This window comes from Vitis vinifera, chromosome 5, assembly GCF_030704535.1.
Source record: "Vitis vinifera cultivar Pinot Noir 40024 chromosome 5, ASM3070453v1".
In the NCBI taxonomy this organism is placed as follows: Eukaryota; Viridiplantae; Streptophyta; class Magnoliopsida; order Vitales; family Vitaceae; genus Vitis; species Vitis vinifera.
The window spans coordinates 23,511,937-23,656,115 of record NC_081809.1 but is presented as its reverse complement, the minus strand read 5'-3'; the positions used below and the strand labels follow the sequence as shown (position 1 = coordinate 23,656,115).

The 144,179-nt window shown below is 33.7% G+C and overlaps 9 protein-coding genes across 11 annotated transcripts; 3 read left to right on the top strand and 6 right to left on the bottom strand.

Annotated features, from left to right (window-relative positions):
- Nucleotides 1–5,049: 5,049 nt before the first annotated feature.
- Nucleotides 5,050–6,803, top strand: LOC100261066 (uncharacterized). The gene is made up of 2 exons (XM_002264271.5): nt 5,050–5,600; nt 6,324–6,803. Exons 1-2 carry the CDS (start codon nt 5,123–5,125, stop codon nt 6,401–6,403), a joined length of 558 nt encoding a protein of 185 aa, XP_002264307.2. The 5' UTR covers nt 5,050–5,122; the 3' UTR covers nt 6,404–6,803.
- Nucleotides 6,804–9,311: 2,508 nt separating this feature from the next.
- LOC100245705 (probable glutathione peroxidase 2) lies at nt 9,312–13,218 on the bottom strand. Its single transcript, XM_002263291.5, has 6 exons — nt 12,809–13,218; nt 12,217–12,293; nt 10,817–10,878; nt 10,588–10,706; nt 9,713–9,880; nt 9,312–9,620 (listed from the first exon to the last, which is right to left on the bottom strand). The coding sequence occupies exons 1-6, from the start codon at nt 12,851–12,853 to the stop codon at nt 9,588–9,590; spliced, it is 504 nt and encodes a 167-aa protein (XP_002263327.1). The 5' UTR covers nt 12,854–13,218; the 3' UTR covers nt 9,312–9,587.
- Nucleotides 13,219–24,260: 11,042 nt separating this feature from the next.
- LOC100250847 (isoleucine--tRNA ligase, cytoplasmic) lies at nt 24,261–55,774 on the top strand. 2 transcript variants are annotated; one of them, XM_002263146.4, is made up of 27 exons: nt 24,261–24,918; nt 27,653–27,718; nt 27,949–28,092; nt 28,627–28,844; nt 40,300–40,465; nt 42,675–42,788; nt 43,189–43,286; nt 43,743–43,821; nt 44,041–44,199; nt 45,851–45,940; nt 47,270–47,403; nt 47,958–48,117; nt 48,288–48,371; nt 48,496–48,708; nt 49,347–49,472; nt 50,186–50,323; nt 50,438–50,541; nt 50,668–50,731; nt 51,663–51,751; nt 51,844–51,985; nt 52,930–52,993; nt 53,084–53,151; nt 53,512–53,634; nt 54,065–54,130; nt 55,058–55,169; nt 55,283–55,374; nt 55,469–55,774. In XM_002263146.4, exons 1-27 carry the CDS (start codon nt 24,385–24,387, stop codon nt 55,571–55,573), a joined length of 3,552 nt encoding a protein of 1,183 aa, XP_002263182.1. In that variant the 5' UTR covers nt 24,261–24,384; the 3' UTR covers nt 55,574–55,774. The 2 variants fall into 2 exon arrangements, with proteins under 2 accessions (XP_002263182.1, XP_010650533.1); XM_010652231.3 differs by having other exon boundaries at nt 55,274–55,374.
- A 990-nt stretch (nt 55,775–56,764) lies between these two features.
- On the bottom strand, nt 56,765–68,281 carry LOC100255986 (biotin synthase, mitochondrial). Its single transcript, XM_002263089.4, has 6 exons — nt 67,812–68,281; nt 66,093–66,272; nt 65,795–65,901; nt 60,816–61,021; nt 57,415–57,554; nt 56,765–57,200 (listed from the first exon to the last, which is right to left on the bottom strand). The coding sequence occupies exons 1-6, from the start codon at nt 68,013–68,015 to the stop codon at nt 56,892–56,894; spliced, it is 1,146 nt and encodes a 381-aa protein (XP_002263125.1). The 5' UTR covers nt 68,016–68,281; the 3' UTR covers nt 56,765–56,891.
- A 3,013-nt stretch (nt 68,282–71,294) lies between these two features.
- On the top strand, nt 71,295–82,852 carry LOC100261074 (U11/U12 small nuclear ribonucleoprotein 35 kDa protein). Its single transcript, XM_002263008.5, has 8 exons — nt 71,295–71,520; nt 71,740–71,837; nt 72,977–73,028; nt 73,800–73,870; nt 81,178–81,268; nt 81,341–81,416; nt 81,721–81,799; nt 82,191–82,852. Exons 1-8 carry the CDS (start codon nt 71,382–71,384, stop codon nt 82,605–82,607), a joined length of 1,023 nt encoding a protein of 340 aa, XP_002263044.1. The 5' UTR covers nt 71,295–71,381; the 3' UTR covers nt 82,608–82,852.
- Nucleotides 82,853–82,869: 17 nt separating this feature from the next.
- LOC100266276 (uncharacterized) lies at nt 82,870–90,950 on the bottom strand. The gene is made up of 3 exons (XM_002264225.5): nt 90,326–90,950; nt 88,060–88,499; nt 82,870–83,681 (listed from the first exon to the last, which is right to left on the bottom strand). The coding sequence occupies exons 1-2, from the start codon at nt 90,877–90,879 to the stop codon at nt 88,214–88,216; spliced, it is 840 nt and encodes a 279-aa protein (XP_002264261.1). The 5' UTR covers nt 90,880–90,950; the 3' UTR covers nt 82,870–83,681; nt 88,060–88,213.
- A 6,506-nt stretch (nt 90,951–97,456) lies between these two features.
- Nucleotides 97,457–100,231, bottom strand: LOC104879451 (ankyrin repeat-containing protein At5g02620). The gene is made up of 3 exons (XM_010652229.3): nt 99,462–100,231; nt 98,423–98,955; nt 97,457–98,155 (listed from the first exon to the last, which is right to left on the bottom strand). Exons 1-3 carry the CDS (start codon nt 100,147–100,149, stop codon nt 97,544–97,546), a joined length of 1,833 nt encoding a protein of 610 aa, XP_010650531.1. The 5' UTR covers nt 100,150–100,231; the 3' UTR covers nt 97,457–97,543.
- A 12,529-nt stretch (nt 100,232–112,760) lies between these two features.
- On the bottom strand, nt 112,761–115,478 carry LOC104879472 (ankyrin repeat-containing protein ITN1). The gene is made up of 3 exons (XM_010652330.1): nt 114,767–115,478; nt 113,846–114,378; nt 112,761–113,321 (listed from the first exon to the last, which is right to left on the bottom strand). Exons 1-3 carry the CDS (start codon nt 115,476–115,478, stop codon nt 112,761–112,763), a joined length of 1,806 nt encoding a protein of 601 aa, XP_010650632.1.
- A 7,205-nt stretch (nt 115,479–122,683) lies between these two features.
- Nucleotides 122,684–125,229, bottom strand: LOC104879450 (ankyrin repeat-containing protein ITN1). 2 transcript variants are annotated; one of them, XM_010652227.3, is made up of 3 exons: nt 124,478–125,229; nt 123,573–124,108; nt 122,684–123,365 (listed from the first exon to the last, which is right to left on the bottom strand). In XM_010652227.3, the coding sequence occupies exons 1-3, from the start codon at nt 125,160–125,162 to the stop codon at nt 122,814–122,816; spliced, it is 1,773 nt and encodes a 590-aa protein (XP_010650529.1). In that variant the 5' UTR covers nt 125,163–125,229; the 3' UTR covers nt 122,684–122,813. The 2 variants fall into 2 exon arrangements, with proteins under 2 accessions (XP_010650529.1, XP_010650530.1); XM_010652228.3 differs by having other exon boundaries at nt 123,573–123,913.
- Nucleotides 125,230–144,179: the final 18,950 nt, after the last annotated feature.

The following is a 144,179-nucleotide window of genomic DNA, read 5'->3' as shown; positions in this document are numbered from 1 at the left end:
ATTTATTTCAAATTAAAAATGTTATTTCTAGAAATAACTTAACCCATAAGTCATGCATGTGACCTTTAAAAAAGGAGAGAATTATGTTTTAGGGGTAGATGGACCCCCAAATTAACAAAAGGTTCGTGTAACTCTTCAAATTGAGCCCAAGACTCAATGAAAGTATGGAAATTGAGTTGAAGGATATTATCCTTCAGTATTTCCAAAAATGTCATTTGTTGATTTTGAGAAAAAAATTAATATTTTTGAAAAATACTTTTATTTAATTTAATATTTTTGATTTAATTTAATATTTAAAAAAAAATACTTTTATGTAATTTAATATTTTTAAAAAATACTTTTATTTAATTTAATATCTTTTTAAAATAATTTTATTTAATTTAATATTTAAAAAAATTAATTTAATATTTTTGAAAACCACTTTTATTTAATTTAGTATTTTTGAAAAAAAAAATTATTGAAAAAAAATTATTTAACTTAATTTTATAAAATATTTTATATGTGTTCTTAAAGGGTATATTTGTCCGTTACTATTTCATATCCTTCAACTCAATTTGAAGAGTTATATGGACCTTTTGTTAATTTGGGGGCCCATCTATCCCTAAAACATAATTCTCCCTTTAAAAAATGGCAATTCTCCCTCAATTGGAAAATTTTCATTCTTACCAAACTTTTGTGCAAATTTCATTTGTAACAGGCTTACCAATAATTAATGAGATATTGATGGTTATTAAGAAAAAATTTAAAAAAATTTAAAATATTTTTAAAAAATAAAATAAAATTGCCCTTTTGAGGTAATGTTTGTGGGGTGTGTCCACATGTGGTATTCTATATTTTCAAGTTGGTCCATTTGTAGAATTAAGTTTATAATAATGTTGGTTTATTTGAATTTTAAAAATTAATGTAGAAGGGAAGGGAAAGGATGGTAAATGTTTTAAATTTTTATTTAGTTTGTCATGATATATAAGAGACAAAATGAAATATGATTGTATGCATTTTTATTTTTCTATTTTTGTTTTTAAAAATTATATATATATATATATATATATATATATATAGATAATCAACCTACTTTATATTTTCGGCATGAAATTTGATAGTGAAAAAAAAAAGATTAATTTCAATATGTTGCCCTAAAGTCTTAAAACTTAAAGTTAAAGGCACCTACCCGTTATTAGTTTAAAATTTTATCAAATATTTCTCCTATTTTTTTATTTTTTCTTTTCACTCACTTCTTCTTTGATTCAAAGCAGATGGGAGTTTAATAACATTTCAAATTCGTATTAATAAAGTGTATTTATTTCAAACTATAAGAGAAGTAAGTGAAATTTATCCTAAAATTTTAATATTAGAAGGTATCAAAGATTTTTATTATTGACTTTATTGCTTCACCGGTTTTATTATCGATTTTATCCTATTTTTGTTTAGGTTTACTTTCATCGTTTAATCTTTATTCTTGCCAACGACTAGAGGTTTATTGAGTTAGGGAACAAAAAGAAGGGGTATGAAAATACAATAGTGTATCAAAGATAGGTACCTTGAGTACTTATTTATTTTACTTGTTGGAATATACTTTTTATTTTTAAAATTCAAATAATTCCATATAAAAATAGAATATCTTATACAAAAATATATGTTTATATTATATCTCTAAAAATCACTTTTTTTAAAAAAAATTGAAGGTAATAAAAATCTTTTGATACCTTAATTTTTTAAAATCATTATTTTTTCACCAAAGTTAGAGCTTGTTTGAGCGTATCATTTAAAAACAATTTTTTATTTTTAAAAACAAAAAATCTATGTTTCCATGGAAATAATTTTTAAAAACGAAAATTTTCAAAAAATAAGTAGAAGTTGTTTTCACCGGTTTTTAAAAACAAAGTCATGTTTTCTAAAACTTGTTTTTAAGTTACAGAATTAAAAACGGTTTTTAAAAACAAGTTTCAGAAAACATGACCAAATGAACCTATTATTTTTTAATTTTAGAAAGATAGAACAGAAAATATATCTAAACAAACACAATATAAAATCGTAATTATTTTTTATTTTACTTTATCATTTTTTTGTTATTATTATTATTACTATTATTTCCTTATTTTCTTCTTTTCAATCTTTCACACAAAATTTCTATTATCCAAATGAACCTTGATGCCCCCATCCAACCTACAAAACATCATCATCCATGTGATCACAAGTGGTATTAATATTTAAATTTTATTTTTTTGTCTTTTTTTTTCTTTTAAGTTGTTTGTTGCAAAGCAAAAAGACCCACATGTTTGTGAAGGCAGACACCAAGACAAAGCACTTACACACTTCATGTTTCATATCATTCACATGAAATTAAGCACTTTTGTTGTTGCTTTCACACATTGTTTTTTCTTCTCCCTATCTTTACATTTACACCTTGGAACACCCTTTTTATCCTTTTTGGAGCCACACAATTATGTGATCCTTCAAAGTTGTTTTCCTTTTCACACAATGAATAAATGAAAATGAAAAGTAATTTTGGCTTAGATTCCTTTGCATCAAAGCACTCATTGAAATGTTTCTCCTTTTCATTTTGTTTGGTTTTTAGTGTGGACCACCAACTTCCTTGCTTAGTTTTGAAAGTGTTTTGGTTTCTAGGCTTGTTATACTTTATAAAACAAAATATTATGTGAAATTGTTTGTATTTTAGTATGAATTTTTTTTTTTGGCATGATTCCTAGACAATATCCTTAAAAAATGGCCAAAAAATAAGATAATAGTTCATATTGGGTCCATCAAAAATATCTTATTTTATTTATTTAGAAATAGTTTTTTTTTTTAATCATTCAAATGGAAAGAGTTCAAGGATGTTTAGAACCAGATAGATCTTATTAAGATGAATCACTATTTAAATAAATCAGTTTTATTGAAAAATATTGGTTATGATAATAGTTTCAATTTACTAATTATGAAATGTTTAATTACACGAATGTATCGACGCAATTATTTGATTTTTTTTTTAAATTTTAATCAAAATTCATTTTTTTTGGACACAATAAAAATTTTTATTCTCAAATGATATATATACTACTCTATACTCTATGGGGATGGTGTTGGGTCAACTTGGCTAACTTGCCCAACCCTAGAGGGGTTTAAGAGTAAGACTTTAAAGCATATTTGAAGGAATATAAGTAAAGCAAGTTTCATTATCAAGCAACATCTCATGTTCTTGTTTACTTTTCCAAGGGAGGCGACCTAATAAATTGATCTCTAACAAAATTTGACTAAGTTTAATTCATATTACGTTACCCAAACATCATGAGAGTTTGTTCCGTGTTTGAGATAAGATTGACCAAATTTAAAAATAAATTTTTTATTATGAAAAATATGACCAAAAAAAGTTAAATATAATTAAAATAAATAATAAATTTATATATTTAGTAATATGAGGTTATATTTGATTCTCTTAAGAAAAAAATATAAAAGAAAATGATTTTTTCATTTTTTATTTTATTATGAAAAATATGAAAAAAGTGAAATATAATTATAATAAATAATAAATTTATATATATTTTTTAAAATTATTTTTATATATAAGAGATAAATAAATAAAATGTATTTTAAAGAAGATATAAAAATGATTTATTTATTTGAAACATATATCTTTTATTTTTTTTCTTTTATATTTTCTTTCAATTCTTTTTAAAAAAAAACCAAACATAACGAAAAGAATTTGAAATAAATAAGAAAAAAAAATTGTTAAATCAATGGTCAATTTTACCCCTAAAATAGTACTCGATGGAAGTTTCTACATTACCATAAATTTGACACTAATTTAAAAAAAAAAATTCAAAAATAATTTTAATTAAAATTCTTGAAAGTCGTACTAGGAAAAGACAAATTGGTGAACAAAGTTGGACCACAATTCCAAGAACTCAATTGCAACACGTCTCATGCTAGAATAGAAAGAAAACAATTCGTGCAAATTCATTAATTATGTTGTCTTCATTTGGTTTCCTAAAATACAAAATCAATTGAATGAAATTTTTTTCCATCACATCTTTTCTATGATACATATCTTAGGATAAAAGTTATATCGGATCCACGTGGAATTTATAAATTAAAAATCCGAGTAAAACTTTTTATTTATTTATTTATTTATATTATAATATTTTATATATATATCTGTGTGCGGAGAAGCAAATCGATAAAAAGAAAATTGTTCATTATTCAAAGAGAGGATGGAATAGGAGTTGCAACCAAACACAAATAACTCAACCCTTGTGAATAATTTTGTCATCACTGAAGATTAGCTATTTGTGATACAAACAAACAAACTGTAGGGCCCATTTGGATTGAAGAGGTGGGAAAAATTTGGTATTCTCAACCAACACCACGTGTCCAGTTGTAATTATCACTTTCCCAGAACAGCTGTTCCTCCGCGTCACCACTTTCACATGCCCCCCATCTCCACATCATCATCTATCATGTCCATCATGGCACATGTACATCCATGTGGGCATGGCTCTCGGTCTTCGTCCTACTTTTGGTTTACTTTGCACCCCCTGGCTGGAAAGCTATTTTCACATGTGTCCTTTTTAAAAAAAAAAAATTTATTTTGGAATAATATCTGTGTGTCTTACAACTGGCTTACTTAATTTGTTTATTTAGAATTTTTGCCATTATTATAGGCTAATTAACAATTTCTATCCTTGTAAAATTATTACCTTAATTTCAATATTCTATATTTTTCCTTATTAAATTAATTAATAATTTTTTTTACTAATTATACAAAAATGTTGGTATTGTACGGAAATTTCCTAAAATTTTACTAATTAGTAATTATTTATAATTAAATTAATAGTTAACCATTTTTAAATAAATTTAATTTCAAGATGATAAAAATGGATATTAATAAAAAAGTTTAATTATTAAAAAATGTTTTTATTTTTTTATTTTTAAAGATTAATTTATTAAATTTAATTGATTATTTTTAAGGGAATATGCTAAAATACAAGGATGTAAATGCAAAAAAATAGGCACTAAATTAAGCAAATATAGTCAAATATAGGGACGTCACTGCACAAAAACTCTCTTTTAAAACCTGTCTCCATCTCCATGAAAAAGCACTTTAGAGAGAGTAGTAGCAAGAAAGATGGGGAGGCTATCTTCAGAAACAGAGCCCATGGTTTCACCTTCAGTCTTCACCATTGAAACCGCAGACCCAGATGCTAAAACCCTAGAGAAACGTCTAGAAACCCTAGAAATTGAAGAACAAGGACAATGGCCTTGTGGATTGAGCACCACCAACAGCGGCAGCAAGAAGAAGAAGAAGCAGAAGAAGAAGAAGCAGGTGCTGCTTGAAGGGTATGTAGAGACAGCCGATGAGGATGATCTGATGAGGACCAAGAGCTTGACTGATGAGGATCTTGATGAGTTGAAGGGGTGTTTGGATCTGGGATTTGGGTTCAGCTACGAGGAGATTCCTGAGCTCTGCAACACCTTGCCTGCTCTCGAGCTCTGCTACTCCATGAGTCAGAAGTTTATGGATGATCAGCAGAAGGCGCCGGAGTCTTCGCCTGCCGCGTCGGAGAGTCCCGGTCCGATTGCCAATTGGAAGATATCCAGTCCCGGTACGTTAATATCTTTTTTTTTGGGTCCTGTTGTGTTGCTGAGAAAAATTTTCGGGAATTTGTTTCTTGGGTGAGATTGTGATCCGATTTGTGCGTTGGTTGCTTCATTTTTCAAGTGCATTTAGGTGGACAATGTAATTTAATTTTCTTAATGTGTTCTGTAGATGGAGTTGTGAACTGAGCTCTTTGATTTTTGAATCAATTATTTATTTTTAGATCTAATTATGAACTGGGTTCTTTGATTTTATTTTATTTTTGAAGCAATTTTGTGTTTTATAGATGGAAGTTGAACTTTTATTTTTGAAGTAATTTTTTATTTTTAGAATGAATTTTGGAATGAATCTTTTATTTTTGAACTAATTTTTTCCTTCCTGAATGGAAGTTGAACTGGGTTCTTTGATTTTGGAAAGTGAATTTTGTCTGGAATTTCTAAGTGAATTTTCATCCCATTCTTTCATACCTCACATTCTTTAGATTGCCTTTCCTCATTGATGAATGTAGTCACTGTTATCATATTATCTTTCACAATTTATCTGGATTTGATCCTGATGGTCATATTAAGTTGGGAAATGGCAAGAGATTCTTGGATGTGGTTCTGGAAATTTTGTTAATAATTGTTGGCTTTTATGTTTGCACAAAAATTAGAATATGTATGTATTTGATTTTATAGGGACATTGATGATTCGGTGTTCTAACCTTTTGTTGCTTCTCCATTTCCTGCAGGTGATCATCCGGAGGAAGTTAAAGCAAGACTCAAATTTTGGGCACAGGCCGTGGCATGTACTGTTAGGCTGTGCAGCTAGATGACATTGAGCTGATGAACCCATCATCAGCTAAGCAAAATGGACACATATTTCCCTCACAATGGGAAAGGGATGAGCCTGGACCTTCATGGAGATGATCACAGTTGTACACACCGGTGGTCCTTTTCTGGACCAATGCTGGCAGGGATGGGAGTTCCTGCAATCCTTTAACTGGGGATGGATAATGCCTGAATCTGTCAATGATGGTTTGGGTTTCAATCAAGAAGTTTCAATCAAGAAGAAGAGGAAGAAGAAGAATGTTTCAGGTCTGAGATTAACCAAAATACCAATCTGAGTTTTGACTTAATTCTCGGGAAGCTAATTCCTAGCTTATGATTATTGTATCCAGCAAAGTTTGGAAATAAATAAGTGAGATGAATAAATTTCTTCTTCATCATCATCAGCTTGTCTCGTTTGTTTATATTGTTACTAGTTTTTGATTGATATGTGGCTGTGTGATGTGATCTCTCAGTTTTGATTTTTACGCTGCGGTGAGAGCCTCCATTAGAGCTTCACCAACCATTTGCAGACCTCTGCATTGTCGAGGTAAAACCATTCCTAAATTGTACTCCTATCCACCATGACCATACCAAAATTCCAGCACCATACTCCTGTTAATGGATGATTCTTGTGTTTATCCATTGCAAGGATGGATGAATATCCACTCCACTGGATATTTTCTGAGGCAAATGGAACTGGGAAAGGAGTTGGAAACATGTATCTTCCAAATAATCTCTGTTTCCACTGCCTCTGGTGACATGTTTTTAGCAGTTATTTCAAGATTTGAATGTGGGAGGAATATTTGTCAGTGGGTCTTGATGATTTCTGCTGATTTGGCAACCCCCAGATGGAGGGATACTGGCGAAGGAATTTAGAATAAGTTGTATCAGTAATGATAAAGAAATTACTACGAAAGATGTATGAGAGAGGAAGACAATTTTGATCAATCCTCTTTCTTTTTTTCTACTTTAATTAATGCATTTGAATAATCTCTTTTAGAGATCAAATGCTGCAAGAAAGCAATAAATCAGAGGCCTTGGTGCTGGTGGCTTGGGCTTGGTCTCTATCAAAGCCTTGAATGCTGGAACAAGTATATTATCAAATGGGAAATGGAAAGAAACAGGAAGTTTAAAATAATGAAATATAAGAAACGTGACAGAATTGCTTGAAGATGACTGGAAGTTGCCAATAAGGAAAGTCTAATGAGAAAAGCTTTCAGATTAGAATTTTAGTCCAAAGGGAAACATAGCTAGGCTAAATATGGAGGTTGGAGATTGACATTCATGGGTTAATTATATTCCAAGATTTTCTTCTAAGTTTCTCCAGGGAATATCCCCTTCTGCTACAAAAGATATTGAGGAAAAAACTAATGGATGGTATTACCTGGAGATTCTCCAATTTCTCAATCTATAATTTTCTTGGTAGACAAGGCTACTCTGGAGTCTGGACCCCTGTACATGATATAATAACTCATAACTGCTGCCCATTTTTTAGTTGACTGCAACAGCTGGAAGCTTTCTTTCAACTTCATAACCAAGATTTTGTGTTCATAGTTCTCTTCAAGTTTCAGAAATCTTAAAACTGCAGCTTATAGCTTGCTCGAATTTCCAAATCAAACCCTTTGATCCTTGTTCAAGTGCTTCCTTTGATTGAACTGTCTGTGTGTTAGCATGTCAATTTGGGGAAAGCTAATGGTAATATTACTTTTAAAGGTGCACTTTAGCCCTTATTAAACCGAAAATCTGCTTGTAATGATTAAGCATATTGGTCATCAACTTTGTCAAACATTATTTGAACACATTGCTGCTCAAACATCTTTGTATTATATTTCATGTTTCTCTTCCACCATTCACTAGTCTGTGAAGAAGCTTTGCAGTTTAAAGTGATACCATGGGCTCCCCCATGTGCACTGTACTAGTATTCAGAGCTCCTGCATTATCCTTTTCCAAAACACTCATGATACTGAATCTGTTTTTTATCAGTACCTGTTCCATCTTGGTCTCCCTTCTATCTGCAAGTTGCAACCAACTTTCAACCATGTTCAACACATTTTGAGAGTTAGACAACAAGTTGTAAGGCACTTGAATGCACCTTTGTCACATAGTCGATAAAAGTTGAAGAACTTGAAATGTCTTTGTCTGCTTACCTTCCCACTGGCTGCTACAAAACCCTTGTCTGAACACACAATTCAGAAAGGGGGGCTTGGCTCTAAATGGGAAGTTGCCTCTAGAGTAGGACGCCGAAAAAGACAGTAGAAAGAACAGTTTCAGACCATTTGCAAGAGATCTTTGCAATTTTAATAAAACAATAACTTCTATATTCATGGCCTTGTTGAAGGGTTCAGCTAACTTCAACTACCTTCATAAATGAATCCCAACAACCTTTGTTATTGTCCTGAATGCATCTCAACAACCTCTATTATTTCCATGCATTATAATATCATATATCTCTATAATTGATAAGCAAATTGGAGATTCATTCACACACACAGACACACAGAGAGACAAGCACAAAGGAGAGGTCTCAGATGGCTTCTCCATGCCCTGCAAGACAGGCAAGCAAAAGGGGTACAATCAAATGATGTCATGGAGGAAAGTGTAGTAGATTGAAGAGTGGTTGCAGGAAATTAACTCTGGTGACAAACAATGAAAAAGACACCTGTTTTTGGCTCTCTTGACAGAGATTAATCACTATAATCACAAACTGCTTATCATTCTGTGTTGTTTAGTTGATTGAGATGCTCCTTTTTGTGGACCTTGAAAAGAAAATCTTCTTGAGCATAATGTTCTTAACAGGATCATCCAACCATAGGCAAAGTATATAACATTTTGGATCATAGACTATTATGAAACAAGGGTTTCATCCATCTTATATTCGGGCCAATCATGAATCTCAAAATGGAGCATGATGAAGCCTAAAAGCGCATTTTACTAATCTTAACAACGAACACAAGTAACTACAAGCATTTATATCAGGATTTTCTGATTGAGGAGATGAATAAAATATAAAAGAAAACAAACAAGAGTTTTCCCAGTAACCATCCAGTTTGATTGGGATCTTAGCACACTGCAACCAACAAATCTAGAACACTTTGCAATCCATTTTCTCCTAGATGCATTGTACTTCAAGGTGATAACAATTTTATTCTCATTAAAAGATGGACTATGTTCTTGAACCTTGAAACTCAGGCTGAACCCAGCAGATTTTGGATGTCTTCCTGCAACAAGAAGAGCAGAAGAAAAATGAGATATGATTCGTATAGAGTAAACTAGAAACAACATCATCAAAAAGAAAAGCATTGTGTCAAACCTCAATTTTAAGAGGTGATGTGGTAGGAGCATATCTGTCCACAACCTTCCCTTCTTTGTCCACCAGAAACTTTGTGAAATTCCATTTGATGCCATCACCAAATAACCCACCTTTCTGCAACTTTAAGAACTTGTAGAGGGGTGCCGTGTTCTTGCCATTCACCTCAACCTACAACATCCATAAACAAAAATTTAGCTACTTCCAAACAACTTGTATGTAGTATCATTCATTTAGAGGTAATGATCACCACAAAGAAAGAAAATCTAAAGGGGGAAGTAAACCGAAATTTAGAAATTGCTAGGAAGATTAAACTAGTTTAAGTTTTATCAGAAGCTCTTACATATAACCTGTTTCCCTGTATCCACCCTAGGAAGGAAGATCAAATCGGGTTATTTTCCCTCCTCAAGAAGGCTGTGTTTGGTTATATAGGTAAAAGGTGATCCCAGCAGATAGTTGGAGAAAATTTGCATGAATAGATTGTTGTGGCTCGAGGAGATTATAGAAATTGTTTGTAACAAACACTACATTTTCCTCTTTAGAATCCACGCTCTTGTAAAAAAAATGATTATAAACCTGTAATGGCTTTATTCAACTTGTGTCATTCAAATAATTTGGCAGTGCAGCATACCCACATGTCAATCAAATGACACCCTATCAACCATTTTTATGTTCCCTGAGCACAAGAAAAAATTTGAACACAAGGAAGAAAGCTGAAAACTGAAATAGTAAGCAAATGCCCCAGCCAACCTGACCAGGAAAGTTAAGAGTGGAAAACAAGTTCAGCATAGATCACATGCTGATTCCTCAATACATGATCAGATTTTTTTTAATGTTATAATGCTATTGTTTTTTCTCTTTCATTCATCAGGGATTACCTTATCAAAGATCGGGAACTCAGCTTTGAACATGGTGCATGCAGCTTCCAGAATTTCCTCATTACTTCCTGGTTCTTGTCCTAGAAACTGGTTGCAAGGAAATGCCAAAATCTCAAACCCTGCCAGAAAACACCAGTGATGAAGTTATGGCTTCAAAACTTTTGAAAACCAAATGAAAAGTATGGATCAAGGTAAGTGTGACAATGCATAGCCGGAATGAGAAACTGACCTTGGCTTTTGTATTTTTCATATAAAACATTCAATTCCTTGTAGTTGGAATGTGTTAGACCGCTGCAAAAACAAATCAATGAACAATATCAAATATGAGATGCATCAAAAGGAAAAAAAGGGTTCCGAGTGCAATCCAAACACTCAATCATGACGGGAAGAATATAGTTACTAGCAGATTTTTCATCTGTGGGTTCATCCTCAACCCAGTTTTGAGAATGTTCCCAGGGAAGACTAATCGTTCTTGCTCTGAGGCATGACAGAATTAGATTAAAGATATAACCAGTGGATAAATTCCATCAGGTTTTAAGGTTCATTTTAAAAGTTTTACTATGAAACATAACCCATCAGTAATATATTCAATCATGCATCAACCTAGGTCAATCTGCTTTGAGGGTAAACAAAGTCACAATAGGAAATGTGTCCAAGCAGCTTGACAGGCCGAATTATATTGTGCTTGACACTGATAAAAGACCGACCACCACTGAAGAACTTGAAGAGCGTGAAATGAATAGACGTGGTGCCCCCGGCCTATACCCTGGAAAGTGGCATCCCAGAAGTGATTTAAGAGCAAAATTATCAACAGGATATATGTTGCAAGCAAACCAGTATTGGTGTTTTCCGAATACCTTTTCGATAATTTCTCTTCACAAGCAACAAACAGAAGATTAGGCGGATTTACTCTTTTTAAGTAATAAAAGGGAACCACGGAAGCTTTCAGTGTTAGTCATTAGTTTCCTTCAAAACAACAGCTCTCTAGGAATAGGTAAGACCTTCTGGTCGAAATCCCGACTTATCATCCAACAATATTCAGAGGAAAAAAGGAAACCATGCAAAAATCTTGAACAAACTCCTCGGATTTCACCTAGTTTACAACCTAAAATATATCAAATATGATTGGGCATGATGATATCATAAAGATGCCAACAGACGATCGAATACAAGAAATCCAATAAGCATAGCATTAATTAAGAGCCGGGGACACAGAATATGAACCTCAGAAAGATCTATCAATGATTAAGGGAGGGAGAATGAATTTTATGTATACATTTATGATCAAGTTTAGTTAGAGTTCATGCTCTTGGAATTTCTTCAATATTTTGAGACAAAATCATTAATTAGTGAATCCATGAATAAACATGTTAAGTAGATAAAGCATAAAGAAGAAAAGCTCAAAGAGCATTTGATTAGAATCAAATAAGAAACACATGTAATTCGGACACCGGGAAGTGTGGTTCAGTAAGTGGCACATGGTTCTGGTTCTGATTCTGATTTGAATCCTACCACCAATGATACCCTGAATTTAACAAATGCTGGTTGTTGAGGGGCGGTCAGCACCCCGAGGACTTGGCTATGGAAGGTTCCTCGATTATCTAAAAGAAATTGGATTAGGTTGATTACCATTTTGATGCAACATTCACTATCAGAAGAACCTTCCCATTGTAATCGCTCAGACTCACGTCGTTCCCGCGAATATCCTGCACTTTCAATTCAATTAGTGGTTATACAAAACAAAATAATAAAAAAAAATTTGTTGAAATAGATAATAATAATCCAATAAATTAAAGAATAATCATAGAAATTGACCCACAAAAAGATGAAAATCTTGGAGGCCAAACAGACGTACAGAATCAGAGATTATGAAGTTCAATGCAGGTAGGAAGATGATGCTAAAACATATAGAATTTTCTCTTCTTTTCCTCAGCTTTTCTTAGAACCCAAACAGAACAAAATAACATTTTGGTTAACAGAAAGATCAGATTCTCAAGAAAAACATATATGAATTCTCCATTACTGAACAATGAGCAAACATAGAAAACAAACACAAGAATCAAAAACCCCGAAAGATCCAGTTTTTTGGGCATGATACAACCACTCGACTCACCCCTAGATTCAAAATCTTATTAGCATTTCCCTTGCCCACTTTTCTCAGCAACCAAACAGAGGGTAAGGAAAAAAATGAAAAAAAAAAAAAAAAACCAAAACCCAATACCTTGACAGTGAAATCATAAATGGATTTGGGAGCTGCTTCAGCCATATCCTCAGAATGATGAAAAGGGTATCTGTAGAACAAGAAAACAGCCACACCCAGAAAGAGAAGAGAGACCCAGTTGGTGAATTTCAACGATTGCACACGAATCAACAATCCCCCACATATATATATACAAACACATGCATATAGAAAGAGAGATCCAAAAATATCAATTTTTTAGTTGATTGAAGATAATATATAAATATGAAATGAAAGAAAATCTTCCTGTAGATGATTTGAACAATGCAGTAACGTTGAAAATGGTTTGAATTTTTGAGTTTTCTTTAATGGTGTCATGTGGACCGCTGGTAAGCTAGCTGGTTTTCCTTAATTACACCAACACTGTTGTAAATGTCAAAAGAAATAATAAACGTGATGTATGTATTAATTGAAATTATTGAAAATACATGGAATGGAATGGGTAGGCATCCATTTTTATCAATATTTCCATAATAATAATAATTTATTACTTTAATTATAATATTATATATATATATATATATATTCTTATTAAGAGATATTCTTTATTTTTTCTTCTTATATAATTCACATGAATAAATACACCGAGTCATAGTCAATTCATGCTAATTTATCACTCACAAGAAGGAGAAAATGTTTTTGAACCATGCACAATCTTTCTTTAGATAATGAGGTCATGATTGAAATGGTCCATAAAGAAAGAGGAAATTTCAAGTTGAGGGGAAAGAGGATTGCTAAGAGCTATAACGACAACAATAATATTCAAAACAAACAATAATCTCAAGTGGCCAAGTAATAACACAACTCAATCCAAATAAAGATAATGAAAATAACGTCTTACTAACTCAAATAATGGTATTAAAGTGACTTATCAAATTTGTGGAAAACCAAATTATTATTGTAAAATCAAGGTTTGGTTAATATCAGTTTTGATGATAACCAAACAAGGTCTAAAACTAATAATTATATTTCAAGTGTGATTAAGTAAGACAATTTTCAAAGTAGCAATAAAAAAGACAAATCAAACTAATGAGAAATCATGAAGAAGAAGATCACATCAAAGATAAGTGTTTTTCAAGACTTAAACTTCATAAAAACCCTTTTGTAAGGTTGTTGGAACACTAAGATTTTCATGCATTACATTATTTACTCATGCACCAAAATCATTTAAGAGTTATTTTGTTTTAAATTTTTTAAAAATTGGATGATTTCATGTTTTCAACTTAAACCTTGTGTCAAATGTTTTCCAAACTTATTTCAAAGGTTTTAAGTTGAAAAAATTGGTTGTTGAGTCAAAAACGGCTCGATCGGTTGAATTGGATGAGGAACCAGTCAACCCCAACTCAATTGGTCGAGGGGTGCAAAAAACATTTTCTTTTTTCCAAAACGGTTGTTCAACCGGTCAATGTGTGAACAGTAACCAGTCGACCTACACCTCAACCAATCAAGGTGTGAACAGTAACTAGTCAAGGTCCAACAGTCACCTACCAAATATTAAATGTTAACGGCTAGTCAACCAGTCAACCCTCAACTCGACTGATCAAACCCCTAACAGCTAGTTTGACTTTTTTATTCTATAAAAAAGTTTTAATCTTCATTGTTTTATGAGTTTAACATTCCCAAACATTTCTTGAATATATTTGAGTCTTGGAAGAATATTTTTTAAGGCACCATTGTTCTAAAACTTACATATCATTAATGCATCTTTCAATCCTAGTTTTTCTTATACCATTTGAGCTTAAATTTTTTGTACTAGGATTTTGTGAGATCATTCATTTGTAAATATTTGAAAGAAATAATGTAAGTGTGAGGTATCACTTAAGGATTTTCAAATGTGGGGTATCACTTGAAAGGTTATTCAAGAGTGACGTATCTTTTGATGTTTGTAAAGGGTACTTTGAACCAAAAGTCCAAGAGGATGGATTGAAACCATAATCCAATTGTATTACTTGAAGGCTTGGTTTGGAAGCCTTGAATTAGTAGAACCTCAAGCTTGGGATTGAAGTTAGAGGAAAGTGGATGTAAGCCGAGTTGCGTTAAACCACTATAAAATCTTGTGTTTGCATTCTCTCTTCCCTATTCTTTTACTTTATATGCAATTGTCTTTATATTCTTTTATTATATACTTGCATATAATTATTTTTTGCATTCATATTATTTAAATTTACAAAAAGAAACCATCACCCTTTTCATCCCCTCCCCCTTCTAGGGTGATTACCATAGGTTTGGATTAGCTCAATTTTTCTAACAATTATTATTATTAGTCATCAATTTACTTGCTTTAACTAAACAAATAAATAATTTAATTTAATTTTCATATATTTTCCTAACTTGGTCACGATTGAGCCCATCTCATTTTATATACAAAATCATGGAGTAGCCCCGTCCAAGCAAGTTGGGCCTAGAATGAATTTTGGTTTGAATATCGATTATTTAAAATTAATTCAGATCTTTAATATATTAGATGGAAGACAATCTACATATAGTAGTCACCACAAATAGTGTATAACATAATTCATGTTAAAAAAAAAAATACCACTTGTTTTCATAAAATAATAATAATAATAATAAAAATAAAATAAAAAATTTTGGGAGAATTACTTGAATTTAACAATGACCTGACAAAATAGAATCTAATCAACACAATAAAATAAAATAAAAAAAAATAAAATGAAAGAACCAATGAAGAGTTGGGGCGTGATGGCCATGATGCTCATTGGTTCAAATTCTTGGAAATTAAGCTCCTTCATCTCACCATCCTTATCAATATTCAATTCTTCATCAACTAAAAGGTAATGATTGTTGCCATCATCACCATCTTCATCTTTACTTCGACAATCCTCACTAATACTCCATCCTTGATCGAACATAAGCTCATCATCACCATCCTCATCTTTATATTCAACTACATCACCCTCACTAATATTCAATCCTCATTAATGATAACCTTATCGTCATCATCACCATTACCATATTCATTTTCATCTTCGACTCTTCGTCTCCCTCCACTCATACTCACTCAAATCAAAATCATCATCCAAATCAACTGTCCACACATCCGGTTCCACCGCCATCCAAAACCCATCGCTCCTACTCCTCTCTACCACCTCTCTTACAAACAATGTCATTTTGAGCATAACGTACTTGAGGATGGTACTCCCAAGTTGCAAGCATGCCATAATGTTGGACACATAGAGTTGGGGTAGTTGGGGCAAATGGACCACATGCGCCAACATCATAAACATCTTGGACACTTCAAGACTCACAAGAACATCTTCCACCACTATTTTTGCCCTTAAAGGTGTCTAATGAGACGAGTCACTCATTTTGGCGTGTCGGGTCAGCACAACCCAATTATTATAGCGGGCTGGGCTGATATGGCCCAAAGGAGCAAGTCATGTTGGGTCTAAGGAAATGGCCCGTCGTGCCATCATGCTAGTCGATCGTGTCGCCCATCATCTCCTTTTATATTCCAACATTTTAAATTTATTGTTATTTTGATTAAAAAAAACCAAATTCTAATATGATTTTTTTACTATTTTTAAAAATAAAAAATTAACATTTCTATAGATTTTACAATTACAAATTCAATAAATATAAATATAAAAAATAAAAGGTATAATTATGAGAGATGTTTAAAGTAACAAAAAGAAATTTCATTTAGTAATGAAATAAATTAAGACAAAAATAACCCAAAAAACTACATTAAAATTTTTAACAAAATGAGTGACCCATGGGTCATGGACCGTTGTCACAACCCATCAACACAACATGATTGCCTTATAGGCTTATGATGTCAAAGGACAGCTTTACTGCCCACACTTCTTTCCTTATTTTAACCCACACTTCTTTCCTTATTTTAGCCTACAATTGTTTCCTTATTTCTCCATTTATTATTCTGTACAGTTAGCATATATTATTTGACAGATTATAGTTTACATGTATAGGACTAGAATCATGAGGGAATTTATTTGCTTTTATTTGCTTTCCATGTATAGCATCCTTGTAAAGTCTATATATAATATACAAAACTCAAGGCCAAGGTATTCGGCCATTCACCAATATTTTGACATGGTATCAGAGCTTGTGTTTTGAACCTAGAGTTTACACGCTTTCTAGGTTTTTCTTTGGGTTTTCTCGGATTTAGCCCTAAGGGCTCACAGATTTAGCCCTAGGGGCTCTCGGATTTAGCCATAGAGGCTCTCGGATTTAGCCCTAGGGGCTCTCGGATTTAACCCTAGGGGCTCTCGGATTTAACCCTAGGGGCTCTCGGATTTAGCCCTAGGGGCTCTTGGATTTAGCCTTAGGGGCTCTCAGATTTAGCCCTAGGGGCTCTCGGATTTAGCCCTAGGGGCTCTCGGATTTAGCCCTAGGGGCTCTCGGACTCTAGCCTAGCTTTTCGGTTCTTGTTCTTTTTTCTGGTGGTTGTGACAACACATCTGTGATGTGATCTTGGAGTTTTCTTTGGGTTTCTTCGATTCTAGGCTCTTGGAGATCTTCGATTATTTGGAGGTTTGTTATCAGATTTAGGCTCTTTGACGATGTTTTTTTTGTTTCCTAGGCTATTTCTGTTTTTGTAATGTCTGGAGAATATTCTATTGTTCGTTTCAATGGCAAAAACTATCTTAGTAGGGAGTTTTAGTTTAGGATGTTTGTGAAAAGTAAGAAGCAAGACAGAGTCTCTAAGTCATCTACTGAATCTGAGTACTGGGCGATGTCTCTTGCTTGTTCTGAAATCATTTGGCTTCTAGGTTTGCTTGCGGAGTTAAATTTTTCTGAGACCGATCCTACACCTCTACATGCCGATAATACAAGTGCTATTCAGATCACGGCCAATCCTGTCTATCATGAGCGCACAAAGCATATTGAAGTGGATTGTCACTCTATCCGTGAAGCCTTTGAAGCTCGTGTTATCACTCTTCCACATATTTCCACTGACTTACAAATTGCCGATATCTTCACCAAGGCTCTCCCTCGTCATCGACATTGCTTGCTAAGTAGCAAATTGATGTTTGTTGATCAACCTGCATCAATTTGAGGGGGGCTGTCAAAGGACAGCTTTGCTGTCCACACTTCTTTCCTTATTTTAACCCACACTTCTTTCCTTATTTTAGCCTACAATTGTTTCCTTATTTCTCCATTTATTATTCTGTACAGTTAGCATATATTATTTGACAGATTATAGTTTACATGTATAGGACTAGAATCATGAGGGAATTTATTTGCTTTTATTTGCTTTCCATGTATAGCATCCTTGTAAAGTCTATATATAATATACAAAACTCAAGGCCAAGGTATTCGGCCATTCACACAATATTTTGACATATGAGTCGTGTTGAACCACTTATTGGATTTGCATGGATCGCTAAACCCGATCCAATTTTTAAGTGGGTCATGTTGGTTTGACACATTGGCCTTTAATGACTTACTAAATATCGAGACCTCTACCCTTATGGCATGCCTACTACTAACTAGTATCTATGTTTGATGTAAATATCCATTGTTCCAATGTCTTCTGATATTGAGATGGTATTGTTGGATTTTATCGTAGATGAGCTTAGAACTATGATTTTGCAAAGTGATTAATTTTGTTTTGTATGAGGCAATTGTATCATGTCTATATATATTATATAGAGAGATTTTAACATTGCTCCTTGGTAGGGAGAATTAATAATCATTTGAAGTTTCCTTTTTGGTTATAATTTAGGAGTTTCCTAATATGTAGTGAGTGAGTTTCGTTATTGGTGATATTTATAAATTGCTTAGCTATTTTTAGAGTAAAATCAATAATTGAGGTTCTAAAATTTAAATTTTTATGGACTTATAAAAATTAAAATATTAAAAAAAAGAATTATTTTTTTTATTTTTAAAATTAAATAATAAAAATAGAAGTGAATAAAGAGAAATATCAAATATGTGAGTTACTATGTCTAGATAAATATTTTCAATACTATTACCATTGTTTCATGTTGGGACGATCATGTGATTGATGATAGTGGGACCGGAAATGTTCATCGTGCTCCTGCATTTGGTGAAGAAGACGATTATTGGCTTTGCACTAAAAATCAAATAAATTTTTTTTTATATGTTTAGAAACTGTTCCAACAAAAGTTTGTTTTTCAACTTCAGATATTTTTAACATATTTTTTTAGGTTATATTTTAAAAAAATATCTTTTATCTATAATATTTTATTTTAAATCATTTTTAACCCTCAAAAAATAATTGAAAACAATTAAAATATGATTTCAAAAAAATATAATTTTATATGTTTTTAAGATTAGAAAATTATGACTTTATTTTGAAACTGTTTTTAAAAAATAATTATAAAAAATGTTTTTAAAACCGTTTTTGAAAATTGTTTTGTGATATTTTGTAAAACAAAAATTTGTTTGAAACCTGAAATATTCTTAACATGTTTTTAATATTTTTAAATATATTTTAAAAATAATTTTTATATATGGTGTTTTATGACTTGTTTAACAACTATTTTTTTAGAACACTTTTTTTTGTTTTTTATAAACAAAAAAAATAAAAAAAAAACATATTTGACAATTAGAGAACCGTTTTCTATTTTCTATTGTTAAAAACATAAAACATGGTGTTTTTAAATTACATCTTTTAGATGTTTTTAGTTGTTTTCACTTGTTTTTTAAGGATTATTTAAAAAAATAATTATAAAAATATGTTGAATGATTAAAAATAAAACATTAGATATAAATTTTATTTTTAAAATATATTAAAAACTTTTCAGATTCTTAAATAGACTTTTATTCAACAAAACATCAAATAAAAAGTTCTAAAAATTTATTCCAAAAAATTGTTTTTCATAACCATTTTTTTAAAACAATTATCAAACAGACCTTATTTTTAATCATTTTACATGTTTGTATAATTATTTTATAAAATAGCTCGTAGAAAACATGTGAAAAAAAAAACGATTAAAATATGTTTTATAAAAATGCTTTATTTTTCATTTTTAATAATAAAAAATGGAAAATAGTTTTTAGTTGTCAAGTGTATTTTCTTGTTTTTTAATTTTGAAAAACATAAAATTGTTCTAAAAAACAGTTGTTAAATATATCCTATTTTTCTATTTTCCAGAAGTTATATATGTTTTTACATGTTTTTTTGTAAAACAAAAAATTATTTTTCATAATAGTTTCTAAACATACCCACCATTCTTCGTTTTTGGGCCACAATTAGTTGGGTTTGAGGTCAGCCCAATTTGGATTTCGCGACAAAAAATCGAAAGCCCATTTGAAATATAGGTCCAACGACAATAATTAATTAATTAATTTTTTATTTAGTATTGTACGCCTTGGTCAATAATAAATCATTTTATTTTACAAAATAATGAAATTTATTCAAGCATTGATTAATTCTTTATTTTCTAACGTATTTGTTTCATAAGAAGAACATCCCTTTCTTGTCCACCAAGTTTTCCAAGTCTATATTTGCTTTGTTGTGATATTTAATTTCATTTTCAAGTATTTTAATTAAATAATTAATTAATTGATTAATCAATATATGTTGATATATTCTCACTAACCTTTTTTAAAGACTATGAGGGTAAAAACTATACTTTGACAATGATGAAAATTGACCCCCAAAAAAAAAAAGTGAAAATATATCAAAATTTTATTTCATTAAATAGTTAATTAGTTCAAAAAATATTTTTATTATATTTTAATTTACATTAAGGATAAATTAAATAATAAATCATCTAATTTAAACAGCAAAGCAGGTTTACAAAAAATAATACATCATCTTCATTGTGTAATACTTCTTATGTTATTAAATCTAACACTTATATTCATTGAGATACTATGAAACACACTACTTTTTTATAAAGTTTTATGCAATTTTCTTCTTTATTTGCAAATAAATTATCATTTGTATTTTAACAAAATTCAACAATTTTGAATGTTAAGTAATTTGAATTAAACACTATCATTAATTTAGAATACCATATATTATATGCTTAAGATCAAGTTTTACAAAGTTGTTCTCCTAAAACCACTATCGTCCAAAGTAGATTTATAAATATATATATATATATATAAATTCCATCATGTTTTATCATTCAATAAAAAAAAAAATCATAATTTTTTTTTTAAATTCTTTGAGCGTAGTGCATGGTTTATTGCTTTGATTACAAATACAGCGTGAGTTAATATTCATTAATATCATAAAGCAATAAATTATAAAAAAAATTATGAGATTTTGCAAAAATGTTGATATACTAGTAGGGATTTATTAATAATAATATATGTACAAAAATATCAACAAAAGGGAAATATGTAACAAGGAAAAATATCTTCTATTGTGTTCGTGTATAATGCCTAAAAACAAAATAATAATTGTTGATGTTAAGCTAGCTGGAGTCACGTCCGTTTAGTTTCGTTGAAGTTAGGCGGACTTTTTCCCTATTTCGTACCTCTTAAAGAATCCATCTAGCTCTACTGGATCCAGACGAGCTTTCTTCCTGCATAAAAAGATGTTTGGACGGGTGGTCCGGGTACGCTCCTTCGAAGCTTAAGTTAGACAATAATAGTTCAAGCTATTTGTGGGAGAGAGTGAACTCTTGTGTGCACATATCTTGTTTGTAGTTTTTGGAGGGTTTATATACAGTTGATGACACCACCGCTATAGTGCTGACTAGACACTCTAACCTTCTTTTGTAATGTCCTGAGGGCTGTTAAGCAATCATCACAGTTAAGGGCGGCTAGTAGGTGCTATCTATTGACGTGCCATGATCCTAGACCGTGTAGTTGTCTGTCTTTTCAATTTTTCGACATCTGGGATTGTGTGTTGCAATTAATTGACATTAACTTGTGGACGAAATGAAGTCCCACCAAGTGCTCAAATGTTAGACATGAATGAACATTCATGCTAGAGGTCTTTAAGATGTGATTGGATAATTCTTCCTATTTGGGAGTTCGGACTCCCAATACCTTTTAGCCCTGTAGGGGAAATGAATCCTCTCACTTTTGATGTCAGACGAATCTTAACTTGGTCTAAATGCAATGATCCGGTTGGATTTCATGCTTGTCCTGGATTACCAAAGTGTCTGAGCTGGGAAGGGACACGTGGAGGGGAACCCCACAACAATAATAATAATAGTTATTATTATTATTTTTTTTGGGTCCTTGCATCATGCATGACACTGGGTGATGTCAAAGAAATATAAAAAACAGGTCACTTAAAAATAGCTGACCTGGATGTATTTTTCTTTAATCTTTTAGACTTTTCCACATCATTATAAAATTATAAAGGGTATTTATCTATGTATTTATATATTATAAATTAGCTTGGGAGGGAAATGTTATCCCGCAAATTATTATTGTTATCATTCTTAATCATGGGTTTAGTTGTTTTAGATGAATAAATAATTTAATTTTCATATACTTTTCTAACTTGGTAACATTTGAGCCCATCTCATTTTATATGCATTGGTCCATCCTCCCTAATACTCAATCTTGATCAACCATACGATCGTCATCACCATCTTCATCTGCATCTTCAACTCCACCTTATTCAATCATGATTAATGGTAACTTCATCATCCTCATCACCATCATTGTATTCATCTTCATCTCCACTCCACTCTCCATCTCCCTCCACCTATATGCAATCTAATTAACATCATCCTTCATATCAATCGTCCACACATCCAGCTCCACCACCATTCAAAATCCACCGACCCCACTCCTCTCCACAGTCTCTCCCGCAAACAATGTTGTTTTGGGCGTCACGTATATAAGGATGGTGCTCTCAAGTTTCAAGCTGGCCATGATGTTAGACATATAGAACTAGTGCAGTTGGAGCGAGTGAAACACATGCACGAACACTATAAACACTTTGAACACTTCTGGACTCCCAACATCCTCCACCGCCATCTCCACCCCTTACTTCGTGCCTACTACTAGCTGATATCAATGTTTGAAGCGGATATCCATCACTCCAATGCCTTCAGATACCGAGTGGAGGCCAGGCCCTAAAATGAAATGAAAAAATATTATTTGGAAAATGTTTTCAGAAACTGTTTTGCAACTTGAAATATTCTTAATATATTTTTAGTTCGTATTTTTTTTAAATCATCGTTTATCTTGGTGTTTTATTTTAAATTATTTTTAACCCTAAAAAAACAATTGAAAATAATAAAATATGTTTTTAAAAAATTATTATAATCATTGAAAATAATTAAATATAAGTTTTCAATATATATATATATATATATATTTATTTATTTATTATTTTTTCTTTTTGTAGATAATTTTTTTTTCAAAATAGTTTCAAATAATGATTTTGAGCTTTAATTTAAATCTTTAGTTAAAGTCAAAAATAAAAATATCATAAAAATTAATTAATTAATTAATTTTAAATAGTATATGCCTTGGTCAACAATAAATCATCTTATTTTAAAAAATAATGAAATTTATCTTAGCATTAATGAATGAATGAATTAGTTATTTTCTAACTTGTTTTACAAGAAGAACAATCCCTTTCTTGTCCACCAAGTTTTCCAAGTCTCATTTTGACTTTTTGTGATATTCAATCTAATTTTCAAGTCTTTTAATTAAATACATTAATTGATTAATTAATATATTTTAATATGTTCTCATTAAACCTTTTTAAAGACTATAAAGGTAACCTAAAAGATTAAAGGTTAAGAGCATATTTCACAACCACGAAAATTAGGGTTGCAATTTTTACTGGGTTGATGATTAACTTGAGTCCGACCCGAATTAAGAAACAATTAACTTGAACTTTAACTCAATGCACTAAACGCAAGTTCAACATAACCTCATTTTTCTAAGCTTGTGTTGAGTTAGGGTTGTTCAAGTTAAACTTAAGTTCATCGAGTTAGACTCAGGGTTGGTCAGATTGGTCATATTACATAATTCAAAATCTATTTATAGTATTTAGATTTTTTTTAATGTATTTATATGAAAATTTTAATAATAAATATGATAAAAATTTTAAGATAGCAAATAAACATAAATTTATATATTTTTTTAAAAGGAAAAATATATGATATAATATAATTTAATATTTTTTTCTTAAAAATAGAAAAAAAAAGAATATTATTATATAGGATAAAATATATTATAATATTTATAGAAACATTAAATCGATTTGGGTTAAACTCAAGTTGTTCCAACTTTAGTTCAAGCTCAATCAAAATTGAGTTTAGGTCAAAAAAATATAATCCAAATCCAATCCGAATATTAAAAATGATTGACCAAATCTGCTATTAGGTTGGGGTTGGATTTGGTCGACTTGCCCAAGTTACATTCATAATAAAAATAGAAGTGTATCCGGGGAAATGTCAAATATTTCAATTTTAAATATTAAATATGCACAGTAATTTTTTATGAGTGGTTGAACCGGCCGGTTCAAAAACCCTTATTCCTAATTCTCTATTAGCGTTGTTTCCACTCCCTCTCTTCCCCTATTGGCGTTCTTCTGACACTCCACAACTGCGGCGGCTTCACCAGACCAGACCTCTCATCTAGGTTTTCAAAACCCTGATTGAAGCACTAGATTTTGAGCCATGGAGGAGGTTCTCGAGAGCAAAGACTTCTCATTTCCAAAGCAGGAAGAGAATATCCTCGAGTTATGGTCCGAAATCAAGGCCTTCGAGACCCAGTTGAAGCGCACCGAAAACCTGCCCGAGTACGTCTTCTACGACGGCCCTCCCTTCGCCACTGGCCTCCCCCACTATGGCCACATCCTTGCCGGGACCATCAAGGACATTGTGACGAGGTACCAGAGCATGACCGGCCACCACGTGACCCGACGCTTCGGATGGGACTGCCATGGATTGCCGGTGGAGCACGAGATTGACAAGAAGCTGGGGATTCAGACGAGGGAGGATGTGCTGAAGATGGGAATTGATAAGTACAATGAGGAATGTAGGAGCATTGTGACTAGGTACGTTGAGGAGTGGGAGAAGATCATTACACGAACGGGTCGGTGGATTGACTTTAGGAATGATTACAAGACCATGGATTTAAAGTTTATGGAGAGTGTGTGGTGGGTTTTTGCTCAGCTATTTGAGAAGGGCCTTGTGTACAGAGGTTTCAAGGTTTGTGCTGGTTTCTCTGTTCATGTTTCTGAATTTCTAAGCATGTTTGGATTGATTGTAATGGATTTTTGTGAACAAGGTAGTTAAAATTTGGTTTTTTTTTTTTTTTTTGAATTGATGTAATTTTTAGTCGATTTGGAGACTGATTGATTAAATAAGCAAGGATTTTTTTAATGGGTTGAATTTTGAAATCGATTAATTCAACAAAATTTTCATATTTTATGTGCTTGTTAGTTTTATTGGATTCAAATGGAAAGTGATTCATGTTTCTGGAATAGGTAGTGAAATTTTCCTTCAACTGATGCAATTGACTCATATTTTAAATTGAATATAGATGCTTATCAGATGGGTTGTTAAGACTATATTGAATTACTGCATTTTTATCCAATCAAGACCGAGTAATTCAATAACATTTTTACATGTTTATTATGTTTTCCGAATTCAGTGGTGTATGTTTTCTCCCATTGATGCTCGTCTTATATGGATTATAAATATTTTTAAATTGGGTAATTATGATTCTGTTGAACTATTGCATTCTTTGATTTATTTTACTGGAAAAACGAGATAATATCTTAGAAGCACCTGAAAAAGGGGGCACCAAAGTGCACACGATGAATACAAATAGCACCAAAAAGTGAACAAAAAGAAAGAGAATGAACAATAGAAAAACTTCTCTCTCCTTTAGATGGAGCTTAACCAATCTACAAAGCCTATCATGGTCATAGAAAAATCATCTATGTACACTCTAGCCCACACCAAAAAGATACACATAAAGTAGGGTTTGATAGTCTGATCTAACTATTTTGCATCTTTGAAAGCCCTCTTATTTCTTTCATTCCAGAGCATCCAAAATAGGCACAAGGGAGCAACCCTCTAAGTTTTTTCCATTTCTTCCCCACAAAAGAGTCATGCCAACGTAGGAGAGTTCCTCTTACTGAGGATTGCATCAACCAGTTCACTCCAAATAGAGAAGAAAACCAGCTGCTATGGAATTCTTGCTTTGGAACATTGAGGGAGTAAATGTTCAGCCGACTCTACCTCTCCTTTACACATGTAACATCTATTCAGAAAACCCCATCCCCTCCTTATAAGTTGATCAAGCTTTAAAACTCTTCCCAGACAACTTCCCAAGTGAAGAAGCCTAACCTAGTTGTTGCCCATGGGTTCCAAACTATGCTTGCAGGAAGGGCTCACTACTTCCCTGGGTTAAGACAACATAATAGGATTTGATGGAAAACTTCCCACTCTTGGATTCATTCCAATCCAATCTATCTTCTTCCTCCATTCTAATTAAGCTTGTTTGCAAGATTTGAAAGAAGGCCTCCACTCTTTCAAATTCTCAATTGTGGAACTGTCTATGAAAGCAGGGACTTCACCGATCCCCCCCTCCCCAACCTATTCCCACATTTATGCTACACAAGAGTCCTTATCTGTGGCTATAGAAAAGTAACTTTGGGAAAGACTCTCTGAAGGAACTTCCACTGCAAGAACTGCACGATCTATCTTTCCAGAATTTTACTCTTCTGCCATTACCTATAATGAAACAAGTTATGCGTCTAATGCCCTTCCACCTAGATCTAATAGCCTTCCACAAGCTCACCCCACGGTTATCCCTCACCACGCTCAAACAACAGCCCCCTTCAACTGCTCCAAAATGTCCAACTATAACCTATTTTCAAAGGGTTTTTGTCCTAGTAGCGAATCTCCAATTCCATTTTCCAAGGAGAACCTTATTGAGGTATGAAGGTTTTTTATGCCAAGATCTTCGTTCTTCTTGTCTAAGAGAACAATAGATCAGTTAACCATATTGTTCAATTGAAAAAATGATTAATTTTATATTTTCATATATGCTTTGTTTTTTAATGAATTTTAATGGGTTGATATGGATAGCTGAGTAAAATATTCATATTATGAATGAGTTTTAGTGGATTGAAATGGAATGTGATGAAAGATCATGTCTGTAGAGGTTTGATGTTTGTCCTCATTTCTTGATTTATGCCCTCTAATTTGTTTATCATGTGTTTTCTTCAATTCATGCATGCCTTGAATTGATTATGGATGTTTGTGAATAGGGTAGTAAAAATTTTATTTAAACTTGGTGCATTTTTTATTCAATTAAAAAATGACTAATTAAATAACATTTTTATATATGCATTATTTCAAGGGAGTTCCAACAGGCTGGAGTGGATTTATTTAATAAGATCTTTCACGGTATATTCGTGAGCTGTAATGGATTGAAGTTGAATGTCATGTATGTGCATTAATGATTGAGATTTTGGTAGTTGATAAGATGGATGAATAATTATCCATCTTGATGACATCACTTTTTCTGAATTGGAAGGTGAACTGTAGGATTGACACTTTTCTTTCATTCTGTTTGGTTGACAAGAAAACAGAGGAAAAAAGAAATATCTTACTTCCCATAGAAAAGGATAACAGGACTTTGGGTTTTTTGTCTTCTTGTTAGTTTTCTTTCAGAAAAACACTTTGCTCAAGCGAAGTCAAATAGTTGTATTAGGTTTATCTGAATGGGAATTTTGTTTTTCATTTTCTTGGTCATAGAATGAAAAAATGTTCTGATTTATATGTTTTTTCTTACACATTCTTAAGAACCAACCAAGGTTTTGACTAGAAAATAATTTTTTTTTGCTGGTTTTTAGATGTTAGAGAAAATCAATTCTAGCTGGTTGGAAACGGCTATTCTTTAAGTGTGTTGATGATGTTATTTTTTCAGGTTATGCCATACAGCACTGGTTGCAAGACACCGCTGTCTAATTTTGAAGCCAACTCGAACTATAAGGTTTGATTCTAAACTGCTGTGGTTTCAGTTCTATTTTTTATTTTTATTTTTACTGTTACATACCCTGTGGCTGGACACAATCAGACCAGCCAATGTAATTGTTATTGTGGAACTGGCCCTTTTATGTCATGATCACTAATTTGGCTTTAAAAAACTTACCAGTATTGTTCTTATTACTTCAATTATTTATTTGAATTTCATGTATTTCTAACACTCCTGGAGTAATACAGGATGTACCCGACCCCGAACTGATTGTGTCCTTCCCAATAGTTGACGATCCAGATAAAGCAGCATTTCTAGCATGGACAACAACACCATGGACCCTCCCTAGTAATCTTGCCTTGTGTGTCAATGCAAATTTTGTCTATGTAAAGGTCAGTTGAATCTGAAATTTCTTTGACAGATCATTTAGAACTTACAGATTGAATGGTTGGTATGTTTATTGACCTTTGTGTTCTGTTCTGCCATAAATTGTCTACTTTGCTAGCTGAAGTGGCATAATATTGAATTACATCCATAATCTGATATCCATTAGCATTAATTAATCATGAAGCCAATTGTTGAATTTCTATGGTTATAAGAGTCCATCTGATTTTGATTGTGTATCGAAGTTTTTTTATAGGCATTTGAAGCCACTCCCTTAGATCTAGAGACTCCTTTGATGCTAATTCTCAAAGCCTGACACCTCCATGTCTCATACCTTAAAAATTTGGCAAATGTGCGGTGCTAAGTATTAAGAATATTTTTCTGCCAAAGAACTAAGGCTTGATAATCATAGATTTCTCTACTCTTCTATTTATTGAATAGATTGTTCAAATGAAGGCTTTATTGATGATATCAAGTCCATATAAGATCTGCAATGCTATTTGTTGTTTGAGTGTCTAATTTCAAGTGTAAAAAACAAACAGGTGCGCAATAAGTACTCAGGGAAAGTCTATGTGGTTGCTGAATCTCGATTGTCAGAGCTACCTACTGAGAAGCCAAAACAAGTCGTAACTAATGGATCAAGTGATGATCTAAAACATTCAAACCCTAAGTCCAAGGGTTCCTCAGGTGGGAAAACCAAGGGTGAGGTAGAGTTTGAAGTGGTTGAGAAAATTTTGGGGGCTTCACTGGTGGGAAGGAAGTAAGCACATCCCGTACCTTTTGTTTGAACTCTATTAAATTATTATCAATTCTTCCATTATTAGTTTTTATTGACTCATATTTTGTATTGAATATAGATGCTTATCAAATGTTATTTTTGCTAAGAAAGTATGTTTTATCCAAAAAACTATGTTTTCCAAAAATTTATAGAGCTTGTATCTCTGTTATTATTTGGAAATGTTCAAGGTCACACCATTGCTTGTTGGTTGATAAATTTCGGTTATTTGCCATTTTTTGAATCAAAGTTAATGTCAAAGTCTGTTATGAGATTAGAATTTTAAAAATCAATTAGGGTCTGAGGGTCTGATTCAATATCAGAATTTTGATTTTTTTAATAAGTGCTTGAATAGGTGTAAAGACTGCAGTCTTTTATGTAATGGCAGCATAATAGAAGTAGTAGGGGGGTGTAAAAGAAAGGCATCAATATTGACCTCAGTGGTTGTTTTATACTGTTACCTGTTCTTCTAAAAACACTATAACTGCTAATAATATCTTGATAATATGCAATTCACATGCATCTTACCTCGTGTACCCAAATATATCAAATGGATGTATCTAGAGGTGCATGACCCTTTTTGATTGACACTTCTCCATATATACTCATTTTTTGCTTATCAAAATAAAGAAAAAAAAAATCAAATGACTGTCAATGTCAGTGATGGGAACTAATGACAGACACCGATGTTGACCTAAATGGTGGTCTAGTTCTATGACTTATTTTAAAAAAATCCTAAAACTATAGACAATATCTCAATAGTGTGCTACTGATATTCTGTACTCATATTTTCATTTAAAAGAAGCAAAATCTAATCAGGATGTATTTACATTAAGTTACACAAGATAGGCTAAACAAAACAAAAAGGAATAAACAAAAGTAGCATATACCTTGATTTACTACCTTCGAATCTCTTAAATATAAGGTAGGGTAATTCTAGGACTGAAAATTTAGTGGGATTGGGTGGACATTGGAAAGACCGCTTCATTTGTGAAGAGTAGGTTTGTAGGTGCCTAAGAGAGTTGACTAAAGTAGCAAAAGGGTTGGGGTGGGAACCCAAAGGTTCTAGGTGTAATTTCTAGAAAATGGAAAAAAATTGTTTTGGTGGGGGATAGTCTTCCTTGGCATTTAGCTATGATGGTTCACTAGAGAGAGATATTCCTTAGTACCAAGTGTTAAAGAGTATTTTTGGTGAGCCTCATATAGACTACATCAAAGCCTAGAAGCCTTTCTCTCTCTTTCTCTTAGAACACTGAATTAGAAGGAGGAAGGAATGACGATGAGAGAGGAAGTGATAGAGAAGCTGAGAGGAGTGGTGAGGGACTAGTTAAGCAAGGATCACCACTCCTCTGTGATTTTTTTTTTTCCCAAATAAAGTGGTTGCCTTCACTTCCGAACCAACGGATATCCATGTAGGCATAGGTCTCTTCCTCGGTTGTCACTATTGTTGTGTCTTACATCTCTTCCTCCAATTCTTGTCTTCCTGGTATAGTTAGGTGCTTTTAAAACAACTCTTAGTGCTTCAAGTATTCTTCATTCGAACCCTTGGATTATGGATTTAGGGACAATTGATCACATGACTAAAGAGTCTAATGTTTTTCTATTTTACATTCCATATTCTAGTAACCAAAAAGTACAGGTTGCTAACAATCTTTGATTCTCATCAGTGGTAAAGACGATGTTTCGTCACTCATAATATCACTCTTTCATTTGTTTTCAATGTCTCAAATTTGTCATGTAACTTATTGTTCATTAGTAAATTAACAAAATCTCAAAATTGTTTTGTAACTTTTCTTCCTACTCATTGTGTGTTTCAAGACCTAACTACGGAGCATAGTTCTGAAAGGTGCGCTTAGGCTCAAGGTGGTGGGCGCCATGCTCTAGTGCCTCGCCTGACTCTAGGTACCACCTATTGAAGGAGGCACTAATTAGGTGTGCAAGGCGCTCGCCTCCTGTTAGGCATGAAGCCCTAAAAAGGTGCGCCTTCTTCTTCTTCTTGCTTGACTCTAGGCGCTACCCGTTGAAGGAGGCTCTTATTATGCGTGCAAGGAGCAAAGCCCCAAAAAGGTCTGTTTTCTTCTTTTCTTCTCTTCTTGTCCAACGCAAACGAGTTGCAGAGGCAGGATTAGGGGTTTTTTTTTTTTTTTTAGGTGTGGGTGGGGGGGGGGGGGGGGGGGGGGGGTGGATGTGGTTTGTTGCCTTCAAAAGCATTTTGACCCTTTTTTTTTTTAAAAAAAAAAGAACAAGAGCCTAAACGACATGCAGCAAAAAAACCGTATTTGCTCAGCCTCAGCCTCTCATTCGTGCATGCAACAAGCTTGAACTAAAGAAGAGGAGCCTCTCATTCGAGCGTGCAGAAAGGAAAACTAGAAAATTATATTTGTAGAAGAAGCCTTTGCCTCTCATTCGTGTGTGTAGAAAGCCTGAACTGAAGAAGAAGAAAGGAAAAATAGAAAATTATATATATAAAATAGGGTGTGCCTCACTTCACTAAAGTCTATGCCTTAGGTGCGCCTCAGGCTCTAAGAGTATTTTGCGCCTTGAGCCTTTTAAAACTATGCTAGAGGGAATGATTAACAGTACTAAAGAGAGAGAGAGTCTCTATTACTTGGTTACCGAGGAGCAAAGAAAGATTTAAGCTCATCAAATAGAAGGAAACATAGAAAAAAAGAGAACTTTGGTTAATACATGAAAGATTAGGGCATCCAAGTTTTTTCTCTTTGAAAACTTTGTACCCTAAATTGTGTGTCAACTTAGATATTTGTAAATTCCAATGTGAAGTCTGTGAGTTATAAAAAAAACCACATTAAAAGAAATGAAATTTCTTTTCTCTCATTCATACTGATGTTTGGGGTCCTTCATGAATTACTTGTTGTTTAGGGGCAAAATGGTTAATAACTTTTATTGATTAGCGTAGCCAAACCATATGGATCTATCTCCTAAAAGAAAATTCTGATACTATCCTTACCCGTGAATAGTTCCACCAAATGATCCAAACCCCGTTTAATTCAAAAGTGCTAGTTGTGAGGTTGGATAATGGAGGGGTGTTGGAAATTATTTCCTAAAGAATGAGATTAATCATCAAACCTCTTGTGTAGGTACTTCTCAACAGAATGGGGTAGCTAAAAGAAAGAATAAACAATTGTTGGAGGTAGTTAGAGCCCTAATGTTTGCTAGAAATGTTCCTATAAATAGAATGCCCACAAAAAGCTTAAACTCTTAGACTCTAATAGACATCTTGAAACAACATCTACCTCACATAAATTAACTTGGCTCCTTTCCACCCAAAGTCTTTGGTTGTACTATATTTGTCTATGTCCCAAACAAAAACTGATTCAAACTTAATCCTAAAGCCACTAAGTGTATTTTTTTGGGATATCATCCACCTACACAAAGGAACTTTGTCTCCATTGATGTTAGTTTTTTGAAAATCGGCCTTATTACTAGAAATCTGATCTTCGGGGGGGAGAAAATATTGCAGGAAGATCAGTCTTAGATGCTTCTTTTACCCGCTTAGAGTCATGCTATTGAACATGGTGATGTGGAGGAGGTTGATAACATACAACCAGTAGCAACAAAAGAAACTAACAGTTGTAGAAAACCAACAACAGTAGAAAATGTTGACTCAGACTTGATGGTTTACTCTAGGAGGCCAAGGCTACCAATGCAAGAACAAGACCCAATCTCTCTTACATATGACTGATCATCAACTCCAGAATTAGGTACATTTAATCCTTCTAACCTTTTTCTTCTTAATCATGGTTTGGATATTGATATTGATATTCCTATAGCTATTTGGAAAAGTGTTAGAGGTTGTCCTAAACATCCTTTGTTAAAATATTTGTCCTATCATAGACTTTGCCACAGGTATAAGGTCGTTACCATTCATTGTTCTCGGATTCAACTCCCAAAAATGTACAAGAGGCTCTAAGTGATGGAGGGCATAAATTAGGAGATGAAAGCCTTGTATAAGAATGAAATATGAGATATTGTCGATTTACCCAAAGGAAAAAATTTAGTGGGATATAAGTGGGTGTTCACTATTAAATACAAAGTTAATGATTCAATTGAGAGGTATAAAGCTAGGTTAGTGGCAAATGGATACACACAAACCTATGGAATTGACTACCAAGAAACTTTTGCACCCGTGACAAAGATGAATTCCATTATAGTCCTTTTATCCGCTACAATAAATTTTGATTGACCTCTACAATAATTTGATTAAAAAATGCATTTTTGCATTGGAACTTGGAAGAAGAAGCATTTATGATTTGCCTCCTGGTTTTGAAGGAAAATTCAGCAATGGAAAGTGACACGAAATATGGGATGAAAAATAATAAGTTTTGTATATTAGATTGACTATACACAGTTTATATAGGAGATTACAAGAGAAGAAATAGGAAACAAGAGACATAATAGGAAACTAACTTATTCCTAAATTAGAAAGCTATCTATTTACAGAAATAGGAAACTAATATAATAGGAAAATAATTCTCCTATTTTATTTACAGCTCAATTACATCCTATTTATAGCTTGAGAGAAAGGTTTGTAGATTGAAGAAATCACTATATGGTTTGAAGCAGTCTCCTTGGGCATGGTGTTAGAGATTTGCTAAGTCTCTTCTTAAATTTGGCTACCACCAAAGTTAAGGAGATCATACTCTTAAACAATCACTACAAAAGAATATTAATGCACTTATTGTTTACGTGAATGACATATTTGTCACTAGAGATACTGTAGAAGAGATGCAAAATTTTAAGGGAAAGTTGACAAAAAAATTTGAAATCAAAGATCTTGGAAATTTAGATATTTTCTTGGCATTCTTCTTTGATAGGTAAGATATTTTCTTAGCATTGAGGTGGAAAGATCAAAAGAGGGGATCTATGTTACTCAAAGGAAGTATATCCTTGATTTGCTAAATGAGACTAGGATGCTGGGATGCAAACCAATGGGTACACCTATTGATCAAAATCATCAATTAGGCATCATCACTGAAGAAATGAGTTGACAAAGGGAGATATCAAAGACTCCTTGGGAGATTAACCTTTTTGTCCCACACAAGACTAGATATAACATATGCTATTAGTATGGTAATCATGCACTCCCCCTTAGAATGTCATATGGATGCAATCTTGAGAATCTTTTGAGGTACTTGAAGTTAACTCCATGAAAAGGCTTATTGTTCTAAAAAATCAATGACCTTAGAGTTGAGGCTTATACGGATGCAGATTGGGTAGGTTCTAACATTGATAGAAGATTTACTTCAGGATACTATATTTTTATGATTGGCAACTTGGTTGCTTGGAGAAGCAAAAAGCAACAAGTAGTTGCTTAGTCTAGTGCTGAAGCTAAGTTTCGAGGTATGGCCTTTGACATTTGTAAATTCATATGGTTAAAGTGCTATTAAGGAACTACAAGTGAATCTTCAGAATCCCATGAGACTATATTATGACAACAAAGGCTACAATCAGCATTGCTCATAACCCAGTACGACATGACAAGACTAAACATGTTGAGATTGATAGACATTTCATTGAGGAAAAGATTGATAGTGGGCTGATTTGCCCCTTGTTTGTTGCATCCAAACCACAACTAGCTGATGTCTCACAAAGGGAGTTTAGAATCCTAAATTCAACTCTTTGGTTAGCAAATTGGGAATGGAAGATATCTTTGAACTACCTTAAGGGGAGTGTTGGAATCCAATAATTGTTCTTGATTTCACGGAGTTTATTTGATTTATTCTTGATTTTGTGCATATTTAAATTGGTTGACTATGTAAATTAGGAAAATTGTAGTTTAAAGGATTTGTAGGAAGAATTTAGGAGTAGGTCAACTATCTTATTTGGTTTCATTTTTTATACAAGTTTGAAAGTTGTATATATATGTATACTAATTTTTCAATGAGTGAATAAGAAAATTTCTTATTTGTAAACATGTCAGCACAGTGACATTCTTATGGTCCTTTGATCCCATATGATTGATCTAGGAGAGCTTATTGACATCACAAAGCTTCAGTGACATTGATGGGGGAAAACCTTTTAAAGTTTATTCAAGGAAGAAAGGGAAGACCTTAGTAAACTTTAAGTAGGATTAATATTAATTAGAATTGAATTGGTATTGATATTTGTTGGAGTCTAATTAGGATTAGCTAGTTGAGTTATAATATAATTAGAATTTGAGTCATGATAGGTTATTATAGTTCTAGTAAATTTTGGATGTTATAATTATAATTAGAATCATAATAGGCTATTAGAGTCCTAGTAGACTTTGAATTTCTTAAAGAAGCCTATAAATAGGCTAATCAATGTAAATTAAAGGGATGAATTGATATGAATAATATTATATTTTCTTTCATTGCAAGGTTGCAACCCTCAATGGTGAGATTCCATTGATTTCTTCTAGGTGAGACTCATAGAAGGCCTTAGTGAGACTCTAAGATTTTCCATCTTTTCTTCATTGTTTCTTTTTTCTCTCTATTTCTTATCTTATAATTTTCTCTACCATAAAATTTATTCTTTATTCCTCTCCTTACACCCTAAAAAATAAAACCCTAGTCCACCTACCCTTGAGTGTAGGCAACCATCTTAGGGTTATCCTACATCAATTTTGGTATCAGAGCCAAAGTTCTTGACTTGAAGGCATATGCAATTTAGGAGCGGAGCAACTTATGCAAGCATGAGTTCCAAAAAAACTTCTAGCAATCAAGATGCTGCTACAATACGCTTGGAGGAAATTTCAGCCACACAACAATCCCATCGAGATGCTATAATACAACTAAATAGCAAACTTGATGAGATCATGAAGTTATTAGAAAAGAGTCAAGAAAATCGATCAATTGAAGAGGAGATTGCAAGTCATCAATTTAGACAATCACCAAGTCGATCACACGAAGAACAAGACAATTTTATGATGAGGACTCAAAGAAGGGCCAAACTTTTTGAGCTAGATGATGATGTGACTAAAAAGGTATGTCTTGAAGTTGCTGAATTTTATGGAAAACTAAATACAACAACTTTTCTTGATTGGATTATGTCAATGGAAGATTACTTGGATTGGTATGCAATGCCTGAAAATAGAAAAGTTTGTTTTGTAAAGGCAAAGTTGAAAGGAGCAGCACATCTATGGTGGCATAATATTGAGAATCAAGTTCATAGAATTGACCAACCACCTATTGGCACATGGGACGAGATGAAGTTGAAAATGAAGGAGCACTTTCTCCCAACTGATTATGAACAACTCATGTATACAAAATTGTTTTCCTTTAAATAAGGTACCAAGTCGTTGAAGAATATACAGAAGAATTCCATGAATTAAGCATTCAAAATCAAGTGCGGGAAAGTGATGCTCAACTTGCAGCTCGCTACCAACCTAGACTTCGAATGGAGATTCAACTTGAGATGATAGTTGCACACACTTATACCGTAGATGATGTTTATCAACTAGCCCTCAAAATAGAAGAAGGCCTCAAATTTCGAGTTTCTAGGCATCCAAGTTCACAAATTGGGAGCACTTTCTCCAACAGGACAACAAGCAAACCTTTAAGCACATCAAACTTTAGAACTTCTAATCATGTGAATGGTGGGGGCAACACTCAACAAACTTCGAATGTGGCTCATAAGATGATAATAAGGGTAAAACTTCAATGAGTATTGGAGATAGAAAAGTAGACGTGACTCCTTTATGCTTTAAGTGTGGTGGGCATGGTCATTATGCTGTTGTATGCCCAACCAAAGGTTTACACTTTTGTGTTGAAGAACCAGAATTTGAATTGGAGAGTTACCCAAAGGAAGAAGGGACCTACAATGAAGATGAAGTTAGTGAAGAATGTGACTACTATGATGGTATGACGGAAGGGCATAGTCTTGTAGTACGACCTTTATTAGCTGTCTCAAAGGTAAAAGGAGAAGAAGATTGGCGACGTACTAGCATTTTCCAAACGTATTTCTTGCCAAGGGAGATAATGCACCATGATCATTGATGGAGGTAGCAGTTTGAACATAGTTTCGCAAGAACTTGTTGAGCAGCTAAACCTTAAAATAGAGAAACATCCACATCCACATCCATTCAGAGTAGCATGGGTTAATGACACCTCTATCCCAGTAAGTTTTCGCTGCTTAGTAACATTCCTTTTTGGTAAGGACTTTGAAGAGTCTGTATGGTGTGAGGTCTTACCCATAAAAGTAAGTGATATTTTACTTGGAAGACCTTGGCTTTTTTATAGAAGAGTTCAACATGTCGGCTATGAAAATACATATGCTCTCATACACAACGGACGTAAGAAGATCTTTCGTCCAATGAAAGAAGTCCCTCCAATTAAGAAGTCGGACGAAGAGGTACAACCAAAAAAGGTACTTACTATGTGTCAATTTGAAAATGAGAGCAAGGAAACTAAAGTTATATTTGCTTTAATGGCTCGGAAAGTGGAAGAATTTAAAGAAAAAGATAAGAAATATCTAGCAAACGTACGTAAAATCCTTGATGACTTTTCTGACTTGTGGCCTACAAAGTTACCTAATCAACCCCTTCCCCTATGTGATGTACAACATGCCATTGATTTGATTCCCGGTGCATCATTACCAAATTTACTAGCCTCCAGAATGAATCCAACAGAGCATGTTGAATTGAAAAGGCAAGTTGATGAATTACTTACTAAAGGCTTTATTCGTGAAAGCCTGAGTCCTTGTAGAGTTCCTGCCCTACTAACACCAAAGAAGGATGGATCATGGCGGATGTGTGTGGATAGTCATGCAATCAACAAAATCACAATCAAGTATCGATTTCCAATTCCAAGACTTGATGATATGCTAGATATGATGGTTGGATCAGTAATCTTCTCAAAGATTGATCTAAGAAGTGGATATCATCAAATACGCATTAGACCAGGGGATGAATGAAAGACATCTTTCAAAACTAAGGATGGATTGTATGAGTGGTTAGTCATGCCGTTTGGAATAACCAATGCTCCAAGTACCTTCATGCGGGTTATGATGCAGGTATTGAAACCTTTTATTAGATGGTTTGTTGTTGTCTATTTTGATGATATTCTTATCTATAGTCGATCTTGTGAAGATCATGAGGAACATTTGAAGCAAGTAATGCGTACTCTTAGGGCTGAAAAATTTTACATTAATATGAAAAAATTTACTTTCATGAGCCCTAGTGTTGTATTTCTTGGCTTTGTTGTGTCTTCTAAGGGTGTTGAAACAAATCCGGAGAAGATTAAAGCTATTGTTGATTGGCCAGTACCAACAAATATCCATGAGGTGCAAAGCTTCCATGGAATGACTACATTCTATTGACGATTTATTCGAAATTTCAGCTCTATTATGGCCCCAATAACTGAATGCATGAAACCTGGTTTATTTATTTGGACCAAGGTGACCAACAAGGCATTTGAAGAAATCAAATCCAAGATGGTGAACCCTCATATCCTACATCTACCAGACTTTGAGAAAGTATTTGAGGTGGCCTGTCATGCTTCCCATGTGGGAATTGGACTAGTTCTTAGTCAAGAGTGGCATCCTGTGGCTTTCTTTAGTGAGAATGCTTATTTGTTAGAGCTCCCCTCAGACTTGCATTTTAGTCCAATATTTAATGTGGAAGATTTGTATATCTACTATGGTCATCACAATGATGTAAGTGAAGAGTTGGATCTTCAATTATCACCTACTCTTAGCCCACGTCCTGAGATCGAGTATGTTCTTGATGATCAACTTGTGTCTACTCGACAAGGTGGATATCAAATTTTTTTGGTGAAATGGCGAGGCAAACCACATTCTGAAAAACATGGATTACGACAACGGATTTTCAGAAGCTTGACCCCGATCTCTATGAATTGTATCAAGCATCTAACTCGTCGGAGCCGAGTTCTTTCAAGCCGGGGAGAATTGATGGGGGAAAACCTTTTAAAGTTTATTCAAGGAAGAAAGAGAAGACCTAAGTAAACTTTAAGTAGGATTAATATTAATTAGAATTGAATTGGGACTAGTATTTGTTGGAGCTTAATTAGGATTAGCTAGTTGAGTTATAATATAATTAGAATTTGAGTCATGATAGGTTATTAGAGTTCTAGTAGATTTTGGATGTTATAATTAAAATTTGAATCATAATAGGCTATTAGAGTCCTAGTAGACTTTGAATTTCTTAGAGAAGCCTATAAATAGGCTAATCAATGTAAATCAAAGGGATGAATTGATATGAATAATATTATATTTTCTTTCATTGCAAGGGTTGCAAACCTCAATGGTGAGATTCCATTGATTTCTTCTAGGTGAGACTCTTAGAAGGCCTTAGTGAGACTCTAAGGTTTTCCATCTTTTCTTCATTGTTTCTTCTTTCTCTCTATTTCTTATCTTATAATTTTCTCTACCATAAAATTTATTCTTTGTTCCTCTCCTTACACCTTAAAAGTTAAAACCCTAGTCCACCTACCCTTGAGTGTAGGCAACCATCCTAGGGTTGTCCTACATCAGACATACTTGTCTTGGGTCCCACAGTAGTTCGAGTTATTATGTGTATGTATAAAGTATGTATAAATATCATTGATTTATATTTTTGTTTTATAAATTTCTGTCTACCAAAAAAAAAAACTATAAATTTCTTGTGGTTTTAGGAATATAATTGTTTTCCTAATATGTTATATAACTAGGAGGATGACTTCTAGAAGGTTTATACTCTTCTAGGGTTTTATAAGTCTAAATATATATCATTAACTTAAGAATAGCTTTGAGCCCCACTCCTGGTCTCCCCTTCTAGAATTGAAGTTCTAGTATGTACTTGTAATGAATAGGATGGTTTCAAAAGGTACTATTTGTTCTTGGAATTCATTGAAGTTTATGATTCCCTTACTATGGTAAATCTAGATAATGAATAGATGGATAAACATTGGGATTCATTTTTGAAAGAGCTTGGAGTCGGAACCAGTGCCTTCTTTGAACATCAAATCCTTCACTTCTGTTAAATGAGTAAAAAAGGGGAAAAAAAAAGTTTTCAACTCCATTACATTCTTTACTTTCATGTGCTTTGGTTTTTTTTTTTTTTGAACAATTTTTTGCCTTCTAGTGTTGAACAATGCAAGTATCACTTTTCATAGGTAATCTAGATGATTTTGCATGCTCTTATTTCTAGAGGGGGATGGTTGTTAGCAACTGAGTGATATTTTTTAAATCTGGCTAACTAAATAATTTTGTTTTCCTTTTGACGGGCTAACAACCAAGCAATTTTAGTGATTGAACAATTTTGATCGGGTAGGAGCTGAATAATTCTATTATTTTTAGTGGTATTAAAATATGCCCAAGGTCCAACCCAAATTCTAGTGATGGATATCATTTGGCAAATTTTGGACTTGGGTCCCACTGATCACTTATTTGTTTTTGGAGCTTGAATTGTTTTATTAGTTTGTAATATGGAATATGAACTTCTTAGAGACATGTACTGCAGGTATGAGCCATTATTCAATTATTTCATGGAGTTTTCTGATGCGGCATTCAGAGTTCTTTCGGACAATTATGTAACTGATGATAGTGGGACTGGAATTGTTCATTGTGCTCCTGCATTTGGTGAAGATGATTACCGGGTTTGCGTTGAAAATCAAATAATCGATAAGGTTTGCACTCAGATGCTTAAAAATGCAGATCATTATGGTTTAGTATTCTGGTTGCTATTTCTTGCTTGGTCTCAAATGTATGTAGTTATTGTGGCCCTAAAGCAAGAATTACCATATATGGTCTTAGCATCTCTGATAATAATATTTTTTTTTTTTTGATAAGAAACAAGTATTTGTTAACTCATGGAAAAAGAATACAGAGAAGGGTGAGAGACCCTATAAAAGACTAAATAAACTATACAGTCTAACCAGAAATGACAAAAACAGAAAGCAGTCTGGGAGAGGGTGGGGGTGGTGGTTTGTTTTGGTTGTGGGTTTGTTGGCTTTTAAAGCAAGTTTTAATGCTTAACTGCTTTTGGAGTGTCAGCTAAGCATGTATGTTTTGTACCTCAAGCCTCCTATTTTGGAGTCTATTCATTAGGCACTTGAGTTCTCTCTCCTGGTGGTTAATCCTCAATTTCTATGTTAATTTGCTCAGGTGGTTTGTTCTTGCTGCTGGAAATGTAAATCTGTTAAATGGTTCTTAAACATTGAGCTAATATAGACTAAAGTTTTAGCACTACAAACCTTCTTTGAACAATAACAAGTTGATTTTTACAAGTTTTTTCCTTTTTTTTTTGTTAAGAACAAAAATTAGCAATATTCTTATGAACTTTTCTTTCATTTTTTTTTCCTGATCAGATACAAAAATTCATTGAATGGTAATTTGAAATGCATGAGAAGGATGAGAAGTCCTTCGCTGATATACAAACTCTGATAGAAATAATAGAGCAATATGATATTACCTATATACACCAAATTCCAACACAATACAAAACATCTACAAAAAAAGGTAGAATCTCGGATCCAAGATTTGCACTTTTAACCCTTTAATTATACACCAAATTCCAATTGAGTTGAATAATAGAGAGATGAGTTCCCTTGACGACTGAAGTTGTTGAAGCCCTAAACGAGGAATAACAGATTTGCATTTTTCTTTCCTTTTCTCCCCTGTGAATTATTAATGGCTGTAAATGACAGCTAGTTACGATGATATGAACATGGTTGTTAATTTGTAAAACGTATCATATATCGTTTTTCTCTGTTTTTTAATCATGTATTGTAAGTTTTTTTTATATAGTGAAAAATAAATAGAAAAAATATGTTTACATATGCATATATAGTAGAAGCATGGAGTATAAAGTAATATATAATCAATTTCATGAAAGATTGTAGAATTTAAAGAGTTAAAATATATCACACCATATGAAAACATCGAATACTAGAGTTAGGCATAGTTCAATTTAACAAAATATGAGTTTAATGTATAGTCTTCATCACAAAATCTACAAAAATAAACTTAATAACATTTTTAGATTTGATTTTTAGTTCTAAATTCAAACTAGACATTTAATTATGTGTTGATATATGTTTTCATACGTCCAAAATAAAAGTTCCAACTTTTCATGTTTTTCATCATTCTATCACCATTGAAAAAATTCCATATATATATATATAAAATAAAAGTTTAATTGCACAAGCACCATCATTTTCAATGTGAACATTCAAATCATTCATATGAAAATTCTTCAATGGTCATTGTAAGAATAAATTTACTAAACTTCCACTATTACTTTTGACAACAAGAATGTAGCTTTACATATAGGATTATTTTACCTCTCTCTTTTTTTATGGTCAATTTCTAACCTTTCTATACATTTTAAGCAATTAATATAATAATTCTTTTTAACAAAAAAATTTTTCAATTTGATTTTTCTTAAAAATTATGAAAAACAGTTGAAGATATGTGTGTGTGTGTATTATTGCATTATGTATCTATTGTGTATCATATATGTATATATATATGATACACTTAAGATAAGATATGGAGCCTGATCGAAAAGATAAGATATGGGGTGTGATCATTTGCATAAAAAATATATCATATCATTGTACCATATTGTGAATTATAAGTTTTTAACGACTATGGATATGTGTGTGATACAATCAAGTTTTACTTAAAAGTTAAAATTAATTCTTGTACCTGCTGCATTTGAAATATTGAGATGGCCTTCTCCTCCTGCCTTTTCCTTGTTGCTCTGGTTGGATTGAAAACAATATCTTAGTTTTGTTTAATAGCAGTTTCGCTATGTTATAGTTTTTCATTAATTTTTTCTCTTGTTTGAAGTATTTCCCCCCTTTTCCTTCTTTTTTGTGGGATTTTGTGTAGGGAGAAGATCTAATTGTAGCAGTTGATGATGATGGCTGCTTTACTGGGAGGATTACTGACTTTAGTGGGCGTTATGTGAAGGATGCAGATAAAGACATTATCGAAGCAATAAAGGTAACAAAGATACCAGCTTTAGGCCCCTCTAGTGCTTTTTTGTTTGTTTGTTGGTTTCCATTTTTCTTTCTTTCTCTCTTTTTTTCCTTTAGCCCATGGGTGTTTTGTATCTTCCTATGCAATAGGGTTGCACCTCCTTTTTGCTAGACACTTATTAATATTTTTGCCTATAATAAAATATTAGTATCAATTGTTGTATTAGTTTTATAGCTGGGCTTTAATTTACAGGGTTGTCTTTTTTCATTTTTTCTTTTCTTTAATTGTTGTTATTATCATAGCTACAGAAAAAATAGAAAAGAGTTTCATATGAAGAATGGGATGTCATAACCTTTTTTGTCCATTTACTTTGTTCACTGAATGTCTCCCTTTGTTTTACTAAAAATTCTTTGTATTTATGCAGAGAAAAGGCAGGCTCATCAAATCTGGCAGATTTACGCATTCTTATCCGTTTTGTTGGAGATCTGATACCCCTCTTATTTATAGAGCTGTTCCGAGCTGGTATATGCATGTTCATCAAAGATTTATTTTACTTAAGCTGAAATTTTAGCCAGACCTTTTAATTTTCTTTGAGTACTCTTTTCTTTTTTGGAACTAATTTGTTTTTTTGATAAACAGAACAATGGTATATAGGAAACATCGTATTGATCTATTCTTTTGATTAAAGTTTGTACTTCTGTGAAGCATTTCCCATCCTTCACATGTATTTTAACTTCATATTCAATGAATTTTTGTTTCTGAGAGTATAATAGAATGGTTGTGCTCAAAGTCCTAAAGTAGGGTTGTAGCTACTTTAGCTTGTATCTTTTGTGTCTCGCTTGTATACTTCCAGTGTATTATTTTTGCCACTTTAGTTTGACATTTATACATACATATATATATATATATATATATTTTCTTATTTGCCAATCAAAAAATATATATAATGCTGAGCTATTCCTTTATTTTAACTTACAGGTTTGTCAAAGTGGAAAACTTGAAGGAGCAATTGCTAGAAAACAACAAACAGACATATTGGGTTCCTGATTTTGTGAAGGTTTGGCATGCTTTTGTCAAACCATACAATCACTTTTGTCCTTTTTCTATTTCTCTTTTCTTTTTGTGTGGTTTTTTTGACCTACTGAATCCTATGTTATCAACAAATACTTTGTACCTCCTGCAGAATAACTGTAAACATAGAGAACTGAGGTTATACACACTCCCCCAGATGAATTTTAATCTTAGAGTTGCCTTCCTTTATTGTGTCATATTACAGGAAAAACGCTTCCACAATTGGCTGGAAAATGCAAGAGACTGGGCTATCAGTCGAAGTAGATTCTGGGGTACTCCTCTTCCTCTATGGATTAGTGAGGATGGTGAAGAAAAAATAGTTATGGATTCCATCGAGAAACTAGAAAAGCTCTCTGGTGTGAAGGTTGGTTGTTACCTTTGTTTCAATAATTCCTTTATCTGTATCTTGCTACTTTCATTCTCTTGGTTAACACATTTAATATATTGCTTCATATACTAACTTATAAAAGCTATTTCCCTGTTGATGGATTGATCAACTTGGTTATTTCCTAAATTTTTTGGATTTTCCTTTGTGATATATTGGGAAATGGTTATCTGAAACAAACCATGGTTCTTATAGGTAATATGATGGAGAGCCAAGGGCTTCCTACTGGAATGGTTTTGCTTTATTCTTCTTTTCACACCTCTATTTTTTTTATTTTTTTTTTGTTTTTTTTTTGAAGGATGTCTCACACTTATTTCTTTTGTACCATTCTTTATCTATATCAAGTATAAGTATAGTTTCTTATATGTAATAAATTATTATACATACACATGCAGGTTCATGTGTGCATGTTGCGCCTGGATTTAGGAGACGTTGTCATCTAGGTTTCCTTGAGCTTTTAATCACTATAATTGTGTTTTCCCCCTTTTTGGATTTTTATGCATATGTTTTCATCTCTAATCTCCTCTTTGCTTATCTTGGTTAGCCATCCATGCTGCTGGGAAGTTCTACTATATGGATGTCAATAGTTAAAAAATTCATGATGCCCGATGCAATAAAATTTTCATGTAGAAAGTAATATGTATGACTAGCACATAACATCTTTTATGCATCTAATGATACATACAACACACCATACAATACATTATACGTAAGATATGATTGCATTTGACTATTTTAAATTCTTATAAGTATTGATTTTGTTCTCCTTAAAAAGATTACTATTTTTAAAAGGTATTTAGGCATATAGTGCATAATGAAGAGGAAAGGGGAAAAATGGAAAATTCTTAGCATTGTTCATGTGTAGTCAAAGACAAGTGTTGAAGATCAAAGTTTTAAATGTAGTTAATGTCATCGAGCAGGTTTTATTCTAATGAAAGATAAATTATTTGGATGATCTGGATGTTGACTTTTAAGATTGATGATGGAAAGATTTTACTTGTATAGTTTTTATTTTTTTTATTTTCGGGGTTCACCCAAAACCACATATATGTCAATAGCTTATTCAAGTATACAATTCCACTTGTATAATAATCAGTCTTTTTCCTGATATTTTGGTTGGACACTAGTAGGAACTTGGGAGCTTTAGTAAAATACTGTGTATTAGCTAATGGCTAACTAGTTAAAATTTGGAACTTAAATTTATTAGAAAGTTTTTTTTTTTTTTTTCTCTTTGATAGGCAAATGTAAATAGTATTAAAGCGCTAAAAGGGGGTGCACCAAAGTACACATGCCGCCTAATAGCGTAAAAAAGGATAGGGAAAACAAAAATACTCCCTCCCTCAATCCGATCCCAATCAATCAATAAAATCAACTAAGGACATAGATGAATTTTCTATAAACAAGTTAGTCCGAGATAAATTAATCTATGATCAATCTATGCTTTAAAATTGTTTTGAACTTGGGAACTTAGCAAAATACTGTGTTAAATATTCCTCTTTGTTGTCAGGTTTTCATTTTTCTCTGGAAATTCCTATGATGGAGAATGTTTCAAAGATGCTATATTTCTTTGGTTTTTGTCTATGTATAATAATGATAATTAACTACCTCTGAATGCTATATTTTCTCATAGGTGACTGATCTGCATCGTCACAAGATTGATCATATCACAATTCCTTCTAGTCGTGGTCCTGAATTCGGTGTGCTTCGACGTGTAGATGATGTAAGACCTCTAAATCTGGCATGTTTTGTTATTGTTATTTTCATATATCAAATTTGAACTGTATCTAAATAATGCTTTTGTAGAATCAAAATTAGCATTTTGATTTACAGAGTGGACATGAAGCTAAAGCTGAAGATCTGTTCTTGTGATTGATTTTCCCTATTGGATCCTTTGACCTGGCGGCTAAATATCTGCCATCTTCTGTATTTCTGCACTTAGCTTTTGCTGCAAATGGATTAAAAGTACAAGTAATTCCCAACATGAAATTGAAGCAATATGATTCCCCTCAATGCCGACCCTTCTAAAATACTATAGTTTACCTGGAATAATTGGACTCTTCAAAACTAGTGCCTTTTGGCTACATTTCTATGTTCTAATTTCTATTTTTAGAATTAATATTTTGATTTTTTCTAAAGTCATGTTTGATAACACTAGTATAAATTATCTTCTGATTCTCAAAATTTAATAAATAAAATTGACATTATGAAATTATGCTATCTTTGTGTTCTACGTTGCTTTTTAAGACTTAATACTGAACATGTTTTTCTTGTTTATAAAAACATGTTACAAAATGGAAGTATCAAATGTGTTTACTGTTTATAAAAGTTGAAAACAATTTTTCTTTTTTTTTTTAAAAGAAGAAGAAACATTATGTTCTCTGTTTTTTTTTTACAGGATGCTTTTGAAAATGAAAAGAGAATGATACAATTTGAAAAGAGTTCAGCAAAAACAAAAGTGTTTCCAAACGGCATCAATTTTATGATCTAAAATTAAATTTGATGAGGATTCTTTGATTTTCTCTCTCATTTTTAAAACTGAGGGTTCTGAATTTCAAGTAATCTACAATGTTGTCTATATTTATTTTTGGCGCTTTTTGGCGATTGTTTTACATCATGTGTAGTTTGGTGTGCCCCCTTACGGCACTTTTCAATACAATTTTTATTTATCTGTCAAAAATAAAATAAAAATTGTTGTTTACACATTTGTATTGAGTGTCCTAATTCTGTTCAAAATTCTCTTACTTTGCTTTGCTTATTGATCAGCTCACTGAAAGGGTTATGTCGTGGTTTATCGATGTCTGATGTGTTGTGAGTAGAAGAGATTACAGATAATTTGCCATTTATTTATTCATTTATTTTGATGTAGAGCTCTTTCTACTTATGTTCTCTCATTTTTCTGTCGAGTTTATAAGTTGTGTTTTCACTCAAGAGAAAGAGAATAGGGAGTACATTAATGCAGCATTTAAAGAGTGTTTCAAATTCGCCATGTTTTAACTATCCTATCATTTTTGTTCATGATTTAATCAGATGCATCTTTTTACCCCTGCAGGTGTTTGATTGCTGGTTTGAGAGCGGGTCCATGCCTTATGCTTATATTCATTATCCATTTGAGAATTTTGAACTTTTTGAAAATAATTTCCCTGGGCATTTTGTGGCTGAGGGGCTAGATCAAACTCGTGGATGGTTAGTTTCTCTTCTTTTACATGTATTTTTCATAGTACTCACCAGATATTGAAAGACATGTTTATTTTAGTTCATTATCTAATTGTGAAAGTTATAAAATTTATTCCTTGAGACCTCTTATGACTTAATGAATCAGCATTATTCCTTTCTTTTTCTATTTTTTCCTAATTATGTGTAGAATTTTTAGCTAAACCAATCGTTAAAGGTTTGCGTAAGCTTTTTCCTTGTTAACTATCATCTGCTTTATATGCATGATGTTCTGTGTGATGTCTGCTAGTTTGGGTTTGGAGCATCCCGTTTCTGATCCCTCATTATAATTTATGATGAATATTCACATGTTTATGTTGTGCAAGTATGTCTGGCATTTGGGCAACCCAAATTATTTTAATGATCGCGTTTAGGTGGACATTTTTGCTTCGTCTTTTTTCACCCAAATTATTTATTTTAGTTTGGTCATCCCTTCCTAGTTTCATATATCATGTTTCTGTTGTCTTATAATAGAAATTGGTTTGGTTGTGGACATTTATGCTTTGTCTTTTTTCACCATACTGCAGGTTCTATACTCTCATGGTGTTGTCTACTGCATTATTTGGAAAACCTGCATTTAGGAATCTTATTTGCAATGGACTTGTCCTGGCTGAGGATGGAAAAAAAATGAGTAAAAGATTGAAGAACTATCCTTCACCTACAGAAGTCATTGATGAATATGGGGCTGTAAGTTCTTCCCCCAAATAACGTCTTCATACTAATGGTTCTTGTTCTTTCCTTTTAGTTTTTCTTTCATTGCATTGCATCTACTAGCTTCTTCTAGTTTACCTCTTGGAGTTTGTAAAACTGACTATGCTTTTATTTCTCAAACACATTGTGACTTCTAATTTGTGCAGGATGCATTGCGGTTATACATTATCAATTCTCCAGTTGTGCGTGCAGAGCCTTTACGTTTCAAAAAAGAAGGAGTTCATGGTGTTGTGAGTAGTTACTTTAAACTATCTTTTTAACTGTTGTAAGTTAGAGAGTTTGTTTAGTTTCACCTTTAACCAGTCTTAGTAATCTTAATTACTATTCTAACCTCTTACTATGATGTCTTCTTAGGTCAAGGGGGTCTTTCTCCCTTGGTATAATGCATACAGGTTCCTTGTACAGAATGCAAGGAGACTTGAGGTTGAGGGGGTTGGACCATTCATTCCTATTGATGGGGTTACTCTTCAGAAATCATCTAATGTGCTTGATCAATGGATCAATTCAGCCACTCAGAGCCTTGTTCATTTTGTCCGCCAAGAAATGGATGCATATCGACTTTACACGGTTAGCATCTGCTTTAATCATCATTCTGCAATTAAAAACTCAAGTAATTTTTTGAAGTAAATTTTTTTGAAATAAACTAATCCCCTATCATTTAGAGTCAAGGAACCTTAAAGAGTGAAGGGTGCTAAAAATAGACCATGAGGGAAGTGGATAAAATCACCGCTCCTCCAACAATAAGTGCTTTTGCTGCTATGATGTTGTGCTATTGAGTGCTGAGGATATGATTAATATTTCCTTTTATTCTTGGATGAGAACCCAAAAACTAATTTTTGACAAAAAGAAAAAGAATCATTGCTACCTGGAAAAGCAACCAAAAAGAAAAAAGGTAATAGAAAAAGCTTATATAGAATACTTGATACGAAAGCAAATGGTCACTCCACAAAATGGAGGATGATGGAGAGCTTCCAGCGTCCTAGGACTCTGATTAGCCACTGTTGGGTCTAGACCCTAGCCACCATCACAAAGTGTGTTAGATACCTACACCCTACCCATCCAGTCCAGGTCTCTGTGCTTCCATTTCCAGAAAATGTAGTTTGATTTCATTTCTTCATATTAAATTATTCATCAATAAAGATGCTGATTCATGTATATATGTGTGTGTGTGTATGTATGTATTTATCCATCTTGTCCTTTTGTAGGTGGTTCCTTATCTTGTGAAATTCCTTGACTACCTCACAAATACATATGTGCGGTTCAACCGTAAGAGACTTAAAGGCCGTACAGGAGAAGGCGACTGCCGGACAGCTTTGTCAACTCTTTACTATGTATGAATACAGTAGCCTTTTATGCTGTTTTGATGCTTATGTATAGTAGGTTGCATGCAATACATGTCAAGCAGCATGGTTTTTTTTTTTGTGATCGTGATTTCTTTGTGGTTTAATTGATTTCATTTGCAATCCTGAAAACTGCACGTATGATTCTGGATTTATCGGGGAAAGAATCCATGTCCATCTGCAAGGATTTTTCTCCAGGATAAAGGTTTTCTAAGTCACCTTTTTAAGGGCCCCAGTTCCCTAAAAGGAGAAAATTGGGCACTGGAAGAATGTTTTATAAGTAAGCAGAAGCCTTTTTGGAAAATCCTGCTACTAGGATGATCATGGGTTAGGTCCTTTAGTCCTGCTACTATAAAGTGACTTCTCTTGTCCCAGAAGCAAGGTGACATTTTTTATCTGAAGATTAAATTTATATTGTGCTTCAATTTTATCTAATGTGAATTATTGAATTTTAGGTGCATGAATCTGGTGTTATTGCATTTTTAGATTTTTTGGGCCTAACATCAACTTGTATTTCTTGTACATTAGGTATATACAAAGTGTTCTCTACCAATTGGGGATTCTCTTGCAATCATCATCTGCCAACTATCCTGATTATTATTAGTCATTACCTATTTGAATATGCTACTTTGAAATCCTTCTATTGATTATCACCCTTTTTAGAAAATCTTCTCTACTCTTATTAACATGTTGGTGGTTTTTAGGTGCTTTTAACTTCGTGCAAAGTAATGGCTCCATTCACACCGTTCTTCACTGAAGTTCTTTATCAAAATTTACGGAAAGTTTCCAATGGATCAGAGGAAAGCATTCACTATTGCAGTTTCCCTCAAGAAGAGGGACAGGTACTGCTGATCACCTATGAGTCATGTAGTTTCTATGTGATAAGATTAAGGCTCAGATGAGACTCTTCATGTCTTTTCTTCACACAACCTTTTGAAATTCTAATGCCATTTTAGAGAGGAGAACGAATTGAACAAAGTGTTGCAAGGATGACAACTATAATTGATCTTGCTCGCAATATTCGTGAGCGTCACAATAAGCCCGTGAAAACACCACTCAGGTATGCTTATAGTTTCTCTTATTTGCTCCTTTCTCTTTAAGCATGCTATTTCTTTTTTAGTCATGTATTAATTTATTTTCTTCCCTTTAATCCTATCCTTTTCCATTCTTTGCTGAGGAACTGCAGGGAGATGGTAGTTGTTCATCCAGACCAAGAATTTCTTGACGACATCGCTGGAAAGCTAAAAGAGGTCTGTGAATTAACATTTCAGAGATCTTTAGAAATATCAAATTAATCAATTTTTTTTTTTTTTTATGGATAGTTTAAGGAGGCAAACAAGGGTTTACATAGTGAGCTTAATCTATCCTTGTACTGGCGAATGCTATTCCTTGTAATAGTTGCTCACTTTCTGGTCATATTCAACATGTCTAGGTTGTTCATTCTTGTAATGGTTTATCTACTCTATGTTCAAACTAGAAATTTTTTCTCAAGGTCTAGTATATAATTTTGTCATTTATTTTTCTGGGGTCCATATCATCGTTGTTTACCTAATTTTTATCTTGGTTCCTGTTTTTTATATTTTTATTTGTTGATGTTATTTTTAGGGTAGTTTTCTAGTCCAAGTTTTGGTTTTCATGTGTGCCTTCTTTTCTGCTTCTTCTTCTTCTTTTTCATCTTCATTTTTTTTAAAGTTCAATTTACAACCTCATGGTATTACTGTTGCAGAAGAACCTTTGCCAAATGTTCTTTGTTGAATGTAGTATAATCAATACAGGTGGTTTCCATGGCATTTTGGAAATTGATTCAAGTGGTTTGTGAAAGGCCAATTTCCTCCCAGTATACTCCCTTAAGTTTACTGGTAACTGATTGGCTCTTGTGCTATTTTCCAAATGACTCTTTGAAATCTGACTACTAGGTTAGTGCAACTAAGAGTTAAATGGCTTCATCTTAGTGTAAACATAGAAAATTTGGATATATGTTTTTGTTAAACCTAGAAAAACTGCTAGTTTCTCATTCTTTTTTAGCAGAATGTTGGCTTTAATCTAGTGGATCTAGAAATTTGATAGTTCCTGTTTTGTTTTCCCTTTTCTTGTTCTTTGCTTCACAGTGCACTTGTATGCTTTGTGTGGCTTTGTTTTGATGCTTATTACTATCTTTTGCCTATCAAAAATGTTTTGCAGTATGTGCTGGAGGAACTCAATATTAGATCTCTTGTCCCCTGCAATGATCCTTTGAAATATGCTTCTTTACGCGCAGAACCTGATTTCAGGTATATAATGAGTAATTTGTTTTCATTAAAGACAGTTTCCCTTTGTTGTTGCTCAGTACTTGCACTTAATGCTGTGGATTGTTTTCTCATAGCGTATTAGGTAAGCGTCTGGGGAAATCGATGGGAGTTGTTGCCAAGGAAGTCAAAGCAATGTCCCAGGAAGATATTTTGGCTTTTGAAAAGGCTGGAGAAGTTACAATTTCTAACCATTGTTTGAAGCTGACTGATATTAAGGTGCATCTTCTTGTCTTATTTTCATTTGTTATCATCTTTAGGAGCCTTACAAGACACAATTCTGACAACTCATTGAACAATTACTGAAATAAAACCTATGAGCATTGATTAGATGTGTAAGCATTTTGGTGAAGTCTCTCTCTTAATTTTTTTATTTATAATATATTTACTTTTGGGAAGAGAAGTCAATATTATTACTCAATTAACTTTAGAACATCTAGATAACATAGCTCCTCTTGCACCTTCACTCACAATCCTGTCCAGAAGCATTTCTAACAATATTAGGAAAAGGTTTTTGATCTCAAAAAAGGGAATGATCTAGACCTTAAAATTTTATTATTATTACTGCCTTTCTTCTTTGAGCCACAAAATTGCCATGCCAACCAAGCGAAAATGTCTCTAACTTTCCAAGGAAGAAGCCAAGCTTCTCAAAGAGGGAGAATATGAAAGACCATAAACTGACCATCATACTGTCTGCTGAGATAACACCTATTTACTGAAGTTCAACCTTTTTCTTGTTACTGGTTAGGTATTAATTGCCATAATTTTCCTCCAAACAGCCTCTCAAGTGAAAGAAGTAACCTTGGAAAGCACTTTTGAGCTCAAATTTCTCTACTAGGAAAAGATTGCAGTAATGCCTAAACCTTCTTATCTATTATATTATTAAACAAGGTTACATAATTCCACTAAGCAATAAATAAAATAAACCCTTAACACAACGTATCAGAATAAAATAAGGACAGACAAGTGTAATCCTTGTAAACTAAATAAGTGGACTAATATATTATGATAAAAGAGATACATGGTGGTACAATTGTCACTTGTGCTAGAACAAAACCATCATTAAGTTGGCAGTGGCCCCTTTAGAAGATGCTTTTATTTTTGTTTGACAGATTGACTAGATTACGTTGATTGATTTATCCGTTATATCTTTGGAATTTTAGGTTTTTCGGGATTTCAAACGTCCTGAAAATATGACTGCAGAGGAGATTGATGCATCAGGAGATGGTAGGGGATTGTCAATGACATCTTGATACAATTTATCTGGTTTTCTCTGGGTTTTTTCTTTATTGTCTTCTTCTTTGTTTGATGATTTAGGTGATGTTGTGGTGATTCTGGATTTGCGACCTGATGAGTCATTGTTTGAGGCGGGGATTGCTCGTGAGGTAAACTACAGAATATTTTAGCGAATACTTTATGGTAGATGCACATCCATACGTATTATAGTAATACATGACAATATAAATATTTGGTCTATTGGAATACAAATTTTGGGTTTTTCTTTGTCTCATTTCTCCTTTTGTACTTTCTAGTAAATTTGTTCCTATCCTTGATGACTGGAATAATGATAACAAACACTGGATTCATTAATTTTTGGATAGCAATATTCTTTCCCTAGACCATGCAAAATTGGGATCACTATTTAATAATTCCCTGTTTTTACTTTTCATTGAAGTCTAGTTACTCATCTGATAAAGAAAAGACATCTCTAATGCTTGTGTTGTTTGAAACTTCAATGATTGTAGGTCGTTAATAGAATCCAGAAATTACGGAAGAAGGCTGCCCTTGAACCTACCGACATGGTTGAGGTTTATTTTGAATCTTTGGATGAAGATTTATCAGCTATGCAACAAGTTTTAGATTCACAGGTAATGTCTTGAGGTCTGGTATTCCCTTAATATTTTGGGTGATATTTCTAGCCAATTGAGTCAGTGAATGTATGGACTGTGCACATTTATTACTTAGCATGCTAAATAAGTATCTTGATAAGCCATTTTGAGAGACACAGTCATGACACTTGAAATAGTTTTTATATGAGAAATTTAATCTAGCATAAACATAGATAAGCATTGTAAAATGACTACAAACAACATGATTGCATCATATATCGAGTGATTTTATTATCCAACATAAACATGGATAAACAATATAAAAGGGCTACAAACAACACTATTACATTGTATATTGTTAACTGATATAAAAGTTCCATTTTCAAGTTTCCTTTCAACTATTGTCCAACTCAATCGATAACTAGAAATGTTCGAAATATCAGAACTAAGTTTCCTTTTTCATGTACAGGAAGTCTACATTAGAGATGCACTTGGTTCTCCTTTGCTTCCTTCCTCCATGATTCAGCCGCATACTGTAAGTTGATGTCTTTTTATTGCTCCTGACGTAGTAGGATGTCACTTCCTTTTCTTTAAACTTCCAGGTGGGTTTGTAAACAACATGACGGAAGAACCTGCTTCAGAGTTTTCATAAATATTTTAATTTCAAAATAATTCCTAAGATGGTCTTGCATAACCTGCATTTTTGAGGAAGTTGCAAACCACTATGACACCAAAAAAGAAGTGTATGCTGCATGCAAGCAGTGTGTTTTTTCCTTCAACTGCTTCCCTCTCCATTTTCCCCTGTAAAGATGTTAAAATAGCAAACTAAAATTGATTATGGTATGCTGATTTGAAGTTGTTGCTTGTGGCTGCCTCTGGAGATTAGCTTATGGTCCTTTCTTTTTAATGTGATGTGAAAATAAGGGGCCCAAAAATTTGAATGATTGAGGACCTAAATTAATAGAGTCCCAATATATGAATATTATTCTGATGGAAATGCATAGTCATCCTATTAATACCCACCATCATAACATGCCAGAAGGCACAAAATGCTACCTTTCACTCTACCAAAAATGATTAAGATGAAATAACAAAATAGCACAACCTGCTTTTTTCCTCAAGTGGTGGATGTGCCCCTCAACCTACATCTTTGTGCATTAAGAATGATAAATAGTTGTGAACTAAGAGCATCAAGTACCCTGCTTGTCTTGGCCAAACCGCTAAGTTATGCTTTGGATGGACTCTTCATGGTTCTTGCTTTGAGCTCCTACCATTGGTCATCCCTTGAGTTTCTTTTTCTACTTTATATACCAAGGAGGCAAAAGAGAAGGAAGAAAAATGATGTATATGTTAGTTTGTTTCTACTTTTGCTTCTGACAAAATTCTCCACATGCTATTAAAGAATTTATTGGTTGCTTGAGCATCTTGATAATTTATACGTATTACGCTGTACAATTTTCAGGTCATCCTTTGCGAGGAGAGTTTCCATGGTGTCTCTAAATTTGATTTTGTTATTAGGTTGGCAAGGCCAACATTAGTATTCAACACGAATGCTGTTCTTGCTTTATATTCAGGTTGGCCTTTCTTTTCTCCAACAGACATTTTATCTAGTTTCTCTACTAAGAAGAACCCACACTTGATTCTTCTCCTCTCTGCCTTTTTCTGAGATGATCTTCAGTTGTTGCAGGAAACACAAAGTTTGCACAAGGTTTGCAGGCTTACTTGTTTTCAAGGGATCATTATAACTTGAAGTCAGAGTTTCAACTTGGAAATTCCAAGGTTTGTTTCACCTACCAACTTTAAGATGCTTCTGTAAGGTGTTCAAAAGAATATTACAGGTTTCATGATTTCCTGGTTTTGGCCCCCTTTGCAGATTAAGGTTGATTGCATTGAAAATCAGCCAGCAGTGGATGTGGTATTGGGAAAGCATGTACTTTTGACGGTCGGCGATTACTATTCGAGTGAGAAAACCGAATGATTTCACTCCAACTTGCCAGTCAATTTTTTTTTTCTTTTTAAATTATTGATTGTTAATCAGGAAAAACAGAAAAAATATATGTATACGAGCGTGCCAGTGCATTCATAACAGGCATTACAATTGCTATTTTCCATTTTGTTGTAGAAAAATACATTGTTCAAATGTTTTATTATGAAAAACTAGCCAGTTAATTTTATAATAGTTGCAATTGCATTGCTGCATAAGCATTGTAGCTTCTTTTCCTTTTTCATTAAAAACTTATGCCATGGTAGCCATGGATTCTTAGCTAGGTTTGAGGTTCTAATGCTCTGCATTTGATCAATGTTCTTGTATTTTGCTTTTGCTTTTGCATTAAAGGAAATGCAAGGAACGGGAGGCCATATTTGGTTCGAAAAAAAATGTTAAGGAAAATAATTTTCTTATATTTGATTTGGTTATAAAAAATAATGAAGTAAAATGTAATTCAAATTAGTGAGAAACTTTAAATTTAAAATTGTTGAATCTTTATATGAAAGGATAAGTGTAGCGTGTTTGAAATAGAATATAAAAATAATTTATTAATTTTAAATCTATTTTTTTATTTTCTTTTCCTTACTGTGCCCCTCAAGTTTTCTGAAAACCAAACCTTAGCTGAAATGATTGATACAACAGATTTTTTCTTAGAACTCAGATGGCAAATATATGACCACATCAGCAGGCATTGTTTGCTGAGGATGGGTTTGGATGAATCAAGCTAGGCCTTTAAAAACTTGGTTTTTGTTGGTAGGATGGTTTTTAACTTTTATGAAGCAAGTATGAGATGTACCTTAGCCCACATCAAGTCCACCTGTGTTAAATAATTCTTAATATTCCATGGAACATTTAGTGTACAAGAACCAAAGATGAGGGAACTTGACCTAAAAAATGCAAGTGATGGCATCATGAAGTTTCTTTTCTAAAAAGGATGCAGAAGTAAAAATAAAAAAATAAAAGAAAAAACAGTACCCTGAGAACTCTAGGAACAAACAACACAGCCATGGAGGTTGCACACATAAAGGAGATGAAGGGAGGGACGATTGCTCTAGATAAGGTACTGAAAAGTGAAAAGATAGGAAACCACATAATGATTTTTAGGTGGTCTGCTCGTGGAGGCTTATGTCAAAATAATGGGGGAACCTGATGCTAAAAACAAACCAGAACTGCAAATGAATATAAACATCAAAATTTGTAATTTATACTACTCTACAGAAATTCATCAATTTTAATTCCTCAAAATAAAACAATGAAAAATAACAGGGCTAGTGCACAGTTAAAGAATTACAGAAGTGATCTTAGATTCTTAACCTGAACCAGAAACAGCTTGCTCACAGTTCTCTGCTTCAGAAGTTTTCGCCACATCCTCATCAAAACTGGGGGCTTTTGGAATCAGCCCAAGCAGCTTGAACATTTGTTGATCAGCATCGAAATCATTGTTAGGAGTTGTCAACAGCTTGTCACCAGTGAAGATTGAATTTGCACCTGCAAGAAAGCACAATGCCTGCTCGGGGACTGAGAACCGAACTCTACCAGCTGACAACCTGACCATTGCCTTAGGCATCACAATCCGGGCTGTTGCAATCATCCGGACCATCTCCCATATTTCAACTGGCTGAACAAGGTTTGTAGAAACACAATGATGTTAAAATACACTACAAAATTTTGAAAGCAAACTGAAATTGAAAATCATTTTGAAATTGCTTCAGGAAATTTGACTATTATAATGGCAAAGCATAGTGAATGATCGCAGCTTACGAACTAATTGCTAGAAGGTAATTGCCGGATTAATTAAGACTACTTCCAAATTTTTTGAGAACATATCTTACCTTCTGATCTTCAAGAGGCGTGCCTTTCACTGCAAGGAGTGCATTGATGGGAACACTCTCTGGGTGTGTAGGGAGTGTTGCCAATGTATGCAACAAACCAACTCTATCCTCTTCTGCTTCTCCAAGCCCAATGATTCCTCCTGTAAATATGCATATAAAATTGTACCCTATCTATTTCAGATACATTTTTTTTTATAGGCTATCTATTTAGACAAAATTAAGCATCACTACTAAAAAGGGCACAAATAAGTCATTGACAAGAAACAATACATGTGGCATTAATGGTTCCTTCCCATGGTGGGCAAAGGTGTCGTCCTTAAGGCGGATTTTGGATGGATTGGGACTTCTCAGATCACACTGATGATATAAGGGGCTTTGGATCAAGGTGCTGGAGGTTGATTTATGGATGTTTGACATTGGTGATATAGGTTAGTTTTGCTGTTTCAATTCAATTGTAAGGCTAGGGATTGGATTCAACCTCTAGAGGACTCAAGACAGGGGAATATGCTATTCACCTTTTCATGCTAGTTGGGGGTGGAAGTGTGGGAGAGAGCGGGACCGGTTTTGCCATCTCAAGTAAGTGGATGACACTGACTTCTTACTGAAGCAGAGAATTTCCAATCTAAAGATTATAAGTATGGAATTTGCTTTGGTTTCAGTCTTCAAGGTTAACATTGAAAAGGACATCACGGAAGGGGTTACCTATCAAAAAAAAAAAAAGGACATCACGAAAGGGGTTACCTATCAAAAAAAAAAAGGGCATCATGAAAGGGGTTATCTACTAAAAAAAAAAAGGACGTCGTGAAAGGGCTTACCCTTAACCAGGACCACCTAGAGTGATAGGCACTCTGTTATGTTGCCATTCGAGTTAGTAGCCCTTCAGGTACCAAGGTCCTCTAGGTGGCAATATTAAGATTGTCAATGATTTATTATCCCGCTGTGAAGAAGTATCTAAGCAACTTGATGGATAGAAAAAGGGCGGTCGAATTGATTTAGGTCAATCTTGTCTAGGCCATATTCCTGCACAATTTCCATCCTATTTTAGGGTTCCAATAGAATAGTTTCCATGACTCAGAAGATTCAGAGAAATTTCTGGTTGTTAGGGTTTTGGAAAGGAGTTGCAGATCATCTTATTAGGTGGGAGGTGCGCAAGACTAAGAGATTCCCTAAGGATCATAATTCTTTTTGGCATGCTAATATTAGAAGTAACTATTGGCAGAATATGGGGGTCTAAACTTTATGGAGGGGAATTGAAATCCTTGCTGTGGAAAGTCATTTCCTATGAGCTCATTCAAATCATCTGTAATCAATCAGTAGAGATGAATCTAAAATCAGTTTTTGGGAAGACTTCTCATGAACAGCCAATCACTCATCAATTTTAGACAATCATTATCATCAGGTTTTGAGATTAATCTATGGAATCACATCATTTTTATTCATGCCCTCAGTTATATTTGTGTTTCTAGGAGGGAATCATTTCCAGCATTTACTTGAATAACTTCCCTCTGTGGAATCTCAACTTTCATATAAATCTTAATGACCATGAAATTGATGCCCTCTTCTCTCCTTTTCTATAACATGCCCATTTATCCCATTCCATTCTTCATTGGATAAGAGGCATTGGCCTTTGGATATGAAGGGTCTTTTTCATTAAAAACCTTGTCTTTTCCAGCCTAAGAGTGAAATCCTGATTGGCTTCAACCAACCAAGTAATTTGAAAGTCTTAAGTCCACCCACATGCCACCCAGGTACCCCCTCCCGTTTCTGAAAGTCAAAATCTTTTGTTTCCTTAGTAGCTTACAAGAAGGTAAGCAATATATATATTTTTTATTAAAAGACCCAACAAAACTATTAGCCCAAAGAAATCAGTTTTACATGTGGCCGAGGGGAGGTTAGTTTGCAATCTTTCTTCATTATCCTATTGCTTCTCAGTGGTTGAGTGTTGTCTAAGCTAGCATGTATTGATTGGCTGCCAAAGCTGAGATATTAGCTTCACCCAATGCAGGGTATGAATCTCATGGTGAAAAGGTACTTATCAATCACTATCTCTAGGACATCCACAGGTAGAACAGGCCCTTAGAGGTATGATCAGTGGATATCTAGGATTATTGAATTATTGAGGAACGGGGTTTGCTCCGTCATGTGGAAGGCAGATTGGCTATTCAGGAGACAGCCAGTCTAAACTAAGAGGAGAGCCTCACTGTTCTACAGGGGATTTTGTTACCCCATGAGATTCTTAGTAATGGGTTAAGTTTTGACGACATGTTTTCTTGAGTTTTCCTTGGTGAGGACCTTACACTCTTCTACTTTTTCCCTTTTTCTTTCCCTTTGCATTTGTAGGAAGGATCTCTTGTCCTGCTCTATATTTCATTAGTTTGTTGACATACTATTTTGTTTCTTAATATATTTTTCTTAAGAAGCAGATTATTGAATTAATAAAAGAATAACGGAAAGGAAGACTAGACTAGAAAGTTACCAAACCCCTCAAATAAACATGTGATTTCTCAATAAGTTTCCATAGATTCTGGAGATACGCCTCCTTTTTTCATTGAGAAATCCATTTAACCCCCCTCAGATTTTATTAAAACAAGTAGAATAATTGGCCTGATAAGGAATATCCTAAGGCATCACTAGTGTGTCGAAAATGAAAGTCTTAGCATTTTCTTCCCTCCTAATTGTTCATATTCTGGTAATTTAGCTAGAAAGTTACTAAAAACATAACCACAATTGTTGTGCAAGCCACACATGCAAAAGTATTATAGTGCATATGACAATGGATGCTGTCTTTTTCCACTTTCCATATATTAAAATTGTCTGCACAGCATATTCCCTAGACTGCCCCAAAAGAAATCAACCAAGTGTGTTATTTCTGCACTTTTTGTTGTTTCATTAAAAATCTTTTTCCTTCTCAGAGAAGGAAGAACCAACAAAATATTTCTTGTTTGTTCTACTGATTAATGTTTGCTTTTCTTATCCCTTTTTCCCCTTTTAGGGCAGGAGTCCTAATCCTTCCTTGTGCTTTTTTTTTTTTGATAAGTAAAAAGCAGTATATTAAACGAAAAGAGGAAACACCAAAAACCGGTGCCCTCTAAGTATACAGGGAGTATACACACCACCTTCCCTAACTAAGAGTCTATCCAGTCTACAAAACTTACAAGAGAAGAATGACTCTCTACTAGGGAACCCCTGACCCATGACCAAAGATTACATACAAATAATCCTTCCTTGTGCTTTTTATCCCTTTGATCCTGCTCCATCAATAATATTGTTCATCCTTTGTCAATAAATATAAGAAATTATCAAATAAAATTTTGGCTGGAAAACAAGGCCAGTTACTCTATAATTTGGTTTTCTACCACCAATCGTTTAATTTAGTATATTTTGGAGTTTAATAAAATTACCTGAACAGACGTTGATTCCTGCTTCACGGACAAGCTGAAGAGTTTCCAAGCGTTCATCATAACTTCTTGTTCTAATGATATTGGGGTAATACTCTCTTGAGGTATCAAGATTATGGTTATATGCTGTCAGACCCGCCTTCTTAAGTTCTATAGCTTGCTGCTTCTCTAGCATCCCCAAGGTGCAGCAGACCTCCATTCCCATATCTCTGTTGCATGCAGAATAATTTTTTGATAGGTAAGTATAGATTGTATTAAACGAAAGTAAAACCAAAGAGGTATACACAATGTATACAAAGCAGCCAAAAGGCCAAAAAACAGCACAAAGGCACAAAAACCAGAAACCGCGCCCTACATAAAGCCTAATCAATCCACAAAGTCTATCAATGATAGGGAACAATCCCCAAGATACTCTCTAACCCAATCCCAAAAACAATACAATAAAGAATGTTTAATTACTTGGTCCATGCTTTTTGTTTTCAGGAGACTGGGAGGAACTTGTGTTGGGGGCAATGCAAATTCTTCTTCCAAGACCTGTTTCTGACCATTGCCCGATTTTGTTAGACTGTGGTGGGATGAGAACAGGTAAAAGCCCGTTTAGATTTGAAAACATGTGGCTAAGGGTGGAAGGTTTTATGGATAAGATGAAAGAATGGTGGCAGTCTTACAATTTTAGGGGGAAACCTAGTTTTGTGCTTGCGAATAAGCTATAGGTTTTGAAATACGACTTGAAGATGTGGAATAAAGAGACCCTTGGCAATGTATCAGTTAAGAAGGATGCAGCCTTGGAGAAGTTAAACTATAGGGATAGTTTAGAAAGGTTTGGTTCTCTTTCTGAGGAAGATAGGAGTAGTCAACGGATAGCCAAAGATGAATTTAGTCATTGTGCCATCCTTGAAGAAATTTCTTGGAGGTAGAAGTCGAGGGCTCTTTGGCTGAAGGAGGGAGATAGCAATACCAAATTCTTTCACCGTATGGCTAATGCATGGAGAAGGAGAAATTTTATCAGTAGCACGACAGTTAGGGGTGTTCGGCTGGATAAAGAGGAGGAGCTTAAAGAAGGGATTGGTTCCTACTTTAAATCCTTGTTTGAGGAACCTTTAGTGAGAAGACCTGATGTGGAGTCAGGTCTTTTTAAAACTCTTGACTCCTTGGATAATGAGAATTTGGAGGGGCAATTTTCGGAGGAGGAGGTATCCAAAGCTCTTTTAGATTTGGGGGGAGATAAGGTGTCAGGGCCGAATGGTTTTATGCTGGCGTCCTGGAAGTTTTGTTGGCCTATGGTTGGGGGGGAAGTGATGCAGATCTTTGAGGAGCTCCATTAACAGAACGCTATTTTTCGAAGACTTAATGCAACTTTCTTAGTGCTTATCTCGAAGAAAAAATGGGCTAGTGACGTGCACGATTTTAGGCCCATCAGTCTTGTGGGGAATCTTTATAAAATTGTGGCCAAAGTCCTAGCAAATTGGCTGAAAAGAGTGATGGGAAAAGTGGTCTCGTACAGTCAGAATGCGTTTGTGGGAGGGAGGCAGATTTTGGATACAATTTTGGTAGCTAATGAGGCGATAGACTCCAGGAAACGAAATGTCGGTGCAGGTTTAGTGTGTAAATTGGATATTGAAAAGGCTTACGATCACGTAAACTAGAGGTTCCTTCTTTCAGTTTTGGAGAAAATGGGTTTTGGACCCAAGTGGTGAAACTAGATTTTTTTTCTGCATTTCAACTGTGAGAACGGTAGTTTTAGTGAATGACACTCCCACGATTTCTTCCCAACGTTTAGAGGCCTAAGGCAGGGAGACCCACTCTCACCTTATATGTTTGTGCTGATAATGGAAGCTTTTAGCAGTTTAATATCAAGAGCTGAGGAGAAAGGTTTCATTAGGGGCTTCAAGGTAATGGGGAGAAGTGGAGAAGGGGTTTTAGTTTCCCATCTGTTGTTTGCAGATGACACTCTTCTTTTTTGCAAGGATAACAGGGACCAGTTGGATTTTTGGAAGTGGGTTGTATATTGTTTTGAAGTGGTTTCAGGCCTAAAAATTAACATGTAGAAAAGTGAAATTATTCTAGTGGGGGGCGTGGAGGATATGGACAGAGCAACTGCGGTTTTTGGGTGTAAAGTAGGGAATCTCCCTACTACTTATTTGGGTTTACCTCTTAGAGCCCCTCACAATTCATGTAGAGTTTGGGATGTTGTAGAGGAAAGATTCAAGAGAAATTTGGCTACATGGAAAAAACAATATCTTTCGAAGGGAGGTCGTCTTACTCTCATTAACAACACTCTCTCAAATCTCCCCATCTATTTTATGTCGCTTTTTGTAATCCCAAGGAAAGTGAGACTTAGATTGGAGAAAATTCAAAGGGAGTTTTTGTGGGGAGATTTGGAGGAGAGAAGGAAGATCCACTTGGTAAGATGGGCGGTTATTTACAAAGATAAGAGGCATGGAGGGTTGGGGTTAAGGCATTTGAAGGATTTCAATCATGCTTTGCTTGGAAAATGGCTTTGGAGATTTCCTCTAGAGAGGGAGACTTTTTGGAGGAAAGTCACTGTTAGTAAATTTGGAGAGGAGGAAGGGGGTTGGACCACTAGAGAGGTGAGGGATTCTTATGGGATGGCCCTTTGGAAAGACATTAGAAAGGGTTGGGAGGAGTTCTTTCTTAGAACTAGTATTCGTATTGGAAATGGTAGACACACTAGATTTTGGTGGGACATCTGGGTAGGAGATTCTAAGCTGAAGGATCTTTTCTCTTTGCTGTTCAGAATTGCAACGCATATTTCTGCTGTAGTGGCTGATCTTTGGGGGAGATAAGGAGATGGTGGCGGGGGTTGGGAGGTGCACTTTAGAAGATCCTTTCAAGATTGGGAATTGGAGGAGATGACTTGTTTTCTGGATCATATTTCTGCAGTAAAGGTTCAAGAAGGGGAGGATTCTTTAGTTTGGAAGATTGAGAGGAGAGGAAAGTTTAGTGTTAAATCTTATTATAGGTCTTTAAAGGATGAGAATAGCCCTTTTTTTCCAGCCAAAGAGGTTTGGGGTTCGCATGCCCCTTTTAGAACTCGTTTTTTTTTGCTTGGGAAGCAGTTTGGGGTAAAATTTCTACTGTTGATATGTTAATGAGGAGGGGTTGGTCTATGGTTAATAGATGCAATCTTTGTAAAGAAAATAAGGAATCGGCGAACCACATCCTTATTCATTGTGGTAAGACAAGGGAGCTTTGGACTTAACCAATCCACACAATCTAACAATGACAAAGATCCATCCCCAATATACAATCTAACCCAGTCCTAAAAAAGATACAAGGAAGAATTTTTAATTGTTTGTTCCAAGCTTTCACAATTATCAAAAGTTCTCATATTCCTTTCCCTCCATAAGGTCCAAAACAAACACAACGGAGCAACTTTCTAAGTCTTTTTCCTCTTTCTACTAACAAAGGACCCGTACTAGCTCAAAATGACCTCTTTAACTAAAGAATGCATCACCCACTAGATACCAAAAAGTGCAAAAATCAATTGCCACAATAAGCAAGCTTTCGAACAATGAATGGGAATGTGGTTGGTCATTTCTTCTTCTTCCTTACACAAGAAGCATCTATTAGGAATTCCCCAACCCTTCATTTTGAACTAATCCAAAGTCAAAATCCTATCCCAAGTTGCTTCCCAAACAAAAAAACTAATCCTCGATGGCACCCAAGAATTCCAAACTGTGTTAATGTCTCCGTTCTCCTATTTGCCAAGAGGAGTAGAAAAAAGACTTAATTGAAAAAGTACCATCCTTTGTAGGTGGTTAAGGCATTGATGAGATGGTTTCCAACAAAATGGCCAGTGTAACAAAACCAGTTACTGAAATTTTCCTCCAGCTCCTAGACCATTTCTCATAACAAGAATACAGGAACCTTCCTAATGGTTGGGATTCCCAGCCGGTGAGAAGCACAACACATTGTTATGGTGGAATTTTATCCATCAGCTTAGCAGTTTCTTCTTAAAGTCTTACCAAAGAATTCTTCTTGAATCTTTTTTTTGATAAGTAAGCAAGAGGAAAAATATATTAATGAATAGGCCTATATACCAAGCTATGCAGGTTGTAAACAAGAGAAAACAAAAGGCCTAGCCAAAACGAAGGAAAATACAAAAATGGCTCCCTACCTCAATTAGACTCCAACCAATCTACAAACTCGAATAGAGACAAAGTGCCTTTGACAATGTACATCTAAACCCAATACAAAATAATCCTTCATGAATCATATAAAATACAAATACAAACTGTTGTATTCCTCAGCATAGTCTTCTCCTGTATTTTAAAAAGAAAAAAAGAAAAGTTCATGTTTGCCTAAAAGAAAACATGTTTTTAACCATTGAGTTGCTTCCAAGCCCATTTCTACATTAAATTTCTTCTAATGTGTTCCTCATGGTACCAAATGGCATAATTAGATAACTGTAAGGATTCTCGTCTAACTACAAGGTAATGAAGCATTCCCATACAAAGAATTGTTTATAATATACTTTTGCTTTACTCATCAATAAAAAAAAAAAAAAGGCATAACCATACAAAGAAAATGACTATATTCAACCACCACTGCTGATATGGTTATTCATTTATCAGGAGAAAAAAAACACCTTGCTGATAAGGTGTTATTATACAAAGAGAACAACCATTGTTGACCACCGTTGAGATGGTACAAAATAATCATGTGAGGGACTTTGTATGTGTTGGACATCCCTCCATTGTATGTCCATGTATTACCTCTATTGCACAGCACACTGACAGGTGATATATAACAAATGCATACACAACAAAGCATGAAGCTATGTAGCTTCAGACATAACAAATGCACAGGCTCTTTGGCATTCAGGAAATTTAACTTCTCCTTAGACCACAATGCCTCCTCCTTTCTAAGTTCTCAATTTCATTTTTTTTACCTTTTCTTTTGTTTGTATGTAACCCCACCCTAAGTACTTAATATAGTTATGAGTAATGACCCATTACCTTATTTCTTTAACATATTCAAGTATCTGATTGAAGTTGGTTTTCCTTCCTACTGTGTCTCTCCATGCAGCACCCATGCAAAAGCGTGTGCTGCCAGCTTCCTTTGCCTGCCAAAGCACACAAATATATCCAAATGATGCTACAAGAAAATGACAACACATCAAATATGCATATCTCCTAGTCAATGGTAATAATAAAGAAGACATATATGACTTTGACTCATAAGTGTATCCAAAAATCATCTCACAAAACCGCCCTTAAAATGTCATCAAAGCATCAAAGTACAAAGAAACTGCACCTTTTGTGCTGCCTGCAGAACAGCATCCTTGTTCATAAGCCTTTGGGCCTTTACTCCAGTGCTATACCTGGAGGACTGAGGACAATATGAACAATCCTCACTACATCCACCTGTTTTAACAGAGAGAAGAGTACACTGCTGCACTTCCCTAAAGTTATGAGCATGTCTGTGAACTTGAGCCTAAAAGAGCAGGAATCTCATGTCAAATAAACAACCCCAGAATCAGATAGTACTATTAAAAAAATACAACAATAGTAAAAAAATAATAATAAAAAAAAAATTAAAAATTAAAAAATTAAAAATTGATAGGTAACAAAAATAACATTGATTAACTAAGGGTGAAATTAGCACTATTGTTCAAGTAAAACATGTCTGGTACAGAACACCAAACTCTAGTTCTACCAGAAACTCTGTTTTTTTATGAGTAAAAATTGTATTATAAGTGTAACATGGGTTGCAACCCTAGTACATGGAACATATACAGCATTTCTCTAAAGACATAAAAAGAAAAAAAAAATAGAGAGAGAAGCATCTGAAGAACTGAAACAATAACATCTGAGACTCCTTGCTTAACCCTAACATTCATCCACAAACTCACCCTGCTAGCAGGCCAAAAGTTGCTACAACGACTTAGAGGATGCCTAATTAATCCCAAACACGGAGAGAGACAAAGACCACATCTACCAAAGACTCCTCTTCCGTTGTTTCTAAATGGCCCCACCACAGGTCTCTCTCCCTGCACAGTGGGGGATGTGCGGAAATGGGAAGGGAAGGGAAGTGGAATTATACAACCTTGGTGCTTACTCCATTGGAAAATAGATCCAAATTGAGATAGGGAGCATTTCTTAGAAGTGTCTTTAAACTTTTCTAAGCTGTGGGCTTTGGAGATGCTATTAGGGCCAAGTTGGTTTCTCTTGTTTAAGCTTTTTATTGAAGGTTCCATTTTGAAATGTCCCATCCATTGGAGGAAATTTCTTGATTGAGAAAGACTGTAAATATAACAGTACTTCATATAAAGAAAAGGCCCTCCCTTTTATGGCCCACTATACTCAAGTTAGATTGGAGCATTAGCACGCTGGATTTTAAATTTTCTTTGCCTTTTTCTTGTTATTTCTCAGCAACTGAAGAGAAAATTAAAAGACATGAAGAAAAAAATAACAAGCACAAACTTCAATCCTGCAATTACTGCAATTAGAGACAACAAGCCCGGAATTGAACTAGAAAGTTATAAGAAGATTAGATCTCATAAACAATTATGCTCTGTTCGGTTGCCGAGGAACTCAAAGGAAAAAAGGGGGAGTTCAACCATCTTGTTACATTACCATTTGGGTAAGCCAAGTTCACATGTCCCTCCTCTCAGAACCTAATAAACAAGGAGAAAAGACAAAAAGAAAAAAAAAATCAAATATTTTCCCTCCATTTACCTAGCAACCAATCAAAGGTTCTACGAAATTATGAGAACAACCCACATCATCAACAATTGGGCTCTATTTGGTTGCTGCACAGTCTAACTCTTGTATGTAAAGTTACGTTCGCACAAACATTTGGCTAAGCCTGGTTAAAATTCTCTTTTTTCCACTCAGAAAACCCCAAAAAAACCAAGAAAACACCAAACCCTTTCCCCATTTTCTCAGCAACCAAACACAAACTTTTAAATGCAAAAAATAAAAAAATCAAATCCATTAGAAAAACAGAGCAAGAGAGAGAAAGAGAGCAGACCCCATGGAAGAGGAGATCGAGAAGGGGGGAGTCGTAAATGGACTTGATCTCGGGTCTGGTCCAGTCGTTCCTGGGGCCATCTCTGATGGCCCTCTCCGCCTCAACCGCAGCAGCTGAAGAAGAATAAGAAGAAAAGGAAGAAGAGGATTGCAGAAGAATAATGGAGGGCCGGAGGTAAGCTCGAGTAAATCGAAGCACATGCATTTTGGCTGTGTAGCTGGTTTCTTTGGTGGGGTTTACGCTCCAAAGGAAAGAGGAAGGAGAAGAGAGAGATGGGAGGTTTGGGCACTTGGGAATCTCCGCCGTTTCTTCAACTACTCACCAGTCACCAGATTCACCACCTAACTCTTATGGCTGCGCCAATTGCCAATTGGAGGCCGCCCCCCCACCCACACTGACCCAACCACCGCCCACATTGCTAGTTAGCATCCTAATTTTGAATCCACCTTTCATTTCTTATTTCGTTGACCAATTTTCATATTTTAATTTCCATATGACTTTAAACTAAATCCACTTTAATTTTTATTATCTAATATATCCGAATTTATATTTAGTATATCACGTTGATGTGAATTTTGGGTCAAAATAGATCGATAAAACACAAAAGTATAATTTGTAGACCTTTTCTAAAACTTATATTAATGCTTTTTTCCAATCGCGTGAGTGTCACATTATCATTCCATTAAAAAAAATGATGTTTCAATTAAAAAATAAAACAACAATTTTCAATTGAGATTTCATTTTTTAACTGAAACCCTAATTAGCAAGTGAGGTTTTAGGTTCAAAAAAATAAAGTCGTAATAGACAATTGAAACTTTATTTTTTAACTAACGCCTCAATTATCGATTGAGGCTTCAACTTTATTTATTTATTTATTTATTTTAAATTAAGATATTGTTCCTCCGTGACAATAAAATGGTCACTTTGAACATAAGTTTGATAAAATAGTTAAATTTATTTATTTATTTCATAATTGAGCTATTTTGGCCAAAAACTTAAAGGATATTAATGTATTTGTCCATTTATTTTATGTAAATGAGAAAATAAAGGCTATGTTTAATTAATAAAAACACCCAAAAGGGGGGTGAATTGAGTTTTTTAACTTCTTTTTCAACACAGCAAGTTCAAGCACAATATAATAATAATAATAAAAAAAAAAGATAGAGTTAGAAAATTCAAACTCGGATTTTATAGTGGTTCGACACTTCCTTGCCTACGTTCAATCTCCTAATCGAGTGAGGGTTCTACTAACTTGAAGTTTCAACCAAGCTTTCAATCTTCTTACACTTGGATTTCGGTTCCAATAGGCTCTTACACAATCTCTTCAAGATTGAAACCTCTTGAAGGCTTTAACACTTGGTTTTTACAAGAATGAATCCCTCAACCTAGCGCAAAGATAGCTTAAATACAAAACAAAGCTAGGATGACTCACAAGGGGTGCACTAAGGATTTGCAAGTGATGATTTAATGTACTAAGAAAGAAATGAGAGCTTTTAGGTCAAAAACAGATAGGTGGACAATTGATTGCAAGTGTTCTCTTGTTAAAAATTGAAGTGGAGCTCTCAATTTATATGTTTTTAAGCTCGGGAGCCAAAAACAGCAAAAGACAGCCTCGATCGGTCGAGTTAGGGGTCGACCGGTTCACTAGCCGTTGGAACATTTAATACTTTGGCAGGTTACCGTTGCCTCGACCGAGAAAGGGTAAACCTTAATTAGAAAGAGGAAGGTATTGGATGAGAGATAGTGTTTTTGGCGTTCCTCTACCGAACAAGGGCAACCGGTCGACTGGTTCCCCAACCGGTTGAGCCTGTTGAGCCGGTTGACCAGAGCCTCAACCAGTTTAGCCTTTTGGCCCTGAAAACCTATCTTTTTCAATTCCTTTCTTTTCTAACACTTAGGCAAAGTCTTTAGGTGAATTAATATGCCAATTTTAAAACTTTTTGCCTAAGGTACATTTGATAAAATTCGGGTTTTAATAAAATCGAAATTTTAAAGGATAAACTGAGTTTTCAAATATGCATGAAACGGTATAAAAAACCTAAGTGTACCCATGCATTCATCTTACATTCGTTTTCTATGATCAAAATTCTTCCAAAAGTCTTGATCTTGTATCCATTTGGTCATTTGATGAAATTCTGAATTTATACCTGAGATTCTTTACCATTCAAATCAATTAGTCACTTAACCATGATTTGTTATGATCAAAACCCGATTAGGAGAATCCTTGGGCTAATAGTAAATATTATTTGTTCTTGACCTAATGAACTTTTATATTTTTAAAATGCATTTTACCTATTTGAGATAAGCTCGATACATTTATCTTGAATTAGATATAAGGGGAAGTTTCTAACATTATATATAACTAGACGGAGGAAGTTTCTAACTATATATTTGTCTCATCTCGCAAACTTGTAACACATAGAAGGTGATTGTAATATTTGACATCATTAGATGAAGGAGTTTTTGACATTATATATATAATAATTATTTTTTAATTTGACAAATGAATTTTAAAATTGCAAAAATCCATTAATCTAGAGTGAATAATGTTTACATAGAAAATTCTATGTTCTTATAAAGAGTTCTTACACTACATTCGTAATTGATTTCTTTTAATTTGGTAGATTCATTTTAAAGTTGTAAAGGTTCATTAGGCTCATAATAGATATTATCTACACAATAGTGAACAAGTCATTAAAAATGATTTCAAATCTCGAAAGAAAAATGTGTTTTAAATGAGAGATAACTCATTGAGTACAATGGATAATATTGATATGGGGTGAGATTTAGCATTGAGGTTAGATTTCTATTTTAATTATTGATTTAATATTAGGAATTTACAAGTGTTTCGGGATTTATAAGTTATTTTTATTTATAATTTTTTATTAGATGATATATTTAAATTGAAATATGTTTTTCTTTTATAACATTTGTTGGCCATACAATTTATAGGGTGTTTTACATACTTATGAAAATGGAAAGAATTAAAACATCACATTATCAATAGTTTATTTTTTTTTGAGATATTTTATTTATTTTTATATACACCTATTCTAATTAAGAATATTAGAAGATCTTGTGTAAAGAAAAAAAAAAGAAAAAATATTTAAAAATACCCACAAAATAGTCCTATCAATTTTTGTAAAAATAGTATAAATATTATCCATTCTAAATTCCTTTCACGACTTTAGAAAGCATCTACAAGTTTATACCGTGTGAAAAATCTTATTCTCTATCCGATATAAGATATTATAATTTTTCTAATGCATTTATTTTCTCTTTTTCTTTGTTTTTAAACATTTTTTTTTTCCTATTTTCATTTCATTTTTTAAAAATAAAGGAAAGACGTGCTTAATATTTCCCTAGGAAATAATGAAAAATATCTTTTTATTTATCATAAATTTCTAATATTTAAAAAAAAATCATTTTCCATTTAGGAAATTGCATTAAAGGTCTTTTTGGTAATTTCATCCGAGTTCGCTCGCTCGATCAGTGTACTGTGTTTTTAGAAGAAGAGGGCAGAGAGGAAAGAAGGGAGAGACCGAGAGAGAGAGAGAGGAGCGGTCGAGTATGAGCGGGAGCAGAGCGAACGCGGTGTTCTACGCCGAGTCCTACCATCCGATCCAGGCCGGAAGCATCGACGGCACAGATACTCTCCCCCACGACAATGCCGTCTACAGAGCTCTCCTCTGCTCCTCTGCCGGCCTCTGTAACATTTATCTCTCCCCTGTTTGGTTACCTAGAAAACGAAAGAAAAATCTAAAATAAAAAATGAACTTCGTAATCCTGAAATATTAGATTCAGAATTTTGCTCTGTTTTCATTGGCTTTATTTTTTCATCTTCGAAACGGAACCTTGGTTTCGGCGGAGGAGGTTGTGTTGATTCTTTGATTGTGAAGTGTTTTTCTGTGAAAATTGATTTTTTCAGATGACCCATTTGGTGATCCGAAGGTAATTGGAGACCCTTACTGCACTGTGTTCGTTGGTCACCTCAACCACCTCACTACTGAAGACACTCTTCATAAGGTATAGTTGGTTTTTCCCTCTGTTTGGTTTCTGAGACAAAGAATACAAGAGAAAGTAAAGTAAAAAGCTTGAGTCTTAATGGCGTTTTTTATGGTAGAGGAAATGAGAACTATTCTGTTTTTTTCTGAAAACAAAAGAATTGAACGAAAATGATATCTGGTCTATAACATGTTCAAAATCTGTTTTTGAGAATGTTATAATTTGTTATTTCTAGAAATTTTTTTTTTCGTGTTTTTCAAAACATTGAGAATTCCAAAAATCAATATGTTGATTCCTTCTTTTCTCTCTCTCTCTCTCTCTTGATGGAAGCATTTCTAAAAAAGAAAAATCATTCATTTTTGACACAAAAGAAGCCCAAATATTCTATGTTGCTTTGGTTTCCCAAAGATTAAAACTCTCTTCAACTAAGCATATTAAAATCAGGAAGGCATTGTTTACTTTTCTTTCTGTTTGGTTGTTGAAAAAACTGGAGGGAAAAAAAAAGGGAGACAAGAAAAAGAAAGCAAAATTTTGACATATTCTATAAGTTCGTGGTTTGATTTCCAAAAATTGAAAACTTAATACCAAGTCCTGCTTGAAGCTTGAATTAGGCTCAACAAGATGTTAATTTTCCATCTGTTAGTTGCTGAGAAAACTGAAAAAAAAAAAGGAAAAAAAAAAAGAAAGGTTAAGAAGAAAATCTAGGTTTTTGTATATTATGTTGTTTCATCACCAAATTTGAACCCAATTATTTTATTAGGATCATGGCCTGTCTTGTGGTTCCCCTTTATTTCGTTTTTGAAAATTAGCGAAAAATAAAAGAAAAGAAAGTAAAGATTTTGGGATTTTGATTGTTTTACTTTGTCAGGCTTTCCTTGCTTTTTTAGCAATATTTCTCCTTCTCAAATAAGAAAATATTTTATTTCTTATGGGTGAAATAGTGATTCATCTTTAGTAGCCCCAATAGTTGTATTGGACTCAGGCCAGGGAAGGTTTTGGCTACTTGGGTCCTAAAAAATAAACTTAAGTTTTAAACATATTTGTTTATTTATTTTCCCCATTTGTTTTGCAATCAAAGATCGTATTTGTTGTTATTTGTTTTATTTATGTAGGAATGACATGTTATATTTTTCTCTGATGTCTGTTTTTCCATGTTTCAGGCTATGAGCAAATTTGGTAGAGTTAAAAGCTTGCGATTGGTCAGGCACATTGGTAATTGGCTCCATTTTGTCTTGTGATTATATTTTTTATTGATAGGCAAATGAAAACATATATTAACCTTGCCTGACAAAAAGCCCACTACAGTACACAGGTCATATACAAAGGAGGCCAAGAGCCAAAGTGAAAAAAGAAGGGACACAATTTTGTCTTGTGATTGAACATTGTTCAATGTTTTTGGAGCTTAAAATTTCTCCTGCCTCTCTGTTTGTTGCCATATTGAGCATTGAAAATATAAATTTAATTGTGCTCATTCAGTGCATTTGCTGATACACAGTTGGTTAGCTTGAAAAGAATTCACTGAAAGAAGTCATAGATTTTTGAGCCAGGGACACTTGATCGAACATTGAATGCAGGACACACTCATTTGTTGGGGCTTTAAACCTGGAAATTACATGTGTTGGTAGATTACTTGGTCAATGCAAATTATTTAAAGATGGGATAAGACTTAATATGTTTCTCCTAATATTGTGCCTGTTACTTATGATATCAGTAACAGCCTCCAAAAAAGATGTTACGTTTATTAAATCCTTGATGGGGATATATTTTATCTGTTGGTCTCCTATACATGATGGTCAAGACCCTGCTGTACTTCTTATGGGTCCTTATCTAGTTTCAAGCAATCTAGTTGCCATAGTTAACATTTTTTTTTCTTTTTTTTTTGGAATTGTGAATGAACTTCATAATTGTATTTCTCTTTCATGAGTTATACTAATACGAGTCTCTACATTTCGAACTTGACTGATAGCTTCTCCTTTTTTGTAGTAACTGGGGCATCACAGGGCTACGCTTTTGTTGAATACGAAACAGAAAGAGAGATGCGGCGGGCATACGAGGTGCAATGTTTGTGTTAAGCACTTAAAATTGATGTCTCATTTTTCTTTCTTATTAGGGTTAGTTATGTCATATGTTCTGTTTTGATTATTATGGGGAGTTCCCTAGTTGATCAAGGTTTTTGATGCTCTCATTAGCTCATATGTACAGATCTAGAATTGACCTTCCCTTCCCCTTTAAAAGTCTGATCCAGGAGGCTTTAGACTATTGAAATCAAAAGCTCTAGTCTACCTATTTATTACTTACTGTTCCAAATGTTTCATGTGCATTTCAATGTTGGAGAAAAAGATAGGAAAAAAATGTGTATTTGAAAAAGGAATTGCTTGTTTTAGAAGCTTGAGAGAAATAAAAATAGTGCTTAAGCATTTTCTTGATTCAATGTGAAGCCATATTTATATGGCCAGTCATGAAGGATTGTGATGTTTTGTGGATTTTTCCTCTGTAGATCATTGATATTATTAGCTGAACAAGGAGACCAAGAGAAAGAACAACCCGAGTTCCAAGCTACATCTAAAATTTGATAGAGCCACCCATCATACCTCCAATGCCCTCTCTCTGACTTAAGACACCTAAGATATCAAAATAACAGAATCCTCTTCCACCCATTAGTTAGGAAGGCATGGAGCCCTGGCCTGTAGCAAGCCCTCTAAAAGGGTGAAATTTTTTGCCTCGATGGGTTCTCTGTGCACTAGAATTAACATCCTTTCGAGCTACATCATCAATTGAGTAGTAGCTGGGCCCAGGAGTGAGACTTAATCAGATTGTTTCGGTATGGAGATCTCCTATGGATGGATGGGCTAAAATTAACTCTCTTTTAGTAGGCAAATAATGAATGCATGTAGATATGGACCTAACAAGAAAGGAGGTGCAGCCCTTGTACATCTTAAGTATTTCAAAATAAACAAATGAATAAATAAAGAGCGCCTAAAGGCCAAAAGAGAAAAACTGAAGGAGAGCCATATCAAAGCTTAAGCTCTATCTATGCAGTTCATGAAATCTAAGGGAGTAAGGTTGTCAACCCCAAATGTATCTGTAGACCCCCATTTGGGGCTCACTTTCTGCAGCTAATTTTAGACAGGTGTCACAATCTCAAGGAACCATGTGTCACCCCGTAATTGGCCTTCAGTGAATCAGGTAGTGGAGTTGAAGGAGCCATTGAATGGTTGACACCTGTAAAGGGGATTTGAAAAAAAGCTGCAGACGGTTAAGAGGGGAGCGTTTCTGTTATAGCAGGGGGGGCCAGCTGCAGGAGAGAGGAGCGTTTTTTTGGCTAGAGGGTGGGGTGCTTTTTTGAGGGGAAGAGGCTTTTTCAGACAGGTTCAGGGAGTTTTTCCAGGATAGAGGGAGTTAGAGGAGGAGGAACCAGAGAGAAGAGGGGTGGTTTTTGCTGGCTTTTCCATTAGAGAGGAGGCTGCAGAGATCTTTTTGGGGAGCTTTGGGCAGAGAGCTTCCTGGAGGGGGTTTTTCATCTTTCTGAGACTGAGTTTTTGAGGAGGAGAGAGGCTTTTAGCTGCGGTTTTCTGGCAGAGGGAAGGAGCCCTAGTCTGGAGCAGAGAACCAGAGAGAGGGATCTCTTGAGCTGGAGAGAAGTTTGAGGTACCAGAGAGAAAGGAGGGTAAGCTTGAGAGGGGAATCAGAGGGGAAAAGGGTGAGAGTTTGAGGGTGATTTTCTAGCTTAGAAGAGAGGCTACCGGAGGAGAGAACAGGGAGCAGCAAACTGTGAGAGGTAGTGGTGCTATTGGCTGCCGTTTAGAGGACTCTCTCAGGTATGAATGTAACATTGTTTATGGTTTGATTTGGATTCCTATTACTCCTCTATGTTTCTTGTTGATATCTGAATGCTGGTTAGCTTGTTTGGGTGGATAAATGAAGGCCACTTATTGCCTGTTGAGATAAAACTCTGCGTTCATGCCCAACATTATTAATCTTGATGTGCCATGTCTCTCTTGTTAAATACCCAAGAATCATTCTAACGTTCATATTTGATGCTAATCTACTCACCTGAAAGGAAGATTCACTGATGACCCCATGAAGTGAATTTTCTAAAGCTTTTTGTATTTATTCGTTTTCCCCTATGCTCTGTTTCTCCACCTTCCTTTGCCTTCTAGTATTTGTCCATAGCATGCGTCAAATCCCCCATCTCTACTTGTAGAGGTAAGGCACTACAAGACATAAGTTCTCAGTTTCTGAGCATGAAAGGCTGCAGTGGATTATCCCGTTGGGTCTGGCTATTTTGACTGAAATATTCTTTTGAGAAGTCAAATGAAGAAGATGTCTCTTTATCACTCCTTCTCTGGTTGTCTTGATGGTGCTTGATCATGTTGATTTGGCCTCTGTGTCTCCCTGCACCGAGACGAGTCAGATTTCAAGAGGAGTGGAGCATGCAGTAGGGATGAAAATGACAACGGCTTGTCGTTCCCACTAGGCTACAATAGTTTAGTGGAGAGGTATCCACGCATTGGAAAGGGTCACTTGGTAAGGCTCCTGAAGCAGAGGCTTTTCTAACAGAACCATAGAAAGACGAATTTGGCGTGTCCAAACAGGGTGCAACTGAGGTTATATTTAGTGAGGTGGAAAATGAGAATCCAAAGGAAGCAGATTGGTTTCCAGCACCAGAAAGGCAAGAACGAATTGCCCAATTGCAAGCAAAACTGTTCCATGCAGCTGCATCACCCAGTTTAGCTGTTCAGATGGATGGTTCATATGTACCGAGAAATAATCTGGAGGAAGCAATCCTACTTTTGATGATTCTTATGGAAAATTTTACCTTGTGGAGCAGATTCTGGGCGAGGTAGATGCTCTAGAATGGGTATATCATGAGAGGGAGGTATACCCAATTTGGCTCTGCCCACATCGATTGTACAAGCTTCCTGTCGAAACAATGATATATCCTGAACCAGGCTTTGAGCTGCCTCGCAAACAGGGTGACACGCATTATGCCCAGATGTACACAGATGTGGAGATGTACTATGCGCCAGGGCCTGTCTTGAGGGGATAGTCTCTTGGCTAGTTTCATGCTGGGATAAGGAATCACAATAGGTGCAGGATTGGCTTATTACCCAATAGATACAGCGCGTAGAAGGATGATGATGATCTCAGGCGAAGCTGTCAAATATAAGAGCTCTTTCGATGCATTCTCACAGATCCTGAAGAATGAAGGTGCTAGATCACTCTTTAAAGGTGCTGGATGCGTTCTGGTACATGCCAGATGAGCAGAGAAATCCACTATGAAGGATGCTACTGCTAAGACACTTGCCCGTTCTAAATGATCAGAGTGAGGTTGAATTCTCCTTGATACCTACCTCTGCACATGCATGGTTGTCCAAAGCTCCTTCTAAAGCCCTTGTTGACTTCCCAGATCCATCTACCCATGTGCATGGAACCATGCAAACCCGGCCATTATCCATACTCATTTCTTTTACCTATCACCTTTCTCATTTTCCAATTTCACATATCCATCACATCACCACTAACCCCACTTCTCATCACCCTTCCTATCCCTTACACTCAGCATATCTCCACTCATTTTTCTCACCAATTCTGTCATCCATAGCCCACTCACTATACCCTCATGCACCATTTATCACACCTCATACACACTGAACTTATTCCCCTTCCACTGCATTCCTTCATACCAACCTTTCTCTTTCTACATCTTCTATACCCCCCATACCCCATGCATGTACCCATCAGACCTTTATGCACTACATGGTGATGTATCTCAGCATCAAAGGAAGAGGATGTTAAGTAGTTCCCATCAAAGAAAAGTCACAGTGCATGTTGCTGCCAACGTTACGGCACGTGGGCTTGGCATTTCTAAAGTTGATTACTTTATCCACTGTGAGCGGCCCAATGACAATGGAGAGTGGGAACTTTTGTTTCTGCATTCCTCGATGTGTAGGCATGCGAAGATGAGTTTTCTACCCAAAGGGCAAGCATTGCGTGGTGCTTATATAGACTTTTCTGGGCATTTTCTGCAAGTTCAAAGGCACTGTTATAAAGAATGAACGCTGTCGGGGTAAGTTCTGATGAGCAGAAAGGAATTTTTCGAGTTGTTGCTGCCATTCTTCATCTTGGAAATATTGACTTCAAGAGGGAAAGAGAAAATTAAGCAGATCTATTACATTTCCTCCAGCTGTCCGAAGAATGGATACATCTTTGTTTCAGGAAGCTGCCACATTCATAAAGCTAAATATAGGTTAAAGTGGAGGGACTGAATTTTGATTACAGCCGGAGCTAGGGCTACGGGGTCGGTGACAGATGACCTCTTCATGAAGTCCATGGAATCAGCGTCGAAGGATGATACTGAGTTGAGCACAAAATATGAACAACAAGGAGGGTTATGGCGTTCTCTGGACTGCTCTTTCTGGTATTATGCCTGAACCACCTACTAAATCAGTAGTTTTGAGTCACATGGAGCTGCTCCTTAAAGACGAGATATATGCCCGATTGACTAGAAAGTGGTCTCTTTTACCTGAAGAAAATGGAGACACGTGGGCAGACTTGCTGTCATACAGCAAGGAAGTTTGAAACAGCTCTCATTGCTGTAGTAAGAAAGCCACCCTCATTGCCGACAACGTTCTGCCCTTGCGCTCTACTCCCGAAGGTGCCGAGGTCTGTAACGTTGAAGATCACGTTAGTGATCGAGGTGTCTTCGCCAGAGCATCCGGCGAGTGAGCTATTGTCGCCAGCCACGACCCTGATAATGGCACCAGCAGAATCAAGCTCCCATACCACCTTTTTCTTTAATAGCCACGTCGGCCAGAAGGGGAAATGGTCCAGCTGTAGCAATCCCACTGGTTGTTTTGGGAATTCAAAATGAGACAAAGGTGTTGAATCCTTAGGCGGTGCTAACAAGCTTGAGTAATTCACATTGGCAGATTTCTGATGAGTATCGAATGTACCCAGTTGCGAAAATATGCTGTGGTTCTGGGTTTTGCCGACATATTATGGATATTATGAGGGAGAAGACTGACCTAAAATAGAGGCAGCAGAAGAAGTACTCTTCTAGACTGGGCCCTACCCTCCTCGAGGCTCTTGACATGATTCACGAGTCCAAAAGGCTCTTGGACAAGCCTCTCCTTCTCCCACTACAGGCCGTTTGCAAGATTGGTGGCATTGGCGCTATTCCTGTTGGTCACGTTGAAACTGGTACTATTAAACCTGGTATGGTCGTCAAGTTTGGGCCAAGTGGACTCACTACTAAAGTCAAGTCAGCTGAAGTGCACCATGAGTCTTTGGTAGGAGGTCTGTCCGGTGACAAATGTTGGTTTCAGTGTGAAGAATGTTGCTGTCGAGGATCTAAGACGTGGCTTTGTAGCGTCTAACTCCAAGGGTGACCCTGCAAAGGAAGTAGCCCAGGTCATTATCAGGAATCACCCTGACCAAATTGGAAAAGATTACGCCCCTAATCCTTGGCTGCCATACCTCCCACATTGCGGTAAAGTTTGTTGAAGACTGTCACTGGCAATGAACTCCATTCTTCTCTGCTGTTTCAGTACAAGCTAATGCTCCTATCACTGTTCACCTCGATCACGGAAGCTTGAAGAAGTAGCTGGTGGATGTTCTTGTGTTGGGATTTGATGTAGTTACAGTGGATGGTTCGCATTTTTTTTACTTCAAGGACAACCTCTCATGTTCTATCCTATCAGTGGCTCCCCAAACCCACTGGTATGATATTAGCTTGCATGGCCACCTTTGGCATGCAACTAAGGGGCCACGTGCCATCCTCTATTTTCTCTTCCCAATTTTTGAAAATGATTTCTCAAATCCCCTTTTGTAAATATTTTTCCCAAATTCTGATTTTCAAATAATCCAAATTTTCCCATTTTCCATCTTTAGAATTTTTGGATACTGAAATCTCATTTTCAATAAAATTTGGTTGCCATTTTCTTTCCGGCAAGCCACTTTTGCATTTTCTTTGTTTTTAAAATATTTTTAAAATAAGTAAGAATTAAATTCCGTAACTCCAAGTGATGGAGTTTATGGAATTGATTCATGCAAAATGAACGGGCTTTGGTGGGGGCCCCACATCAGAATTTTGAAAATGAATTTGAGTGAATTGAAGTGTGACATTTGATGGCTTATTACTTGGTTTAGTGACACGTGTGCTATATTTTAATATTTATTGCGCACTAACTCTATTTCATTGATAGCGCATTGATGACTGGAGGTCCAGGTACGCACTCATTCTCGTTCTGCCCATTCTATTTGCATATTCTGATCACCTTATTGTGCATGATTGATGTGAGTATTTATTGATTTCCTCATTGGTTGCCATGTCAGCTTCATCTCATTAGTAGAGACCCGACTTTAGGGACTTAGAGGGGTGCTACGGTTTTTACCGTACCTTCCCGGTAAGTAACCTGACCCCCGAACCCGATCCAGTTTTCATAGACCGCCTTTTCCAAAATAAGGAGTCACACTTAGGGTTTTCTTTCTTATTTTGTTTACCCTTTAAAAAATAAAGCAAAAATAAGTGGCGACTCCAAGTCATTTTCAAATAATCAATAAAAATCAATTTTTCAAATAAAAATCGAGTTCGCCATCGAGTGGGAAACGCATTGAGCCGAAATGCGGGGTCCACAGTATCCTACACTCTTCAAAAAATGATTTGCTTGGTCTTTTGGTTGTCTGGGTCAATTGGGAATTCCTGGTGTTGGTGGGAATAGTAGAGAGAGGATTTGTTCACATTCTACAAAGCTTCAAGTGAGGGTTATGCTATTGAGGTGGAGATTTGGCCACTTATATATCTGCATCGCAGGAAGCTAGAGATGGAGGAAGCTGAGTTTTGGTGATTGAGGTGGAGATTTGGCCTCTTACATACCAGCACTTGGGAAGTGAAAGAGGATGCCAAGTTTGGTGGAGGGAGGTTGTGGGCAGTGGTATTAGTGGATTCTGATTCTCCTGCATATGTTTCTTAGGTGAGGCATGGGTTGCTTGATCTTGGCAATATTGACATTCCATGAGGGAGATTAGGGATCTTGTTGTTAAGCTTTTTGTGGAAATGTGGTGACTTAGCATTGAGGCCCCAAAAAAGGAGGCAGACTTGTGAGCCAATAGAGGGTCCACAATATGGGAAGTTTTTGGGGAGTTTATATGTTCTTTTGAACTGATGTTTCTTCTTGGCCTGTTTAGGGTGGTTCTGTTCTTTGTTGGGTGTTTTGTTTCATGTAGTCTTATTTTCTTTTGTACTCTTCCCATTCTTCTAGTCTTTGCTATTATTTATTAGTTGGTAAAATGCTTTGATTCTTATAAAGAATAATAAAAATGACAACTAACAATGCTTCCTTTATTTACATCATTGCAGGATGCTCACCATTCCATGATTGATGATTGTGAAATTATTGTTGATTATAACAGGCAGCAGTTGATGCCAGGGTGGATTCCAAGAAGGTTAGGTCAGTTAAATTCTCTCCTTTCTAGAAATTTTGCATCTATGCAGTTCAGTTCAACATCTTTTTCTTCAACAGGAGGTGGCATTGGTGGTAAAAAGGAGTCAGGACAGCTTCGTTTTGGAGGACGAGAGAGACCATTTCGAGCTCCCCTGTATGGACCTTTCTCTTTTCTATATATTCATTCTTTATATTGCATTAGACCATAGAGCAAATCGTTGTACCTCCTGTAGTCTCCTAAATATAAGTTTTGTACTCAATGCGAGTCATAAACAAGTTATAGTAGCTAAAAATGTCGGAACCATACACAATTCTTTCTTTGTTTCTTTTTAATTTTTATTTAAGAAGTCAAGCTATGAGAATGATGTAAAATAGAAAAAATTCTAACATCCTATACTGAAATTGCTAATTTTTGTGCTTCCAATTGCAACTTTATATATATTCTCTTTTGCAACCAGGCGACCGATCCCATTGGATGATCTGAAGAGGCTCGGCATTCCACCTCCACCAGAAGGAAGGTACATGTCACGCTTTCAGGTAAATTATTTTCATGTCATTAGTCATTTGCATTAGACATATACGGCTCCTTTAGGGAAGGTGCATATTAAACCTGATGGTAGTAGAATGTGGGGCCTCTTTTCTTGCCTAATTTATTTACCGGCTTTGCTTACAAACATACATCCTAAATTTAATTTTTAGCTCAAACTATCTGGGCCATCTAATAATCCTTGAATGTTGAATTTATTCCTATTTATAAAGGCACTTTGAGTTACCAATTCAGATCTTAAACTCAAATTATCTGCACCGGGGAGTAATTCTTGGGTTCTGAATATGTTGCTATCTAGAATGGCACTTTTACTTCCAAAACTAACCTCAGTGTACCCTTTCTCAAAAGTTTAATGCTTTCAGTTCTTACTTATGGTTGCAGGTGCCACCACCTCCCAGAAGAAAAAGGAGCAATATGGACAGGGAAGAACCTTCGCACAGGGGAAGCTCTATTGACAGGGAAGATCGATATCACAAAGGTGGCTCTATAGAGGGGGAAGAACATTCTCATGAGGGGAGCTCTGTGGATAGGGAAGAACACTCCCACAGAAGGAGCTCTATAGACAAAAGAAGTTCCATTGACAGGGAAGAAAGGTTTCACAAAAGAAGCTCTAGCGACAGGGAAGTGCGCTCTCACAAAAGAAGCTCCACTGACTTGGTAGAACGCTCAGACAAAAGAAGCTTCATCCACGGGGAAGAACGCTTTCACAGTAGGAGCTCCATGGATTGGGAAGAGCACTCTCACAAAAGCTCTATGGACAGGGAAAGACACAGTCACAAGCGCCATAGACAGTACTGATTCCCATGATCACTCATCACCGATTTCTAGTAGCATTAGCCCTCATCTATGATTCTATAATACAACATAATTGGGCAACTTGAGTTAGATACATGTGCCTTCCAAATCAATCTTAATCCTGGTTCCCTGAGCTATGCTACTTAATTCAAAGTGTGATGATCCCCACTCCTCAAAACCAGCTTTCATGTTCTTTAATTTCTAATTTTATATAATGATAAAGCTGAGATGGTGGAATGATTCGGATATAGTTGTTGCAACTGACTTTCATGGGAATGTGCTGTTAATTGACAGAAATACTTCCTGAGGATAGCCTCAAAAGTTTGACAAAGTCTGATTCAATTACAGTATCACCATCAACATTTGAATTAGAAAACCTTACATTTGATCCTAGCACAGAATGTTATCAATTTAAAATGGTTATACAGAACCCACTTCTTCCCCAGACGATGTAGTCATTAATTGCATGAGACTTTACAATAAACCGGGTGGGCTAGTGGTGCCTCTCCTGCAGAAGGAAGAACTTGTTGCACCACTTTATTCTTGGATCCTTAATGCCCTGGTGACATACGCCGGCTACTGGGCAAACTGGGGAGGGTGCCTGCAAGGAGCTAAACACTCATATACAAAACCCTTTGAATTGTCTTTCCTGATGCAGTCATTGATTCTGAAAAACCTCTCCAATGTAGTTAGCACAGCTCAGTGATCCGTCTCTCTGTACACATACTTCCATGTACAACCTCCCACACGATTGAATAGATAAAAAGAACAGAATGCAATAGACTTCACAAAGTCTCCTTACAACTACTTTAAATCCAGCCTTGGGTTCAAACTATTACCTTGTTCTCATCTACTCTTGGAGCATGCAAAGGACGAGGAAGCAGGCAAGTCAAAAAAGCTTGAAACATCTCCTTACTTACCAAGTGTGGTAAAATATCCAGAATTTACCAGCAATGCAAACTGGTGTATTTGATGAAGTTGAAGATGTTTACAACTCTGGTACTAGTGCAAACTTGTCAATGCCTCCTTGAAGACATCTCAGCTTTACCTTGGATTTTGTTGCCACCATGGCACCATCTGAAAACAGTGTACCCAGTGAGGAAAAACAAGACTATTGGTTAAATAATTAGCTCTGCACACCTGGGAAGGGGAAATGTAAAAAACTTGGCGAAGTTATGTAAAAGATTGTAGCAGCATAACAATAATTACAATTAAGATAATATTAATCAGGAACTAAACAATGTTATTTATCACCATTCAGAGTTCAAATAATATGAGATCAAACTTACACATACACACAAAACCTTCAGGCCATGATGCCCACACTGCAAAAACACCATTACCAGCAAAGCTAGCAGCTATGGTGAAACTTTTGACCTCAAGGAGTGAGTTAAATTAGTAAATATTCTCTGGTGGCAACACCACTAAGAGAGAGCATGGCTAGAAATTAACATAATCATCTGTGCACTGCTAAAAAATGTAACTAAGCATTATGATAATATGTCATGCATAAGACATTGGATTATTCACACATACAAAGAAAATGTCAAGAGCTTAGTTTTGCATCTGCATTATGAGAAATATTAGGTGCTCTCTCTATCATATACACACATACATACATATATATATATATATATATATAGAGAGAGAGAGAGAGAGAGAGAGAGAGAGAGAGAGAGAGAGAAAGAGAGAAAGAGCAAGCACACAGTGACTTGGGAGTCGACTGGGGAAATATCATCAAAATAATTGGAGAAAATGAACAAAAGGATTGTGAGAACAAGAAAAAAAAATGCATATGAAGGTCAGGATGAATATGATATCATAAAAGCAGCACTCGATATCAAGATAATTCAAGAAAGAAGATTTTAGAATCTCAAGAACAATTAAATTGAGAAGATTTTTTCCATGTTTGACTTCATTGATTGGTAGAGCTTTATGTAGTAGGTGGGTGAGTGTTGTTTTTTGTGTGTCCCTCCACTTGGTCATGGCTTTTGGGGCCTTTGTATATACTGTGTATACTTAAAATGTGACTGCTTTCACTTATGTGAAGCATGTAAAGAAAAAACCTGTTACTAAGTGGAAATGATAGTGGTATTATGGTTATCTCAACTAAATCAGATTAAGCTTTCTTTGATGACTATAAGTTTAGTTTGTTATATCGACAGTCAACTTTTTCCTAGAGGATTGTCTTAAATGGCAGAGGTTGGGGTGGGGATAAGGGGGGTGTTCCACATTTCATCCCATGTAACAAAAATAAAAGGGAAAAGGTTACCCATAAAAAAAATGGTCAACCTTGGCTCAAGTGGATCCTGCCTAAGATGTATGCAATATCATTATATTTACAAGATTCAAAACTTAAAAAAAAACCAAACAAAATGAAACAAAACAACATCAACAACAAATAAGACTTCTTCCCTACAATCAATGAAATCCAAGAGAGACAGATGTGAAAATCCCCTAGTCCACTCACATAAAGCTCTAGGAAAAGTCTTTTTTAAAGATCGAACTGAACTCTCTTTGTCATCAAAAGTTCTTCTCTTCCTCTCTATCCAAATGATACAAATCAGGCACAATTAAGCCATTCTCCAAACTTTTTATGCTTCTTGCCTATGAAACTTGTATACTAAGTAAAACCTCCCTTGTTGACCAAGGAAGGACCCAAACAATACCAAAGAGAGAGAAAAGCTAGGATGGATCAGAATCTATTGGCCAATTCCTTGTAAAGCTAGCACAGGCAGCAAGGGTTAACCAAATACCAACACCTCTTCATAGGCTGATCAGTTGTCTGAATTTACTCCCCCTTGCTAAGAGAGCATTTGATGTCCCATGACAACTGAGCAATTCCAATGTGTTTAATGTGGTTTTTTAGCAAACAAGGTGGTAGCACAATATGGATAATACCACAGAAAACTCCAGTCATATATTAAATTCATATGATGCCTTTATCTGAAACAAATGCTAGCAAAAATTCAAAGAACTCATTCAGGTTCTACATAAAAGAAATGGTCATGAAAAAATTTCATAAGACGTCCAAATGCCTCATAATTTCATGCATCTCAACCAAGATAACCAAGATACATTAAGTTTTTGACCATACATTAATTATAAGGTAACAACTGAAAATTCATTATTGCAATATTATTTAATCTGTTTGTATATTTGTTTATATATTGTTTGGTGAATTTCAGTTTGAATATCCTGGAAGACAATAACTACATTTCTTTATATGTTTATATAATTTAATATTGTTTAAAAGAAAACTCATTTGATTCAGAAAAAGCTAATTTGGTTAACTAGAGACTTTCCTTATATATTTTAAAGAGAGAAAACCAATACATATTTAATGCTAATATATTGGGTGTCATCCTCACATTAATTTGTCTTACCTTAAAGATCTGGTCTTTAATCATCCAATTAAAGTTGGAGAATAGATGCAGCCAAACTCCATTTCTTACATTCCTATTTGCTTATAAAATTTAACATCATTCAGAAGAGAAGCCTTTTAATTCAGAAAGACTAATTAGGTTATTAGAAAATTTCCTTCAATATTTTAAAGATAGACAACTAGCACAAATTGAATGCTTTCATATATACTTTCATCCTCCCCACTGACCCCATTTTTTTTCTTGCATTTAGACAGTAATGGTAGAATTTTTACAGAAGAAAATGCTTGGGTCAGAAGCGCCAAAAGATTATTTTTTTTTTTAATTTTTAAGTACTTTTCGGAATTGGTCTTAGATCCATTGGGGGTTTGATCCTTCTATGTTGCATTTTGTTGATATGTTAGGTTTCAGTGTATAGCCTTGATTTTTTTTTTGATCAGAAACGAAGAAGAATATATTAATAGAAGAAAAGATACAGGAGAAAGAAAAGATACAGGAGAAAGAAAAGTTACAAAAGAAAGAGAAGAAACCAAGGGAAGGATGAGAGGTCCTTCCTACACAAACTAAACAAAGGAGAAAACTCCCAACAATAGAACTCTAAAAACAAGGAGAAGAATATAGCCTTGTTTTTTTCTCCTTGGGCTTTTCTAGTTTGAGTGTCCTGGTGACGCTTCTTTTGTACTTAGGTTACACCCCATGTTTTGATTCGCATCTTTTATTTATATCCTATGCTTGCCTACCAAAAAAAGGTAAATTAATGAGGCTACAGAATGTTATTTCTTAAAAAGCCAATTTGACCAGTATGCAAAAGTTTCCTTTTCCCTAGAGAAGAAACAGAACCTATAGATTATTAATATCTGTAAATTACTAATATCTACCAAATAGGTATTATTCATCAGTGAAAATCATTTCAAAGTTTTTACAGATCAGCATTGTACGTAAACTACTAATTCATGAAGTGTTAATAATTATGAGTATAAATGTTAGTGTTAAAACAGGAAAGAACTTTTGCCTGCAATCTGTTATTTCTTTGTATAATGGGTGAAGCAGACCGTCTTAAAACCCAATGTGATATGGGTCATGTAACCCAATTTTTAGCATGAAATTATGGTAAAACTAATAACATATTTTTTTTTATCAGAAAACTAATAACAAGATTGAAAATATTATTTCTAATCAAGTTACTAATTTCATGCATTTCCACCAAAATACTTATAATATAATTTTGTAATTCAACGGTTCAATTTTAAATTGTTTTATTATATATGTGCAAACGATCATGAAGAGGCTCTATGGTTGATTTAGAAAGTTGTCTTAATTTGCCACCTAGGACAACATTCCTCATGATTAAAAAGGAAAACCTAATACTAAAAGATGTGGAAATGGATCAAAAGCATTGCTTCACGCACTTTTCTTGCAATAACAAATCACAATCACAAGACTAAGCAGACCCAAGAAAGCTTTTGCAGAAGGAAGATAACTTTGTAGGGGGCATTAAACACCAAAACATCTTAAATAGAAGGTTTCACCCTTTAGGACCTCTTTGCTAAGGAAAAAAATTTCCAAGCTGAAATTAGATTCAGATAACGTAATAGGGTTCTGCTTCTCTAATACAAATATGAGATCATGATATACTCCTTCACTACTGTCGCAAAGTAGTAGCCATGAGGATGGTCAAAATAGAAACAAAACAGTGATTCATGCACCTTTCTTAATGTTTGAACAAAGCAATAGAAAGAGCTAGTATGCCATGGGTTTGCCCAAGAAATGGTTGTTCTATTCCAAGATAAGCCCTTTGAAAGCAAAATCGCAGCTTAGAAATTTTTCTGTGCTATCAATATAAGTACGTTATTTTACTTAATAAGCTGAGGTGTTTTTGTTCTTTTAGTTACAATCTGTTTATCTTCATATAATCGAAGAAACAACCAATTTTGGAAATATAGCTAAATGTCTTGGTATTAAACAACACAGTAGAAAATGTAATCTAAATAATAGAACTAAAAATGTGAAATATGCAGAGCAAACTTAAAAGAAACGGATAAATACATCAAGAAATTCAGACTCAGGCATACCTTCAGTAAATTTTATTTCCAGGACATATGTCCCTTTCCTAGCTTCATCTTGGCTTCACTTGATCATGAAACTATCTCACCTCCGGCTTTTCCACTGTTTACTCTTTTCTCATTCATGCACCATACATCTTGTCTGTAATGATAAATTCAGAATTCAGTCTGCTGTTTCAGTCTTAATCTCAATGATTGCTGGCTGATCCTCAACTTCATGCTTATTTTCCCTTTGTGCAGCTCTTCTTTTTTCTTGGATTTGGTGCACATATTCTGCCGCTATAACATGGAACTTGGGAGCAGGCTTACTTGATGAGGCAACATTAAAACCTGACTTTTTCAAGGCTCGGTGGAGATGTTTCTGAGCCTTTTGTAAGTGGACGGTACAGAGATCAGGATCGGAAGACTTCAATATTGGCTTCCCACAGGTTATAGGTCCTGTCTGCGCTCTAAATATAAACAACCATTCAATCAATAAAACCATCAGTTGACAAATCATTCCTACATGTCATAGATAATTACAAAAACATTAAAAGCATTAAAATACAGCAAGCTGTAAACAATATATTGTACAATGTTGGCCTTACTAATTTTTTTTTCTGCCCAGAGGGAATATTGAACTTACTTACTGGTAAAGGAATATGCTGGTTGGAGTCTTCTAAGGGTATTAATTATTCACTAAACCATGTTGCTTGAATTTATAACAACGCTATAATCACTGAATTTCTTGAAATGGGGGAAATCTGAGTTGTGGATGACTTGGTATAGATGTTCTCTATCTAGTCAGATCATGGATAAACAGCTTCAGTGGTAAAAACGGATTCACAAAAATTGGTAGCTTTTTCTATGTTTTCAACCAGTGAGGTCATCAGGTGCTGGTAGTTCTAAGATTGGTGCAATGAGGAAGAGAATCCCAGGAACCAACCAGTTTGCGAGAAGGCATTAGAGCTTGGTAAATGGGCATTATCCATGCATTTTTCTTTATAGGTTATTGTTGGTGTCTATGCGAGCAAATAGAACAATGACCAAGTCATAATTTCCTCCACTTGGAACATGCTCCTAGTGTGTGGTCATTGCCTTTTCCCTTGATTGGAGTGTCTAGGGTTTTGACTTCATCTGAAGAACAAAATAGTAAGTTGGCGTGAAAGTTCCATTGACAAGCAGTAGGAGGAGGTTGGAGGATGACCCTTTTGTGCCTATTATGTTTACAAATAACTTAATAGAAGAATTTTATGGATTCTGAGTAGCCTTTGAAAGAGGTCCTACTCAAAACTCTGCTTTTGTAGTCAAGGAACCTTAGGTGTGTAAAAAATTGTTTATACTAGATTTGATGGATAATTTGGGAGAGAGCCAGTGTCTGAATTGGTTTAATGCTCTTTATACTGTTGTTTTAATTTCCAATGCTTCATGCATACTTCTTGCTTAACTGGATCAACAAACCACACCACCCCACCACCGCACCACCCCCACCCCCACCAATTCCAAACCACGCGCTCCCAAACCTTTTTGCCAGGTGTCCAATAAATATTTAACCTATTTTGCTATCAGAGAAAACAAATCTAAATCCACTCATAATTACTATCTGATTGTATAACCAAAACTGATGTTTGCTGTGAAATTATGCACATGGGGGGCAGAACCACCTTAGGCAGAGAAGGTATATGCTCCCATGTAAAATCAAAACCAAGATATAATCGAGGGCAATGCTAGGAAGTTGGAACTTTTAGGAAATTCGAAACAAAAAGCACTTACACCAATGAGCTAAACTTAGAGTGTGTTTGTTAGTGATTCTAGGAAGTGTTTCTAGCATTTTTAATACTACAAAGATAAAAATTTTCAAGTGTTAGCAAGACTAGAAACACTTTCTAAAATCATTGCAAACAATTGCACTCTTATAGCCCGTTTGGTAGTGATTCTAGGAAGCACTTTTAATATTTTTAATACTTGAAAATTTTTATCATGGTTAGAAAATCGCTTTTTAGAATCACTCCCACATGCGTTCTTAAAACTGTTATTAGATTTTGCCTCAGTAAGAACCTCTCTATTTGCCCCCTCAGTAATTCCGAGTATGCCGCAGCATTGAGCATATCACGCTCTACTAATTTTCGCACTAAGTTTTGATGATCAACACACCAACTCAAAGAACGCAATAATGGAACCAAAATTCAAATCAGTCCATCAAAACCCCACGAGGAAACTAGCTCAAACAAAACCCATAGAAGAACATAACCAAAGGAAACTTGAAATTGCAGATCAATGAGAATCAAAAGCAAACCTCTTGATGACATAATGGCAGGGCTTGTAAAGCTGCTGCTTCGGATCACACAGAATATGTAGATAACAGAACCTCGTCAGCGCCATCGCTTTCGTCTTACACCCAACCGACGCGCACTGCTGACTGCCCCCTCCATCCCCATCAAACCCCAATTCATCATTCTTCCCGTTACTCCCTCCATTGGCCTCAACACCACTCTCTCTCGATTGGTCCGCCATGATCGGACTCACACCGTACTTCCAGTAGTACTCTCTGTGATGGATCTTGACCTCCTCCATTATCGACCAGTAGTAATCGCGGTAGCATTTCCAGAGCTGTTTCATGTGGTGGGAACGGCGTCTGAGGACATCTTGGCGGGAGAGGCATGAGGATTTGGAAAGAAAGAGGTTCTGTGGAGAAGGGGTGAAGGGGTTGGGGTCAGGCTTAGGTTTAGGGTTTTTGGGGTCTGGGTTTGGGGTTTTGCCAGGGTCTTGGGGTTGGGAGAGGAAGGGCTTCTTGGAGAGCTTGGAGGAGGAGGGGATGGTGGAAGGGTGTTGTTTGGAAACAGAAGCCATGGCAGGGAGAGGAAGGAGGACAGATTGATAGGGTGAGAGGTGCTACTGATTGAGTTGCGTGGAGTAGTTAGCCTCAAATTAGTGGCCCACTCCCGGATATTTTAACAAATCATTGTGGTGGTAAATCTAAATTTAATAATATAAATAGGATAAGAATATGATTCCATGTGGATGAGTCATAAAAAATTACAAAAAATGCTACTATAAAGTACCAAAAACAAGATAAAGGCGTAAACCATGTGATACCACACAACCAATACCATGGGATATGAAAAATCAATTAGTGTGTGGAATAATGTGATTAATCTATGAATAACATGATTGAGGTATGAAAAATATGATTAGGTTAAAGACTTGATGTAGATGATTTTTGGTGTTGTAGAATTTTTTTCTTTGTATTTTATGTTGGGAATTTAGAGTGAGTTTTACGGTGTTTTTACTTTAATATGATATTTGTTCTTTTAGTTTTTTTTGTTGAAATCAATTTGCTTTTAAACTTTAAATTATTATTATTATTATTAATTTTATTTTTTCGTGACTTATTATAAATTTTTAATTGAATAGAAAAAGTCGAAATATTTGATTTTTTTTAAATAGAAAAAATAATATATTGATTTTTCTTTACTCTTTAACGCTTAATAGAAATAAAATATTATAAAAATAAACAACTTAATGCTTAACACTATTAAACATTATTTAATTTTAATTTCTAGTTGGAATTAAGTAAAAAAAACAAACATCTAAGTATTTTCTTTTGAAATGTTTTCCTTTAAGAGACCAATCATCTATCAAGTGTTTATGTAGAAAACATTATAAGTGCTTTTTCAATATTTTAAAAATATTTTCTAAGTTTTGTCACACTTTATTTTTCTTCAAAAACACCACCTTATTTTTCTTTAAAAACATTGCCCAACAAACTCTTAATATGATTTATTTGATACTAACTTTTATTTATTTTGTTTAATATTAAGGTTATGTATTTTGTTTGAAATCCAATATCCCTTACAATAATTTTCACTTTTAGGGACCGAGTTCATGTTCTCATGTTGATATGTATATTGATACAGCAACTTTAGGTGTTAACAATGAAATATCATGTTATGATGTGTTATAAATGGACAAACAATGATTGTATTTAGAAAACAAGCGGCAAGGCTAATGTCTTGCTCTTTGTTAATTATCTACTTTTTGCAATGGAATACTAAGTGCGAAGAAGTGACAACATATAAAACATAGCTCCTTATAAAGGAAACTTCACTTGGTGAATTAGGAAATTATGTGCTTGGAAAAATTAAGAGGTGGTTTAAGTGTTATGAAGCCATTGACACTCAAAGAAGCTTTATCAGAATAATAGGTTTGTTCTAACTGTCTCCAAGGACTTGGTGATTTTTGAAAGATGAAGAATAGTTTTGGAGAATGTTGGATGCCTAGTTCAAGAGAGTTACTTGGTTCGAGGTGAGGGTGGTTGGTAATAATGTTCTTGATATTATCATGCATATAGGCTATTAGAAGTGATGTAAAGGACAAACTAATTTGAAAGTGTAACGACCTGTTTGTAACGACTCGCTCTCAACTGTGTATATATTGTTCGCTTTGGACTCAAAGGATCCAACATGACTTTATAACACGTCTATAGGGTTATGAGGAGTCCATACTTTTTGTAACAATTCGCTCCCAATCGTGTAGATATTGTCCACTTTGGACCCAAAAGGGTTCTTATGGTTTTAAAATGTGTCTACAGGGTTACGAGGAGTCCATACTTATATAGCGCTAGGAACTTTCCCTCCTATCTGATGTGGGATGTCACAAACAGCCTCCCTTGTAGACACAACGTCCTCGTTGTGTCCCACGGACAGGGCCAAACAAACGAACACCCTTATGGGGCCAAACAAACCCTCACATAGAGGTCGGAGATCGGCTCTGATACCATTTGTAATGACCCACTCCCAATCGTGTAGATATTGTCCGCTTTGAACCCAAAGAGACCCTTACGGCTTTAAAAAGTGTCTACAAGGTTACGAGGAGCCCATATTTATATAGCGTCGGAAACTTTCCCTTTTATTCGATATGAGATGTCACAAACACACTTTATGTACTCCTTGAGTCCTAGGTTACGTCCTTTTTCTATTAAACACCTTATAATAAGATCTTATTTTCTTATTTATAAAAGAAGGCTTGAAGATGGGATTTCAGAAAGCTTGATGGAATCATCTCTTGATCATCCAATATGCAAATCATGAGGTCTTTTAGTCGATTAAAAAAATATTTGGAAATCACACCCACATTAAGTTTGTTAACCTTGTAATTGAATTATAAATGTCTTCACATAACATCTTTTCATTGCACCTCATTTATGAAGTTTGAGGTCCAAAATACCCTCTAATAAAAGTCCAAAATGCCCTTACAACTCAATACTCACCAACTTGCCTTCTATTTTTCTCTATTTTTCAAAAATCTTCACAACCATTAGAAAACATTAGAGAAAGTTATGTTTTTGGAGTAATAGAAAATCAAATAATTCTCTCTATTGATGCTAGAAGTGAAGATATGATTTTTATAACCCTTTTTTTTTTGGAGCTTAATCAAAGAGGGGCCAATGAATGCTAGACACTTTTTGAAATATCCAATACTATAGTTCAAATAACTTTAATGGTCTCTAATATTATAGTTTTGGACACTTATAAAGGTGTTTACCATGTTAAAAATGATTTGACACTAGAGTTTCAAACACCTTTTAAGGTGTTTGATATTGAACTTTCGAACACCTCTTAAGGTGTGTCCAATACTGCACCTTTGAAGTAGATCTGCTAATTATTTTTTCTAATTAAATATAATTGAATGTGATTTAATTTTTTTACATAGGATGATGCATCCATATTAGAAGCTCCAATGATGATAGATTAGAGAAGTGTCTTCATAACAAATATAATATAATATTATAATGGGAAAGTATTAATCAAATGGGTGAGAGAGATTAGCCAAAAAAGTAGAATGGTTATATAATTGGTAAGGTTGATATGAAAGGACTTCATGGACAAAAGTTGAGAATAACTTTTACTTGTGAAAGAAGTGGGGTATAAAGGTTCAATGAGGGTACATATCTATGAAACTTGAAGCCTTAATGCCATTGATAGTAAGAAACTATTATAGGAGTCGATATCATTGTGTTGAAGTTGGATGACTCCACATGTACCTTATGTAGAGATGTTTCTTAGTTTAATTTCTAACGATATTGTCACATAAGATACCATAAATTAGGTAATAATGTATGATGTACTAGGATTATTGGTGTTGTATGATGATTTACTCTTACATGATGTTTATGTTAGTTGTCATTGAAAATTAAAATTTAATATTTTGATATTAACATATAACTTAAAATGTTTTCAAAGTATACATAGGAGATCAATACAAACAAATATAGTGTTAAACATGTCCACTCTTCCTTTAGGCATATGTTGGCAGTATTGATGATGTTGCTATTGGTGTTGGTCTTGTTGTTGATGCTAGTGGTTCTAGTAGTGTTGGTGCTATTGGTGATAGTGATGGTAATGTATGTCATGGTGGTGCTCATGCTCATGGTGCTAGTGATGGTGGGGTTGTTGCTCATTGTGATGATGATGTTGGGGCAGGCGTAGATGTGAAGGTCTCTTCAATCCCAAATAATTGAAATAATATGTCAATCTTTTCTATGCCTCTATATATGTGCTCCCACGCTAAAGGCTTCCCTGATCTTATGGCTCTGCTTTTAATTTCTAAGGTACAAGCTATTGCAACATGATGTGTGTTTGGATTATTTGTATGAGGCTGCATGTCATGTTTACCTATTGCTACAATGTGGTAGCCACTAACCTCGATATGAGGTTTTACACACATAGGTACGATACTTGCCTATGCTAGTGCATATAATTAAGAGCATACTTTGATGAATACATCACGGAAACACCATGCACTGCAATTTGTGATAGGTGGTCATCCTATTTATAACAAGTTTGATCAAGGTATACATACATGACCTTATAAGGGGTAGTGCTAACACCCTACAACAATTGAAAGGTGAAAATATACATGAGTTTGAGATAATCTATATATAAAAAAAATGTAATCTATTGCTTAGAAAACAAAGGATTTGATATATATATATATATATATATATATATATATATATATATATATAATGTCATGGCTCACCATTTGCCTTGTTTAATGTGTAACCATGCACATTAGTGTGCTTACTATGAGAAAATCATCTTGATGATTAAGGTAAGTCATCCCTCCAATTAGAAAGTAGTGCATTACAACATCAAATAGATGCCTAAGTCTATGAACCAATTGTGAACAACTTATTTGATTGCATGGAACCTATGACTTGAATGTTTTGCATAACTGCTAATACACCTAAGTCATATACAATGTAAGAGATTAACTGCCACAAAACACAAATGCTCAAAAGTACTACCCTTGCCACACCAAATGACAATCAAGGATAAAGTCCACCCATTTTATTTATAACTTGCAGATGTCATAATATTTCGTGGCAATACATGGGCTCTCTAATACCTCACCTTCACAAGGCTTGATATCATTTATGAAGTCAACAAACTTTCTCAATTCTCATGCAACCTTACTTTTATACATTTAAAGGCAAAAAACATATCCTGAGATACCTAAACAACACACAAAATTTTGGTATTTGTTATATTGCTCAAAGTCTTACTACTCTTTACACCTTTAATGATGCTAATTAGGTTGGTTGCCCTACCACACGAAGAAGTACCATTGCGCTTTGTGCATTCCTTGGTGTGAACTACATTTGTTGGTGTTGAAAAGAACAACCAACCGTATCTTAATCTGGCTTTGAAGCCAAACATCGGTTCAATGCCTCCACAACAACTAAAATAACAAGGTTAACCTTCCTCCTCTACGACATTAGAGTTACATTAGCACAATTGCCATAACTATTTTATGACAACATTAGTGCACTCCATATGTCAATTAACTCAATGTTTTAGGTGTGGTCAAGGCACATTGAACTTGACTATCATTTCGTAAGGCAAAAAGTTGCAATTGGTAATCTTGTTACATGATATATTCCATCCTTAAATCAACTTGCTGACATCTTTACGAAGCCATCAGCTAAGGACATTTTTCAATCATTCAAAAGCAAATTGAGTGTCCATGCTCATGCTAGTTTAAGGGGCATGTCAATAATAATAATCCTACATATCATGCCATTGATGTCTCTAGTTAAGAAACATATCAAGCTGCATCTCAAGAGAATAAAGAGGAATATCAATATGCATAAATCCGAGGTCAACTATACAATCCATCCTCTAACAATCAAGCACAAGTTTTGGCATACATCTTTCTATCCTTTTTTTGCTCATTGACTTATGCAATTTCCTTTCTTGTAAAGCCTATTCTTAGTGTATATTATCCATACTGATCAATACAATCAAAACATCTTTGTGTGATGAGAATTCACACCAATGTCTTGATATAGCTTTTAATTTTCTTGTTACAATATTAACCTTGAACTATAGTTAAATCTCTACTTTTTATTTTTTATTTTTTTGTTAATACAAGAGCCAATTTGACATATAAGAATTGGCTAAGGATGATATCGCTTCCATTTTTTTTTTCAAAGAAGAGAGTTTAGGGTCTAAATTTGAACTTGATTTCGCAATTACTTAAAATATTACTATGCATTTTCCACCCATTTCCTTATCCCACCAAGGCAAAGGCTTGTCTAGATGTCCACACTAAGGCTATGCTTGGTTACTAAAAAGCATAAAAGAAAATGCAAGAGAAAGAAAATAGAGAAGAAAAGTAGAGGGAAAGAAAAAGTCAATAAATTTGAAGTAGAAGGAAAATAAAAAATAAATTTAAAATCGATAAATTAGTTTTATATGTTATTTCAAATTCATGTTACTTATTTAATTTTTTTATATAAAGATTAAATAATTTAAAAATATATAAATTTCTTATTAATTTTAATTATATTCTAGCTTTTTTCGTCTTATCCATGATAAAATCAAATATGAGAAAATTATTTTCCTTTTAATATTTTTTTTCTTTCATTAGTACTTTTGGAAACCAAACATAACTTAAATGGACAAATACTTCACTTCGTCCCCACACATAAAAAAGAAAGAAAAAGAGAAAATTAAGTGAATAGATAATGGAGAAATAGATTTCCTTGGTGGCAAACAATTGTCCTTGGTACGAGTGCTCTACAAATAATTTTTTTTTTTACAATCATGGAGATGGTTAACCTTAAGGTTTTTCTCCATCGTCGTTAGCATGTGAGATTGTTTGGGCCCTCTGTTTGATTTGGTTAACCCCCTTGTTGCTTTGATAATTGATTTGGTTAATGATATTGACATAGCACTTTCAATATCTATGGAAAGTTCTTTTGATAATTGATTTGCAGCAACCTTTGGATTCTACCAGGCACATATGTGATATCATACCAATTCATTGGAGTGAAAGGATTGAATTACATAAGAAGAGAAAAAGACATTACACAACCTTTAATTTAATACTTATTTACATGTAACAAAATAGAAACTCTGAATGATAAAATGTAGAAAAATCAATTACTTAAATATGAAAACAAAATCTCTCTCAAACTAAAAATATTCTAATTGTTTTAAAATGGAAATTAAGTCCTAATTCTAAAGAACTTACCCAAATCAAGTTTACTTTCCAACATATATAACCGTGCTTCGACATTCTTTTCATATTCGCCTAGCAGTGCATAATTTAAAACTAAACAACAGACGCAGATGATCACAGTTAAAATCGCAATCCCTGAGTGATGTGGCAGTACGGCGTACAAGCCGGTCAAGAATGCTACCACCATTGCTCCTACACCCAACTTGGTGAGCAAATAGGCGAACTTTAACAATACTGCGAGCTGCAGCCCTTTCTCAGACAGTGCAGTACAAAAATGACACAATACAGCAGTCACAGAGAGGCCCAGGGCCATGGAATCTGACACAACAAATGCTTGAAAAGCTGCCTTTTTGCTTAAAATGGCCATGCCGTCACTATCATTATACCCGCCGGGCAGTGTAAAACCTGCTGCGAAGGATACAGTGGCTACGAGTGTGGCCACTAGCAGATGGCTGTCACTTACTTTCCTTAAGAAAGAGATGTCTGAACCTTTATCACGTACTTTTTTACTGCTGTTCTTGCCTTTTCTCATAGTCTTCTGCCACAACAAAGGCCCGACTCTAGCTTTGGACTGTTTCAGGCTTTGTATGATACCACCCTGGAATTTAATCAGAGAAAATAGAAGATACAATATTAATAATTTTACTTTTACATATATACTTGGTACTCCAGGCCAAGCCTTTTGAAGTAGCTTGGCTTCAATGGAGCTCATATAATGTGCCACCATTTTGTTTGGCTTACTTATTATTCAATTAATGGTTTACCATTCTAAATATCAATATAGTATAGTATAGTATAGTATTAATGCAACGTACATACTCAAGTCCTAGCTATTTGGGAAATTAATCGTGTTAGATAGGCTTACCTTTCGTCCAGTTAAATCCTCGGCCAATGAAATTACGTCCAAAGCAGTCAAGTTTTGGTTGGTAAGTGCCATCTTATCTACTTTCTTGTTCCTTATGTAATCTGAACGAAATCTCAGCTGGGAATCAGCAAGCAGATGCAGAGGCGTTTGTCCTTCAACATTCTTCTCATTTATAAGTGCTCCCACATTCATCCAGGGAATCTTTATCAAGCGTTTGAAAAATCTTCTTTGCATCATGATTAAGTGAAGAACATTATTTCCATTAATATCGACTTGTTCACAACAATCTGGAAAGCGTGACACCAGCAGTTTTGCTGTGCGCTTCCTTCCACGGGTGGCTGCAATATGAAGAGCTGTCTTGTTGCCATAGTTTTTGACCCTTAGGTAGACTACAGACTCGTCAGATTTATCAAGTAATTGCGCCACTATTGAAACATAACCCGAGTATGCAGCGCAGTGGAGTGGAGACCACCCATTTTCATCTACTTCTTTGGTTAGATCTGGCTTCCATTCTAGAATGTCTTCTACCATTTCTGTTCAACACATACATATATAAACTGAAACGAAAAATCTTTTGAAGAGTTTAAGAAATTATGAAACAAGTTTTCTTTAGTGAATCCTGTTCTTAATTTTCTCCATGTTCCAGCAGTCATATTTTATCATGCATGTCACCTTAAAAAGGAACTCATCTACTTCGAATATAACATTTAAATTTTTATTCAAATAGTTTATCCAAACAACTGAAACAATTAATCAACCATCAAGCATATATACTCAAACAAATACGTCAAAATTTTTTTTTGAGAAAGATTGAAAGTTTAATTTGAAGCGACAGTAGATTCCATATGAGTGAGAGAAGGGTTTCAAGAGAGAATGGCAAAGATGTCATTTCTTATTATTCTTTTATTAATTTGACTTGGTTAACCCCATTGTTTTGATAGATTAAAACTTGTTATTCAACACTCTATAAGTTATACTTGTAATGTTAATAAGTCAATCACATAGGAATAGTTTAGACTGAGGAAAAGTATATGCGTACTTGGGTCATGGGAAATCACAGCTGCGTGCAAAGCTGTTCTACCCATGGGGCCAGTGTGAGCCAGTCGACCGCGATTAGTGCTCTCTATGATTATTTTCACCAAGTCTCTAGATCCTCTCTCAGCAGCCATGTATAGAGGAGTCCCACCAGAAAAGTTAGCACCATATTCAAACTCGGGATCTTCCTTGATCAACAACTTCACCACCTTCGAATGATTATACCGGACGGCCTCATGCAAGGCTGTGTCATTCTCATTGTTGGTCATCCTCAGCATGGTGTTATCTGCTCCAATCCCACTCTCAATGTCTCTTTCGGAAACTGTTTTTGCAGCACGGATAAGAGCCTTCGCGACCTCTAGATGCCCTTCTCTCCCTGCAAGGTGGAGGGGGGTGTCCCCTTTCAGATTGGGCCTCTGCAGTGGGGACGAATCCGCGGAGTAGTGCTGAATGATCCATACAACGCACTTCAGTTGACCGAATTGCGCTGCAATGTGGAGGACGGTGTTCTTATTGGGTGTTAATTGGACTCGAAGGTCAGCGCTAGGCATTCCCTCGAGGATATTGGTGTCGCCTTCTGCAGCAGCCTTGTAAATTTTAGGAGCCATGCATGTGAAATCCTCCTGGTTCCCACTAGAAGCTGAGTTAAGGTTCTGTAATTCTAAAGCATGACTGGAGGTGGATGGATCCATTGGTGTGCTTAAGCTGATCTACAGCCGTCGTCTTCACCGCCTCTGAGGCCTGGGCATTATATATATTGCTACAGCTAAGGGAACAGGTGCAAACGCCTTTAGCAGGTTGCTATTGGCTCGTACCAAAGGAAGTGGTGGCCATACAAGTTCTTTACTTCTTTAATTTCCCTCAATTTTTGTCTGGATGGATGCTAAAGTTAACAAAATCATAATTTAGGTGACGTTCTTTTTTGTCTTAAAATCGATATTTATAAAATTAATTGTTGCATTTGTTTTTATTTTATTTTATTCAAGTAAGATCAAAATATTTTAAAAATGAATAATTTTGAAGAGAAGACAGTTTAGACAAACCACCAAATCTTATTTTAGGAGATGCTTGGCAATTCTATTAGCTATGAAGATGACTTAAGAATTTATTATGTAAAGTATTTTGTTGGTAAAAATGTTCTGACAATTAAGCTGGTTCCACCTGAAAAAAAAAAAGAAAAGAAAAAAAGGAAAAAGGAAGATGAAAATAAAAGCCATATATTTTGTCATAAGGAAAAAAGAAAAAGAAAAAGAAAAAGAAAAAGAAAAGGAATAGAAAAAGAAAAAGAAAAAGAAAAAGAAAAAGAAAAAAAAATGTCTTGACACTGCTTCCTGCAGACCAAATAAAGTCCTTCAGTTGGTCTCCATCTACAAAAATATTTTTGAAAAAAAAAATACTCTTGTTTTCAAATATGATAATTATGAAACTATTTCTAAATCTATGATTATTTTTTAAAATATTAATTTTAAAGTTATCTTTTGTATAAAATAACTTGGAATTATTTAAAAAAAAATTAATTTCAAAATTCAATTGAAGTTGCTCTAAACAATTTCTTATTAGATTTATTTTCATTGTTGTAGATTTGAAAATGTTTTTTAATTTTTCACATTTTAAAGAAAATTTTAGATACATTTTTGTTGAGAAATAGAAGAAAAAAATTGAAAGAAAATAGAACCTATTTCAGATATATTGGATTTTTTAAAGACAAATTTCTAAATTTATAGTAAATTTATTTTTCATCTAAATTGTACAAAATCAAAGTAAGTGATTATTCAAAATTTTCAAAAAATGAATATGAGTTTATTTTGTATTAAGAAATCGACTTTGATTATGGTAACAAAGTTAAAGGTCAAAAAGAGAAAAAACAAAAAGGAAAAGCAAGTGATAAAAAGTTGGCTTATGTGATAAAGAAAAAATTGGTGATAATTTAAGAGTATACTGTTTTAATCTTAAAAGCAAATTATTTTTAGACTTAATTAAAAAAGTATTTAAATTAATTATTCCAAAAAATAATTCAGTCAAATTTTTTTATGCAATATAGATAAAAAAAAAATATAACACCATAAGATATACCAATACAAAAAACAATACACCCAGAGCTTAAGCCTATCATTGAAACTATGTTCGGTTCATAAAGAGTAACTAGAAAAGAAAAAAAAAATTATTTTCTCATGTTTGATTTTATCATAAAAATTATGGAAGAAAATCAAATATAATTAAAACTAATTAAAAATTCACACAATTTTAAATAATTTAATATTTAGATAGAAGAAGAAAAATAAATGAAATGAGATATTTGAAGTAACATATAAAAATAATTTATTAATTTTAAATTTATTTTTTATTTTTTTCCCTTTTCCTTTCTTTTTCTTTGAAATTTTTCAACAACCATATATATATATATATAAAGCAAGTGCTTAGAGGCTTAAACAATATGCACCGCTTTAACACCAAATTTATTTCAAAAACAAGGAGGGAAGGCTTAAACTCTGTTTAAAAACTACTTCTGCAAATAGTCCTAGAAAAAAAAAAGTTTTTAAGGACAATTTTTAAAAGTTATTATCTAATATTTTGTAAAACAAAATTTTATTTAGGAATTAAAATGCTTTTAACTTGGTTTCTATATTTTTAAATATGTTTTAAAAATGACTTTTATATATAGTGATTTATTTTTAATCATTTTCTATATCTATATAATTAATTTTTAAAACAGTTTAAAAAAAAATAATAATTAATAGATGTTATCTGAAAACACTTTGTTTTATATTTTTATAAACAAAAAAGCTATTTTTTTATTTTCTAATTATCAAACATATTTTCTTGTTTTTCTTTTTTAGAGAATAGAAAATTGTTTCCGAAAACAATTACCATATAGAGCCATAAGACCTCCTTGGGTACTTATTTAAAACGACTTTTATTAAATAGTTTTTGAAAAAGATTTCATAAAATATTGTTTTAAAACTTGTTTTCTATGTTTTAAAAATATTTTTTAAAATAACTTTTATATGTAATATTTTATTTTTAATTATTCTTTATATTTGTATAACTATTTTTAAAATAGCTCCAAAACATGGAAATAACTAAAAATAATTAGTTCATGTTCTAAAAAAAAAACCTATTTTTAAAAACAAATTTTCATAAAATTGTTATTTTTTAAAATTATAAATTACAATTTTTTTAATATAAATATTTTTGGGGTAAAATTGAATTTCTTTATAAATGTAATATGTTATAAATAGTGAAATATAATATGTTTTAAATAGTGCAATACAATAAAATAAAAATTTTATCTTGACATACATTTTCAAAATTCATATTTCTTGGAAAAGTACATTATATTTCAATTTTTATTTTTATTTTATCAAAGCACATTATATTATTACCCAACTGCCACAAATTATATATATAAACTCTTTTATTAAATAAAGCCATTTCAATTTATGTATCATCATTTGTTGTATCATTTCATAGAGTTTTTCTAATAGTTTTATAAGTTTTAATCAATTTTTGTTTCACCAATTTTTTTTCCAGAATTTTCATATGACATTTCTTATATTTTTGTAGACTACAATTACCTATATTATATTAATTTCCTATATTTTTATCGTTGATTGGTGGTGCTCTTTCGATCATCTAGGTCTCTGTCCCAATCACTATATTTAACAAGATTAACGTTATTAGATAGTGAACAGTATGAATCATAATCAAGCGTACTTTTAATGCTATAAAGAATTTTTTTGATGCTCTTTGTGGTGAAAGTATATATATACACACCATGAAGATATTATCCATTTTTGGCCTAAGAAGACTTTCATAACTTTAAAACGCATTTATAAAGTTAGGAGAAGTTTATATTTATGTAATGTTAGAAAATTTTCCCCCCATCTAATATGAGATATCACATATGGGTGTAACTAGTCCAAAAGTTGTTTGTGTTGATGTCAAACCTCATCGGGATAGCATTGTTTCCCAGACGTGGCTGCTCAGTTAACTAAGAGGGACGTTTCTTTCCTTCTTACCTGTACAAGATGTCTGAACACACTTTCCGAAGCTCTAGTTAGTTTGACAATATTCTATGATTTCTCCTTTTAGGAGTCAATTTGAAGTTTATCTTACCCCCTTTGTTGGGCTTTCTAAAGGGTTTTTACAGTGTCTGCGTTTTTTTTGTGGTCCCCTTTAGGTTGATGAGGTCCATTTATTTCCGGTCGTCATGGCTGCTCATAGGGTGGTAACGCAATCATTACTCCTTTAGGTGATGGATGGTGATTGCTGGTGGGGCGTTCAGGCGACGCATCTGTCACTTCACTCTATAGGCGGCAGAGTACAGAATGTGGCAGGCGGCCTGAAAAGACATGAAGATGTCTCAGCTAGTACGCCTTTAATGGAAGGCGAATGATGGACTGTGGAGTATACTCGAAGACATTGTTTGGAGCATGTCTTGTAGCCTCATAAGAGCAAGGGCGCATGGCCATTGACTGTTGGGTGCGGATAGGGTGGATCCGGAATGTATGTCACGGGCCAATGGATTCTGTCCGGATAGAGGCGAAGGCTGCCCCGTGTCTGCAAAAGGTTCGCCAGTGAGGATACGACAGGTCGCCACGTGTCAGCTCATGAGGAGGGTCCTACAGTTTGGACCAACAAGTTCATATCCACATGCAAGCATGAAAAATTTACAAGTTTAGATAGAGATTTAATCTGGCCCTTGATATGTGAACCTCATGGACACATGTTCTTAAGATTTAAACCTACCAATCTATCGGACAAACGAACGAGTAATGGCTTCTATTTCCAGTACCAGATTCCAGGAGTTCCAATGTTCCATCTTTTAACAAATGGAGCAGATGATTGATCCTTGTTGTTGAGCCATTCAATGATCTTAGTCTCAATATTCAAAAAGTGGTGATCAGAGCAGCATATTAGAGAACGAAATGAAAAAGAAAGAGAAAGAAAAAGAAAAAGAATCTCCTTACTTTTGTGGTGTATTTATGAAGTTAATTAATACTATGTTTGATTTATAAAAAGTTAATTTGAAGGAAAATCTGAGAGAAAAAAAATAGAAAGAAAAAGTGAAAGGAAAAAAAAAAAAAATTATTTTTATATATTTTTTAATTTTTTTTTTATAGATTTAACTCTTCTATATAGATTAAATCATTTTAATATATATATATATATATATATATATATATATATATATATTTATAAAATCATTTTTTTTAACATTTTTTTCCCCTACAGTTTGTCTGAGAACCAAACATAGCCTAAATATATCTCAATAATCAAATAAAAAGTCAATAATCAAACAAAATAAATAAATCTTAAACCCTAAACATACAATATTACCACATGAATTCCTAGTAGATATAATACTCTGTTTGGCTTTGGAGGAAATGCCGGTGCCCAACATCGAAAAGTATAGAAAATAACCCATTCATTAAACCTAATACAACTATTCAGCTCCTTGCAAGTAGTATTCACATAATCACAATTATAGCTATCGAACAATTAATTAATCCAATGAACTGAATTATTATGGCAACTGAACTATTATAAACTATCTTGAAGATTCTAACTATTTGATAGGTCAATTGTGAGGGGAAGTTTTTTGTCATGTGATAGCTTATGTGAATGTGAAATAATTTAAAGCTATTAAGCTTTAAATTTATCTTTGTTAACTTCTACACTATGTTTGGTTCCTGAAACTACCTAGAAAATGATTGGATTATTTTTTTTTTTTAACTGATTTCTTATGTTTTGATATTAGGGAAAAGAAAAATGGAAAAGAAAAAAAAAAGAAAAGAAAGAAAAATCTTAAAAGAATTTTTTCTTATTTTTTTAAATAAAAGGTTTGGAAAGTTTGGTTAAATAATATTTCTCATAATTTGATTTTCTTTTCTTCAACTTTTATATACAATAAAATAAGATTTATTTTATTTTATTTTTAATTTTGTTACTTTTTGCTTTCATTCTATTTCCATTTTTCCTTTTTTCAAGCCAAACATTCTTATTCAATTTATTTTTCACATTTTTTTTTTTTTGTGGAAAAAGATGAAGCCACTTTAGTTAACTTGATGTACTACTATATATCACCATAGGATGAAAAACTGATTTGATGAAATTTGAATCAAGGCATGGAAATTACTAAAAATTGTCTTAAATTCTTTTTTAGTATATATTGCTTTAATAAAGATTAATATTGTATAAAATATTTTATAAATTCATATTTATTTATAAAAATATGTTTTATTATAGAAATATGTTTCCTTATAGATTAAGTAAATGTGGTAGAAATATTTCATAAATATTTTAGGTCTTGCCTTATGAGATTATAAGAAAAGGTGGGAGATATGGGATGGAACAAAGCTCATAATTTAAGGCCAATCGGAAAATAGGAAATATTTTAGTGCTCAAGATTTGGATGTGTTTTCTCATTCATTTGAGTTCTTTACAGTGCAGTGATGAATCTACTAACTTATCTTGGATGTGGATATGGTTAAACATACCCGTTAATCTTGTTGGACATATTATATTTGATTAATATTTTGGACCAGGAGATCATGGACAAAAATGAATTTGGAAGCTTTTCCATCATGGACCCCTCAAGGAGTCAAGAAAAGAGGAAACAAAAAACAAAAAGAAGAAGCCAACAAGCACCAATTCTCTCTGTACAAAATATACATCTTTCAAAACGGAGACCAATGTTTTATACAAACTATCTTTAATCATCTAAACGAGTATTCTATACAAAATATCTTCGGATCATTGTGATATTTGGACATATTTGGAGAATTTTCCTTGAATTTCTATTTTCATTAATCAGCTCAGAGTTCATATTACTTTTGGAAGATGGCTTTAGATCAATAAGCCTATTGCAAATAGTATTTAAAATCATTGTGTAAAATTATGGGTAAAAGTACCACAAAAATTAATGTCTAAAGTTATATAATAGTGGTTAATTTGGAGGATTTTTAACAATAGTTTCGATCGAAATCACTTTTGTTGTAGTGGCATAGAACCCTAATATCTTTTAGTTGTCTCCACATCCATTTGGGATGTCAATGGAACTGAGATATTTAGGGTATTTGTCTCACCTTGTCAATGATAGAATGAGTTTGGGCTGAAATTAAGCGGATGAGGAATGACTTTGAGATTTTTTTTTTTAAAACCCTATGATTACAACAATTGCTTTGTCTTACCTCGTGTATAATTTTATAAAATTTTTAATTTATTTTTTTATTTTCTATTTTTCAAATATAAAAAATAAAAAGAATTCTACTTCTCAAATAAAAATGAGTTATAAAAATTTATATTATTTATTCATTCATCAAAAATATTATTTTTAATATAATTAAGATTTTTAAAATAAAAAATAAAAGTATTAAAAATAAAGGGGTTGGATATGGGAAAATTTCATACCCATTTTGTCTTACCCCATTTTAATATTTTATTAAGATGAGGATGAAAATAGGTTTACATAAACAGGATGAAGTCGAAATGAGGTACACTTGTCCCAAACCCACTCTTAGTTTGATGCCATTCCTAACATTCATGAAACTCTTCTTGCATATGTCTATATGCAATGAATTTGGTGATTATTGTTAAGTATTACAATTAAAAGGCCCAATTTTGCAAATAATAATAGTAATAATAATAACATTTGGTGCCATTACTTTGAAGTATTTGACTCATAGGCCCAAAACCCAAAATAATCATCCCCAAGTGCCCAAAAATAGTAGCTCCCTAAGTATGCTGTGGATATACTTTATAAACTTATATCTATTGCTACATCTACCTCTCAAGTATTATTTTTAATTTTTTTTATCCATGTTACTAAATGTATCCCTCTATTTACTGAATGTATGCCTCTCTCTCTTTCTCTCTTTTTTAATCTTTCTATTTTACCACTCACTTATCTTCCCAAATGTATCTTTTTTTTTTCTTTTTTTTTTTTTTTTAATTTTTTAACTTTACAAACTCACTCATCTTTTGATCATGTGCACCAATTTTTTTTCCTTTTTAATTTTTTAATCTTTTCTAATTTACAAACTCATTTATACCAACATTATAACTATATATTTCCATAAAAAATGAATAAAAACATTAGAAGAACTTTAATAATGAATCATAGTCTTTTAAAAATTTACATAAATTTTTATCTGTTTTAAAATGAATTAGAAGTTTTCATATTTTAGAAAACTTCCTTTATATTTTCATCTTTATATATTTTAGATTAAGGTTTTTATTAGTTTCATTAAACAATTAACCTTTTTAATTTAAATAAATAAACACATTAATGTTGATCCCAAAAGATGACCTTAAAGATCTTATATTTGGTTTTTTTTTTCAACCAGAATTACTAGGTAATTTAGGCTTTAGTATTACTACAATAGATATTAATTAACAGTTATTACCATTTTATTATACCATTTTAATTATTTATGCAGTCAATTAATTCTCAATGAGATTATAAAATATGAATGAATGATTTTACCATTATCAATATGTTGACATGGTGTATTTGTTAGAATGTAATTTATTATTTTGGAGAACGGGGTTTTTTTTTTTTTTTTTTGGCAAAAGGTGTTTGATTGCAACAAGTTACTTTCTAAGAAAAGTATTATGGTGAGCTGGTTTGTTGATTATTCTCAAAAATGTTTTTATGTTTTTTAAGGAAAAAGAAAAATAAAATATGTTTGATAATTAGAAAAAAAATTATTTTTAAAAACAGAAAATAAGGTGTTTTTTGAAAACATATTTTAGTTATTTTAAAAAAAAGGACAAATATGAAAAACAATTGAAAATGAAGCATCATTGATAAAATTTATTTATTTTTAAATATTTGGAGATATTGACAATAAGTTAAAAACATTTCAAATTCTCAAATAGACTTTTGTTCTAGAAAACATGACAAAACTATTTTTTTAAAATAATTTTTGAAAACGTTCCCAAATAGACCCTTATTGTCTTAAACTATAATGGAATTTTGGAGTTTGCATTTAAGTACTAAAAAAACAAGATATATGTGATTTTTCAGGAGGATTAGCCAAGTTGAAGGGGAAAAAAAAAACTTCTGTATTCCAAAAGGAAAAAATATTTGTTTTACTTAGCTTGTTACTTTTTTTTTCTACAACTTGTTTGTTTGCAACCAATAGTATTATCCTAGCACATAATTGGAATTGGTGACCCTTTATATGAATTTTTTTTTTCTTTGAGAACTATTCTTCACATCAGAAAAAATCAAATATGTTGTATACCCATTAATATTTGGCCAAATTTAAGAAAATTAATTTTGTACGTAATTCTCATATGGTGAACGAAAATGATTATCTTGATATTAGCGTTTGTATGATGTAACCCGATAGTTTCATAACAAATAGGTACAAGTAAGTGTAGGGAAGCATGATGGTATTTTAAGATCTTGTGGGTAAATAACAATCTACTCATTGGAAATGATGTAGATATATTATCATAAATTAAGATTAGTTTATTTACTTAGTTCTAAATGGAAATCTAGGAGGGACAATATATTATTGGGTTTAAAGCCCTTAGAGATTGCAAAAATACGAAAATTATGCTTTGTTAAGCATATAATCAAGTATCTTTATAGAACAAGGGATTATGTACTTGTATTTCGAACTGTTGAGATAGTATAGAGGGGTGACATGATGGTTGATAAGATACTTTTTGTGGAGAACCCCGTGGATCCTTTCATCAAGACATTGACAAGGAGAGTTTTTGTTGATCATAGGGATAACATAGGTTTTAGATAATCAGTATCCGGTATGCTTTAATAGCATTATGCTTTATGGGCTAGTGGGAGAATGTTAGGATAAAGTCATTAAAAGTTAACTTTTATCTATCCTTATTCCATGCATTACACCTTATGAGCATTCTTGCCTAACATTTTTTGCATTGTACATGACTTAGGTGCATTATCAATTGCACGGAAGATCCAAGTTATGGGTGGTAAGTAGATGATTTGTTCACAATTGGTTTGTGGACTTAGGCAATCCATTTAAGGTTGTAGTTTCTTAAATAGAACTTGACATAGGCTCTTTGAGGGTCAAGATATGTCAATTGAATACACAATAAGAGGATTTGTAACTCAATGATAGTATAGGTAGTCTTGAAAGGCTGATAGCTTTTAGCTTGTTATACTACGAACATATGTTCATGGGGAGATGAATGCAATGGATAATAATCCACATACTCGAACTCTTAGTGTATTATTGTTATTTGCATTTGGTACTAAAGTGTAGTTGATTTTGTATAGTGGGATATTGAATCAGTTTTATAATTGGATTATGAGAGAGACAATATTGTTTTATGGGTCCCAGTAGTCCTCGCTCAAGCTTATATACCTTGTTGACGCGATTTATGAGGGTTAGATTGACTCTAGGTTCACTTTTGTGCATAAGGGTATTTTGGCAAGTACGTAAGGTTGCATAATGGTAAGTGAGCAAGACATCTTGATTGTGCTAATTGATTAATTAGTAGGTCATGTTAGGTTAATTAATTAATTAAGACCCATTTTAGGCTAGATTAAGTGACCCAAGCCTTTAGTGGACTTAAGTCACTTAAGCCCAATGGAGAACCCTAGAAATATCTATTTAGGAATTAAAGTGTTTCTATAGAGTTGTCTTCTATACCTTCAAAAAGAAAGAGAGTCGTATCTTTTACTTTCTCTTTTTCTTCACCGGAAGTGTGCCAAAATCAAGGAAGAGCCATCGGGTGGAAGATTGTGGGTGTACGAGACTTCCGAGGATATTAATTTGATTCTTCAACACTTGGAATTTAAGGTTGGAGAACATCCAAACCTAAAGGTTAGTACTTTAACCCTAAATATCATTTTTTTAAAATTGGTATTACTTCTGTTATTTAGATCTAAGATGCCAATAGAAGTACCACTAAGCTTTGTGCATTCCTTGGTATGAATTGCATTTCTTGGTGTCCAACAAAAAAAAAAAAAAACTACAACCCACCGTATCCCAATCTAGTTGTGAAGCCAAATATCAGTCCATTCCTCCAGAATAGCTAAAATAACATGGTTAACCTTCCTCTTCTATGGCATTAGAGTTACATTAGCACAACTGCCATAACTGTTTTATGACAATATTAGTACACTTTATATGTCAGTTAACTCGATGTTTCATGTGTGGTCAAAGCACATTAAACTTGACTATCATTTCGTAAGGTAAAAAGTTACATTGGGTAATCTTGTTGCACGATATATTGCATCCTTAAATCAACCTATTGACATCTTTACAAAACCATTAGACAGGGACACCTTTCAATCATTTAAAAGCAAATTAAGTGTCCATGCTCATGCCAGGTTAAGGGGGCATGCCAAGAATAAAAATCTTGCATATCATGCCATTGACATCTCTAGTCAAGAAACACATCAAGCTTCATCCTAAGAGAATAAAGAGGAATATCAATGTACATAAATCCTAGGTCAACTATACACTCCATCCTCCAACAATTATTAAGTACAAGTTTTGGTCTACATCTTTCTATCCTTTTTTGCTCATTGACTTATGCAATCCTTTCTTGTAAAGCCTATTCTTAGCGTATATTATCCATATTGATCAATACAATCAAAACATCTTTGTGTGATGAGAATTCACACTTATGTCTCAATCTAGCTCTTAATTTTCTTGTTACAATATTAACCCTAAACTATATATTGTTAAATGTGATTTTTTTTTTTTGTTAAGAAATTTTTTTCTTTTCTTAGAAATGGATGGAAAACATATGATCAACACACAAAAAAATTAGACATATTCTAATGTATTATATACAATTTCATGCTATAGTGTGCACACTTTTCACATGAGTTTTTTCATTAATTTCATAGAAAATTTTAATAGAAGAACCAATTTGACATATAAGAATTGGCTAGGGATGATATCTGCTTCCATTTTTTTTATTTAGGGACTAAATTTAAACTTGATCTTAAAATTACTTTAAAATCACGCTAAATGGACAAGTACTTCACTTCGTCCCTACACAAAAAAGAGAAAGAAAAAGAGAAAATTAAGTGAACAGACAACGAACAAAGGAAAATGGACAAACAACTTTCCTTGGTGCCAAATAGTTGTCCTTGGTACCAATGCTCTACAAATAAAAGATTCTTACAATCATGGAGATGGTTAACCTTAAGGTTTTCCTCCATAGTCGTTAGCAAGTGAGATTGTTTGGGCCTTTTGTTTGATTTGGTTAACCCTTTTGTTGCTCTGATAATTGATTTGGTTAATCACATCAAGATATTGACATACCACTTTCAATATCTATGTGAAGTTCTTTTGATAATTGATTTGCGACAACTTTTAAATTCTACCAGGCATATATGTGATATCATATCGATTCATTGGAGTGAAAAGATTGGATTACATGAGAAGTGATAACCAACAGAGAAAAATCAAGAGAAAATTACCAACAAATCTTGAGGAAAAAGTGTTGCTAAATTTATATCGCCAGGACGTTCCCAAAATGGGTACTATCGGGTCGAGTGAATTCAATAATAGACGCTTGTTGGCATTCCAACCTTCATTTTCCTCCTGTGAATTACTTCTAAATAAATTAAGAAATCATATGTAAGAACCATAGCATTTCGTGATAACCATCAAATTTCTATCTTGTTTTGCCACTTCATCCCATCACAATATTCTTCAAAAATTTCTTTCAATTATTTCCTCATCCTTAATCAATCCTTCTGAGGATTTTTATGTATCACAATTTTAGATCAACATCCTGCTAAGAAATTAGTTTATTTCATAGAAAGAGATTTCGCTAACACAAAAGCCTTTAATGCTACCCACCATCCTTTTTTGGCTTTCTCTTTAGCCCTATGTCTCTTATCACTAGGAGGTCTTCCTCCCCTAACAAGTTTTTTTTGGAAAACTCCATTTATTTTTGTGTAGATGGAAGACAAGCCTATAACTATGTGGTATGGTTAGCAACTACCGTGATCGAATTATTTAGTCCCACTCGTCGTCAATGGGATCAGGGATACTTCCAAGATCTTATATTTTCTCTTCTAAATAAAAGAAAAATATATTTGTGACAAATGAGTTGATGGGGAAAAATAAGAATCCCCGGACTTTTATCAATCTTATTTAAATATCACACAACCTTTACATATAACAAAATAGAAACTCTGAATGATAAAATATAGAAAAATGAATTACTTAAATATAAAAACAAAATCTCACTCAAACTGAAAATATTTTAAAGAAGTTACCAAAATCAGACGTACTTTACCAAAATCAGACGTACTTTCCAACATAATCTTGCTCGGGCATTCTTAACGTTGAATTTGGCGTACCACAGCGAATAAGATGAAAATCGAAACGCAGATGAAGATGATATAAATAGAAAAGGTCATCCCTGAGTGATGTGGATCCATGGTGTACACGCCGCTCACGAATGCTACTATCATTGCTCCTATACCCAACTGGGTGAACCAATAGGCCAAGCTTAGTGATGATGCGAGCTGCGCCTTTTTGTGATTCAGTGCACCATAAAAATGAGACAATATAGCAGTCACAGACGACAACAGGGCTAAGAAATCAAACGCAACAAATGCTTGAAAAGCTATCTTTTTTCTTAAAATGGCTGTGCCGTCACTATTATTATACCCACCGGGCAATGTAAAACCTGCTCCGAAGGATACAGTGGCTACGAGTGTGGCAACTAGCAAATGACTATTGCTTGCTTTCTTTAAGAAAGATACGTCTAAACCTTTCTTACGTTTTCTTTCGTTGTTATCCTCGTCTTTGTTGTCCTTGTCTTTGCTCATAGTCTTCTGCCGCAACAAAGGCCCAGCCCTAGCTTTGGCCCGTTTCAGGTGTCGTACAATACAAGCCTGAAGTTTAATCAGTCAAATCATTTTAGACGATACAATATTAATAATTCTACTCTTACATATTCCAAGTCATTTGAAGTAGCTCAGCTTCAACGCACCTTATAATATACTGTTGGAAGCATTTACTTAATATTTTTATTTACAATGCCTGGTTTTCAGATTGTTCTAGTCTTTAGAAGATAGTGGAATTTGTTGCATATTCCTACTTTTATGTGTTTATCAATTGCTTATTAGCTCTATATAAAGAGCATCTAGTTGTAAAGCAAATGTGTAGCAGAACGTGATAAAAAGGCAAGTTCAATTTCGGTCAAATCTTTTTGTCTCTTGCTTGTCTTTTTTATTGAATACTAAACGTGTACCACCGTTTCATTTGACTTAGTAATATAATTGATGGTTTTACCATTCTAAGTATCAATATAGAATAGTACTAATTATATTATAATTCGACATATATAGTTAGCATACTTGTATGTGCACCAATTCCTAGCTATTTGGAAAATTAATCGAGAGTTAGATAGGCTTACCTTGTGTCCAAATAAATCCTCAGCCGATGAAATTACGTCTATAGCAGTCAAGTTTTGGTTGTTAAGTATCATCTTATCTACTTTCTTGTTCTTTATGTAAGCTAGACGATATCTCAGTTGGGAATGGGCAAGCAGATGGAGAGGTGTTTGTCCTTCAACATTCTTCTCATTTATAAGTGCTCCCACATTCATCCAAGGAATCTTTAACAAGCTTATGAAAATTCTTCTTTGCATCATGAATAAGTGAAGAGCATTATTTCCATTGATATCCACTTGCTCACAACAGTCTGGATAGCGTGACACCAACAGTTTTGCTGTGCGCTTGTTTCCACGAGTGGCCGCAACATGAAGAGCTGTCTTGTTGTCATCGTTTTTTACCCTTAAGTAGACTACAGACTTGTCAGATTTATCAAGTAATTGCCTCATTATTGAAACATAATCCAAGTATGCAGCGCAGTGAAGTGGAGACCACCCGTTTTCATCTGCTTCTGTTGTTAGATCTGGCTTCCATTTAAGAATTTCTTCTACCATTTCTGTTCAACACATATAAAATAAAAGGAACTAGATCAACATTTAATCATGCGTACATGTCGGCTTAAAAGGAACTAGATCAACATTTAAAATTTTATTCAAACAACTGAAACAATCAACCATCAAGCATATATACTCAAACAAATATATCGAAATAGTTTTTGTGAAAGATCAAAAGTTTAATTTGAAGAAACGGTAGATTCAATCTGGAGAGAAGGGCTTCGAAAGAGAATGGTAAGGATGTCATTTATTATTATTCTTTTGACTTGGTTAACCCCATTGTTTAGCTAGGTTAAAAATTGTTATTCAACACTATATGTTATACTTGTAATGTTAATAAGTCAATCACATACGAATAATATTGTAGATTGATGAAAAGAATATGCGTACTTGGGTCATGGCAAACCACAGCTGCATGCAAAGCTGTTCTCCTCATGGGGCCAGTGTGAGCCGGTGGAATGAGAGTAGTATTCTCTATGATTATTTTCACCAAGTCTCTAAATCCTCTCTCAGCAGCCATGTATAGAGGAGTCCCACCAGAAAGGTTAGCACCATATGTAAACTCGGGATCTTCCTCGATCAACAACTTCACCACCTCAGGATGATGATACCGGACTGCCTCATGCAACGCTGTGTCATTCTCATTGTTGGTCATCCTCAGGATGGCCTTATCTGCTCCAATCCCACTCTCAGAATCCCTTTCGGAAACTGTTTCTGCAGCACGGATAAGAGCCTTCACGACCTCTAGATGCCCTTCTCTCGCTGCAAGGTGGAGGGGGGAGTCCCCTTTCAGATTGGGCCACTGCAGTAGGGACGAATCCGCAGAGTAGTGCTGAATGATCCATGCAACGCACTTCAGTTGACCGAACTGCGCTGCAATGTGGAGGACGGTGTTCTTATTGGGTGTTAATTGGACTCGAAGGTCAGCGCTAGGCATTCCCTCGAGGATATTGGTGTCGCCTTCTGCAGCAGCCCTGTAAATTTCAGGAGCCATGCATGTGAAATCCTCCTGGTTCCCACTAGAAACTGAGTTAAGGTTCTGTAATTCCAAAGCACGGCTGGAAGTGGATGTGGAAGTGGAAGTGGAAGTGGATGGATCCATTGGTGTGCTTAAGCTCTACAGCCGTCTCCACCTCTCTCAAATCTTTCACAACACCATAATCCACCGCCTCTGCGTCTTATATCAACAGCAAAGGGAACAGGTGCGAATGCCTCCACAAAGCTGTGGTCCCAAGTCACTTTCCTCTTTTTTATCGTTTTATATTTGTTTCGTTTTTTCAAATGCAATGATTCATTTGTATGCCTAGTGGACCAAGAGTCTCCATGTCGTGCATGACACTATACAGTACTAGTACTTCAGGATAATTCTACCAAGGGAGATAACTAACAGGAGAAAATTTAGCCAAAATTATTCTCTCACTCCTGTTGAACGCTTAAACATCCTTCTATTAATTTATACATATTCATATTAAATTAAATAAAAATCTATTTTTAAAAATTTATCAAATTCAACTTTACATTTTAATTTAGCCCCTTAAACTTGATTAATTTATGACTCAAATTAGTAGCATTTTTAGTCTTCTAAAATCTTCAAATTTAAGTGTCTTTCTAACTGATTATAATACTTCACAAATTTTAATTGTATTTCTTTTTCCATTATACAAATGATATTTTTTTCTTAACGTAATTACTTCAATCATAAAATATTAGATTCTTTCAAAATGTAATTGTTGATTTGTTATTAAGAAAGATTTCTATTACTTCTTATGACAAATTAGGTTTTTTTTTATCAATTTTTTAATCAAATTACATAACAGACACATGATGATGTTAAACTCCATTTTATCGATTGAAAATACCATAATTGATTATTTCTATAAGGTCCAAGTAAATAAGACATCTCTTATAAGCTCTTTTGATCATATAAGCCTTTGCAAATTTATCTCTATATCTAATAAGCTCAAAATTACTAGAGGGGTAAGTAATATAAATTACAATCAAGTATGTTTTTGATGTAATGAATTCTATAACGGTCTTCATGTTGATTTAACTTTTCTTTTTTCTATCATTCCACTATGCACCTAACATCCAAATATATGTAATGTTCTCGTTCATGAGCAAATGTGGTCTAGTTGTTTGCCTTATTTTAATCCTAAAAGCAACTTATTTTAAGGTTTATGATACGTTTAGGTACTTTGACAAATAGGCCCATAAATTAATTTTAAATGACCTAGAGGTCAACCATTTCACAGCTGCCTTGTCTGTATATTTAAACAATTGATCTAGTCTAAATAATTATAATATTTAAATTTGTCCACCCTAAAGGCAAAAAAAAAAAAAAAAAAAAAAAAAAAAAAAAATTTTAAATTATTCCCATCACCACTAACTCCTCAATAAACAAGTTTTACAAGTTGAAATATGAAAGAAATCTTGAGACATTTTTTTTCTCTCTTATAATTTCATTATTTAGTACCAATGAAAATAAATATATCAATACAAGTTTTACAAGTTGAAATATGAAAGGAATCTTGAGACATTTTTTTTTCTCTCTTATAATTTCATTATTTAGTATCAATGAAATAAGTATATCAATACAAGTTTTACAAGTTGAAATATGAAAGGAATCTTGAGACATTTTTTTCTCTCTCTTATAATTTCATTATTTAGTACCAATAAAAATAAATATATCAATTTAATAGTTTATATATATATATATATATAATTTTTTTTATAAATAGTTCTAATTTTTAAAATAATAATTGATAATAAGTTTTAAGTTGACGGTTAAATATTAAATAATTATGTATTAAGTATTAACTTTTATTAAATACCACCTAAGTCTTAAATCTTTGTCTTGTGTTGTACATGTGTCTGCATTCAAAATTAATTATAAAATCCATATTTAAGCAAATTAAGTAATATTTCACTAAATACTTAATTTGATGAATAGGTGCACAAATTTTAAATGACCCAAAGGTCAATTTACATGTTTTTTTTTAGAATATATGGAAGTTGTATTTATAAATTAAAACCATTCCCACCACCGCCAACTCCTCAATAAACAAGTCACAAGTTGGAATAATGAAAGCAACCTTGTGAGTCCCACCATTGAAATGTGAAGGGTTTGGGAAGTGTCATGGATGATATAACAAATTTTGGCTAAAGCTTTCTATGCCTTCCACTTCTTGAAGAGTTTGGCTCAAATGAATTTTGTTGAGATGAACTTAATTCAAAGTTCTTCAAATGAGCGGAACAGTACATGTGGATTAATTGTTATTTCAAAATTTATGTAGGGTGATATGAATTTAATTCAAATATGATTATACTCAATCCAAATCCATAAAAAAATGTATTGGATTCAAGTGTTAATTATATCAAACTTTGTCATTCTTAGTGGAAACACAACCAATTATTTGTATTATATATTTATGTTAGATTCATTTGTTATATTGCTTCTATACCACGAAATTAACTATTATTTAAGTAATGACTCACCGATACCCTTTTTTTTATTCTCTTATTATTTTAGTTAGAAATTGATTATAATTATTTTAATTTAATGATTGGTTGGGTGTACAAATTTGACTATTTAATTTTGTGTTTGTTTGTTTAGCTGTCAGTTGGTCCGACTTGATCACAAGTTGATCCAATAAAAATTACCCCTAGTTTGTCAATGTGGTAGGTTTTTTGAGATACTAAATAATTATATTCTATTTAATATTAATATTAAAATTTAAAAATTGGTTTTGATCTTTCGGAATTAGTAAATAAAATTAATTAAGAAGTTGACCATTAGCGACAATCACGGAGAACATGATGAGAAGGAAGCTGAATGAATGATCTTTATATCAAATTAGTTAATATTTTTTTTTTCTTGTTGGGTTGTTACATACTCATCTTCAAAGCTATCTCCCTTATTTATACCATGCAAAATAGCTCCACTTTTTGGGTCTCTCACATTCTTAACTAATAATCATTATAATTATCCATCTAATAAATTCTCATTTAGTGAATACTTCAAATATTCTTACTCAGTAAATAGACAACATAATCAGCTTTTTTTCCCAACCAATCCAAAGGAAATGAGGAAAATGGACAAGCAACTGTACTTGCAATGGGTGAGCTCAACAACCGTTTTTTTAAATATTCTAATTTTTTAAAAATAAAAAATAAATCCTAATTTTGAGGAACTTACCAAAAATCAAATTTACTTTCCAACAAGATCCTGCTTGGGCAATATTATTTTCATTTTGGCTTTTATTAGTGCATAAGATGAAAGATATACAACAGGTGCATATGATCAAAATAAAAGTTGCAATCCCTGAGTGATGGTACAAGCCGGTTAAGAATGCTACCACCATTGCTCCCACAACCAACTTTGTGAGCCAATACGTCCACCTTAATTAGCAATGATGTGACTTTGCAACTGTTTGTGAGACAATGCATTATAAAAATGACACAATATAGCAGCTACAAAGAGCACCAGGTGTGACATCCCACATCGGATAGGGGGAACGTTCTTGGCGCTATATAAGTATGGATTCCTCGTAACCTGTAGATGCGTTTTAAATCCGTGAGGGCCCCTTTGGGTCCAAAGCGGACAATATTTACACGATTGGGAGCGGATCGTTACAAATGGTATTAGTGTTGATCCCCGACCTCGGTGTGAGGTTTGTTTGGAATCATAAGGGTGTTTGTCTATTTGACCCCATAATCTCGTGGGACACAACGAGAAAGTTGTGTCTGCATGGAGGAGGGGGGGTGGGTGTTTGTGACATCCCACATTGGATAGGGGGAAAAGTTCTTGACGCCGTGTAAGTATGGACTCCTCGTAACCTGTAGACGCGTCTTAAAGCCGTGAGGGTTCTTTGGGTTCAAAGTGGACAATATCTACACAGTTGAGAGCGGGTCGTTACAAATGGTATCAAAGCCGATCCTCGACCTCGGTGTAAGATTTGTTTGACCTTGTAAGGGTGTTTGTCTGTTTGACCTTACAATCTCGTGGGACACAATGAAGACGTTGTGTTTGCATGGTGGGGGTGTTTGTGACATCTCACATCGGATAGGGAGGAAAGTTCCTAGCACTATATAAATATGGATTCTTCGTAACCTGTAGACGCGTTTTAAAGCCGTGAGGATCTCTTTGCGTCTAAAGCGGATAATATCTATACAATTAGGAACGAGTCATTACATTAGGGCATGAAATTTAAGATAACAAATGCTTGAAAAGTTGACTTTTTGCTTAAAATGGAAGTGTCGTCACTATCATTAATATACCTGTTGGGCAGTGTAAAACCTACAACGAAGGATATAGTGGCTACGAGTGCAGCCACTAGCACATGGCTATCACATGCTTTCTTTAAGAAAGATACCTCTAAACCTTTATTACTTTTGCATTCGCTATTATCCTCGTCTTTCTTGTCCTTGTCTTTGCTCATAGTCTTCGGCCACAACAAATGCCTGACTCTAGCTTTGGAGTTTTAGGGCAAAATAACCCCTTTATAAATAAAAAAAAAAGAAGGTATAACCCCTTTACAAAACTTATGTTCAAACTAGCCCCCTTATTGCCACATGAGAGATATGTTGTAAAAGATATATATTTTCAAAATTTAAGTTGAAACTGTCAATTGAGACTTCATTTTTGAACTAAAGTTGTAATTGACAATTGGAGCTTCATTTTTAAATTGAAGTCTCAATTATCAATTGAGGCTTCAATTAATTTTTTTTACTTTAAATTTTAATTAAAAATATTAAATTGTAAATTATTGTTGAAATTAAAATATATATACTTTAATAATAAAAAATTATAAATTTAAACTTAAATATCTAACATTACTTTAATAAAGATAAATTGATAAATTTACAAGTATATCTTTAAGTTTAAATATATAAATTTTTTATTATTAAAGTATATATTTTTAATTTAAAAAATAATTTGTAATTTAATATTTTTTAATTAAATTTTAAAGTAAAAAAAAAATTAATTGAAACCTCAATTAGCAATTGAGGCTTCAGTTGCCGGTTGAAGTTTCAACTTAAATTTTAAAATTAAAATAAAATTATGACATGACTCTTATATGATAATAAATGGACTAATTTGAACATAAATTTTACAAATTGGCTAAACTTTTTTTTTTTTCTATAAAAGGGCTATTTTGCCCCAAAACTCCTAGCTTTGGCCTGATGTGTTACAATACAAACATGAAGTTTAACCAGTCAAATCATTCTAGAGAAAATATATAGCCGGTACAATATTAATAATTTTACTCTTACATACTCCAAGTCATTTGAAGTAGCTCAGCTTCAACGCACCTTATAATATATATTGTTGGAAGCATTTACTTAATATTTTTATTTAGAGTGCCTGGTTTTCAGATTGTTCTAGTCTTTAGAAGATAGTGGAATTCGTTGCATATTCATACTTAATATGCTTATTAGCTCTATATAAATAGCATCTAGTTGTAAAGCAAATGTGTAGCAGAATGTGATAAAAAGGCAAGTTCAATTTCAGTCAAATCTTTTTGTCTCTTGCTTGTCTTTTTTATTGAATACTAAACATGTACCACCATTTCCCGTGGCTTACTAATATAATTAATGGTTTTAACATTCTAAATATCAATATAGTACAGTGTTAATTATATTATAATCCAACATACTCTGCATAGTTGTATGTGCACCAATTCCTAACTATTTGGGAAATTAATCGACGGTTTGATAGGCTTACCTTTCCTCCAAATAAATCATCGACTGATGAAATTACATCTATAATAGTCAAGTTTTGGTTGTTAAGTGTCATCTTATCTACTTTCTTGTTCCTTATGAAAGAAGGAAATCTCAGTTGGGAATGGGCAAGCAGATGGAGAGGGGTTTGACGTCCTTCAACATTCTTCTCATTTGTAAGTGCTCCCACATTCATTGTTGTCATCATTTTTGACCCTTAGTAGACTACAAACCTATCGGATTCATCCAGTAATTGCCTCACTTTTGAAACATAACCTAAATATGCAGCACAGTAAAGTCGAGACCACCCATTTCATCCACTTCTTTAGTTAGATTTGGCTTCCATTTTAGGATTTCTTTTACCATTTCTGATCAACACATCCACAAAATGAAAAGAAAAAAAAATAGAAGAGTTTTAGAAATTAAGAAACTAAGGTGGTGTTTGTTTTTTTACTTAATTCTAAATAAAACCTTAATACTTAATAGTGTTAAATATTGAGTTGTTTGTTTTTGTAGTATTTTATTTCTATTAAATATTAAAAAAAAAACCAATATGTTATTTTTTCTATTTAGACTTTTTCTATTCAACAAAAAGTTTATAATAAATTATAAAAAAAGTAAAAAAAAAAACAACTTAAATTCTTAAAACAAATCATTTTTAGCAAAAAGCCAAAAAATCAAACACTCTCTAAGTTGTTTTTAATTTTCTTGTTCTTATTTTTCTCCCTATTTTCAGCGGTCATATTTGATCATGCATGCCAGCTTAAAAGGAACTAGATTAACTACTTGGAATACAACATTTAAATTATTCAAACAATTCATCCAAACAACTGAAACAATCAACCATCAAGCATATATACTCAAACAAATATATCAAAATAGTTTTTGTGAAAGATCAAAAGTTTAATTCGAAGGAACGGTAGATTCGATCCGGAGAGAAGAGCTTCAAAAGAGAATAATAAAGATGTCATTTATTATTATTCTTTTGACTTGGTTAACCCCATTGTTTAGCTAGGTTAAAAATTGTTATTCAACACTCTATATGTTATACTTCTAATGTTAATAAGTCAATCATATAGGAATATTGTAGATTGAGGAAAAGAATATGCGAGATTATTTTTCCTCCATAGTCATTAGCATGTGAGATTGTTTGGGCCTTTTGTTTTTTTGGTTAAACCTCTTGTTGCTTTGATAATTGATTGGTTAACCACATCGGGATATATTGATGTGCCACTTTCAATATCTATGAGAAGTTCTTTTCCAGCACCGATAAGAGCCTTCATGATCTCTACGAGCCCTTCTCTCGCTGCAAGGTGGAGGGGCCCCCTTTCAGATTAGGCCATTGCACTAGGGATGAAACCCCCACGGTGCCAAATGATCCATAAAACGCACTTCCATCTATGGATACGGGCTGCAATATGGAGGACAATGTTCGATATCTTGGTGTTATATATTAAGGTTGTTTGTAGGCATTTCGCCAGAGGGTATTGGTGTACCCTTTTGTTTCAGCCCTTAAATTTTCTGATACGAATTCATAGGAGTGAAAGGATTGAATTACATAAAAAGAGACAACCAACTAGAGAAAAATCAAGAGAAAATTATTAACTTTTATTAATCTTACTTAACTACTACATGATCTTTTACTCCAAATAAAATATATATAAACAAAATCTCACTCAACCTAAAAAATTCTAATTTAAAAAAAAATCAAAATTAACTAAAAATATTTTCTTACTCTCGGCCTACCAGAGGTTATGCTCAAAACTGAACAGCAGACGCAGATGATCAAAGCAAAAATGGCAATCCCTGAGTGATGGGGCAGTACGCTGTACAAGCCGGTAAAGAATGCTACCACCATTGCTCCTACACCCAATTTGGTGAGCCAATAGGCCCACCTTAGAAAATATGTGACGTGGACCTTTTTCTTAGACAACGCATTATAGAAATGACACAATACAGCAGCCACAGAGAGCACCAAGGCCAGGGAATCTGACACAACAAATGCTTTAAAACCAGGCTTGTCGCTTAACTTGGCCATGCCGTCACTATCCTTATAACCGCCGGGTAGCGTGAAACCTGCTGCGAAGGATACAGTGGCGACAAGTGCGGCCACTAGCAAATGGCTATCACTTGCTTTCTTTAAGAAAGAGGTGTCTAAACCTTTATTACGTTTGCTTTGGCTCTTATCCTCGTCTTTGTTCATAGCCTTCTGCCACAACAAAGGCCCGATTCTAGCTTTGGCACGTTTCAGTCTTCGTATGATAAGATCCTGAAATTTAATCAAAGAAAACAGAGTATACAGTAGCTTGGCTTCAATTAATAGAGTAAATCATATGATGTATGCCACCATTTTTTGCTTGGATTAATTAATTATCTAATCAATTTAATTACCATTCTAAATATCATTATAGTATATTATTAGTCCACCAATTCCTTGCTATTTGGGAAATTAATAAAGTTAGACAGACAGGCTTACCTTTTGTCCAAATAAATCCTCGGCCAGTAAAATTACGTCCACAGCAGTCAAGTTTTGGCTGTTAAGTGCCATCTTATCTACTTTCTTGTCTTTTATGAAAGTCCAATCAGATCTCGTCTGGGAATGGGCAAGCAGATGGAGAGGTGTTTGTCCTTCAACATTCTTCTCACTCATAAGTGCTCCCACATTCATCCAAGGAATATTCAACAAGCTTTTGATCAAAAATCTTCTTTGCACCATAAATAAGTGAAGAGCATTATTTCCATTAACATCAACTTGCTCACAACAATCTGGATAGTGTGACACCAACAGTTTCATGACCCATATGTTTCCATGGGTGGCTGCAATATGAAGAGCTGTCTTGTTATCATCGTTTTTGACCCTTAGGTAGACTACAGACCTATCAGATTTATGAAGCAATTGCCTCGCTATTGGAACATAACCCAAGTATGCAGCGCAGTGAAGTGGAGACCACCCATTTTCATCCACTTCTTCTGTTAGATCTGACTTCCATTTCAGAATTTCTTTTACCATTACTGATCAACAAATACATAAAATGAAAAGAAAGAAAAAAAATTAGAAGAGTATAAGAAATTAAGAAACGCGTTTCCTTTAGTCTTCCCCATTTTCCCATATTTAATCATGCATGTCAGGTTAAAAAGTAACTCAACTATTTGGAATATAACATTTAAACAGCTGTAACAATCAACCACCAAGCATATATATATACTCAAACAAATATATCAAAATATTTTTTGAGAAAGATTAGAAGTTATGAAGAAATTGTAACCCCATAGTTTAGCTAGGTTAAAACTTGTTATTCAACACTATATATGTTATACCTGTCATATTAATGAATAAACCACATAGGAATTATGGTAGATTCAGGAAAAGAATATGCCTACTTGGGTCACGGCAAATCACAGCTGCGTGCAAAGCTGTTCTACCCATGGGGCCAGTGTGAGCCAGTCGATCGCGATTAGTGTTCTCTATGATTACTTTCACCAAGTCTGTAAACCCTCTCTCAGCAGCCATGTATAGAGGAGTCCCACCAGAAAAGTTAGCACCATATGTAAACTCGGGATCTTCCTCGATCAACCACTTCACCACCTCCTGATGATGATACCGGACTGCCTCATGCAAGGCTGTGTCATGCTCATTGTTGGTCATCCTCAGCATGGCCTTATCCACTCCAATCCCACTCTCAATATCTCTTTCGGAAACTGTTCTCGCAGCACGAATAATAGTCTTCACGACCTCTAGATGCCCTTCTCTCGCCGCAAGGTGGAGGGGGGAGTCCCCTTTCAGATTGGGCCACTGCAGTGGGGATGAATCCCCACTGTAATGTCGAATGATCCATTCAACGCACCTCGGTTGACCGAATTGGGCTGCAATGTGGAGGATAGTGTTCTTATTGGGTGTTAAATATTGGACAGCTCTGCGCATTGTCCTGCGGATAATATCAGTGGAGCCTTGTGCTGCAGCGCTGTAAATTTTAGGAGGCATGTATGTGACATCCTCCTGGTTCGCACTAGAAACTGAGTCAAGGTTCTGTAATTCTAAAGCATGGGTGGAAGTGGATGGATCCATGGGTGTGCTTAAGCTCTACAACCGTCTCTACCTCTCTCAGATCTTTCACAACACCATAATCCACCGCCTCTGCGTCGTATATTACTACAGCAAAGGGAACAGGGTTCGAATGCCTCCACAAAGCTGTGGTCCCAAGTCACTTTCCTCTTTTTTATCGTTTTATACTAGTGTCGCTTTTTTTAAGTGCAGTGGGCAAGAGTTTACATGTCGTCCATGGGATTATACGGTACTAGTACTTCAGATAATTCTACCAAGGGAGATGACTAATAGGAGAAAATTTATAACAAAATTATTCTATCACTCTTGCTAAACTGTTAAGCATCCTTTTATTTATACATATTCATATCTAATAAAAAAAAAATCCTAATAACAGAATATTAAAAAAAAATTTATGACTCAAGTATTCAAATACAAAATGTAAAATCTACTTGTCAATATATATATTAATTGATTTTTAGAAACTAAATCAAATCTATTTTTGAAAATTTCTTAAATTCAAGTTTACATTTTTATTTACCCCTTAAACTTGATTAATTTATAACTCCAATTAGTAACATTTTTAGTCTTCTAAAATCTTCAAATATAAGAGAGTGTTGGCTTTTTACTGAAAGCAATTTATTTTTAAAATTTAGGTTATTTGTTTTTCTACTTTTTCATGACTTATTATAAATTTTTCGTTGAATAGAAAAAATTAAAATATTTAACTTTTTTTAAATAAAAAAATAACATATTAATTTTTCTTTACTTTTTAATGTTTAAAAGAAATTAAATATTAAAAAAATAAATAATCTAATACTTAATACTATTAAGTATTAAAGTTTTATTTAGAATTAAGTAAAAAAAACAAACACCTATAAGGCTTTACAAATTTTAATTGCATTCCTTTTTTCATAACACAAATGATATTTTTTTTATCAACAAAATTACTTCAATCATGAAATATTGGATTCTTTTAAAATGTAATTTTTGATTTGTTATTCAGAAAAATTTCTATTAATTCTTACGACAAATTAAGCTTTTTCAATAAATTTTTTAATTGAATTATGTGACACGCATGATGTTGTTAAAAAACTCCGTTTGACCAATTGAAAATGCCACAATTGATTACTTCAATAAGGTTTAAGTAAATAAGACATCTCTTATAAGCTCTTTTGATCATATAAGTCTTTACAAAATTATCTCTATATCTAATAAGCTAAAAATTACTAGCGGGTAAGTAATATAAATTACAATCAAGTATTTCTTTGATGTAATGAATTCTATAACGGTCTTCTTGTTAATTTAACTTTTCTTTTCTTTCCTATCATTCCACCATGCACATAAGATCCAAATATAATATAATGTTCTCATGCATGATTGAGCAAATGTGGTCCAATTGTTTGTCTTATCTCACCCAATTATTGTACATCTACAATTCCCGCTGTTTTGAAACTAAAATTTGTAATCCACAATTTCTTTCAACCCTTTATTTTTTTTCTTTTATCATTTGATTTGAAGACATGCTATCAATCTCTCTCCAATTCTTGAGTCTTCCATCCGCCTATATTATGATCAACCAACATATCCTTAACCGCAAATGATATATATCAAATTCAATTGAAAAAAAATATAATGACCATAAATTTCATAATCATAAATGTTTAAGATCACCCAATGAGATATATTATCTCAAACTCATGAGATATTATGGTGTCTATTAAGAGTATCTATTATTACTTGCTTAAACCACCAATAACCTTAATTAATTAATTTTTCGTGTCACTAACTTATTATTCATTATATACAAGTTCTTTATAAATTGATGTCCATGATTCAATAAGGTAGTAGCTATCAATCTCTCTCAAATTCTTGCGTCTTCCATCCACCTATATTATGATCAAATAACTCATTCTTAGCCACAAATGACATATGTCAAATTCCATTGAAAGAATTATAATGACCATAAAATTTATAATCATATATGTTTATAATAATTCAAAATAATATATTATTTCAACCTCATGGGGTATTATGATGTCTATATATATATAATTATTTTGGATCTCATCCATAAGATAAAGCCACTAATGACCTAAACTTTAGTACAATAGTCTCCTAAGATTGATAATCTATGCAACATAGTATATTGGAGAAGTTATAACAAATCAATAGTCATTCAATCACAACTCTCTATGGATTATGTTTATTATTCATTAATACACACTAATACATTCACTATACGAAAACTATCACAATGAACAAGACCAATCACCCCACTACTTTGGAGGTAGTATATCCTTTTTAATACTTGTGATGGAGTTCATATATATATTTTCTCTATTTATGTTTTAATTTTAATTTTTTGAAATTTTAATTTAAATATATGCATGGAACCATAAAATGTCTATCTCTTAAATTATAACACAATAAAACATATATAAACTAAATTTAAGGAATTATTAAGACTTAACCACATGAAACTTACGATAGTGCTTGTGATATATATTTTTAAGGTTAGTCTTCTCACACTTGTATATTCTATTCCAAATTATGTTAAAAAACAATTGAGCTTGATGCATATTATAATTTCCTTCCCTATCCATTAAATTTTTTAATTAATGAAATCTTTAATAATGAATTCTAACCTAAATTCAGTCATTATATTGAAAAACAATTGATCTTATTGTAATTCTAAGATGGTGTAGTTATGCCTAGATTTGGTTGAAAGCATTTTCGACTTCACAAAGAGAGGGTTCAGGAAATCAAACATGCTAAAAACAAGGCTCCATTACCAAGGGAATTTCCAGGAAAATATTAGGCACTGTTACCAAGGAAAGTTGATTATCCACTCTTTTTCTTTTGCTTTTTGCTTTTTGGATGGGGGTTGAGAAAACTTGTCTGTGTATCACTAGTGGTGTTTTTTTTTTCAATGATGCGTAACTTAGTTCAATGCTTAGTGATGGGACATTTGGGTATGACTTTACAATGATGTAATAGAGTGGGATTGGCCTGTTTTTCCTCTTTTTTTTTACTTTTTGGGAGAAAGAATTAAATTAAAAAAAAAAAAAAGATTGAGTTGCTTTTTTTTTTTTTTTTAACTACTAACTTCACTCTTTATCTTTTCATTCAACGAGAATAACGTTCATTTCACCCTTTCTTATTGAGAATAAAACACTCATAAATTTGTTGATTAATAAGAACATTTGGATATAATTGATAGGTTTAAAGTCAGGAGATAAATAAAAAGAGTCACACAAGCTCACAATGAAGTTTAAATTTAAAACAATAAAATTTCATTTTAATGTCTGAAAATAATAAGAAATGGTAAAATGGAAAAAAAAAAAAAAAAAAGGTTTTTAATTTGTCCCATTTAATTTTGGGAAAAGGAGTTAAATTTTTCTTAAAAAAATTTGGTTGAGAGTAAAGTTGTTTGTTCATTCTTCTCTTTTCTTTTGAATGACTAACTTGACTCTTTGTCTATTCAATGAATGAGAATAGCCTTTATTTATCAATTTTTTACTCATTATCGGGAGACCAAAGTAATTCTAGATTTGATGGGGATATTTTGATATGGTTTTTCAATGATTGAATAGATTTAAAATATTAACAGAAAAGAAAAAAGTTATAAGAGAGATATGATAAAGTCGATACAGGCTTTAAGAATCTAAGATAATTGTTCTATTGATCAAGGTAAGAAATATATACACAATATACAACCTAATTATCGTTACAAACTTACCAAATTAACCCTTCAAAAAAAGGACCTAATACATGGCTGATTACCAAAACAAATAAAGAAGATTAGATGTACATATTATTGAAATATCTCTAGACCTGATCATGGAGGATTCGATAGAGGTTGAGATTGATTTTCAAGCAAACCATTTTTCTTATTATATGACTCAAATAAAGATATAAGGAAGAACGAAAAATAACTCATAAGTAAGAGGGCTTGTAGTTTGGGGCACAAATGTGAAAAAAAGTAGGAGATATCAGGTGGAACAAAAAGGCTCGTGGGCTTTCATTTGGGTGTTTATTTATTGATTCATGTTTATGGGTATTGGGTTCTTGGATACTATTTCAGGCTTCAACTATTGCTCTGGTCCATCACATTTGTTTATTTAAGTTTGGGCCTAGTTTAATTTGTCTGTTGGGTTTGGGCTTTGTTTGGTTTGGGCTTGTGTATATTGGCCAACTTTACTGCCTCCATCTGCTTACTTTTCGCCTAGAGCTTATATCCACCACGTGGAAGGGTAGATGAAGACCAAGCTTGAAGGCCTATAAAAGAGCACAGACCCTAGGATTTTAGAGGAGGTGGTGGACGAGGCTCTTTCTGTATTTTTTTATTTTTATTTATTTCGGTTTCATTTGATTTGTTCTTTATCACCAAGTTTGCAAATAAAATAACATCTAAACTCCTTTTTTAATAGAATGAAACTATCAAGCCTTTATTAAATAAAAACTGTAAAAGTCTTCTTTTTTTTAAAGTTCTTTTTGAGAAAAAAAAAACTATAAGGTATTTATTTCCAATAAAAAAAACTGCAAAAATATTTTTCTAAAATAAAAAACTGCAAATCCTTTTTCTAAAATGGAAAGGGAAAAATATATTTTTTTTTTTTTAAATAAGAATAAAATCTTTTCTAATATTTTTTTTAAATAAATTGCAAGCCTTTTTTTAACAATAAATTTGATTTTTTTTTATATTGAATTGAGATAATTTGAAAAGTTTTAATATAAAATTAAAAAGAGTAACTATTTTTTTTCTTTAAAAATGAATGGTTATTTCAACTTTTTCAAAAAGACAATTTTCCATAATAAAATGAGTTTTTTCCCTAATGACAATGCATAAGTCCATATAAGTTAATGAAATATTTATTGAAAAAAATATACATTTTATATTAATCAATAAAAAAGATAAGTATATATAATTTAACAAATAATAAGATTATTATAAATTCTTGAGTCAATTGAAGAGTGTTGTATATTTTTGAACATTCAAAAGTAATGATAAAACTTAAATCAAAATAAATTAAATACTTTGATGAATAGGCACATAAATTTTAAATGACTTAATAACCAATCATTTCACAATTTTTTTTTAGAGTATAAGGAAATTGTTTTTTAATATAAACATTAAACATTACAAATGATTCCAAATTTGTCCACCCTATAAGCATACAAAAAATGAATAAAAATTGTAAACTATTCCCACCACCACCAACTCCTCAATAAACAAGTTTTACAGGTTGAAAATATGAAAGGAATCTTGATATTTTGTTAAAATAATCATTTTGTAGTTTTAAGATGAGTTCTTCAAAGTTAAAATAATCTTGATATCCCATTATTTTAATATGCTTCTTATTGTTGTTGATACAAATAAAGAGATTAATTAATTAATTAATAAAATATTCAACATTAAATAGGATACTCACGTGTTCCCTCTTGAACGCTGTTCTTGAATTTAAAATCCATTATTATACTGTTATAAGTAAATAATAAATATTATTTTAATACCATTTGTTTTAAAATGTGTTTGATAGAGATTATAGAAAACGTTTTTAATATTTTTATCATGATAAAAATTTTAATTAATTTTTTTATCATAATAAAAATTTTTAAATAACAACTAAACGAACTCTTAATTATCTATTTTAAATATCACTCTATTTAAAAGGATGACTTGAAATATAATCCTTATGGAGATGCATATGATGTAAGCCTTGGGTGTCAACCATGAATAATTAATTACCCATTAATATCATACATCACATTTATTTGTTTATTTATTTGTTTTTTTCTTTCTATATTATTTGATTCAATTTATTTTTAATTTATTTTTGTTATTTTTAAAAATTTGATAATTGTTGTCTTAAAAATAAATTTAAAAAAAATTGATTTATTTTAGTTCGAATGGATGTTGTTTTAGGTTATATTTTCTCTTATTTCTTAAGAAATTTTAATATAAAATTTTCTGATGAGCTATTACTCAAAATAGAAATTTTTTATTATGTTAATAAATTTTGACGTTTGGAAATATATTACATTGCTATTCCTTTTTCAAATTATTAATTTTAACTTTTTTTTTTTATCATAAATGCATAAAATTAAAAGAAATATAATAATTAATTTTATAGATTTTAAAATATAAAAGCAAATTAATTTACCATTTAAAAATAATAATTAAAAAAATATAAGTTCATACTTAACAACACTCAAACATTAATAAAGATGACTTAATGAAGTATTTATTATTATTAATGTGAAGTCAAACTCAGTATATTATGTTTGGGGTGACCTCCCACATAGCCTATTTTTCTAGTTAACAAACAAATAAATAAAAAAGATAAGTAGTTGATGATCACATATGAAAAAAAAAATGTAAGAAAATAAACTCTTTGTGATGAGATTGCCCTAAAATTAGTGTGATTAAAGATAGGTTAAGATCTTGTTTGGTATTTTCATTTTTCTAGAAAATAAAAATTAAAACTGAAAATATGTTTAGATATTTAAGGTTTGTTTGAGAACCTTGGTAAATAAAAAATATTTTATGTTTTTTTGTTATTAAAAACAAAAAAACAAAGTGTTTTAAGATAATATCTTTTAGTTTTTTTTCATTGTTTTCACTTGTTTTCTGACGATTGTTTTAAGAAATAACTATACAAACATATAAAATAATTAAAAATAAAATATTAAATATAAAAGTTATTTTTAAAACATATTTTAAAATATCAAAAATAGTTTAAAAGCATTTTAGGTTTACAAACAAACTTTTATTTTACAAAAATTAGATAACAATTTTTAAAAACTATTTTTTAGAATTGTTTTTTAAAACAGTTTTGAAATTTCAAGTTTTTTTTAGTTTTAAAATTTTACATTTTATTAAAAATAAATAAATATGATAAATATTTATAATTTATTTTTATGGAAAGAAGTATTTTATATATGTTAAAAATTAATCAATATAATTTTTTTTAATATTATATATAATTGAGGCAAGGTGGGGTGGGGAAAAGTTGTGTAAAGGAGGATAGTGCTGATTGCTGAAGCACCTATGGATCTTTCCACTTCCATCCACACTGCAGAATCACATACTCTTTACCTGGAACAGCTTGCAGCTCAAGACGGTAGCCAATCTTGAACCAGGCGGCAGATGCAGATGGCAGCCAAACTCCGATCACTTGCATGGATGCTGCTTTGTGCGAGGCCGCAGCATATGGCAGGATCGATGTCTTGGAACAAATGTCAGAAGATCATTTTGTGGTCCAATTAACCCCAAATAAGAATACCGTCCTCCACATTGCAGCTCAATTCGGTCAATTGGACTGTGTTCAGTATATCCTGGGGCTGAATTCATCTTCGTCTCTCCTGCTTAAGCCCAATCTGAAGGGCGACACTCCACTTCACCTTGTAGCGAGAGAAGGCCATTTGATAGTCGTGAAAGCACTCATTGATGCTGCGAAACGACTTCACCAAGAGATCGAGAGTGGGGTTGGAGGAGAAAAGGCGATTATGAGGATGACAAATGAGGAGGAAAACACCATGGTTCAAAGTCGCGGTATCGGTGATTGACTCGGAGGGCCACGAGGCATATCGGTCTCGACATCTCGGTTCGGTATCGGGCGATACGCAAAATAAGATAATTAGAAATTTCAAAAAATTATAAGAAAATGTTATATAAATTAAAAAAATAGATATAATTGAATAAGTTGAAAAAAATTAATAAAACAATTTTTTTTTTTCACATTTAGCTCAAAATTATTTGTCATTTTCAATAACTTCTAATTTAATTTTTTAAAATTAAATTAGTGAAACTTGAAACCGACTTAAACTTTATTAAATGACATACGATTAATTTGATTATTATACATTGTATGGATAATGATATCTTTATGAAAGTGTAATTAATTCTTTTGTTAAAAATAAATAATAACACTTTACAAAAATAATTGTTAATAATATTTTATTTAGAATAAATTTAAAAAAATAACATTTTTAATATATAATTGAAACACATTTTACTTAATTTGTAAAAAGAAAGATGATGAAAAATAAAAATGAAAATAAAAAGGATAAATAATTTGTACTTAAAAAAAGAAAAGGGAAGAAGATATATATATATATATATATATATATATATATATATATATAATTTTTAAAAATTAAATTTGTGAAACTTGAAACTTACTTAAACTTTATTAAATGGAGTGTGAAATAAAAATCTCCGAGTTATAAAATTTGATGAAGATGAAGAGATTTATGACATAAATCAGAGAACGGCCCAGTTACAGCTAATAGTTAAAAAATGGGCTGGCCCATGCTCAGCCCATAATTAGCCAAATGAGCGTAGCCCTAATATTTGCTTGGACAAACGCATTCAATCATCCTGTCCCCAGAAATTGCCGTCAAGACCCACAACACCACCTGCAATTGCAAATTTGCAACCGTGCAAGACCCAACACGGGAGGGGAAGCAATTTGACTGTGAAGGGGTTGTCTCGTCGACGTCGCCGGTGAAAGATCCAGTCCACTTGACGAGTCACCACCGTCAACACCAAAGCTCCACCCTCTGGTAATGCTCGATTTTGAGGAAAATCAGGTAAGTAAATCCTAAATCATGCCCTCATCCTTCGCTGGTTTCTCCACTTATTTCCAAACGGGTCACGGGTTGGATTATTTCTTCTTCGTCTTCTTTGATATTCTCATTGATGGTTTAAAATTTCAGAATATGTGCTTGCTTTTGAAAGGGCAATCTTTGATTTTTTTTTATATGAAAATGTTCTGATGTTTTATTGTGATTGGAAATAAAATTTGAAAATTCTCTGTAACCTAACCGAGTTAACTCGAAAACTCAGACTAGTCAGCCGAGTTTTACCGATTCCTAGTCGAGTTCGTGCATTATACTGTATCTGGTATCGGTCTCGTTGCGGCAGGTGTTGAGGCGGATATGACTCGGCCGAGTTGTACCGGACTCGGCCGATACTTTGAACCCTGGAAAACACAGCCTTGCATGAGCCAGTGAGGTATTATCATTCAGAGGTTGTGAAGTCATTGAACGAGGAAGACCCCGAGTTTATTTATGGGGCTAATATTACAGGCTACACTCTTCTTTACATGGCCGCCGAGATAGGTTTTGAAGATTTGGTGAATTTAATCATAGGAACTTGCACTTCACCATCTCATAGTGGCATGATGGGTAGAACGGCTTTACATGCTGCTGTAATTCGCAATGACTAAGGTATCACATAAGCAGATCCTTCCCCTGAATCTCGATTCCCATGTGATTAGATAGTCATGCAACCTATTGTTAGAAAACATGATCACCTCTAGGAGTCATGCTTCACTAGAGGGAACTTCAATGATTCACTTAATTTTCTTCAATTTGTTTTCTCTGTTTTTTGTTGGTTCGTTTGTTTACAGAAATGACAGCGAGGTTATTGGAATGGAAGCCAGATCTGACAAAAGAAGTGGATGAGAATGGATGGTCTCCCCTTCACTGTGCTGCATACTTGGGTCATACTGCAATTGTGGAGCAATTACTAGGCAAATCACCAGATAAATTTGTAACTTATCTTGGAATCAAGGACAGCAAGAAAACAACACTTCACATTGCAGCTAACCGTAACCATCAAGATATAGCAAAGCTGCTGTTGTCACACTCCCCAGATTGTTGCGAGCAAGTGGATGATAAGGGAAATAATGTTTTTCACTCTGCCATTATGAGCGAGCGATATCATGCTACTCGTAATATCTTGAATGACAATAGTTTGTTAAGGGTGAGAAGACTTATGAATGAGAAAGACGCTAAAGGAGACACACCCCTCCACCTGCTTGCTTCTTACCAACTTTTTGATCCATCTTTCTCAGAAGACAATAGAGTGGATAAAATGGCGCTCAACAAGGATAAGTTAACCGCCCTAGACATTTTTTCAAGGGCTAACCTTAATCCAGGATATATGATCATAGTAAGGATCCTAACCTAATCTTTTTATTAGTAATGATATGGAAAAACTCCATCACGATGGTAGAATTAAAAACCCCGGGCATCATCATCATCATTTTTTCTATTTTTATTATCGATAGGGACAATCATGCTTAAAATAGAAATTAAGTACCAAATTACCATAATGAAGGCAATTTGTAGAACTTGTGGATTTAAATTGTAGACTTATGGAAAAACATTTTGAGGGAAGATGAGAAAATCTTTTTATAAAAAGGAAGAGCAAAAAGCCAAAACAGTGACACATGAACTACATTTTTTTTCCTTCTTTCTTTCCCTTCTTTTTATTTTATTTTATTTTATGGAAAAAGGTTTATTTGTTTTTATTTTGATCAAATTTCAGGAAGAATTTCGAAGACAATTGAGGGAATGGGAGAAAGAAGTTGTTGGACCCTTTACTTGGCAGGAGGCTATCAATAAAGACAGTGGTGGTACTAGTAATAGTAGTAAAAGCAAAGACGTCAGAAAAGACAAAAGCATCTCTAACATAAAAAGAAAAGGTGAAACCATTTGATAGTGGCAGCACTTGTAGCAACTGTAACCTTTGCTGCGGGTTTCACCTTGCCTGGAGGTTACAATGACAATGGCATGGCAATTTTAACAAAGAGAGCAGCTTTCAAAGCATTTATTGTGACGGACACCATAGTCGTGATCCTCTCCGTATCAGCTTTCACAAAGAGAGCTGATGGTTTGCTTTCATTTTGTCTTGATTACCCAATGGAGCCTTTCTCGAGTCATTCAGTCAAGCTCATATTTTCTTATATTGTCACAATTCTTAGATGGAGTTACCTCAGGTGCATAGACTCCTATATCATCATTTCAATGAAGTACATGTCAAATATCTTATACATCCCCATGGAGTTATTCTCGAGTTATCAGGATAGACCGGATGCCTTAGTTTCTATACTAGGGCATATTTTCCTCTTTTAGCTGTAGAGATGATTGTTTTCTCACAGACTTGTTACAGCCTTCATTACTTGGACGAGGGATATTTCTTTGCATTATTGGGCACGGTTTTGATGACTTTGGTCGAGATGAGCCTCCAAAGGAGCACGACTTTCTGGGTTTTGACTACCACGTTATCCATGACTTTTCAGTAGATTTTTGTGTTAAGGTTGTAGTAGTTACCCTGGCGGACTATTCTCTTGAGATTCCCTATTGGATCACTCATTTGAAACGACAATGGGTTCCTCCAGTAGAGCTTGTTGAGTTAAAGGCATCCGACTTATTGTGACACATCATCAGGTCTCGTGATTCAGTTAAATGGGTTGTGAGGCCATATTTATAGTCGATTTGACCGTTCCGACTCGTCAGTGGAGCATCTTTTGAGACTCATAGAGTCTCTTTCAGACCCTTCCTATGAATTGAGAGTTGTAGCGGCATGCTACACTGGGGCATATTTCCTCCTCATTATCTCCTCGCATTTTTAGCTTAGCGGTCAGAGCCATCACATCTCTTTTCCGTTTGACGTTCAGAGTCGCATTTTCATTTTGACGTTCAGAGTCATATTCTCATTTTGACGTTCAAAGTTGCATCTTCAGTTTGGCGTTCAGAGCCGTCGTTTGTCTTTAGTTCGACATTCAGAGCCATCATGTCTCTTTTCCGTTTGATGTTCAGAGTTATGTTTTCATTTTGACGTTTAGAGTCGTATTCTCATTTTGGTGTTCAGAGCCACATCTTCAAATTGGCATTCAGAGTCGTCGTTTGTCCTTAGTTTGACATTCGGAGCCATCATCTCTCTTTTCCGTTTGGTGTTCAGAGTTGTATTTTTATTTTGACGTTCAGAGTCGTATTCTCATTTTGGCGTTTAGAGTTGCATTTTCAGTTTGGCATTTAGAGCCGTTGTTTGTCTTTAGTTCGACATTCGAAGCCATCATGTCTCTTTTCTGTTTGGCTTTCAGAGCCGTATTTTCATTTTGACGTTCAGAGTCGCATCTTCAGTTTGGCATTCAGAGTCGTCGTTTGTCCTTAGTTCGACATTCAGAGCCATCATGTCTCTTTTCCGTTTGGCGTTCAGAGCCATATTCTCAGTTTGATGTTCAAAGCCGTTGTTTGTCTTTGGTTTGACATCTAGAGCCATCACATTTTTTGTTTGGCGTTCAGAGCCGTACTTTCATTTTAGCGTTCAGAGCCGTATCTTCATTTTGGCGTTCAGAGCCATTGTTTGTTCTTAGTTCGACATTTGGAGTCATCATGTCTTCCTTCCGTTCAACGTTCAGAGTGGCAATTTCATCTCAGTGTTCAAAACCATATCTTTAGTTTGGTGTTCAGAGCCGTTGGTTGTCCTTCGTTTGATGTTTAGAGTTGTCCTCCTTACAGTTTGGCGTTCAGAGCCACCATCACTTCTCAGGTTTGCATTCAGAGCCACATTTTCAGTTTGGCATTCAAAGCCACCATCTCCTTACAACTCAGCGTTCAGAGCCATCATCGCTTCTCATTTACGACGTTCAGAGTCTTCTTTTCTCAGTTTGACATTCAGAGATGTTAGTTCTCAATTATGGCATTTAGAGCCACCATCTCTTTACAGCTCAACGTTCAAAGCCATCATCGCTTATTAGTTACGACGTTCAGAGTCGTTTTTCTCAATTTGACATTCAGAGATGTTAGTTCTCAGTTATGGCGTTTAGAGCCTTCATCTTCATCAGTTTGGCATTCATAACCGCATTTCCACCTTGGCGTCTAAAGTCACTATCCCTTCTCAATTATGGCATTTAGAGCCTTCATCTTCTTCAGTTTGACATTCAGAGCCGTATCTCGAACTTGGCATTCAGAGTCATTATCCCTTCTCAGTTATGGCGTTCAGGGCCTTCATCTTTTTCAGTTTGGCGTTTAGAGTCGCATCTTCAGTTTGGCATTCAGATCCACCATCTCTTTTTCAGTTTGGCGTTCAGAACTGCATCTCCAACTTGGTGTCCAGAGTCACCATCCTTTCTCAATTATGGCGTTCAGAGCCTTCATCTTCTTCAGTTTGGAGTTTAGAGTCGCATCTCCAACTTGGCATTCAGAGTCACTATCTCTTCTCAATTATGGTGTTCAGGGCCTTCATCTTCTTCAGTTTGGTGTTTAGAGACGCATCTTCAGTTTGGGCGTTCAGAGCCACTATCTTTTTTCAGTTTGGCGTTCAGAACCGTATCTCCAGCTTGGCATTCAGAGTCACTATCCCTTCTCAGTTATGGTGTTCAAGGCCTTCATCTTCTTCAATTTGATGTTCAAAGTCGCATCTCTAGTTTGGCATTCAGAGCCGCCACATCTTCTCAGTTTGGCCTTCAGAGCCATGTTTTCAGTTTGGCGTTCAGAGCCACCATCCATTCTCAGTTCGGGCGTTCAGAGCCGCATCTCCTGTTTAGCGTTCAGAGTCACTATCCTTTCACAGTTTGGCATTCAGAGCCATCATCCTATCACAGTTGGGCATTTGTTGCCACCTTTTCGACATTCAGGGCTACATTCCTAGCATTCAGAACCACCATTTCCTTACACCTTGGCGTTCAGAGCCATCATCTCTTTACAATTTAGCATTCAGAGCCACCATCTCTTCTCACTTTGGGCATTCAAAGCCACCATCTTTTTTCAGTTTGGCATTCAGAGCCGCCATCCCTTCTTAGTTATGGTATTCAGAGCCGCCATATCTTCTCCGTTACAACGTTCAGAGTCGTCCTTCTCAGTTTGGTGTTCAGAGCCTTTCTTTCTATTTGGCATTCATAACTATTGTTTTAGCTTGGCATTCAGAGCCATCCCATCATCTCTTCATAGGTTTTGGCATTCAAAGCCACCATCTCTTCTCAGTTTGAAGTTTAGAGCCACCATCTCCTTACAGCTTGGCGTCCAGAGCCACCATCTCATTACAGTTTGACATTCAGAGCCACCATCTCTTCATAGTTTGGCGTTTAAAGCCATGGTTTTAGCTCGACATTCAGAGTCATCATATCATCTTCAGTTTGACGTTCAGAACCACCATCTCTTTTCAATTTGGAATTTAGAGCCACCATCTCTTTTCAGTTTGGCATTTAGAGCCACCATCATTTCTTAGTTTGGTGTTCAAAGCCACCATTTCCTTACAACTTGGCATTCAGAGCCACCATCTCATTATAGTTTGGCGTTCAAAGCCACCATCTCTTCACAGTTTGGTGTTTAGAGCCATGGTTTTAGTTCGACATTTAGAGCCATCATATCTTCAGTTTGGCATTCAGATCCATGTCTTCAGTTTGACATTTAGAGCCATTATTTTCTTCATTTTAGCATTCAAAACCGTGTCTTCATTTTAACATTCAGAGCCATCATATTCCTTCATCTTAGCATTCAGTGTCAACATCTTTATTTAGTTTTGACGTTCAGAGCCATTGTGCATACTCATTCCTACATTTTGAGTCACCACTTTTCCTCATTTTGGCATTCAAAGTCATTTTTCCCCAACCTTATCATTTAGAGTCATAGCTCCTAGCATTCATATTCATTAGCATTGTACATCTTGCCTTCACAATTTTACATTCGTCATCATTTTCCTTACCTTGTTACCTTGTGCTTATTGCTTGTCCATCATGCTCTTCTAGACTTCTCCTTCCACTGCACATGACATAGTTCTTTGAGTTCATGACACATATTTCAGTCATGTTGCTGGGTACCTTACACTTAGTGTTCTCATGTAGTTCGCATAGGGTAGTCCCCTTTGGACGCATTCTTTCCTGTACCCCAAGGTGGTTTGACCGTTACTCATCTCTGACATTGATCTTCAAGTCACTTCTGGAGACATCTTAGAGGAAGCCTAAGTTCATAGTGCAGCTTTAAAGGCACTCTGAGAGCTACCATTCTTTTGGGATTTTGGAACCTCTTTTGTTCCTTTATTGGATTAAGCAAGTTTGTGTTATACTTGTGCGCCATTAGGGGTCTTTCTTTTTCTTCGGTAGAGTCCACTTCATTTCATTCACTATTTACAATTTCTTTTCACTCTAGTGTTCATATTTCTTACACTCGTGAACTCTACCGAAGAGGGGCATATTTGTAGACCTTTTTTTTTTTTTTTTTTAAACCAAAGTTTTTTTTTCTCTTTCTTTATTCTTTTTTTATTTTTTACCACCTGGAAGGAGTTGGAGAGCATTTCATTTGAAGTGGGGGACAACTTCCATGAAGCTCCATGCATGGATGAGTGGTTGGGACCACCACCTTGCCATGGTGGTGGTTGAGACGAGACTTCTTTTGAGCAAGGAGCAGTGGAACGGGTAGGGTTGGTAGAAGCTTGGAGATGAAAGAAAGCAGAAGAAAATGGGGAAGCCTTGAGAGAAACGAGGAGGAGAACGAATGCATTTTTTTTTTAGAGAGAAGAAATGTTTTCTGGAGTAAACTGCAGATGGTATGGAGTAGAAATGATGAAGTAAAGCAGCTTGATACCCAGCTAGTCTCGCTGGAGGGGAGTCTTTTCGGGTACGTCTACTGGACCACATATTTATCGCATTTGATTTTCTTTGTGTTGTTGTGACTATGTTATAAATAATCCATGCCTTGTTCTTTATATGAAATTTGTTTAAGAGTGATCTAATTTTTTTTCGGATTTTCTTTGGGTGTCTAAGTCATATCTTTGGATCTTATTCCCACCTAGGTTTTTTCACCTATACGTAAGCCCATTGATTTCAATATGAGATGAGGCTCGGGTTAATGTTTTCTTTGGTTCATTTGATGCTCTATTTTTTTTTTTTTTTTTTTATGCTTGTTCCCTTGCTATTTACTCTCTGTTCCGGTGCCTATTTATACCCTTGAGGAGAAGGGCTTTGCTGTTGCGATCATGATGGATGTTGAAGGGAGTGAGATTCTCATAAGGGAACTTGGTGGTGTCTCTCTGTGTTGGATATTTAGTTGCCTTTTTCTTTAGTGTTTCCTTAGGTCTGCTTTGTGATTTCATCGATCAAAAGAAAGCTTTTTTGTCATTTTGTGTTCTACACCTCTCGATTGGCATATGGAGGAGGATTACCCTGTAACCTAGTGTTTGGGTAGCAAATATCTACTTATCTCTCGCCACTTCAATATTTTCATTCAGTTTTGAAACATGGATGGTTGTTGAACATGATAAGCTTGGGTATAGACGTTATATTTTTTGATTGATACTTTCTGGTTAATGACATTATTTGAGTCTGCATCTTTTATTGGAAGCCAAGTGCTTGCAAATTGGCTCCTTGGTAGTGATGCGAAGAAAAGTGTGGTTGTTCCTTCCGTAGCAAATGGGATCTTGGCAATGATAACTATCATTTATATCACCAAATGTTGGGTCGAAACTCCACGAATAGTAGTTTTTAAGGACTGTAGAATGTCCTTCTACACACGTATTTCTTGTGATAGAAGGATATGGTTATTGGCACGTGCACAACCTTGCATTCATTTCTCCATTGCAGTTTTTTGGATTTTATGGGCTCCAACTTAGGTGGCTGATGGGTAAGAAGTGCATCTTGGGTTAATTTTTTCATGTTTGCTAGGTGTAAGAATGCTTGGAAGCACAACATTATCATGGCTCACCAATGGGCCATCATCTCTTTGAATTGAGAATTTTAATAAATGAATTCCTACCATTTTCCACTAGACATGCATCTTTATTTTTATTTTCGTTTTATTTTTTATTTTATTTTATTTTTAAAATTCCATTATAAAATAATTCATCAAAATTCCAATTTTCAAAATTTAATTTTCAAAACTTCGATTTTCTAATAATTTCCAAAATTCTAATTTTCACATTTATTTATTTAATCATTATTATTTTTGTTATTATTTTATTTTATTTATTTATTTTTTAAAAATTCCATTTTTAAATAATTCTTCAAAATTTCGATTTCCAAAATTCCAATTTTCATATTTATTTATTTAATCATTATTATTTTCGTTATTATTATTTTATTTATTTAATTATTTTTTTTAAAATTCCATCTTTAAATAATTCTTCAAAATTCCGATTTCCAAATTTGATTCTCAATTTCCCAAATTTCAATTTTCACATTTATTTATTTAACAATTATCATCTTCTTTATTATTATTATTTATTTATTTTTAAAATTCCATTTTAAATAATTCTTCAAAATCCCGATTTCCTAATTTAATTTCCAATTTCCAAAATTTCAATTTTCACATTTATTTAATAATAATTATTTTCGTTATTATTTATTATTATTCCCTTTATTTATTTATTTATTTATTATTATTATTATTTTAAAATTTTCATCTTTAAATAATTCTTCAAAATTCCAATTTTCAAATTTAATTTTCAATTTCCAAAATACCAATTTTCACACTTGCTTATTATTATTATTATTATTATTATTATTATTTTATTTATTTATTTTTTAAAATATCATCTCCAAATGATTTCTAAGATTCTAATTTCCAAAACTCCAGTTCTCAATTTATTTTCGAAACTCCAATTTCTTTCAAATTTAATTTCCAAAACTCCAAATTCATATTTAATTTTTAAAACTCCGATTTTCAAATAATTTTCAAAATTCCAATTTCTTGCAAATTTAATTTCCAAAATTCCAATTCTTAGATTTAATCTTCAAGACTCCAATTTTCAAATAATTTTCGAGAGTTCAATTTTCAAATAAATTTCAAAACTCTAGTTTTATCTCGAACAGTTTTAATTCTACAACTTTCCAACCTTTATTAGAGTTTTAGGTCGCCAAAAATCCTAATTTTAATAAGTCTGTTATCATTCTCATTTTGGTATGCATTTGTACAAATTTTCTTCTATTTTCAAATAATTTTTTGTTTCTCTTAGTTTTAAATAAGCAAGAATGAATTTTTTTCATAATTCCAAAATAATGGAATTTGTGATACTAATTCATACAAGATAAATCGGGCTTTGGTGGGGGCCCTACATAGGAGTTTTCTCTTTTGATTGTCAATTGTTATGTTTAATGAATATTGTTTGATTTTTGTCTTGCTTTTTGATATGTATGTAATGATTTTATACTTGAGCTAACCTTGTTTCCATGATAGCGCACTATTAATTGCTGTTAAGGTATGATCTCATTTCCACTTCGCTTATTCTGATGCATGATTTCACTTTATTATTTGATTATTTCACTGGTATCCATTGATTTCCTTATCAATTGTCACATTTACCTCACCTTATTTAGTAGAGACCCGTTTTTAGGGACTTAGATGGGTGCTTTCGATCTTTTTATTGTACCTTCCCAATAAGTAACCTCAACCCTGGACTCGACTCAATTTTTCACAGACCCGTTTTTCCACGTAAGGAGTCATACTTAGTATTTTTGTTTCTTATTTTGTTTTCCTTTTAAAAACTAAAACAAAAATAAGTGGCAACTCTAAGTCTTTTCTAAAAATCATAATTTTCGCAAAATAAATAAAATAAAAAAACAAGTTTTACCATCGAGTAGAAACACATCGAGCAAAATGTGGGGTCCATAATTTTTTTAAATTTATTTTATTTATTTTTCTTCATGATATAAAAATTAAATGAATTTAAAATGTGTAAATTTTTAATTAATTTTAATTATATTTGATTTTTTTTTATATATTTTTAATGGTGAAATCAAATATGAAAAATCATTTTTTATAATATTTTTTTTTCTTAATACTTTGTGAACCAAAGCCTAGATAAATAAAAATAAAACCACGGCCCATGCATGGATGGTGAGTCACCAACTAAAAATTGCATGATCGATACGTCATTTGTAGCTTGTACTACAACCTTGCAGGCATCCTCAAATCTCTCCCTCTCCATTTACAAAAGCCCTAAAGAGCAACAAAGATGGGACTTTTGGCTTCCAAAACCAAACCCCACAGGATCGAGGTTGTCCAAGAATGATTTATTTTCTAAATTTGGCTCAAGAACGTAGAAATTATGGAATGTCAAAAATTTGGCTCAAGAAAATGATTTATTTTCTAATGACCGGTAGTGCTTTGACACACACAAATGCCACTTTTTTGTTATAATATTCAATGAAATAAGAAATTTTAAATTTCTTCATTTTTTATTTTCTCACTTGATTAATACTAAGCCTAAAAATAGATTGTTTTTTATACCACAGTATCATATTCTACAAT

What these genes read in the sequence shown, in the direction of transcription:
- LOC100261066 (XM_002264271.5), top strand. Translation starts at nt 5,123, where the DNA reads ATGGGGAGGCTATCTTCAGAAACAGAGCCCATGGTTTCACCTTCAGTC. An exon ending in TTGGAAGATATCCAGTCCCG is followed by an intron (nt 5,601 to 6,323) that starts GTACGTTAATAT and finishes CATTTCCTGCAG; the next exon opens with GTGATCATCCGGAGGAAGTT.
- LOC100245705 (XM_002263291.5), bottom strand. Translation starts at nt 12,853, where the DNA reads ATGGCTGAAGCAGCTCCCAAATCCATTTATGATTTCACTGTCAAG. An exon ending in GTGAATGTTGCATCAAAATG is followed by an intron (nt 10,879 to 12,216) that starts GTAATCAACCTA and finishes TTGTTTTTGCAG; the next exon opens with CGGTCTAACACATTCCAACT. An exon ending in TGAAAAATACAAAAGCCAAG is followed by an intron (nt 10,707 to 10,816) that starts GTCAGTTTCTCA and finishes GTTTTCTGGCAG; the next exon opens with GGTTTGAGATTTTGGCATTT.
- LOC100250847 (XM_010652231.3), top strand. Translation starts at nt 24,385, where the DNA reads ATGGAGGAGGTTCTCGAGAGCAAAGACTTCTCATTTCCAAAGCAGGAA. An exon ending in AAAAGCTCTCTGGTGTGAAG is followed by an intron (nt 44,200 to 45,850) that starts GTTGGTTGTTAC and finishes ATTTTCTCATAG; the next exon opens with GTGACTGATCTGCATCGTCA. An exon ending in CTTTGTCAACTCTTTACTAT is followed by an intron (nt 49,473 to 50,185) that starts GTATGAATACAG and finishes GGTGGTTTTTAG; the next exon opens with GTGCTTTTAACTTCGTGCAA.
- LOC100255986 (XM_002263089.4), bottom strand. Translation starts at nt 68,015, where the DNA reads ATGCATGTGCTTCGATTTACTCGAGCTTACCTCCGGCCCTCCATTATT. An exon ending in TCGATCTCCTCTTCCATGGG is followed by an intron (nt 66,273 to 67,811) that starts GTCTGCTCTCTT and finishes CTGCTCTTTTAG; the next exon opens with GCTCAAGTTCACAGACATGC. An exon ending in AGGAATCAACGTCTGTTCAG is followed by an intron (nt 57,555 to 60,815) that starts GTAATTTTATTA and finishes GCATATTTACAG; the next exon opens with GAGGAATCATTGGGCTTGGA.
- LOC100261074 (XM_002263008.5), top strand. Translation starts at nt 71,382, where the DNA reads ATGAGCGGGAGCAGAGCGAACGCGGTGTTCTACGCCGAGTCCTACCAT. An exon ending in GTGGATTCCAAGAAGGTTAG is followed by an intron (nt 81,269 to 81,340) that starts GTCAGTTAAATT and finishes TTTCTTCAACAG; the next exon opens with GAGGTGGCATTGGTGGTAAA. An exon ending in GGTACATGTCACGCTTTCAG is followed by an intron (nt 81,800 to 82,190) that starts GTAAATTATTTT and finishes TTATGGTTGCAG; the next exon opens with GTGCCACCACCTCCCAGAAG.
- LOC100266276 (XM_002264225.5), bottom strand. Translation starts at nt 90,879, where the DNA reads ATGGCTTCTGTTTCCAAACAACACCCTTCCACCATCCCCTCCTCCTCC. An exon ending in TGCCATTATGTCATCAAGAG is followed by an intron (nt 88,500 to 90,325) that starts GTTTGCTTTTGA and finishes GTTTATATTTAG; the next exon opens with AGCGCAGACAGGACCTATAA.
- LOC104879451 (XM_010652229.3), bottom strand. Translation starts at nt 100,149, where the DNA reads ATGGATCCATCCACCTCCAGTCATGCTTTAGAATTACAGAACCTTAAC. An exon ending in TGTGATTTCCCATGACCCAA is followed by an intron (nt 98,956 to 99,461) that starts GTACGCATATAC and finishes TGTGTTGAACAG; the next exon opens with AAATGGTAGAAGACATTCTA. An exon ending in AGGATTTAACTGGACGAAAG is followed by an intron (nt 98,156 to 98,422) that starts GTAAGCCTATCT and finishes ATTAAATTCCAG; the next exon opens with GGTGGTATCATACAAAGCCT.
- LOC104879472 (XM_010652330.1), bottom strand. Translation starts at nt 115,478, where the DNA reads ATGGATCCATCCACTTCCACTTCCACTTCCACATCCACTTCCAGCCGT. An exon ending in TGTGGTTTGCCATGACCCAA is followed by an intron (nt 114,379 to 114,766) that starts GTACGCATATTC and finishes TGTGTTGAACAG; the next exon opens with AAATGGTAGAAGAAATTCTT. An exon ending in AGGATTTATTTGGACACAAG is followed by an intron (nt 113,322 to 113,845) that starts GTAAGCCTATCT and finishes ATTAAACTTCAG; the next exon opens with GCTTGTATTGTACGACACCT.
- LOC104879450 (XM_010652227.3), bottom strand. Translation starts at nt 125,162, where the DNA reads ATGGATCCATCCACTTCCACCCATGCTTTAGAATTACAGAACCTTGAC. An exon ending in TGTGATTTGCCGTGACCCAA is followed by an intron (nt 124,109 to 124,477) that starts GTAGGCATATTC and finishes TTTGTTGATCAG; the next exon opens with TAATGGTAAAAGAAATTCTG. An exon ending in AGGATTTATTTGGACAAAAG is followed by an intron (nt 123,366 to 123,572) that starts GTAAGCCTGTCT and finishes ATTAAATTTCAG; the next exon opens with GATCTTATCATACGAAGACT.